The 134,041-nt window shown below is 42.1% G+C and overlaps 1 long non-coding RNA gene and 3 pseudogenes across 3 annotated transcripts; 2 read left to right on the top strand and 2 right to left on the bottom strand.

Moving 5' to 3' along the window:
- The first annotated feature begins 2,880 nt into the window (after positions 1-2,880).
- LOC136794082 (uncharacterized) lies at positions 2,881-23,222 on the top strand. Of its 3 annotated transcripts, none has more exons than XR_010840378.1 (2): positions 2,881-2,995; positions 22,698-23,222. It is a non-coding gene; the product is annotated as an uncharacterized lncRNA (long non-coding RNA). The 3 variants fall into 3 exon arrangements; XR_010840379.1 differs by having other exon boundaries at positions 2,881-2,999; XR_010840377.1 differs by lacking the exon at positions 2,881-2,995 and adding an exon at positions 20,830-21,009.
- Positions 23,223-38,302: 15,080 nt separating this feature from the next.
- Positions 38,303-130,228, bottom strand: LOC131755777 (RNA/RNP complex-1-interacting phosphatase-like; annotated as a pseudogene).
- Positions 104,980-121,836, top strand: LOC136794074 (RNA/RNP complex-1-interacting phosphatase-like; annotated as a pseudogene).
- On the bottom strand, positions 115,920-116,588 carry LOC131755503 (RING finger protein 11-like; annotated as a pseudogene).
- Positions 130,229-134,041: the final 3,813 nt, after the last annotated feature.

The raw sequence follows: 134,041 nt of genomic DNA, 5'->3' as shown, positions 1-134,041 counted from the left end.
CATCCATCGAATGGTGGTGGGTGGGAGCAGCTGTCTGTGAGCCATCCTGTGTAGAAATGCAGGGTGGAGGGGAGGACAGCTGGATCTGGATCAGGAGGGGAAGAGGTGGAGGAGGGAGAGAGGGAGGGCGGGTGAGAGACAGAGAGTTTCCAGAGACAGTAGCTCTGGCCATGTCCTAGGGCACGAACGCTGAAAATAGCTCCTAGTGCCGGGAGCCTTGGAGCGGGAGACTGGGAGCCAGGGTGACTGGCTCTCCTCCCTGGTGTGTGTGTCGGGGAGTGGCTCTGGGCTTCTCAGGCTGGGAATGGGGTGCACAGAGCAGGGACCCTTCTCTCTGGGACCTCGCGGGCCATCCTTAGCTCACAAAGCTGAGCCACTCCTGGCCCGACGAGTGGGGGGCTTATCCTCCCTGTCCCCTGGGTCATACCCCCTCACACACAGCTTCCCCTTGTGTGCTCCCAGGAACCAAGAGGATCTGTTTTTTAAAGATTTGGGGGAGGGGGTAAGCATACAAACAAGAGCAGAATGGATACTTTTTCAGAATGTGAATGGCTCTGTGTAACCCCACCTCCACCAGGGTAACCAGTCCTGACCTCTAGCACCCTTGACGAGTCAGCCTTGGTCTGGGCTTGCGGACCCACAGAAGCTTCCTCATCCCCTCTTTCAGACCCTGTCTCTCCTTCAGTGTTTTTGTGAGAAGCACCCGGGGAAGTGGGACTGCTAGGCTGTACCGTTGCTAGAACTCCACCTGGGCTCCACCAGGCTCCAGCCCCCTGCCCTGTGCACCTCTCTGACCCTGAGGCACCTCAACTGGTAGGAGCGGCATCACCTTCCCTCCCTGGACTTGTGACACTTAAGGGAGACACCGAAAGGACAAGCGTTTGGCTCCCTGACTGGCAAAGAGCAGGTGCTCAATTGTCATAAGTGTCCGTATCAGTGAGGGTTCTCCAGACAAACAGAATCCATAGGGGGTGTGTGTGTATACACACACACACACACACGTACATATGTACACGCATACAAAAATGTACAGCTGTGTATATATGCAGTATGCATACACACATACACATATAGTGTATACAATACACACATATATACACATGTATAATGCATAGTTTGTATATATACAGTATGTATACACACATATACAATACACACATACATATACACCATACGTACACACATATAAAATGCATAGTTTGTATATATACAGGATGCACACATACATATAACATGCAATATACACACCTAGGTACATATATATCATACACATATACACATACAAAGTTATTTAGGTGTGTATATACATACACTATACATATATACACATATAATATACACAATACATACATGTACATACATATAGACACATTCACATCTACATATAAAAGCATATAGCATAAAAATGTACATGTACTGTATATATAAATTCATCATATATATACATACATATATATAAGATATATACACATACATATATACAATATATACCCACACATACACACCTATATGGAAATATGCGCCTGTACATACACATATAAATACATACACAAGTGTGTATATATATAGTACATAATATATACATATAATACCTATACGACATATGCACATACAGGTATACAACATATAGACACACCTATATATAAATATACACTGTATACATACATATATACAGTGTACATATACTGTATATATTCACACACCCATATATCAATATATGGGTGTGTGTATATATACAGCATGTTCACATTTATAATATGTATACTATATATAGATACACATACATACATGTATACAATATATACACACAAATATATAGGCTTGTATGTATACTGTATATAGTACTTACACATATACTACAAACGGATGCACATATAAACATGTGTATACATATATATAACATGTATACACATATACAGATTAATAGGCTTGTATATATTCAGTATTTTTACATATATAATTTTGTTTTAAGGAGTTGACTCATGTGACCTTGAGGCAGGCAAGTCAGGGCAGGACTCTGGGCTGGAGACACAGGGAAGAGCTGATGTCCCAAGCCCACTGGAGGAACAGCACCCTCTTCCTATGGAACCTCATTTTTCTCTCCCGTCCTTCACCTGATGCACGAGGCCCACCCACGCCGAGACATTGACAATCTCCTTTTCGCAAAGAGGACCAATTTCAGTGTGAATCTCTTCTGAAAAATACCTTCCTGGCCACATCTGGAATAATGTTTGTGGTTGCCGGGGCCCCACGCAGTGTGCACACGAGATTAACCATCGCCGTGCTGATGATGACACTTTATTTTCTCCCTTGACCATTGTCACTACTATTCCAATTAAAATGGCAGTGCCATGAGGGCAGGGCATTTCCTTTTTTGCCAGTACTGAGCGTCCAGGGTCTGGTGCCTAGCACAGGCTAAATACACGGCATTTTTGTGAACAGACGCCGGGATTCCGGCTGTCATATTTAATGAGGAATTATAGTCTTATTTGGGGGCCGGGGGGGGGAGGTCACGGTACGTCAAGGGCGGGAGTCGAACCCGCCACTCCAGGCCCCGAGGGGTCTCGGGCCGGTGGGGGTGGCCTGGGGCAGCCGAAGACGTGCGTGCGTGCGTGAGAGCGGGCGAGTCCACGGGGCGGGGCGCGCGCGCCGCGAGTGGTTCATCCAGGCCCTCGGCTCATTGTGCTCGCCTCACGCCGGCCCGAGTTCGCGGCAGCGCTGGAGGCCCCGGGCCTGTGACCACAAAGAGGGAGCCGGGGGCCGGACGGGAGCGCGGCGGCGGCGGCGGCTAAGGCCCAGGCCAGGCCCCCTCCCCTCAGCCTCCCGCCCGCCCGCCCTTCTGTCCCGCCTCCGCCGGCGGCGCCGCGGCCCTCTTCCTACCGCCAGACTAGCACGGTGCGGGGGCCGCGCGCGAAGACATGGCAGAGAAGCTGGAGCTGAGGCTGTAGTCGCCCGTGGGGACCGAGCCCGCCGTCTGCCCGTGGCCACTGCCGGTGTACGTAAGTGCCGCCCGTCCCCTCCTCCGGGACCCCCGCCCCTCTTCCCCCAGGGCACGCGCTGAGCCCACCGAGAAACGGAGCGAGTCGAGTCGCCAGACCCTCTTTGGAGCCCCCCTTCCTGCCCCGCCGTGGTTCTCAGCGGCCGCTTGCAGCCCCCGCGTGCAGGGTGGGCAGAGGGGAGCCGGCGCCGGCCGGGGGCGCGGAGTCGGCCGCGGGGACCCCCCGCTTCCGAGGGCCGCCCGAGCCTGGCTCCGGTTGGCTCTGCAGGCCTGGGGACCCTGGTCCTGGACTGCAGGCGGGGTGACCCTTCTGTACTTTATGATCTGACATGTAGGCTTTGTTTTTCCTGGTAGTTTATTCTTGGCGCTGTCAACGTGCTTAGTTTTTTTTTTTTTTTTTTTTTTTTTTTAATTTTTGAGAACACGCTTTCCTCCCTCCTTCCAGTTTTTTGTGTTTTTGTTTTGTTTTAGTTAGGCATTTTGTCCCTGTGATCTTGAGTGGCCTTTGGAAAATGACATGCCAAACGGAAATTTACACGGGCGTCCGGTGATTCCAGAAATGCAGTGTGTCCGGCCAGGTGGGCACCGGCCTCTCGTCTCCGGTGGCGGCGTGGTGCGCGTGTTCTTGTCTCAGGGTTTACGCTTGGGCCCCGCAGCCCACCTTCGGGAGGGAAAGCGCAGCGGGCGCCTTGGGCCGGCGCCTTTGTGGCGCCCTTTGGTGCGCTTGGCCTGCAGGGGACCGGCCTCCAGGGGACCCGGCGGGGAAGCCCGCGCGACCCGCCCCTCGCGCGGGCTCCATGTGTGTTAGTTTGTGGAAACTGTGTCGCAGCCGTGGGCGGGGTCGGGACGCTGGGACCGCCTGGGAGCCGATGTTGACTCCGGGCCCGGGTTCTCCGCACTTATCTGAGGTCCGAGGGTTTCCAGCCCGCCACTGCGCACTGGCGCGTTCTATTTTGCTCTTCCTGTGCCCGGAGGCGCGGCTGAGCCTGGGCTCTGGCTGTTCCGGTTGGGTAACTCCGGGTGGCCCGGGTGGGCGGCCTGAGCAGTGGGCAGGGCGCGGAGACATCCCAGGGGAGGGAAACTGAAAGTGGGGAGAACCTTCAGAACTCCAGCTGATCCACTCGCCTCGCCTCCCCGCCCCTCTTACTGCACTTGTCATGTATGGGTTGGCTGGCCGGCGCATTTTTCAAAATGTAATCATTTGTTTATCCTTCGTAGCCGTGAAGCATAGTTCACTTGTTCACAGTTGTAGCACTTTTGACAGATGATCGTCGTCAGGTGGCAGAGCAATCCTGTCATCCCATTTGCTGCCCTTTGGCGCCAGCTTGCCTCTAGCCTCTTGGCTGCTAATCTCTCTGTCCCTAAGGTTTTGGCTTTTCCAGAAAGTCAGGTAAAGGGAACAACAGCACGTAGCTTTTTGATTCTGGCTGCTTTGGCTCAGCAAAACCTATGCGAGATTCATGCCTGGTTGGTTTGTTGTTGTTGTTGTTTTAAATATTTATTTATTTAGTTATTTACTTGGCTGTGCCGGGTCTTAGTTGCGGCACATGGGATCTTCATTGCCGTGTGCAGTATCTTTTAATTGCGGTGTGTGGGATCTAGTTCCCTGAGCAGGGATGGACCCAGGGCCCCCTGCATTGGGAGCGCAGAGTCTTAGCCACTGGACCACCAGGGAAGTCCATCATCCCTGTTGTTGCAGGTATGAGACGCCACTCACTTTTCTGGCTGTGTTGTATTCCATTTTCTGTTTGTCCATTTGCCTGCGGGTGGCAGGACTTGTGGGATGTTTCCAGTTTTGAGGGGATCAGGAATCAAGCTGCTGTAAACATCCCAGGGCAGGTTTCCATGTGAACTTGGGTTTTACCTCACTTGAGAAAATACTTAGGAGTGGGACTGGGGTCTGTGCTAAGTGTATGTTTAACAACCCTTGTGCATCTTAGAAATTGGTTATTTTTCAGTAGTGGAAGAGCTTAGAAATGGTGTGAAGTAGGGATCAAAGTTCATCCTTTTGCGTATGGCTATCTAGACACAATATCCATGTCCTACATGCTTCCAGCAGCATTTCTCAAGAAGACTATCCTTTCTCCTCAAAATTGGCTTTGCAGCTCTGTTGAAAAATCAATTGTCCTTATATGTTTGGATATGTTTCTGGGATCTACATTCTATTTGATTGACTTCTTATATCTGACTCTTGGTTATAATATATTCTTTCACTGATTTCTTTTCACTTGCTCATGTAAATAGTCTCCCAGTAATATAGCCTTACCATTTTACTGGACATACCTAGGTATACCTGAAATGCATTTGATAAATCGATGGAACTTGCACTCAAACTAGGGTTACTTTCCAAAAACACTGAAAATGTTGAGGTGTAAACACGATGTCTTCTATAGCCTGCCTGCCTCAACCAAGTGTATGTTAACACACCCCCACGAGGTATTTTGCATGTGTATGGCACTGTTGAGTCTGGGGAGTATGAGAGTGGTATGTCCTGTCTATCCCAAGAGATGATCATAGGACATAAAGGAAACATTAAGGAAATAGATAGGAAGAGTCAAATGCCAAATGTTCAAATATTTCTCATGTGTTTTTAATATTTACATTGAGATAAATAAGCAAATTATTGTAAAATAAAATACAAAAATTTAGAGAATATTTCAAAATGCTCTTTATGGCCAGATGAACAAGATACTAGGAATAAATAGTGGAATTTTCTGGAACCAGCTTGTCTTTCCATTTTTTTAATCACCATTGAGTGATGGGGTTGTGTTTTATTCAGTCTATTGTACATGTGGTTGTGAATAAGATGGAACTCCTCTCAAAAAGAGAAATGAGCACAGAATATATGTTGTCAGCTTTTCTAAAACATTTTTTCACGTTCTGACTCATTTTTCTTTGTATTGGCATTTCAAGGGATTTTGATTTTTAATTTGACTCTTAAGAAACCTTGATAACTTCAGTGAAATCCCATGAAGATAATATAAACAACTGTAATGGAAAATAAAAAGATGATAATAGCAACCAACACTGTGATATTTCTTGTCAGTGTTCTTTAGAATTTAGAATAGTAACAAATCCCATATTAATTTGACTTTTTGAACTTTGGCCTTTACTTTGGTGGAAGAAGTTCCTTTCAGTTTGCTTATTATCTGTTTGCAATTAAAAACAATTTATGGGCTTCCCTGGTGGCGCAGTGGTTGAGAATCTGCCTGCCGATGCAGGGGACACGGGGTCGTGCCCCAGTCTGGGAAGACCCCACATGCCGTGGAGCGGCTGGGCCCGTGAGCCATGGCCGCTGAGCCTGTGCATCCGGAGCCTGTACTCCGAGCAATGGGAGAGGCCACAACAGTGAGAGGCCCGTGTACCACAAAAAACAAACAAACAAAAAAACCCAATTTATGACCATACTTTGATATGATCATCTTAGAGTTGTATCGAGGGAGGATAGTTATGCAAATACCTATATATCTGTGGGTTCAAGGAAGTTTAAAGGCTTGATATTTGAATCCTGTGGAATGTGGCCTCCTTTCCCAGAGGGAAATGAACATATGTATGTACTTAATGTAGTTTAAAATAAAGCAACACCTGTTCGTAGAGGCATCTTCTATTCCAGGCATGTTTAGGTATAGGGAAGGGGAACAAGAGCTATAAAACATAATTCTTGTCTATAAGGAGTTTACAGTTTAGGGGGGCTGAGGGCACTCCATGACTCAACGAGGATCAGCCTGATGCAGGTGGCTACACGGTCACCTTTGGATAAACTTGGCTTTAGGAAAGACCAGCCTACTCTTACTCTGTTAAACTCTTTAATGCGGTGTCCAATAAACCTGAATAACAAGCACAAATGCCACTTTAGAAATGTTTCCAGGGGGGCTAACAGCCAACAAGTTAATATGATTCCTACACACTTGACACAACTCACCAGAGGTCTTGAATTCGGTGAGCATATGGACCTCCTTTAAGAAAGATCACCAGTTAAACTTGGAATGCTAAGTTCTAAGAGAATGAAGTAAGTAATAAGTGATATTCAGGTTCAGAGGTGGAAGAGAAAAGAGGTCTCACCTTGAGTAGAACATTTTGTTGGATTCTCCAAAGTGGCAAACAATAAGGAGAACACTAACTAACTAAGACTCTGAATAAGTTGAGAAATAAGATGAAAGCCTAAGATGAGGGTCAAAATGTCCCCTAGATTTAAGGATACACTTAGGTTGAAAGGGAAACTATTGAAAAAGATGTAGAAAATGCTAAATATTTCACAAAATATTTATTAGAACAAAAACCTATTAGAATAAACCAACTTAGCAAAGTTTGTTTGCAGAATATGAAAGCAACATACACGCATCACTTGCATTTCTGTACATTAACAATGAACAATCCAGAAAAGAAATTAGGAGAACAATTCCATTACAAAACCATCAAAAAGAATAAAATACTTAGGGATAAGCTTAACCAAACACATGAAAGACTTGTACACTGAAAACTACAGCATTATTGACAGAAATTAAGGAAGACATAAAGAAATGGAGAGACATCCATGTTCATGAACTATTGTTAAAATGTCCATTTTACACAAAGCTATCTACAGATTTAATGCAATGCCTATCAAAATCCCCTAGTTTTGCAGAAATAGAAGAAACTACTCCAAAATTGATATGTAACCACGAAGGACCCTCAATAACCAAAGCAAACTTGAAGACCTCACACTTCCTTTTGAAATGAAGTTTTCTTGTTATTGTGGGTTAAAAATCCAAAGTCCTAAGTGTCCATAGATTATCCTCCTAAATTTATATTTAAATTTAAATTTATATTTAAAGCTCTGTCATTCTCAATGACAGGGCTTGCAGGGCCTGAGTGGCATTGAGGGCTCCTTCAATATCTGTAGCATGGACTCCTGTCACTGACATGCTGTGGGTATCTCACAGCCTTGGCTGTTTTACCAGTTTACCAAGTCCAGGATGAACCATGCTCAGAAAGGGCCCCATGCTTGCTTGGTTTCATGCTCTGCTATTGCTGTCTTGACATTCTTAATGATTTTATCTTTGAACTTACGTTTTGTAAGTAAAGTTTACGGGACAATAAAATATACCCATGAGCAGAGGAGACATGTGCAATATGTGTGTGTCTACCACAATTCCTGCTGCCCTATTCACATCTAGTTTTCACCCTGCTTACGGTGTGCTTTCCATGACATGCTTATCTGATAGCCATTTGGAGTCTTACTGAGTTCCACCAGAATTCTGTGCTACTAGTCACATCCAAGACTAAGTCAAGGTGTTAACAGCTCTGGAGGCCATGCTTTCCATTTGAATCTGAACTTACTTCTAACAGAAAGAAAGTAGTTGTGTTTTAAGAAACAAGAATGTCCAAGGAATCTGATCATATCCTTGCTTACTCGTTTTACTTCCCAATATTAGCCAAACACTTCTGCTGAAAAAGATGACATATATGAAAAAGAGAAGACACAACAACCCACAGAACCCATTTAGGGCTCAACCTCATCTAGTATGATGTCATCTTATCTCGATTGTATCTGAAAAAAGAATTTACTTGGGCACATTCACAGGTTCCAGGTGAACATGAATTTGGGGAGGACACTATGTACCCCAGTGCAAATACTTTCAACAACACTTTTTCTTTGCAGTTTCAACAAGAGGCACTCTATTTTCATTTTGCACTGGAACCCACACATTATGTCACTTCTGACTGTTAGAGCCCGTGTTGGAAAATGGGGCTTCACGACATAGCCAAGTGAGTCCGTCAACTGAATGCTAGAATTATCCAGACTTACCCACTTTGTTGCAGCAAGGTGGTTCCAGGCAAACCCATGTGAGAGGGGCGTGTCCACAGTGGAGCAGAGAACTTTTGTCTCTCTACCACCAGACTCACTCCCAAGATGAAGGAAAGAAGAGCTTAGCAAAGCATGGCCAGTTATTCTTCCCAACTTTGCCCGTCAAGTCGGTCACCTCACCTAGCCAGTGTCAGTGACTATAAGAGCAGGGAGGTTAAAAGTTATACTAATCAAATTCCCTTCCCATGGTGGTACCATTAGGAACGAGAAGGGAAATTGTCACTAGTGGTCCCCTGTTTTTTTCAATCTCTTAACCCACTCAACGATGCCTTTAAGCCTGTAATTAACGGAATATGGCTCTCCCTTCAGGAAAAACAGACCTTTACCAGGACAGTCCTGCTCACACTTTTATGGGGCTACTCACTTGAGTGGCCTCCTGGAACTGCTGGTGGACGACTTCGAGCTTCATCCGAAAAGTCTCTGATATGGGTGAGAAATTGCTTTAATTTAAATTAACTCCAAGGCTACTCATATCCAATGACCAGAAACAACTTTTTGTTCTACCAGCCATCCACATCACAGCTAACCAGAGACATCTGATGAGGTTAAATGACAAACTAAGATTAAATACATAAAAGCATCCAGTAGTACAATTCAGAAATCATAGAAATGTTGCAAATTTAAAAGTACACCTTTGCCAGTATCAAATTCTTCACAGAGAAATTAAAAGGGCTCACATTAAACGCTCTTATGAATTAAGGTCCCGAAGTATTAAAGCCCAAGCTTGAAATCAAGTGTCCTTGTTACTGTGGGTTGAAAATCCAAAGTCCTAAATGTCCATAAACCATCCTCCCAAAGGTACATTTTGTTCATGCTCAGTGACAGGGCTTTCATTGCCTGAATGGGACTGAGGGCTCCTTCAGTATCTGTAGCTTGCACTTCCGTCACTGACACAGGTGTGGGTCTCGCAGGGCCTTGGCTGTTTTATCAGTTTATCAAGTCTCTCATGAACCGTGCTTTTAAAGAGTCTAAAGAGTTACTAAGATACAATCTGATTTTACAGCACTATCCCCAAAATTTAAAAACAATATCAAAAGAAAGCCGATCCCCCACTCCTAGAAGAGTGAAACTAGGCACATTTTTGTTCCCAGAATCCAGTACAGAATTTGACCAAAGAACATAGAAGAAACTCAATGGCATTTGGGACAAAGATAAAGTCTCTTTGGTTTTAGCCTCACTAGGATGTTCATTCGTTTATGCCATTTAACTGCAATTTCTGACCTGTGAACTTCGAACCAGGAGGAATCTTTTAGCCTGACGTTGGTTTGTCACTATGAATTTGCCACGTGCAGGCACAGCCCTGAGCATCTGTCACACATGGACTCTTGAGTTATCCTTCCTCTGTGATGACCCTGTGGTTCACACTGCAGTACTGAACTGATTATGGGTTCAGTCGAGTGACATTACACCTCCAGTTCTGATGCGTAGATTTGACAGCCGTATGCCGCCATGGCCATTTTCACTGCCTCCTGCTACGGACCTGCATAGACCAAAGGCGGCTGCCTTTAAGAGAACCTTGCTTTCTCCAACATAATTGGAGAAAATCCAGTGTCAGCTTGGGTCCACATGTAAAGGGAGTCACTTGAGCCTACGGTAGACCGTATGTGTCAATGCCGACAAGTTCTAGGAAACGTTTCCCTTACAATTGAGTCTTTGTCTCAGTCAAGCCTGCTTGGGAAAAACTGTACCTGAAGAGTAAGGCAAGGTGGACGGCTGCCTGAGACTTTCCTACCCTGTGAACTCCTGCACACTCTCAAGTCAAGTGCCAGGTAAAGGCTCTGTATACTAAAGACCCTCCAGGTGCCTTATTCATTCCGCTCCACGTATCGCTTGGTCACCTGCAACTCCCTAACGCCCTTTTCTGTCAGACCTTTACTTAAGTGGCTCGAAAGAAACAGCCACTCTCCCACGCCATAAGCTGCAGCCATCAGCCAAAATCAAAGTATCGTATGGCTGGTGTAGTGGGTTGGATGGTGGCCCCCCAAAGAATATATCCATGTCCTAATCCTTGACTGTTACCTCATTTGAAAATAAAGGTTTTGCAAATGTTATTAAGGACCTTGAGATGGGATTTCCATCCTATATTACCTGGATGGGTCCCAAACAGACTGACAATTGTCCTCATTATACAAGCAGGGCAGAGGGACACGTGAGACAGACAGAAGAGAACATACAGACACAGAACGGGGGATGTGAGGACAGAGACAAACACTGAGTGAGGTAGCCTCAAGCCGAGGAAGCTGGCAACCACCAGAAGCTGAGAGAGGCACGCGACACAATCTCCCCTAGAGCATCTGTAGGGAGAGCAGCCTTGCTGACACCTTGATATCACACATCTGGCCTCTACAACTGTGAGATAGCAAATTTCTATTGTGTTAAGCCTCCAAGTTTATTAGTCTCCCAGCAAGCACGGGACACTTATACAGCAGGCATTAAACCTTTTCTAGGCTTCAGCAGTTTACTGCACAAACCTAAATATTTTCAAACAGTCAGAGGTCTCAACATCCCACCATACATTAAAGACCAGGGCACTAGACTACCTTCCTTAGCAGTACCAAAATATTTTCCACATGGACACTTTCCTCTCCAAAATGTCTGCTCCTTTCTTTTTATTTCTCAGTGCTCCCAGGTAATGCACCAAATGTTAGGGTCTTCTAATGACCTTCCAGCAAGTACAATGCCTTAATTCCATTTGGTTTGGAATAAATTAGGAAATAAGAGAAAAGAGGGAGGGCTGGATATTCCTGTTACTGCTGATAACCCTGGCTTGAGAATCCAGTTTGAATGAAATGATCACATAACTGAACCCCAGAATTGGGCAGACTTACTAACTAGTAACACACAGAATGAGAGAAACAGAAGACACTCACTCACACTCTCAAGGGAGAGGACAGAATTAGTCAAGGCAAGCATGCTCACTGAATTCTTTTCAAGCTTTCTATATAAGTCACTTGATCATCCTGGGGCAGAGTCAGTAAAGAAGCAGGGCTGAGATGACCCTAGCAGCTCTCTTGACAGGACTGAAACATCAGGAGCAGGAAAGGAACATTCCCTCACTCCCCACCACCACCACCGCCAGCAGTAAAAAGTGATCATCCACATGGACAATGTAAAAGAAATCAGAAACTACGCTAACTCTGATTCACTCTTCGTATACCCACAGCTAATCAGGAGCCTTGTGCAAAAGCATCTTGAGTAGTTGCTAATAAAACTCTTTAGAAGCAGACCTCTCCGCATGCCTCAAAGGGAAGATGCAGACCTGTATGCTTCAGGATTTTCTCACCAAAACCCCACACAATTTCTGTACTACTCCAGCCACGTATGGCCTAGCCCTACCCTCATACCTGTTTTTCTTGGTTTATTAATAAAGAAACACAGGTGGAAATAAAGAAGAGATATCAGGTAGAAAGCTATAATAGTGGGGAAAATAATATAAGTGAAGTCAAGTACCACCACCATTTACTAGTAGTGAACTTTCATCACCAACATTAACATTTTTTCCTGTTTTATCTGTAAATAATAACTAATATGTATATAACAATTTTCAATTTAATCAAATCTCATTTTTATAACTACTTCACAACAAGTAACACGCTAAGGCAACATCAATAGATGAAAAAAGGTAGTCCCTGGCCCCAAGGAACGTTGCCCAGGGGAAAACAGAGTTATGTAAACATACAAATACAATACAGTGTAGCGAGTGCAACAATCAGGCATGCAGGAGTGCAAGGGTAGCAAAAAGGAGCGTGCGGTCACAACACTAAAAAGAAGACTGCACAGAAGACATAACACGTACATTGAGTTTTGAAAAATGAAGTGCGTTTCCCAGGTGCCCCATAGGGAGAAAGGAATTCTTGGAGGAGGGAAAAGGATAAAGGAAGGCAGTGAATTGTTCATAGAATCCAGAAGTGAAGTAGGCAATGGCAGGAGAAATGATTGGACACAGGCATCATGAATACTTGTGTGTCTGCATTTTAGCAAGTCCATTCTAAAGGAAACTTTGAGGATCAACTCGCGGGGTGGGGGGCCATGGGGGGACAGAACTAGTCACTCCTGCCAGAAACACCGGAACCACTTTCTACCAAGCCACCAAATAAAACGACTTCAAAGGCAACATGGTATCACAGGAAGGGCTTGATTTTTTGTTTGTTTGTTTTTAGTTCATTAGGCCTCACTTAAAATTCTGATTCCACAATGCACTTGCTTTGGGATCTTGAACAACACTCATAACCTCTGCAAGTTTCAGTACCGTAAGTTTATGTGATTACCTTCATCTGTAATATCCCTGTGCTGCAATCTTAATGGAAATTCAAGTTCAGGTCAAAGACAAGTTTCTCTGTGACTTCTCCTCTGAATTGATTCAAAAGCTGTTCTCTCCTGTCCTCATTTGGCTTCTCTAATGGAATCTCATAAGAACTTCTATGACCTCTTTGTTTTTTTGTTGTTGTGGTTGTCTGTTGGTTGTTTTTTAATTGAAGTATGGTTGATTTACAATGTTGGGTTACTTTCAGGTGTACAGCACAGTGATTCCCTTTACACATTCTTTTCCCTTCTAAGTTATTACCAAATATTGAGTAGAGTTCGCTGTGCCATAGAGGAGATCCTTGCTGTATCTATTCTATGCCTTCTTTGAATGACATAGCACTTGTTGTCTGTATCATTTGTATGTCTGTGGTTGCTTTGTGACTGAAAATGAAATGTTTCTATTTGTTCATGTCCTGGCCCTTCCTTAAAAATATGTTCATTTATCTATTTCATATTCATTGACTACATCTTAGACACGGTGTTAACTTCTGCTTCTAGATGTTAGTAAAATATAGACCTTCCTGCTCAAAAGGTCACAGTATTTGTGGGAAAACAAAAAAAATGCACAACCTATGTCTCAAAGAGCTTTGTACTTCCCAAAGACAACACACCTAGTAGGTACAATAAATACACGTATCATACGTAAATGTATAAATAGTTAATGGGATTAAAAACTAGAGATAACTGCTTTTTGATTCTGAGGAAATGATGATTATATTTCACCAGGAGCTCAATACCACTCTGAGAATGAGGGCTTAACCCCCGTCCTGACTCAATGCATCGCTTTCCTATATAAAAATACACAAGTCTGTACATACGCTCTAGCAAAAGGCTTATCTGGCATGAATTTCAGATAGCAAGAAGAAAAATTCAAGAGGTTCAGAAAAGCATCCAGAAGCTCACATGATTACCTGGCACTAATGCAACTTGCTTGACAGGAAAATAGAGCTGGAAATCTCACAAAATTAGATGATCTTTGAAGAATTTCAAAACCGCTTGCTATTCACTGGAAATCCTAGAAGAACAGCTTCTTTTAAATGTACTGATAATATGCTTTACAGCTTAATATTCAGCAGCCTATGTTTTGGCTAAGTCAGCTTCAGGAAAGAAGGAAACTTGTCGTTTCGCTCCATTTACTTTGGAACCTCTGGTTCCAAACATCTACTTCTGTGCTCAGTCATCATCTGTAAAATGGAAGCAACTCTAAAAAAACATAGTTACAGGGGGCTTCCCTGGTGGCGCAGTGGTTGAGAATCCGCCTGCCGATGCAGGAGACACGGGTTCGTGCCCTGGTCCGGGAAGATCCCACGTGCCGCGGAGCAGCTAAGCCCGTGAGCCATGGCCGCTGGGCCTGCGTGTCCGGAGCCTGTGCTCCGCAACGGGAGAGGCCACAACAGTGAGAGGCCCGCATACCGAAAAAAAAAAAAAAAAAAAAAAAAAAAAAAAAAAAAAAAAAAAAAAAACATAGTTACAGAGATGTTGCACAGTTTCATGTGTCATTGTCTTCATTTGTTTCACAATACCAATAACATCTAAGCTACTACTGAAAGAGTGCTATGTTATTTGGGGTCATCTAGTGCAGCTCTGTCAAAGTAAAGAAAAGGAAAGGGGTCTAGAATAACTATAATTTTCCCAAGGGGACACAATTATTTTACGGTAAATCTGGGACAAGAACCCTGATCTCTTTGATCCCATTCCATTGTTCTTTCATTGGGTTCTGAACAAGCCAGAGAAATCAAGAGAAATAAAACTCCTATGGGCTATGTCCCTGGTACAGGACTTGGCAAGATTGGAATTGGAGCACTACATATTAAGAGGCATCTGGGAAATTCTTCCAACTAATTGAGATATACAGACCAGGTACATAGAAAACAGTACATTTTCTGAAGATGATTCTGTGGCATGAACAGAACTGGTAACCGAAGGGGTGTGTGTGCTGGAGTTCCAAACAGGATGGGTGAATTCTTGTTTTCTGGCACCTTGAAGACTCCACCCCAATATGCACATTAAAATAAAAATTAACATTTGAACTGTGTCATATTTAATCCTGCATGCTCGTGTAAGTCAACAAAATATTCTATATATCACTTAAGTTGTCACTTACTTTTAAACTAGATTTTTAATTTCTAAAAGTCTTTTCAAACACAAAACAGAGGTTGCAAAATGGTATATGGGAAGCTGCAGAGATGAAATAAACGTATTTCATTCAGCATAAAGATGAATATCCAAACAACTTCTTCAGAGCCTAAAGTGTCCAAATCCACTGTCTTCAGTTTGTAGTCAAGGCTTCCGAAAAAATATGCTAATGGTTTCCTAATTACCCAAATGCCCCGTATCTGTTTCACTAAGTATCATTATATATCATGGAAAGTTTTCTCAGTGACAGAGAAAGACATCCTGGCTGAACATCCCCCTGCCCGTGACTCAAAGATGATGGTCTTCAAGCTACCTTGAAGGCTTTGGAGCCCACTTTATCCATTACTAATAGTAATGGAGGAAAACACTTAATATTCTGTTTGCTCTGTAGTTGTTAAATCACTTCTTCCCTTCATTAAAATGGATGGCCCATGGGCTTCCCTGGTGGCGCAGTGGTTGCGAGTCCGCCTGCCGATGCAGGGGACGCGGGTTCGTGCCCCGGTCCCGGAGGATCCCACATGCCGCGGAGCGGCTGGGCCCGTGGGCTGTGGCCGCTGAGGCTGCGCATCCGGAGCCTGTGCTCCGCAGTGGGAGAGGCCACAACAGTGAGAGGCCCGCGTACCGCAAAAAAAAAAAAAAAAAAAAAAAAAAGGATGGCCCATAATTGAGTCAGTTTCCATAATTGGAAACTGAACAAATTTTGTTGGTTTTATTAATGTCATAGGTTTCTAGGGAGGGTCTACTCAATAACTAAGTCTAGTTTCAGTTACAAATAAATTATAATGTAACTTTGAATAAATTAAGCTCATCATAAAGGAAGGATACTGATAGTTGCTACTACCCCTTCACTGAGGGGCTCTTGTAAAACACTAAATAAAGTAACAGAGGTGTATATGCGTGCATATATTTTCAATGATATTTGTACACATTTAAAAAGACCTCTACAGAATGCATTCTAAAACTCTTGAAGCTGTGTGTCCCTAGTTCCCAGGTCTCTCATTAAAACTACTTACATGAACAAAATCGTATCTATTAGGAGAGCTATCAGAGTGCTCCAAATACTACTTCTTGCACTACCTGTCCCAACCCGTTGCCTTCCTCTTCCCATTAGTCCTCAATTTAGAAACCCCGGAAATGTGTTCATTAATTTATGAACATATTTCTTCATTCAGCCAAGAAAACTGATTGATCCCTTCCCAAATTGCAGGCACCATTCTTCACTATGTTTCATAGGCATGTTCAGGAAACACAGCAGTGATGAACACAGATGAATAAACCCTCTCGAGCTGAGGGGGGAGACAAAAGTCAAGAAGCCAATATAAAAATCATAAGTATACATATATAAATAGAAATTAAATAAATGGATAGAATAACTAGTATATCAGGGAAGTGCTGGAGAAAAACAGCAAGCAGGGAAGGGAGATGGAGATTGTTAGCTGGTAGGAGGAGGCTGCGATCTGAAATGAAGTGATCCATGAGGGCTTTCTGGGGAAGATAAAATGTAAGCGGGAACTTCAGGTTGTGAGAGGGGGCAAGGAGCGCATGCACCTGGGAAGTGAAGGGTCCAAGCAGAGGGAACACGCAGATGGAAAGGCAATGAGGAAAGGGTGGGCTTGGAGGATCCAAGCAGCAGAAAGGATGTCAGAGTGTGGAAAACACAGCGAGCAAAGTGGGAGAAGGAAATAGTCAGAGAGGAAACAGAGGTCCAGATTTCTAGGGCTGTGGAGGCACCTTGAGGACTTTGCTTTTTCTGTGAAGAAGCCATTGAAGAGATGTGAGTGACATGAACTGACTTATGTTTTAACAGGATCTCTCTGGATGCCATGTTGATTAGAGACTGTAGGAGAATAAGGACCAGCCCCAGAAGACCAATAGTTGAATCAAAGAAGTGATTACTCAAAAATGCGCTTCCTCCTCAGTGAGGACGCAGAGCAGGGATCCGCACATAATGGCCACAAATCACATCAGGCGCTCAGCCTGGATCTGTGGGACTGTGAGCTAATAATGGTTCTCACGCTTAGAAAGCTTGTTGAAGAAGAAAGAGGACGAGAAGTTACAGAAACTGTATATGGCTCACAAAGCCTAAGATATTTAAAATCCAGAAAATGCTTTCCAACACCTGATGTAAAGCATGTGGCTGGTAGGAGGCGCTCAACAAAATTCGGAAGAGGAATACATGAGTCAATTAGTGCCTGAAAACATTGTAAAGTGATAGGTGTCAAGAAACATTTATGCCTTCAACATTAACCTTCACAAATGATGCCATTTCCATTGAGCTTTTGAAAAATATATTCTGGCTTTCAAAACAATAAACCAGAAGGCATTTCCTCACATAAGCAAGGTCATAAACAACTGTCACGTAAAGTTGAAATAGCAACAAATCAAATAATAACAAAAACACTTTTATACATTTTTAAACCTTACAAAGGTTTATTTCATGTTCATTATCTAATTTAGTCCTCAAATCAATGCCATGAGATAGTTATTACTTTCCCATTAGAAACAACCACATAGTAAATCCTTAGTGATTGCTCAAGAAACGCTGAAATCTGGAGTGTTACATCTATTAATGCCCAGGTTGGGTTTTTCCCATGGGAACATTGGATTCTAAAATCAACAGGGATTTTCAGATCCAGATGGCAGGCTAGGAAACATCTTTACTTTCTGTTCCTCCTGAAACCATATTGAAATAAAACTGTAGAAATACCAAAATTAATCAACCAATAAAAGCCAAGACACTTTGGAAGTCATCAACCACAGAAAGATGTCAACACACTTCGACAAGGCAAACAGTGAAATGGAGGAGCCATGAATAAAATAATGAAGAAAAGACTACCCTAAGTAAGGTCTGCACAAAGCCAGTCAGCTTTTGCTGAGCTCTGGTTATAGTAAAGGGCAGAGGAAAGAAGAGGGGCTGAAAACAAGGAGAAAAAAGTCATTTTAGGAAAAAAAGTTCATTTAATGAGCTCCAGGCAACACTCAGCCTGCTGCCATACTAACTCGTGAATTACAATGCATTGTTGGTAAGCAAGACAAGAAAACAGGGAACAAACAAAACAAACAAAAATCAAGACACTGTTTCTTACTGAACTCTTCCCAAATGAGATCAAGGAATGATGGTTCAATGCCACAGCTGTAAATCATTTCTGCTCTTGGGGAGCTTAGAAAGGGCTTAGAATATTTACCCTTTCTTTTCAGACAGAATTTAGGTCTGAGCAAAAGCTTTTGTGGCCTCCAACCCTACAGTTTATTGGGGATGGAAGTCCAAATTTGCTGTGACATACCATAAAAAGAATCTCATCAACAGAGGGTCACACTAATTTTGGAATATATGAATTATGCCCAGTGTTACTTTAAATAGATTTTAAACAAAAATATATAAATACATTTTTGCTCATCTATATGATTCTGGGTTCTGAAACTTCTACATGTCACATGTGTGATATATAACACACAATGTCAGCCCCAGGAGGCAGAAAACACTCCAGTGAAGCAAGGCAAAGAAATGAGTTTTAAACAAGGTAAAGTGCTGTGTAGACCAGGATTGTTCAATTCTTTCCTGTCATGCTGAAGCTTCCAGCTCCTGAATAACAACACGTTTCCCTTGTCCTAGACACCCAAGAGCACGTCTCCTCTCTTGGGCATAAGAATTTCTAGAGTTACATATGTGTAGTCAAGGGTGGACCCAGCTGGCAGACTCACAATGACCAAATTGTGTTGATCGTACTTTAAACTTTCATAGCTCGACGCTCAAGTTGCAATAAATGATATATTTGCTTGCTAGACATGAATGAGATGCCTTACTGGATATACTCCAGGAAGGCCAGAGAAACTGGTTTCTAATCCAAACGGAAAAATTCACTGGTGAATTTCTTTCAGGATAGCCCATGATTTATCTAGAATATAATCTTTACATATCTGGATCCTTCAAACTAGACAAAGGGAAAATCCTAGCTTCAATCCTCACTTAGAAATGTGGAATGGTGCTATGCTCACAACTGGTGGTCCCTGACCTGTATCTTCTGAGATTAGAACCCACTGTGATGGATAACCAAGTCATGCATTGAACAAAAGAAGACCTCCTACAGGGCAGTGTAGCTGTTCCTTACAGGTATGGCACTTAGGGCTAAGTACCATAAGGACTACAAGAAAAAAAGGAAAACAAGTAACACATGAAGCATATATGATAAGGAGGCACCACAGTCCAGAGCACGAGCTCTGGAATCACACAGGCCTGGTTCGAATCCCGGCTAAGCCACTACCATCTGTATACCCTGAAGAACAGTCGAAGGTTTAAATGTTGTTTTACCAAATTTCAAAAAAGAAGTGAAGAAAGAACCTATCTGCCAGGAAGGGACATCGTGGGGTGCAGCATGCAGTCAGGTCAGGCTCTGCATCCCCTGCTCAGAAACCTTCACCGCCTGGCTCATGGTGATGCTGGCAGCTGAGCAGCCCTGGAAGAGGTGCTCCAGTCTCCAGGCCTCGCAGAGAAGCTGGGGAGGTCCCCGGAGGAGGCTGGCCACACCCTGGCAACTCTGGGTGCCTCCTGCCCTCAGCTCTGAGCAGGCTCTAGTCTCTGGCCCCGTGGTGGGGAACGGCTGGCCGATACATACGCAGGGCTGAGGGGCCTGCAGATCTGGTGCCCAGGCAGGGTGAGCTCTGGACGAGAAGGCTTCCACAGTCCCCAACAGTCTCTGCACGGTGGCCCGTCCGGTGCTAAACACCTGCCACCCACAGCGAGAAGTCCCAGCCGCTAGAAAGTCCAGAAGGGGCCCCGCCCTTTGCCCTTGGGCCTGGGTTTCTCCAGGGGCTGGGTTTGCATGTGCTCCCCCACCCCCGCCTCACCCCCTGCCCCGCCCACCCTTTCTCTGTGATGCGTACAATGGACATGTCACAGAGCCAGGCTGAGCCTTCCAGTGTCCAGTGCGTACTGGATCTTGAGAAGAGTTAGAAGCTAGGGAGAAGCTCTTCCACTTTTACTCTCTGCTCTCAGATCAGGCAGGCAGCAGCTCTGATATGGAAGCGATGGACACCACACCTCCTTCCCAGGCTATTATTTTCCATTCCGCTCCTGTTTTCCCCAGCACCCCATTTACGGCTTTGGCGGGCACCGATGCCTCAGCAGGCAGCACCTCTGACCCCGAACCTATGGACACCACACCTCCTTCCCAGGCTTTTATTTTCCATTCCACTCCTGTTTTCCCCAGCACCCCATTTACGGCTTTGGCGGGCACCGATGCCTCAGCAGGCAGCACCTCTGACCCCGAACCTATGGACACCACACCTCCTTCCCAGGCTTTTATTTTCCATTCCGCTCCTGTTTTCCCCAGCACCCCATTTACGGCTTCGGCGGGCACCGATGCCTCAGCAGGCAGCACCTCTGACCCCGAACCTATGGACACCACACCTCCTTCCCAGGCTTTTATTTTCCATTCCACTCCTGTTTTCCCCAGCATCCCATTTATGGCTTAGGCCGGCACCGGTGCCTCAGCAGGCAGCACCTCTGACAGCAAAGATATGGGCACCACACCTCCTTCCCAGGCTGTCATCTGCCAGTCTGCCCCGTCTCCAAGGAGAACCACTACCCATTTCACACCGCTGTTCCAAGATATGAGAACACACCACCCAGTGGTAGCAATGCCTCAGCCCATGCCTCGACTCATTTACCTGCAACACCGGACAACAGATAGACCAACACTTCAAAGTTATGACAGAAAGTTGAGTAAGTTATACACTTGCAACTTCATTGATTATTATTAACGAGCACAACTGTAGTGCTTAGACTGTAACAAGTACTATTCTAAGTGCTTAGCAAATATTAACTCACTTGCCTCATAACGGCAACCTTATAGCTAGGTACTATTCATAATATTCACCTTTTTGGGGGGAAACTGAGGCCCAGAGAGGCTGAATAGCTTGCTTAATGCCACACAGTAAGTTGGTGGCAAAAACCCAGGATTAAAACCAGACCGTCTAGACTTTCATCACTTTGCGGTGTCCCCTTCTTATAAGTTGTGGTTAGGGAAGGGACTAAATTGAAAAGACTCTGAACTAAAAGGAGAAGGGAGAAATGAGAAAGTGAGTGATCCTAGAAACTAGAGAAGATTTAGCCTCAACGGTATTTAGTTCAATGGTATTATTCAGTCTACTACAAGGGAGATACTATTATCTTTCTCAGATGCAGGAAATGAAGTTTAAGGAAGAATTTGTCTTAGGTCTACAACTGCCAGAGTAGAGATTTAAATTCTGCCAGTGAGACTTTAGGACACACTCTAAACAACTTTAATCTGTGTCCTTAACTACTGCATAATCCTTGGTTAAGAGTCACACTTAGGTATCAAGACCCAATTGAATACAACACTATGTACTGTCTCCTCTTTCACTTTATTTGCCTGGTGTGTTCATGAATCTTGCCAGGAGCAGAAGAGTTCAGAAAATGGTTATGCACGTTTGCTAACAGAAAGCATTTACTGTTTGATGTGCACGGAATAACGGAAGGCTTTTTAAAATAAAATATGCCACCAAGTAGTCAAGTGTCATGACAGAGCTAGCCCCGTGGGAGTCATGAGGAGACTAAAATTATCTCCAGTTGTGCAGGTAAGAAAAGTTTAACTAAAGGCAGGTGTAGTTGAGCCAAGCCCTACAGCACAGAAGTAGGAATTTGGATATGCACGAATGGGACAAAAGACATTTGAGGCATGGGAAACAGTTTAATGCAGAATGGATGAGAAATATGCATTAGACCTATTCTACATCAACTGGCTTATTAACTCAGTAAATCAGATTTAGTCAGTCAAAGTAGCTTGAGCTGATTACTTATCCAGGGGATAGCTGTTCAGAGTAATTTTTGTCATAGAACAGGAAATAAAATTGTTGAACTACAGCTTTAGGCTTGCTAAGTGAAATAGATTGCTCTAGATGATTTTCAAGTGACTTACTTGGTACTATTCACAAAATTGGGGGTTAACAATTGCTTAAGAAAACAAAGAGAATTGATTTGAAATAGTACTTGAAGGAGTTACTGTGTAAAGTATCTGTTCAGTAGCTCATGGTAAATGGATGTTTATAATCTCCATTGGACAACCAACTACCTTTTTGCAAGTGGTAATGTGAATTGCTGTTGCATACACTATAGTAATGACCACCTATCTAATTTGCTGTCCAAACCAGAAATCTTCTAACAATACTGGTCTCCTAATAAAAATAAGCACGGAGGTAACACACACTGGGTGTCTCCCATGTGCCTGTGCATGCATCTATACCTCACTGAACAGCCCCCAAGAGAGGGACTCCGAGTGTCCCCATGCTGCTGGTGGAGAAACAGGCACAGGAAGGTTCAATAGTCTATCTAGCTGAGATCACACAGAGGGCGGGAGAGCCCGTTTTTAAACCATCTGCCTCCAATTCCAGGTGCCAGGAGCCAGACTCAGCCTACAGCTCTCTTCTGCTCGTCTGGAGGTGAAACCATGTGTCATGATTAGTCAAATCCTGTCTTCACTCATCAAAGGAGCTTGAACACTTGCACGTCCTCCAAGTAGCATGTAGCATAAGCAATAAGATGTTTGCCCCAGTATTGTCCAGGAACTTGGAATCAGCTCTGCCTAGTTAGGCTGAGCCTGTTAAGACTGGAGAGGACCACCGATCTTCCCCCTGGGCAAGTGCCTTTTGACCTCCTGCCATCAGAGGGCCGAAAACTCCAGCCAGAGAATGTGCTGAGCCCTGTTGCCTAGTTACGCCAGCTCAGAACGATGATGAGCACACCTTTTTCCAACCACCTTTCCTCATGCTCCCCATGCCTCATGCTGCCCTGCCTCTTTATTCTTTGTCCCATAGATACCCCAAGCCCCTTGCCTTTGGGGAGGCGGATTTGAGACCTATTCTCACGTCACTTCCTCACTTGGCTGCCTCGTGAATAAAGCTCCTCTTTGCTGCAAACCTCAGCATCTCAGTATTTTGGCTTGCTGTGCCTCAGACAAAATGGTTGGGAGCAGTGGTAAAGGTCCCTTGCCTGCGAAGGAAACTGGTTACTAGTGGTCATGCTGCCGATGTTTTCTCCTCCCGGGGGGGCAGACGTCCTGCTATTCCGGAAGGGGAGGAAGGCAGGAGCTGGACCCTTGCTCTCAGTGTCACCGTCACGTAGGAGCTCGTTAGAAGCACAGAATCCAGGCCCCACCCAGAACTACTGAATAACAGCCTGCATTTAACAAAATCCACGAGAGGCATACCCATATTCAAGTTGGAGAGGCTCCAAAGCTGGAGTCCAAGGAGCTCGCCCCTAGGGTCATCCCCTCCTCTGCAGCCAATGAAAACCAAGCAGAGATTCATCCCGAGTGTACTCTGCCTCAGTCACTTGGATATCACGTGAGCTCATTTAATCCTCCCCAGAACCTGCAAATGAGACTGAGGGTCAGAGTGGTCAAGCACCCAAGGTTCCATAAAAGAACATGACCAAGGCTCACTGGAGCCCAGACCTCCAAAGAAGAAGGCCCTTGGGCACAGCATGGCACCACAGCAGCCCAAACCGTGGGCCTGGAGGGTAGGCCATGGTCCCCATGCACAGTTCACACCATTCGACAGATGCCCACAGCAGACCACAAGGCAATATGAGAAGTAAGTTCTGATTGTGGAATGTCTGAATTTTGAGATTTAAAGAAAATCTCTGTTTTGGGGGGCTGGTTAAAACAGTTCTACAAAGGAGTAAAGAGAAGGAATCTCAAGGCCCCTTCTGGACTTAGAATTTAATGCCTATTTATTGAGAACCTCTCCGTGCATTTGCTCAGTCCTACGTCAAGACGAACGTCTCTGAGCCCTAGAAGCTTAGGTTCTAAAAAGGCCACAGAAATGGGTGAGACCTAAAAAAATGCGAGAACAATGCAACGGCCTTAATCAGACTGGCTTTGCTTTGCTTTGCTTATAAGTCACTGACTTTAAACTGAATATGGTGTCATGTCTTTATTTTTCTTGAAGTTTTTTTTTAAAGATTTTCTTCCATGGTAAAACTTTTATATTGTATTTTTCTTAAAGTGGAGTGTGGTACATTTACCCTCCAACAGATGATTGCTTATAACTCACCTCGCTTTATTAAGTATACCGCTAGAGGCTTCTATGCCCCTACTAAGAAAAATGCATTTTCAGGCCCATTCAAACCAATGAAAATCCAAGTTTTCAGAGCACAAGGTAATGAAAATTCTCTCCATCGGCATCTTTTACTACTTTTAATCTGTTGACAGACCCTAAGTGTCTCAGAGGAAAGGTACTGTAGCGGGAATTGTCATCGTTAACAGCATTCCGTACAGGTAACTCTTGATTGTTCCAATTTCCCCCAAATTTGGAGACATTTACTCCCTCTATAACATCTCTAGGGTGTGCAAAAGAAAAAAAAGAGGCCTGTACAATTTATGTCTCAAAATATACACATAAATATTTTGCACATACAAACAGGGAAACCTTATAAATAATGGATGGGGAGCAATGTAATGTCGATAACGGAACTACTCATTTCGAAAGAGAACACTGTCACCAAGTGTCCCCTCACCAAAACTGACTGGGAATTTTTAGGGGCCGCCAAAGCAGAGGTGGAGATTTATAGGAACCTGGGATGTTTGAAAAATGGTTTTGTACGACCTCCTTGAGGAAGGCACCAAGCACCATCCAAATTGCAAAAATGGCTCCAGGTTGACTCCTTGTGTCCTCACTCTTTGCAATGTGACATTCCAACTTCTCCCATCAAGAGGCAGAGTTGATTTCCCCACCCTTGAAGTTAGGTGATGTGCCATGGCCGATAGAAAGCAGCAGAAACAATGGTGGACCAGTTCAGAGCCAGGTCCCTCTGGGCTTCTACTCTCCCTCTCGGAGCCCTGCTGCCCCCGTGAGTACAAGCCCCAGTTACTAGCTGGGGCCTAAGAGGCATGTGGCCCAGTCAGGCCCCAGCTGCCCCCACAGGTGTAGCAGCAATTCCAGCCATGATAAGCAGGGTTGTGAGGAAGAATTAAGAGCATAAGCCTATGCTATCATCTATAAACCACTCTGTCAACCTACGAGATTATTTTTCAAAAGCATTTTCGTTATTTTGAATCCCTGCCTGGACATTTTGAAAACAGCACTTCAATGACTGTTGGAGAGCAAAGGATGCAACCTGAAATTGAGAGTCAAAGATATTAGTTTATCCAGATTCACAAATTTGTATAAATTACTAGAAAATCATCTGAAGAAAAATAGACACGAATGAAAAAAACAGTCCAAAGAACACGGGTGAAGAAACATGTGCATTTAACACCAACGAGTACATCAAAGATGTAATGGAAAGTATATGTTTGGTTCTCTGTATAATGCTGTATAATTTTCATCACAAAAGCATTACTTGATTTGTACATACTTGGAAGCAAACAAAGCATTAAGATTATCTGCTGGGGTGCAACCTGGCCCCTATACACAGAGGACAACGAGAGACTGAAGAAAGAGGCAGCCCACGCCAGACAAGTCAGTGGCAGTTTCAACAAGCAAGGGAACCTGCTTACAAAGCTTGCCTTGGTCAGCTGAAAGACAAACAGCTCTCAGCACCCACGCGCCAGAATCTTGAGTTTACACAGAGACCTTAACAGGGTTCAGTCACATATACTGTCCACATGGTCTCAAGAACACGTTCCTCTCTCAAGGCTGAGTTTTTGAAAAGGGTTCCCACTGTGGGAACGGTGGGCAGAATGTATATTCCAAGGTCGGGGGAGGGGGTGAGGAGTCTCTGATTGCCCGGGTCCAGCTCTCGGGTCAGCCGGCGGTTATGCCCTCTCAGTGGCATCCTCTGACATTTCAGCAAGGAAGGACGCCAGAAAAAGAGAGCCTAGGGCAGAAACCACTCAACTTCTTGTCACGAATGCCAGGGCAACCCAAGCAAGTGGATATACAAGCCTACGTAGGGCCTGGAAGTAGGAAGCATTGGGGGACTACACCTGGGCCGGTACTGACCTCCCTCCCCAAAGGGACAAGGAGAGCAGAAACCTGGATGGAGTCAAGAGAGAGAACCAAGAAAGGCAAGGCTGGATATGGAGCAACATGTGGATTCAGGAGCATGTGTCTCACAACTGCCGGGGCTCTGCACACCAGCTGCATCCCCGTTCTCCTTGACCCTCATTGGCATAATTAACTCAGGGTGGGCTCATTCCGGCTGCCAAGTCACTTCCACCTGTCCATGGAGTTGACAGTTACTTGCTCACAGTGAACCAACCTCCCTGGACCTAACAGCTACCGCAGGACGCGGTAGTGGAGAGCAAGGTGACGACAACGACCAGATGCGAAGGAGGAAGAGACGCTCAGTGGACCGACTGGGGGGGTTGATGGTGTGGGGTTACGTCTGCAGAGCTAAAGGGGCCAGATGTAGAAAAGGGAAGGGGAATTGTGAGGATATAGTCAAGCCCCATCGTATGGATATTTCATCCATATGTTGTATACAAATTCCATTAAATTTGCTCTGAATGAAAAAGAGAGAAGAAAGTTATCCTTTCAACCGTGTCAGTGACTTCATTTACCATCTCATTGGATGAGCTCAGAGCCCAGGGTCAGAGGGAAATGGGAGCTGTGAGTCTGCCATCTCTCAGGAAGTCTCAGGCCTCAGAGCCAAACTACCTCACCTTTCGCACTTTGCAAGCAACGTTACTCCTAAGTGCGAGTCACCCTCTTCATCGGGTTCTCCAAGAAACAGCAATCTCTCCCAATGAGAGAGGAAAAATGGGCTACTTTGGCTTTTTGAGGCACAATATGTAGTTCTCCAAAATGGTACCTGCCTGGGGGGGTGGTTTCAAGAAAATTAACCGTCAGTAGTGATTTGTTTGTCTTCACATAACGTACCCAGATGTGCTGAGAAAGAAGAAAGGACAAACGAATCAAGGGCAGCTGATCCAAGGAGGCAAGGGGCAACTTCCACAGCCTACGTGGAAAGCTAGAGAAAGGGAACGTCCAGCTGGTGGGAGCTGAAGACAGAGGCCAGTCCTCCTTGGGCTCGGGATGCCACCCTCTCTTCCTACATCTTCACGCTCTCCTTCTCTGTTGGCCCCTCCCAGCCAGAGTTAAAGAGCCACAAGGAAATGCCCTCCTCCACTCTATTCTCCTGTCCTTCTATCCACCCCTCCCTTCTTTCCCTTTGCCATCAATTTCTTGACTTGCCCCCCATTGCTCCCCTCCCATCTACACTGCGATCTGGTTTCTGCCCCACTACTCTCATGAAACGGATCTCCTTGAAGCCCCCAATGATTTCTCCGTTGCCAAGTCCAGGGGACTACTTCTCAATCCTTATCTATGTGACCGCCAAGCCGAGTTATATCTTTAGTTTATTCTATTCTATTTTATTTTATTTTTTTGCGGTACGCGGGCCCCTCACTGCTGCGCCCTCTCCCGTTGCGGAGCACAGGCTCCGGACGTGCAGGCTCAGCAGCCATGGCTCCCAGGCCCAGTCCCTCCGCGGCATGTGGGATCTTCCCGGACCGGGGCACGAACCCGTGTCCCCTGCATCAGCAGGCGGACTCTCAACCACTGCGCTGCCAGGGAAGCCCCCGACTTATATCTTAAACAACGTCTCTGTCTTGAAAATCTCTTCCCTTGGCTTCTGCGCCATCCAATCCTCCTGACCGTTTTCTGTCTCTTGGCACCCTCCCAGTCTCTTGTTGAGCTGATCTTCCTTGGGGTATTTCTCAGGGCTCTGTATTAGGCTCTCTGCTCTTCATCCTCTATGCCATCTCCCTCAAGGACCTTATCCTCTCCCCTAGTTTCCATCACCAGCTAAGTCTGTCTCCATCCAAGACCACTCTCTGCACCTTTCAATCTATATATGACTTCCTGTTAAACGTCTCCATTTAAATGTCTCATAAGGCACCTCAAATCCAACACGTCCATATTACTGAATGTCCACTCAGAAAAACAGCCCGTGACAGGTAGTTCAATACGACAAATTTCACATGGTGATGAAAAAGCTAAAAGGCCAAATGGGGGCTTCCCTGGTGGTGCAGTGGTTGAGAGTCCGCCTGCCAATGCAGGGCACACGGGTTCGTGCCCCGGTTCGGGAGGATCCCACATGCCGCGGATCGGCTGGGCCCGTGAGCCATGGCAGCTGAGCCTGCATGTCCGGAGCCTGTGCTCCGTCCGCAACGGGAGAAGCCACGACAGTGAGGCCCGCCTACCAAAAGAAAAATTAAAAAAATAAATAAATAAAAGGCCAAATGGGATGGTGAGACATCCCAGAGTCACAGCAGAGGAAACCACGCCCACCCCACTGCTGGGCTGGGGGGCAAAGAAGGAAGTGGTGTTGCCACAGCTGCCAGGCAGGAGCTGGCAGCCCAGAGGGAGGGGCTGCCTGGTGGGGCAGCCACTCAGAGCACAGCGGCCACCAGCCCTGCTGCGGCTGCCGGAACAGAGAGCGGAGGGCAGAGGGCGAGGGAAAATACGTTGGCTTCTCCCATCGCCCTGCCCTCCAACCTCCGGCCAATGCTCTCCATTGGCTGAACCTACTTGGAAAAGAGCTGGTGAGGAAATCTGGGCGATGGGGTTTGCAGGATCAGCCCTGTGACACGGAGCAGAGCAGTGGACAGGCAGGGAGCCGGCCTGAGGCAAACAGGTAAAGGGCAGCGCAGTGCCCACTTCTCCTACCTCTCCTGTCCCACTGAGGGGAACCACCTTCATACGCGACCTTTCTCTTCCCTCATCTCCCGCATCTACCCATCCCTCCTCTAAGTAGCGCATCCATTCCTCTCTCTCCCTCACAGCCACGGCCATCACTCACTCTCGTTACTGCAGCAGGGCACCGCTCTGCCTTCTCCTGTCTCCAGCCCCCCTCTTCGAATCAGTCACTACACTCCAGCCACAAGGAGTTTTCTCCAATGCGTATCTGACGTCACTCTGCCGCTTCAAGTCCTACAATGGCTGGCCCCTTGTGCTTAGGATCCAGTCCACATTCCATGGCAGGACTTCATCGCGTCTCCAGTCTCCCCCCCCCGACATACTCCTCCACCCTCCATATTCCCACATCCTGAACCTCAGGCCCCTGAATTTCCTGGGGCACCTATCAAGTCAGGGCCTTCACACGTGCTATTCTGTCTTCACAGAGCCCTCCCCTATCCTCCACCTCTTCTGGCTTAACCCCTCTCGTGTTGGCCTCAATGGCAGTGCTTCTACGAAGACTTCCCTGGTCCTCCTCACCTGTGTTCCCTTGCACCCAACACTTTCCCCGGTGCTAGGGTTATCAGATTTAACAAATACACCGTGCAAGTTTAACCGGGTGTCCTGTATTTTATCTGCAACCCTACCTGATAGGCACTTGTCCCAGAGTAGGACAACTGCATGTTGGCATTTGAATTTCCCTACTAGGCTCCAAATCGCTTAAGGACAATGATCTTGCCAATACGATTCCCCATTTCGCTAACTAACTAGGTAAGGTTGGATGAATGGATCAGTGACTTGCAGATGGGAGTTTTTACTTGAAATCTTATACAACTAGACTTCAGCCCTAAACAGGAGAGATGCTTAAGAGACTAAAAGGAGGCTAATGACAATGACTCACCCAAGTGGCGGCTCCTCGGTTAGTTCTGGGCCAGCCTCTCAGGGTGTAAGAGAAGAACCTGGAGGTGGAAACGGTACACTAAAGGGAAATGACCAGAAGGTATGACTGGAAATGCTTACTTAAAGCTTTCAGCCTGCACAAAGCTAACAGACTAACTTCAGCTGGTTTGGGGATGGCTCTAGCTCAGTTCTGAGTCCTTCACACAGCTGGAAAGTTTATGCTCCTGCTGCTGGGGTTAAAACAGTGGAGAAGGCCAGGAGCGTGGTGCCCAGGACCATCGTCCTCGTTTTACCTTGCAATGGTTTTCCAATAGAAAGCTCAAATCTCGCTATTTTCAGACCCGGGACCCCAGGGCAAGTAAGGAACAAATATGAAAACGGTGAGAAAGGTGGAAGAAAAGCAAATTAGAGAACACCATCTAAAGAGGCAGCCTCTACTGGCTGCAGACAAACCTCCATGCTGAAATGCAGGCCCACATTTTCTCCCCCTTCAAGAAAAGACAGGAATCGAGATGTTAACGCTTCACCTCATGAGTTTTGTTTTAACGTGCCCATTAAGTCAATAAGTATTACATGGTTCAAAAAGAGCACAACTATACGTTTATTACTCCGTGTGGGCTTCCAACACTGTACCGTGGAATCAACATGTGTCTCCAGGCTGAGATTCCCCTCAACCTGCAAACCTCAGGCAGATGCTGATTCAAATCCCAGAAGCCTCGAGTTGAAAATCACCATCTGAGATGCTCTGCGGAATCTAGGGAAGCATTTGCTCGTTTGCTCTGGGGCGAAATCTTCTATCAATATCAATCAGGCATGAATACAGATAATTTTCCCATGCTATCAATATAGCCATCTATATGTTTAGTCAACATTTATTGAATATCGCATAGGGACGGTTTGGTGGTCAGTAAGTAGTGGAAAGAGGCCCGGAAAAAAAGGGGGTACACTCAGGCTTGAAATCCAGCAGGTACATGCCTCTGCTGCCATACCAGTTATTGATATACTTATCTACGACTTCCATCCTAGTTGGTTAACAGTCTCCGCCCCAGCCCTAACCCTGTGGGCCTCAGACCCCAGCAGTGGGCCACTCATCTGTGGCCACCTACAGCGAGCTGCTGCTTTCCTGCAGTCATCCTCTTTTGGCCACTTGTAATTTTGCCCTCTTTAGGGGACCATACTAGTTGTTCAATATTTTGAGCATCACACACCAACTCTCCTAAGAGAGAGTAAAGTGATAAATGTTCCCCCAAGTGCTCACGTGGCCTTTGTCTCTCCCTAACCTCTTTTCTTGATTAACTCCTGCCCAACCATTCAGATCTCAACTCAAATGTCACTTCCCATTCCGCTGTCTGGACTGTGTCTCCCTGACATTTACTCTCACAGCTCTGTTCTTTCACTTCGTATCTTGTATCCATTTGCTTATTTGTTTGTCTGCCTCCCTGATGAAGCTGTAAGCTCCATAAAGGCCACAAAAAGCAGAACTTATTTGGCAAGCTGCACAGGCTCCTATATGGTTTAGGTGGGACTGGCCAGCTACCCAGCTCCAAGGATGGGTCCTGTTGTATTCCAGCCAGTTAGCATGTCCCTTCCTCCGGGTCCTACTCATGGGCACAGGGACGAGCACCTGACCTAAGGCAGCCCAAGCAGACTGAGGCTGGACACTCTGGCGAGGAAAGCAGAGCTACAGACCTGTTCTGAAGAGGCAATGTCACCAATGTGCTTATCCTGAAGCATGACACGAAGGAGGACAAAGACGCCGAGTCCTAGAAAGGAGGCTCCAAAGAATACACACCATGGGCCTCTGGAGTAAACCAGATCTGGGCTGGCCCTTGTCTTTGGACTGTTCAGTTACATCAACCAATAATTTTTGGTTGTTTGTTTGTTCACTTTAGCCAGTTGGGACCAAGGTTTCTATCTATTGTGACCAACAAAATCCTAACTGATACGTCTTGCCCCTGTATGCACAAGAACCTTGCTCATGGAAGACACCATATCTTGAACAATATGACATTGGGAGAACTGGAGATGGCTTAATGGGGGAGGCGACTGGGTAACATCAGCTGGAGCCTTAATTTGAACATAGTTCTTTAGAAAATATGTTAGACTGCCTAGATTTAAATTCATTAGAAATTCAGAAGTATTTTCCCCAGTGTGTTTTACAGCAGAATTGCTCCTACCCGAGGTTATTAACCTGCTCACCTGTCATTTCCTAAGAACTCCTAAAGATTTCTGCTTCAACCCCTGGACTTTCAACCTAAAGAACCTATGGTTTTAAACTGGAGGAAGGGAACAGGAAAGAATGATTCAGCCTCTAGCCGCTTTTTATTCTGCTGGATAAGATCATTATTTTTTTTTCCCCCAGAATGACTTGTAACTTCCTACATTTCTTACGTCTCAACTTCAAGTTTCATTTCTTGGCATGCCTACAGCTTTTCACCTGGCTAGATGGAAGCCAAGATTTTACTTTTCTCTTGGGGCCTATTCTGCTGGGCTAGAGTCATTAGAAGCAACTTTCACTTTAGATTGTTATAGATATATATCACATCTTTTAAAGCATCATCAGGCTATGTGGTTCACGATCTGGTTATTAGATTAAAGGTCTGTGTGGCCAAAGGGCTGTACTTCTACAACTCTTGAGAAATCAACAACCTTGACTAGACAGGGAAGGAAAAGTCTGCAAGTTGGTCCCTATATCCCGATCAGGGGATTCTTTTCCTCCTTCCCTGATTCACCAAAAAGCACACGTGCCCCTACTGTTCACATTCTCAAAATATGTTTGTTACTCTCAGAGCTCCTGGAATATATGTCCTCCAACAGTTGCCTTTTGTCAATGAACTGTGCTGCACACCTCTGCTGCTTATATTTTAGGATTTTTTTTTCCTTCGGGAGAAAGAAGAGTGGCTTGTTAAAACTACTAGTGGGAAGTAAGCATTAAGAATCACTTCACCTTCTTCATCAAATAAATCCACCTGAATTACTGGTTCTATGAACCAGATATGTAAGTCAAAAGTTTGATGAAGAACAGAATACTTTGAGTCTCAAACTATCTCTCCATAAATTACTTATTAACTACAAAAGGACAAATAATAACTTGACAGTGGAGAAAGTTCGTGGGCACCACCTTAACCAAGATGCTAATGAGACAGAGGGCCATCAGGTGGCTCCTGTAAGGATGCACAGAGAGACACACTGTCACCTCTGTGGACCCCCATCCAAAGCACATCACATGAAACATCCATGAGGAAACAGTGGACAAACCCAGACCAAGGATCATTCTACACAACAACCAGCCTATACTCGTCACAAACTCTCAATAATAGGAAGAACAAAGAGGCTGAAGAATTACTTCATACTTAGACCAAAGTGACATGAGAACTAAGTGCAACGCATGATTGTAGACTGGTTCCTGGCCTGAAAAAATTAGCCATTAGGGGTGTTACTGGAATAAGTGGCAAAATTTGAATATGGACGGTACATCAGTCAACAGTATCAATGTTAAATTTCTGACTTAGACCACTGTGCTGTGGTTTGGTAAGAAAATTTTGTTTCATTTAGGAGGTAATCACTATTTCCAGGGAAAAGGGCACAATGTCTCCTTACCCTTAAGGGGTTCAGGAGAAAAAAAAAAAACATGTATATATGGAGAGACAGTGAATGCCAAAGCAAATAAAGCTAAATAGTAATAATTGGTGAATCTAGGTAAAGCACATACAACAGTTCTTTGTACTAATCTTGCAACTTTTCTTTAAGTTTGAAAATATATCTATAAGTATATATCTACATCTATATAGATACATAAAATCAACACACACCATTCAAAATAAAATGCGTCAACCTAAAATCCAGCCTATTCTTCAGGGATTGTTGGCAATCGGAAGAGAAACAAAGGCTAGGATACCAAAAGGGATTGGGTCAGTAGATTCATTCATTAGGAGGACCCTGAGTACATTTCTACTAACTTAAATTATGCTTTCATTTGAATAAAACATTTTGGACTGCCTTCAACTTAGTGCCAATTACTTACACATTTAAACACTCAAAGTGTGAACTCCATACTTTTCCCCAGTGAGGCGCAAGGCTGTCAGTATTCTCGTGTGCTAACAATTAAGCAAGGCCAATTTCTATAACCTAACTATAGGACTTCTGGGTACGTAAACTTTTCTCAGATGCCCAGTTCCCTATTTTCTTAGAAAATCCAATTTGCTCTGGGATTTCAAACACCACAGGCTCTTGTTTTTGTCAAAACCAATGAACTATTTTATTCTTTAGATTCTTAAAAAGAAATGCAATGAATCTTTGCTCACTGCTAGTTTTTCTAGCTCTCTCCCAATATCTCTTTGATCAAGCTTTTCCACCCACTCTGGAATAATCCAGGGGTAATTAGAACTTCTTACCTCCTTTAGCCCAAAAGGAGCCAATTCATCACAAACTGTCATGGATTCTGATTCTAAGTTACCAAGAGCACAATTTCTAACAGAGGCAGGGAATCTTCTTTGCAATTAAAGTGATTGATTTCTTTGCAGACACAGTAGCATTTCACTTTTTAGTTCTGTTCATTCGGATCAAATGTGAGAAAATTCTTCCTCATTTTATTTTCCTTCCAAACAACACGATACAACAAACATTAATCCCAGAGTGATACAAGGCCAGACCTGCAAGGGACTTAGGCAGAGCTGGACAACTATCAATGGGTCTTGTCCATTTTATGGGGTCTCAGTGGCTCCTTAAGCTCTAAAGGGGAAAAAAGGGACTAATTATTTGTTACATCACATAGTTCACCTAAGGGCTTGCCAAACCTTCCAGCATCTGCTAAGTTGTGACGAGACAGCATTAGATGTTTAGGTAAACATAGACTAGCACGGAACAGAACAATTTTGTTTCTTGTGCAGGCAAAGAACAGAGCAACAGTGCTGGGGATGAAGCGGTGTGTGGAGGTAAACATAAGCAACGTGGGAGCAAATCTGTTCTTTCTCACTTAGGTGGTAGGATCATGATTATGTGCTGTCACATTGTGAAAGACAAAAATAGTCAAAAGCAGTTTGGGAGAAGGAGGAGGACACTGCGGAGGCTCTAAAGGAACGTGAGGCCACCAAGGCTTACACAGATCTCCCAAGGCCGGAAAGACCCCTGTCTGTCCACTTTGCTTTTACTCTTAAAGACTGGCCAGGGCTTCCCTAGTGGCACAGTGGTTGAGAATCCGCCTGCCGATGCAGGGGACACGGGTTCGTGCCCCGGTCCTGGAAGATCCCACATGCCGCGGAGTGGCTGGGCCCGTGAGCCATGGCCGCTGAGCCTGCGCGTCCGGAGCCTCTGCTCCGCAATGGGAGAAGCCACAACAGTGAGAGGCCCGCGTACCACAAAAAAAAAAAAAAAGACTGGCCAGTTGTGGCTCCCGCAGCCTGTTGACCTGGGGCCTGCATCCTTATCTCCCCTTCCCCTCTCTCCACGTGGTCAGCAGACTGGCGTCCATTCACTCACTTGAGACATACAAAGGTCAAGGTTTTCGCTCCATGAGTACCTCCCAGCGATCCGTGCTCCAGACAACAGTGACTATCCTTTGTCCTGGTGTGAATGCAGTGGCTCACCGTTTTCCAAACACTTTCGCACATATGTAAAGAAGAGTATGGGAGCCCTCCATGATTTTAAATTTTAGTAAAAAATGAAATTACATAGTAAGCTTTTGAAAAATTAAAACATCCACGTATGTGAGATTGTACCTCTGCCTTTACTGCAGGCTGTTTGTGAAATTCAGGAAGCCCTGCCTTTCCATTCATTAAACAAACAGTAGTTGAGCAGTTTCGGGCAAGGCAGGGTGCCAGGTGATGGAGGTGGAGAAACAGGGCTTAGTCCTTGCTCTGATGGGGAAGGCACGTAAGCAGACACCCTCGGTACAGGAAAACACAGAATGAAGGTGCTGTGATGAGATAAACGGGTCACGCTTATAAGAACAAAGGAAAAGAGCATCCTTCCAATGCAGGAGACACAAACAAAGGCAGGAGGTTGGCAGGTGTCTTGAAGGAACGTCAGTCTTGCTGAGCCGGGACAGGAACTCCAGGCTTACCCGACGTAGCATGGGCATATATGCACGCCACATTCCAAGAACCAGAAACACAAGAAAGAAGAAGCCAGACCAGACACCACAAAGCTGTGACTGTTAGGCTCAGAAGTCTGGGCTTTTTTACGCACCAAGGAGGAGCACGAAGGGGAAGTGACCGTCCAACGGGCTGTGCTGGTCGGGGCAGGGAGGGGCAGAGGAGGCTGCTGACATGATCCGCGGAGCGCTGACAGAGCTGGCTGTGGCAACGGGAATGGAAATAAGCGGAGATTCAAGAGACTTGGGGCCGGTACAAACCACAGGGACTTGTGACCATCAGATGAATGGATGAGGAAGGAGGCAAAATAGACTCTGAGCACTATTATATGTGAACACTTGGATGGCGTCCATGGACTGTCCGGCTTTTGCTGTTGAAACATTTACTGTGTTTAAACAGTCACATCCTGCACTGAGCCCTTGTTTTCAGCTTTCAAACATCCCCGAGATAAGTCAGGGAGTTATTTCAATCCTCCTTTTTAGAGATGAGAGAACCAAGACTGGCAAGGTTGAGCCCTAAGCAAGAAACGCAACTAACCCAACCAATTGGTGCAGAACTCCGACGAAAGATCAGTATAGTCCTCATTACACAATACAACGAAACACGAAGATAGCTCAAAACTGTCCTAGCGGCATGTTTCCAGCCTAAGTGGGACAAAGTTCATACAACTTTATACCGTGAGCTGTGTTGTAAGGTGGTTTGTGGACAATGTCCATTCCAAAAGCCAACGGAAAGCTACCAGTATGCTGAATCATTAAAACCATGGATGTACAGGATTCAAGTCTTACACCTTTCTGAACAAACTACCCTTCAGAGACGCTATATTTAGACTCACATTTTCCCAACATAAAGTTCATAAAAGAACAATCTGTCTAAAAAGCATGTAAAGAAATTCACTGACTAAGGTTTAGATGTTTTAGGACTTTAATGTCCTTCACAGGGTCAACATAAAACACTGACAATGGATGAACAATAGGGGAAAAGACTCTTCAGCAAACATCTTCCCGAACTCAGGGCATCACTGGTCAAACACAAGAAAGAGAACAGTCACATGAACAAACAGTAAGGGAATTTAACAGAGATTTTTAGTTTAACAGCATAGCTGAAAAACGAAGAACCAACCAACCAACCAACCAACCAACCGTTCTTCTACCCACTGAAAGGAAAGTAAAGGCGAATCAGGGAGCTTCCAAATCTGGTGAAGCAGCTTAAAAAGCGAGACGGGAGGGGGAAGGGGAGGCACACAACTGTTGAGAACGTAACACTTTAATGCACAAGGTCAAGGATCCTAACAAATTCTCAAAGTCTCAACATATACCAACAAGAACCGTATTATTAGAAATATAAAGGCACAGAGATATAAATGCATAGAGATATAAACTACATGGTATTAAAAACAGACCTTGCTATATAAACATATAGTAAGTCACTTTTATCGCTTTATGAGAATAACCATATAAAGAAAGAAACCAGAAGACCCCACTGCTGTCATCTTGCAAAGGATCAGAATTCAGCACCTAGAGGGCCCCACCCACCCTCCATGCTGTGTGTCTGTGTGTCTCTATAAACAATAACCTGCAATTTGCATATAATTAAACCCACAGGCGGCTCTGAATATGAGACCTAGGCAGAAAAAGTAGAAGCAAAGACAACTGCAGCTAGAATTTAGTAGAAAAGCAAGAAAAGTTTTTTTTTTTTTTTTTTTTTTTTTTTTTTTTTTTTGCGATACGTGGCCCTCTCACTGTTGTGGCCTCTCCCACTGGGGAGCACAGGCCCCGATGTGCAGGCTCAGCGGCCATGGCCCACAGGCCTAGCCGCTCCGTGGCATATGGGATCCCTGGAACGGGGCACGAACCCGTGTCCCCTGCATCGGCAGGCAGACTCCCAACCGCTGCGCCACCAGGGAAGCCCCAAGAGAAGTTTTTTGAAAAGCTTCCAGTTCAAGTCAGAATTAAGGTTAAGTTTCAACAGCTTGGCATAGCTGTGGATGTTTTGCTCTTCTCTGAAAAACGAAGAAAATCTATCATAAGCATGTTCAGGGGCTTCCCTGGTGGCGCAGTGGTTGAGAATCCGCCTGCCGATGCAGGGGTCACGGGTTCGTGCCCTGGTCCGGGAAGATCCCACATGCCGCGGAGCAACTAAGCCCGTGAGCCATGGCTGCTGAGCCTGCGCGTCCGGAGCCTGTGCTCCGCAACGGGAGAGGCCACAGCAGTGAGAGGCCTGCATACCACAAAAAAAAAAAAAAAAAAAAAAAAAAAAAAAAAAAAAATAAGCATGTTCATTCGAGAAAAATACTGTGTGTGTTTAGGTTTTAGCCATGCCCAAATGACTTTCAATTTTGTACACTGTTCAAGGGCAGAGTGTATATTGGTTAGCATGTGCTCATAGCTGGTGCATCTCCAAAAACTGCTTCACAAAGGCTGCCAGCTTCTGGACATCTTCGATGGTGACAGCGTTATGCAGAGAGGCCCGAATGCCTCCCACGGACCCAGAAGAACCATCGATGCAGCCGTTAAGAGCAGGAGCACCGGGTTGAGCATCACGACGACCCTCCTTCCCGTCAACAGCTCCTGCGAGGGTCGCAGCACCTGACACCACCGTGTCCAACCTCCCACCTGAAAGCCAACGCAGGTGGCCAGGAGCATCACACATCTCAGTCATTAGAAAATTCCTTCCTAACGCTCACAGGTAACCTAGGTTAGCTCAAGCCTTCGATGAGCCTGCCGTGCAGGGGGCAGGGAGTGGGCAGCTATTCTCATGCGTGAGAACATACATCTTCCATGGGGCTTACAGAATTAACTACTCTCTCTGATGTTCAGGGGAGCAACAGTGTCTGTTCTTACACTGAACCGGCTTCTGCCAGCTGCACCAGAGATGGGATAGCACCCTTTGTGCTGTCAGAGCAGAGATTTTCAAAGGTAATTCTGACCAAAGCTCCTAGAAAGTGTGGCCACGCCATGCTCTCGGCCATGGAACCGTATTAAGGGGTCTGTAAGCAGAAGCAGGAGAACCCCCGTAACAAATGATCTTTCCCAACGAGTTACAGTACCTGCTACTCCAGGATGGGCAGCCTCCTACATGTGTTTCCTTCAGCGTCTGGAAACTAAACCAGTTCTCTGACAAGCTTCTGGATGGGACGTGTACTCACCACCCATGCCCTTTCAGGGAGATCATATTGAGTTCAAGAGCTTTGTCGAGAAATCTTTTTTCTAAAGGATCATCTCCTTTGGTGTTGCCAATGCGAAATGGAATATTCATCTTGCTTCTATTCTGGGGCACCACTGGACATCTGAAAAACATGTTTTTTGTTCCAGCTTTTTTTCTGTAATGTGCAACTGCCATTAATAAAGCAACAGAAAAGTTTTAAAAACCATTTTAAGATGCAAACAAGAGATTAAAAAAAAGATCTGTGCCAAGACATTTATAATTTACATAGGGAGACCACTCTTGCATATGGAACAGTGAGCTAATTCTCGTATTCGAATCATACTTAATTTCCAAGAGCCTCAGTTTCCTCATCTGAATATTGGGAATAATAATAATATCTCCATTTCATACTAGTTATGACAATTCAGTGCTACAACATAAATGAAGCTACCAACCCATGGCACTCACACAGCAATGTGAATGACCCTTTCTCTACAAGGATGCAGAGAAAAACAATAAGTTGGTCCAAATAGTGGCTGTAAAATATAAAAATAACGAGCAGGGTCTTTCAAAGCACTTAAAACATGGTATTGTCCCAAGCTGTGTGACCTTGAACAGGTGACTCAATCTCTCTGTTGTGCCTCTCTGATGTGAGGACTAAATGGCCACAAATTCTCTGCAGCCCTCCCAGCAAGAGGTGGGGCCTAGTGCTCCACACCTTTTGAATCTGGGCTGGCCTTGCGGACTCGCCTTGACCAAGAGACTGCAACAGGAGTGATGCTGTGCAACTTCCAAGCTGAGGCCTCAAGGGGCATGCAGCTCCTCTACCTGCCCTCTGAAAATATCACTGCCATGTAAGCAAGCCCGAGCTAGCCTGCTGGAAATAACAGGCCCAGCCCACAGCCAGCACCAGCTGCCAGACAGATGAGGGGGGCCATTTAGACTCTAGGTGGATCACCAGATGACTTTGGTTGAATAAGTGATCTCAGATGAGACCAGCAGCAGAAACCACCCCACTAAGCCCAGCCCCACCTGCTGACTGAAAACAATCCTGAGCACAAGAAATGGCTGTGGTTTTCAGTCACTGTCTTGAAGTGTTCTGTGATGCAAAAGTAGATAACTGATAGAATTTAGAACAGTGTCTGGAACACATTCAATGCTAGGTACATATCTATTGAAGTCCATAAATCTGTCTCTTTATTCTCCGCACCTTGCACAGGGCTCATACAGACTCTCAAAAATGAATGGGTCACGTTTCTCCTTGGATACGTTTGTATTGGACTTCAGATTCTCATTTGGAAAGTAAGCAAGCCAAAATTATCTTCCACTGACAACCAAAGAAGACAAACAGAAGAAGAGCTGGCATGCTATTCTGGATTACAGGGAAAATATGTAATAACTCTGTCCATTTTCTCAAACACATCCTGTCATTCTTCCACTTCTACAGGGTGGGATTCATTAAAAATAAACAAGACAGAAAAGCAGTGTGAGGAAGCCCCCATTCAAAGCTATGCTCGCCCCTCAGGGCACACACATAATTCCTGTTAAAGTTAATAGGAGTCAAGTGCACGTCGACAGACAGAAGAGACACAAGCAGGGAAACCAACTATCTGCTAATAGGCTTTGAGCCTGAATTCTGGGCCCCCCTTGGCACAGCTAGTAGGTATCCTGGTTGACATTTACATTAAAAATTTAGTGTCTACCCTCTTTGATATTCTGCTGCCTCAGGCACCCCAGGTGACAGTCCAATGATAGAGCTGGAGCAGCTAAAAGGACACGTGATTTAAGGGGAAAACATATTACAAGGGGGAAGAATTAGGAACCTGCATTTACAAAGAATCTGTATTTACAGTCGTCCCCCCCACATTTACCCATCCTACTGTGAACGTAGGTGGTACCATGACAGCAACAACGTCGTAACAACTAGAAATTGAAGATTAACTTTGCACGGTGCCCGAGAGCGTCCCTGGTGTGGGGCTGAGGGAAGAAAACGATGAAGGGGAATCAGCTGCTCACAACCTGGCAAAACGGCTGTGGAGGGAATTCAAATGCCACACGACAAGCGCTGTGGAAGCACAGAGCTGAGCAAGTAACTCTGCCAGACAGAAGGCTGAAGGTTTCAGAGGAAGGGAGGTGGGAGGGGCAGGACAGGGGGAGACGAAGGAAGGGCATCTGGCACAGAGCTGTCTCTGCCAAGGCACAGGGGACCCCAGGAAGTTCTCTGCAGCACCTGGGGTGCTGGGTGCCTGGCTGGGGGCAGGACTGCAGACCGCAGAGGGCCCTGCAGACACGCTCTCCTGGGAACTGGATCGATCGGATCAACGAGGAGCATGCAGGTCTGCACAACAAGGAGCTCTGTGTTTTCGAAAAACCACTACGACCGCCATAGGGGCTGGAGGTGGGGACACTGGGGGAGAGGCCTGCTAGAAAGCTCCCACAAAGAACTTCTAGGTCCACAGAATCAGGGCTCGTGACCAAGACAGGGACGCTGGGGAGTTTCAAGCATGGGCAGTAAATGCAAATGTCAATAGGGACCCAAGGGTCATAGAAATGAGTATAACAGGCCCAACACGACAGACTCAGCACAAACTCCCTATGTTACCTGGTAACTGTGAGGGACTGTTCTTTACTCCCACAGAGAAACAGAGTCTCCCTTTTACTTAAAACATATGGCCCTCCCAGTGTGTTTCTCCCACTTTCAGAGACACGGGGATTATGAAATAAGACACCTGCAGTTAAGTCATCTTCCCATGTTCCACTAAGGGCTCCAATTGTGTGTATTAAACCCTGTGAGCCACACGGAGCACTGCCGTGGGCTGTGCTGGGCCACCGCTCCCAGGCGTTATCACCAAATCCCAGAGCGGGGGCAGGGCCTGTGGCCTGAACGAGTTGGGGGCAGGGAGAAGGTGCCAGGCTGACAGAGCGCCAGCACCGGGCCGGGTGGGCATGGAAGCAGCGGGTAATCCTGGGACTATAAAGCTTCCAGGACAGAGTCTGAGCAGCGCTGCCCAGGGAGTCTATGATGGAAGCTGATGAGGATGGTTGTGACCGAAAAAGCAGTACCACAGTCAGTCACAGAAATTTAGGAAATCCTGAATTAACAGGGCTACAAGGGTTTCTTGACTCAACTTCCTAGAGCGTCTCAAGAGCTCTGGTGAATCGTGAACTCCCAAGAGGATAATTCATACAGGAACACAGTTTTCCCCAAATGCATGTGGCTGAAAAACCCACTGCATCTCTGGGATGAGTATTCTAGAATGCCCACTGAGAAACCCCGGGACTTCCCAAGGTATCAGAGGGGTGTGTGTGAGGGGAAAGGCTCCACCTCAGCAGGAAACAGCAGCTCACAAAGGTGGTGAGGGTTTAGAGGGCGCAAGAAAACCGCAGGCAGTTGGCAGCGGATGACAAGATGCTACTTTCAGTGGTGTCTGCTGCAAAAGACAAACCAGAAACAAGAAAGGGCACGGAGAGTGCATCCTGAGGTGAGAGAAGCCCACAAAAGAATCACTAGGCCTCTCCTGACTGCCTAATTTTTTACATAAAAATTTAACTCTAAATTTGCACACGATTAGGAAAACTAGACTAAAAATACAAAGATCTATTCCCTTCCATAGAGGTGGTTGCCATTAACAGTCTTTTGTGCACTTTCAAGATCAGATACACAAATGTGTACACATGTATATATGTGTGTTTCAATATGTACATATATACATATATAGTATTTACAAATACAAACACTGTGGGTTTCTAAGTGGAATAAGAGACATGTCCTTTTCTACACCTGCTCTTTTCCCTTTGGACCTGATGACGTATCAGGCCATCTTCCCAGTCTGCTCACAGGCCTTCCCCGAGCTCCACACACACGTTCCTCCCTACCACGGATGGATCCTCATTTCCTTCATCAGACCCCTCCCGAAGGACATCCAGGTTGTCGCTAGAGTTTCCCCATTACGTAAGTCTCCCTCATCGGACTTGCGGGTGCCTGTTTGATGCACGCTCTGTGCAAGGCAGAGTACTGGCAGAGGGCAGGTGCCTAGAAGTAAAAGTCTTTGGTCAAAGAGCAAGAGAGTTTTGAACTTTGATGGATGCTGCAAGCCTCGCTCCAAATTTGAACACATTTGTTATACTTAACATACGCAAAGTGTGTTTGGTCCCTCGTCTACACCAGATGTTATCAGTCTTTAGAATTTCTGCCCATCAGAGGGAAGAAAATCCCATGGTTTTAACCTGCATTTCCTAAAGAAGTTGGCCCCTCTTCATTTGTGTAGTAGCCAGCTGTGTTTCTTCTGAGTTGTTTGCTCATACAGATAGAAACCAGCCCCTGCCTTTATAAAATTTGGTTATCCTTTTTCATTTATTGGTGGGTTCTTCTCTGTATCAACAGTCACCATTATATGTTAATACACTACCAAACTTTTGTGTCTGTCATTTTGTTTCGTTTATGTCTCGAACTAACTGTAGAAAACTTTTAAATTTTCATGTAATTAAATATCGTTCAGTTTATGGCCTCCGAGTATTATGGCTTACTTAGGAAGGCTTCTGTACTCCCTACACTTACACAGAAATTCTCTCCTGTATTTTGTATTTGCTTCTTGCATTTAGCTGCATTTGCATCTTTTCGACTGACTAGAATTTGTGCATGCTGTGATGACAATATCTAATTTCTGTTTAAATGAATTAGCAATGCTTCAATCAGTCAATTAGACAAAAAGTCAAGTTAGACTTTAAAATTGTCTAAGTTAAAATACAATTCTCAACTAAACAGGGACCAGTTTCTGGAGTTTTCCACCGATCTGTCTTTCCCTCTGCCAGTGGCTTTATATGTTGATGGGTAATAGGATAATATTATATTTTATTAATGTTAACATGTATGTTTAAAATATTTCATCTATCCTTTTGCACTGACTTTTTCAGGTGAACACTGAACTGACTTCTAGATATTTACTAATTTTTGTGACTATTACAAATGGGATCTTTCCTTGTTTTTTATTTTTATTTCTGGCTTACGGGAAAGTAACTGACTTTTACATATTTAGACACAACTGATCCCAATTCTGAACATGATCATTTCTAGTTTTTCCACTGATACGTATATTTCTGAAAAAAAAAACATCATTATCATCTGTGATTTTTGTTGTTTCTTTAGTAAATAAAGCCTCTGGAACCAGCCCCCGCCAACTCTCCGCATGTTCTTATCCTGCCTGATCCACTTCCCCACTGTACCTGACCCTAATCTGTCTGCGCTGCTGTACAACAGTGTCTGTTCACAGGGCTCTGATGACAAGAAAAGCTATTCATATCTGTAAAGCGCCAAGGGCTCTGCCTGCTTTATTTTATTTTGGGGTTGTCACTAGACACATCACATGCTTCCCTCTCTTTCACAAGGCCTGCACCCCATGTGAAAGGGAGAAAAGGTTACCTAATATCTTGATATGGATTTCGTCACTTCAAGAGCTTTATCATATTAAAATTAATATCTAATACATATTAAACACTATGTGTCAGGAACCTCCTAGGTGCGTTCCATAAGAACCACAAATAATACTGATAGCTAACCATTCAGGAAATAATTAAACGTTGAGGCATAACAATTAAGGCTGTTTTAATTTTAGCCCACTGGACATATAAGGGGTATAAGTTCTAGTAGCATTAAAAAAAAAGAAAGAGTTGCCAATTCTAAGAGTAGCTTTTCCTTTTCGACCACTTCCCAAAATTATAGTTCTCTTTTCCTGTCTAGCAGCTTTGGATGGTTCCTTCACCGATGGAGAACTTATCCACTGGTACTGAGAGAGAAATAATAAATATGCCATTTAAGTTACAGGTAATTGAGGAGGGTTTGATCTTCACTGCAAATTAAGACATTTTAAGTTAATAAAAGGTCTTCAATCTGCATTTCTGGGAAGCTAAATTAAGGCATCACACACCATTTTCAAAAACAGAAAAGCCATTTCATTTGAATAAAAACTTAGTTTTAAGATGGCAGGAAGTACGTTGATAATTTTCATTTAAGAAGGAAAGAAAAACAAGCCATTAAAGAGAAATTCTTCCGAGAGAATTAAAACATGTTATATAGCTCTGAATTGGCACTCCTTCCATTCTGCAGACCTTTTTACATAACTGCTTTCATCACAGAATGATTTAAAGTCAAATAAATTGAAATTAGAGTAATTATTTCCCAATGAGTGGCTATTTCCATTTAAAACAAAAAGCCAACTATTATTGCTTTTCTCATAAAATTAAATATGGAATCTACATTATGCAATTGTACACTTATTTCCTCCTTTGTGTATTCTAGTTTCTTCCTCAGAAACCTAAGATGACATACTGCAGACTGCCCACAGTGGGTAAGATTTTGGCAGGAGCAAAGGTCAACTTTAAACATTTTGCATCTAAAGTGGCTTTGGATACCTTTGGATAGAAAGTACAGCCTGAGCACTGTCCAGACACTTAGATACCTAAAGGGCATCTAAGAGAGCAAACCAAAGTCCTGATATTCCCGCAAAAGCTGCTCCTCCCATCGGCCCCCTTCTTCTAAGTGATACCACCCAGTTGCACACATAATCATCAATGACTTGTCTCCGTGTTACTATTTCCTTCATACCCCACATCCAATCTATCGGCAAGCCTTGTTAGCTACACCCTCAAAACACAACCTGAATTCAAGCGCTTTTCACTTGCTCCAAACTTCCAACCGAAGCTAAGCCAGAAACATCTCTTATTTGGACCACTGTGATAGTCTCCCAACTGGTCTCCCTGTTTCTCTTCTTTATCCCCCCAAGTCCATTCTCTCTACCAGCTCACCTTATTCAGATACTATTTGGATCATGCCTCTTTCCAGTTCAATACCCACTACTCATTTAGAATAATCCAAATCTGTACTCTGGCCTTCGAGACGTTATAAGATCAGACCCCTGGCTAGCACCCTGACCTCATGTCATACCACACTCTTCTTCACTCAGTCCTCTGGCCATGTCGGCCTCCTTGCTTCTCCTGAAATAATCCACCCACCCACATGCCTGCACACTCACGGCCTCCTTGTCCTGGAATGTGCTTACCCCGGATCTTCCGTGGCTTGCTCCTCTCTTCATTCAGGTCTCCGTGCAAGTGCCACTTCTCCAGTGACGCTGTCACCTAACAGACCTATCCAATGGAGTCCTACCCGCCCCTCCTCACTCTCCTTACATTAAGATATTTCTGCACTTCCTACTATCTCAAATTATGTTACTTATCTGTTTATTCATTGCCATCTGAACTCCTTCACTAGGATGTAAGCTCCATGAGGGCAAGACTTTTGTCTGTCTGGTTCACTGCTTTAGCCCTAGTGCCTAAACCTGTATCTGGCACACAGAAGATATTAAAAAAAATTACCTGTGAATCTGACAAATGAACAAAGTACTCCTTGCAAGAATTCAGAGGTTGCAGAGGAAACAAATAATGCTCTCGGTGGAAGCAGGCTTAGTATCTAGGGTCACCTCTATTCAGAGTAGAGATAAGAAGAATTTACAAGTATAATTCACTTTAATCAGTACATCATCTGCTAAAAACATAAGGGAAGTGCAAAATTAGAAAAGTACAGTTGAAGCTTCAACAACATGGGTTTGTACCTCGCGGGTCCATTGACACCCGGATGTTTTTTCAATAAATATGTACTATCGTCCTACACGATCCAAGGTTGGTTGAATCCACAGATGTGGAACCACTGACTATAAACTTCTACCCAGATTTTCAACTGCGTAGGGGTCGGCACCCCTAACCCCATGTTGTTCAAGGGCCAACTGTATATGATGAGGAAAGCTGAACACAGTAAGTTTTAAAAACTGTCAATATGTGAACAAATCTTTTTGTTTTGCTATATGTTAATCAATTTAAAAACAGTGACCACATACCAACAGGTGGATTTTTTCTTATTACCAGAACAAGCAGAGTTCTGTTGGTTTCAAGGGCCTTTAGTAAAGCCTTTGCTCCTTCACTGGTGAGGCCACAGTGTTACAGGTCAAGTGCTTTTGATGAAAGACAAAAGGTCACTGGCTAACTCTACAGATTTAACATATAGACAACTCTCAGTTTCTCACGTGTGGAAGAGTCCTGCACAACACAAGTCATGGCAGGCTTGTAATTTGGGGTATGGAAAAACAACAGAAACCTATACGCACACACATAATGCATAATCCAATTTAAAAACCTCTTCTTGGATGTGCAATGATAACCCTGGCTTTAGTACCAATAAATCACCCAACATAGTTTACAATTACAGAACTGTATAACTGTATACAGAAGAACTGTATATAACCTATGAGCAAAACGCATCACAAAATGAATCTCAGTTCATAATTAGCAAGGGCGGCAGTGGCATGTAAACCTCACGAGTAAAAACTGGTGGAGGTCAGAGATGCACGGCATTCTGTGGATCATGATCTTCAGCTCTAAATCACACTTGAAACTACTTAAAAGGGGAAAACAAAATAGAAGAAATGTAATAAGTGTTAGTTTCAGAGCAAAAAAGACAAGTCTAAGAGGATACAAATAATAACAAATTCAAACAATGTGTGAACAGACAATACATACTAAAAACCTATCATGAAAGCATGATGGTCAAGAACTCTCTCCATAAAAAGTCAGACAAAAACCAGAAAAACTGATCATGAGTTCTAGTCGTTCTGGGGCTGAACAAACTACTCATTTAAACCAAAGGGATCATCACCAAAGCACAGGTATTTAAAACTATTCCATGAAAGGAAACTATGGTGAGTCTTTTTTTTAAGTGTTGTGTGGACCATCACATTAAAGTAACTGGAGTCTTTCAACACCCCCATGACACACAGAAATAGCAAGTCAGACATACGGATCTGACAGGATATGATACAAGCCTTACAAGCTCTCACTACAGAAGAATGGACACACGCTCTAATTAACCAAATAGCCAGATTAATACAAACAGCCAGTAAACCTCACCAGTAAATCAAATGAATACAAAATAAAACAAAATGTGGTTATTCTCCTATCAGATTAAGCCAAGATTCTGTACGAAGAGCCTTGAAATAATGTCTATACCCTTTTGATCCAACAGCTCTCTTTCTAAGAATTTAACCAAAAGAAATAGTCAGAGATATAGGTAAGGATATATATCAGAGTACTATTTGTAAGTGAAAAACTCGACAAAGCTTATATACAAGAATGGATAAGCTATGTGCACTGTGGCATACTCACATAATGGAATACTGAACAATCGCAAAAAACGATGCAGGAGATGCAAATTTACTGACTTGCCAAAATGCTCATACTAAATTAACTGAAAAAAGTTACAAAATTGGGAGTAATCCTACTGGCACAGAAAATGGAGAGGTACTCACTTCTGTAGTTTTACATTTTTTTACAAGTGCTACAAGCCAGTGTTTGTGAGAGGCAGGCTTCACATCCACTGTTGGGGTGGACTACAAACTGGCATAGCATTTCTGGATGGTAACTCGGCGATGTGTATCAAAAGTCTTACAAGTACGTCACACTCAGGTCATTCCACTTCTAGTTCCTTACTCTACAGAAGTAATCCCGATGGACACAGACACGTATATACAACGTATTCACAATGTTTCTGACAGGGAAAAGCAAACTGTCTAAATCGAATGGCAAAGAACTGATTAAACTCTGGGACATCAATATGATGGAATACTACGATACATCATTAAATGAAAAAAGCAGGAATATGAAATAGCAAGTATACTACAATTTTATTTTTGTTATCCCCAAGTGGACAAAATATATTCATAGAAAAAAAAACACTGAAAGTATACCCACCAAAATGAACAGTGATTATGTCTGGGTATTAAGATTATAGGTAATTGTTCTCTTGTAACTCTGCATTTTCTATAAAGAATATATGCAACTCATAAACAAAGTTTACGAGCAAAATAAAACCTAACGGAAAAATGAGGCTTTAAAAAAATCCTATGACAACAGTATCATGCCAAAAGCTAAGCATATATCATATTAAAAATTCAATAGTTTCAATTTTAGAATTGACCTCCAAGCCACAAATCCTCACTAAGAGATTCCGCAAAAGCACTTGCACCCAGGTCACCAATGAGGTGTTGTAGTTCAGAGTGACCTGCCTCAAACTAGCCATACAGTCAAGATCAGATCTCCTGGAAGGAAAACTCTCAGCCCAGGTGTCTGCATGCCTTCTGGTGGTCTGATACTTCACAGATTTCACGGGATGAAATTAAGATGCTTGAATAAGGAAACAGAGTGTGCCTACTGAGTATGGCTTATTACATCAGAGAATCACACACACACACATATCAAGCATATATGGCAGGGGAATCAAGCTGAGAAATTAAACAGTCATTCTGGTTTACGAGTCCAGTGACCCAGATTCTAGTCCGTCAGTGATTAGATTCCAGCCACTGGATGACCTGTTTCTGAACAGTTATGTAAAGCTGGACAACTCAATGACAGTCTAGGAATTATTTTCCTTAGCTTCTAAGTCAGGGAATGGGTCCTAAATTCTATGATTACTGAGGCTCTAAATGTCATCATTCTGTCCTCCAATGGTCTCCAAACACCTGACTGGGTACGGTAACCCATAAGAAAACTTTTTAATATGCATCTTATTTATTAACAAATTATATACACAAAGTTCTATACATATAATGTATGTATATTATAAACCACACAGATATTTTTTTAAATGATACAAAGGCAAATAAGTTCTAATATTTTCTTTTCCTAAATCTAAGACATTTTATTATTATTATTATTATTATTATTAAATATTTATTTATTTATTTATTTGGCTGTGTCGGATCTTTAGTTGCAGCATGCCAGATCTTTTATTTGTGGCATGCGGGCTCTTAGTTATGGCATGCATGTAGGATCCAGTTCCTTGAGCAGGGATCAAACATGGGCCCCCTGCACTGGGAGCGCAGAGTCTTAACTGTTGGACCACCAGGGAAGTCCAAGGCATTATTTTAAAAACTGTATTACCAAACGGATCTCACATGCTACCTAGGGTATGCACACAGACTTTAGAGGCCTGGACTATGCACAGCCAGTTTGATGTGCCTTGGGAAAATAATCGTTTCACATTTCACCACAAGTCTTGTCTTAAAGACATTCAATTCTTTATATTCATAAAATAAATTTTGGTATTAGGGAACACTGAGTTTAAATGAAAAAAGTCTTATCACATTCTTGAGAAAATAAAGGACTCAAAGTGCCTTTGACACTCTAAAACGAAAATTATGAGTGTCATTTTTCTATTAACAGTAACTTCTAAAAGCTCCAAGCAAAAATAACAGCAATCACTTACAAATTAGTGATTGCTAATAACAGCAATCAATGACTGTAATTAATTACTGTAATAAATCAAAAACTATTTATACAAATTAGTTCATTTAAACCTCATAATGAGGCACAGAGGTTAAGTGATTGGTTCATGGTCACTAGCTATGAAATGGGAGAAAGGGAACTGGAACCTAGGCCATTTGGCTTCGGCACCCGTGCTCTTGACTGTTTTCAATCCCAGGGGTCAACGGACTTGCCCTCTATAGGATCAAAGAATTTTTCAATTTTTAAAATCTAAATTTAAACATTTCCAGCTTTGTGGGCTACACAGTTTCTGTTGCAACTACGCAACCCCACTGGCGTAGGGTGAAGGTAGCCATAGCTACCATGTAAACAACGGGTGCCACTATGTTCCAAAAACACTTTCTTTACCAGGTGACAGGCTGGATCTGGCCCACCAGCCATAGTTCGCCCATCCCTGATCTGCACCATCAAACTATTAAAAAGGCTTCGTGTCAAATTATTAAATAACTTTAGGCCTAAATACAGTCATTATAACCACTGTAAAGTTGTTAAGGCATTATTTTTAAAACTATATTTACAAATTGCTGATGTAGTGATTTGTATTAGCTTATAAACTACAGCAGCTGGTAAACACTTGATTGATTTAAGTCTTGAAGACTAGAATGGCATAATTTTTCACAGTATCACAATCAACATTTTCAGTAAATAAAAATACATAAAAATATTATGAGGTATTATATATTAAATCTCTTATTTCTAAAGTTAAGTGGATTATCTTTACTAAATGGTAGAATCCCAAACTGAAAACTGGTCATATTCTTTCAACACAACGAAAGCTGCACTCACATGTGTCAAAAGACAAAAATTAACTTCCATCTGTATCAATATATTAATGTGCTTCATTCACATATGTTTTCATGAAAGTTCAAACATAAAAAAATCACCTTTAAGTTCTTGGCCATGTGATCTGCTCCCTGCCATGTCATATTACACCCCATGAAGTTTACTGTCTTCAGAGAGATAGAGTTCTTTACATCTTTGCAAATAACTAAAAGGGAAAAACACACACACACACACAATAAGATGAAGAGCCTATACATTTGTCAATCTTGACTTATTTGCTTTTCTTGAGTCTATTGGAGGTTTATAGCCACATTCGTAAAATCATTAACTACAGTCTTCCCAAATAGGTAACTGATGAACAGATGCATTCTAAAATTGTCAGTAACAAAGTGTTATTCCAGTTAACAGCAGCAGTTTAATTGTATTTAGATATTAAACCTGAATACACTGAATACTGCAAACTTTATTCCCAACCACTCAGTAAAACACTACATACCTTTTGAGACATAGGAAAAAAAGGAAAAACCTAAAAATCTGAAGACTCTTCCTATTTTCATTTCCAATGACACTTCCCAATCTTGATGATCAATCAGTGATTTAAATGTCAACTATAAACCCAGTATTTTATCAGCTGCTATGCAGTATACTAGAGCCACAGAAGAGAGAGGACCTCAAACCCTCTGCTCCCTCAAATTGAAAGGCAGGCTTCCTGACCCCTCCAGACCACTACTGGACACAGGGAACACACACTAATGTTTCAGGACTCCAACTAACAGTCACCTGCTTTGTGATTACTTCCATGACACACCCCCACTAACACCACTAAGTTTGCTGCTCTTACGGGACATGACATATATTTCCTATTTTAACACATACCACAGTGTGTTATAATTATGATTGCAGATACATGTTCTAACAATTTAAAGATCACGATGACATTTTTGCTCTTTACATCTTCCTATTTCCCTTCCCATAACATTTCTTGAAGAGAAACATTAAAATACACACAAACAGGGCTTCCCTGGTGGCGCAGTGGTTGAGAGTCCGCCTGCCGATGCAGGGGACACAGGTTTGTGTCCCGGTCTGGGAAGATCCCGCATGCCGTGGAGCGGCTGGGCCTGTGAGCCATGGCCACTGAGCCTGCGCGTCCGGAGCCTGTGCTCCGCAGTGGGAGAGGCCACAACAGTGAGAGGCCCGCGTACCGAAAAACAAAACAAAACAAACAAACAAAAATACAGACAAACAAAATACAGAAAATATACAAAATGTGTGGTTTGTGGCTTAACAGAAACTTAAGTAAATTAGTTCTGACAGTATCCGGCATGACAAACTTCCACGGTACAAAGGAGAATGGACCAAGATTTGAGCAGGCACAGGAGACACTCCAGGCATGAACAACACCAAGAAAAGGTACACAGGAAGTAACGTGGTGTGTAGGAAATCATGAGGCCAGTCTAATGAGAAGGGACTTAAACAAGACTGAAACTCACTTTCTAAACCTCTATCTCCAAGTGGACAATTCGCAAGACACAGGTCCACCAAAGTGGCTGATTTATTCAATCCCTTTAATGGAGAGAACAAGTTTGAAATTTTATTGCTATAGTTTGCCCCAAAAGCAACTATCAAATGTTGGCAGGACACAATGAAGGCTTACCTTTGTTAACATAGATAAGTCTCTCTCTCACAACTAGCCATGTAGTTCCATGTTCCTTAGCGCAGCGACGCACTTACTCAGAATTTAAGAGCTTTACACAACTAGAAGGTCACATCTTTACTTCTTATCGCAGGAACATGACTTCTGTAAACTTTATTTCTGTCACAACCTAAACCAAAATTATTGTAAAATGAGTGATTTAAACCATATATTTTATCACCATTAAAAAGCATCTAAATAAAAAAAAAAGCATCTGCTCTGTGCTAAGGATTGGAAACGACTCCTGCCCTTAAACCTTCATTAAGGAGATGTATAAACTCAAAATTTCAATCACATGAGATAAAGTACCATAACCTTTATGCACAGAGGTTCCTATGGAGGCAAAAAGTTATATCTAAGTGACGGCTTCATGATAACCCTGAAGTACAATGTAGAAAGATGAGACCATGCAGAGTTGGAGTACAAGGTACATTAACTGCACAGGGAGCATCTGTGCAAAGACACTCAAGGCTGACACCTGCTGGGCACAGTAAATACTGCAGGTGGCGATGACTTAAAGGCCAGGGGTCCAACTGTGAGAACAGACAGAAAGGAAAATAGAGATGCCGGCCTAAGCAAGCCTGGGAGACAGCATGGACTGTATCCCACAGGTGATGAGGCCTGGGGCTACCACTGGCTGAGTAAGGGTGCCTCCGCTGATTAGAAAAAGGCACCCCGCTGCTGAAGGACTGATTAGATAAAGGGAGTGATCACAAAAAGCTCCCCTTCCTCAGGGTCAAAGAGCCCCAGGAGGCTTTTATGTCACTTTTATGGTATAATAGATTCCTACACCTATTTATATTACTCTTTTCAGAGCTGTCCTATTTTTGCCTGTTTTATGTTTGCCATTTCTATAAAATTCTTTTTATCTTCTTTTTGATTAAAATCTTTTTTCCTTTTCTTGTTTGTTTCTCTTAAGGCATTATCCATTATGTTCATTCACTCGTATTATTTTATTTAATTTATTTAATTAATTTATTTGTTTAGTTTTTGTGGTGTCAGGTATTAGGTGCAGCACGCAGGCTCTTCGTTGCAGTGCATGTGGTCTTCCCTGTGCCTCGTGGGCTCTCTAGTTGTGGCGCATGGGCTCCAGAGCACGTGGGCTCTGTAGTTACGGCGTGCGGGCTTACTTGCCCTCCAGCATGTGGGATGTCAGTTCCCTAACCAGGGATCGAACGTGTATTCCCTTCACTGGAAGACAGATTTTTAACCACTGCACAACCCGGGAAGTACCCACTCTTGTATTATTTTAAATGTAGTCTTCATTTCTGAATTATTTTTCTTTTATTTTGAATTCTGTCCTGAGTTCTATCATCTTACCTAATTCTGGTTTATGCTGTTCTTTCATCTTTTTTATTATGGTAAAATACACATAAAACAAAATGTAGTATTTCAACCATTTTCAAGTATACAATTCAGTGACATTAAATACATTCACAGTGCTGTGCAAACATCACCACTCTCCAAATTCAAAATAATTATGTCAGAAAAGATTGAGCAGGACCTCAGAAAGATGGAGGCAGCCGCACAGTCTCTGAATCTCTCCAAACCCTTACATGGAAGAAGATCAACTAAAACCAAACACCCATAGGTGGCATTTATCAGCATTTACCATTTCCAGAACTTTTTCACCATCCCCAACAGAGACTCTATAGCCATTAAACAATAACTTCCCATTCCCTCCTCAATCCATGTTCTTTCAACTTTTGCATTCTTTTTCCTAACATCTTTTAAAAGCCCACTGTGAAATAACAGGTTACAGTTTTGATCTGGTTTGTGGACCTGTCTTTTCCAACTTGATTTTATTGTCTGAAGAGATGCTATTCTGCTCCTTATTCTCTTTTTTCTTTCACTACGTCTGTACGGGATTTGATCCCAATCCTTTTCTGTGATTGATTTTTCGATGAAAAGAAGTTTTAAAGCACTTTGAAATGGAGGTGCGAGGCCATGAGGAAACATGTTCTTCATGGCTGTTTCATCAGTGGGCTTTTTCATTGGACAGAGTGCAGAGAAAGGACCCCATGAAAGCTGATCACCTTAGCAGAAATGATTTAGTTATGATTTCACCCTAGATTGGTCACAAATCAGCCTGGGAAACTCAATGAACCAGAGACAAGGTATAATGCCGTCTCTCCTTCTCTCTGCCTCAGCTCTCAAGGATTGGTCACCTACATGTTATTAGGAATTATTATTTGGTTTCTGTTCATAATTACCATCAGAAGACACAGCACTTATGGGCCCAATTACACAGCCCAGCTACACACCATTCTTCTTCACTGTGGCTTCCTGTCCACCAGCAGGAACTTGATTTATATTTGTTCTCCCTTCACCACAGCCCAGGAATTTTTGTGACTGACTCTCAGTCTCACCAGAATCTGTAGCTCTCACTCTGTCCCAACATCCCACCCCATCATTTGCTCCCCGAAGTGGACTCAAGAAATTTAGGTAAACTGGATATTTTACCATTGTTCACCATCTCTTATGAAACCAGAAGAAGAGCAGCTTTCTTATGGAACGACGCAGAACTTGTAAAGATAAAACACCAGTCTGCACGAGAAAGGGAAGAAGACAATGATGGAAATACTTTCTGGAAAACTATTTTTACATGATGTTTTGTTTGTTCCTGGTAAATAAATTGAAATCTTCTAAATATTCAAACAAAACCTAAACCACTAAATTCAATAATACAGGAATATAACTTTTTAAAAAAATTTCTTTGTCTGCACAGCATGTGGGACCTTAGCTCCCCAACTAGGGATTGAACCCACGCCTGCTGCACTGGAAGTGCAGAGTCTGAACCACTGGACCACCAGGGAAGTCCCAGGAATAAATCTTTTAAAGGAGAAGTTATAAATCCCTTGGTTATATGAACTGGAGACTTTTAGTAAGAAGTCATGTATTTAAAATGACTTGCAGCTTGAAAGAAAGGAAGGAAGGAAGGAAGAAAGAAAAAGGGACTTCCTTGGTGGTGCAGTGGATAAATATCAAAACTCAGTAAATTAATTTTAAAAATTTAAGAAAGAAAAACAAGCTGAAATCCACTGACTAATTATTCAGGCGGTTATATCTCGCTATTTCCAGATACATTCCTTTATCAACTTTTGGTAAAAGGTTATGCTATGTCAGGACAAATGAATTACAAACTTTTCTCTTTTTCCAAAATTTGAGAAATTCTCCTACACTTCTACCTTCATATTTTATAAAAAGGGAAAAGTAGTGACAACCCTGATACTTACATTCAATTGTATCATCTGGCCACATGCCCTCTACATCAATCAAATATCTACAAAACAACAAAATTCAAGTCACTTGTAAATAAAAAGAAAAGAAAATCAAGTTTTTGCAAAAATGGTCCAATTTCGCTTTACAAATATAGATATAAAAATCCTAAGAAAATATCAGCACATCTAATCAATAATTATTAAAGAATGATATATACCATGACTACAAAAAGGCTTTATTCCAAGGATGCAAGGATAATGCAACTTTAGAAAATCTATTAATATAATTATTTACATTAATACAACAATTTAATTAATAAATGAAAGAGAATAAAATACAGGACCAAACTGGCAGATGTTAAAAATTTATCTGATAACATACAACAGTCAGTTTCAGTCAAAATGCTTTGTACACTCAAAACAAGAGACTTAATATGACAGAGTATTCATCACGAACCGACAAATAACAAAAGACAAATTAGGATCAATATTAACATCATATCTAAAAAACCCTATCTAACCAACCACAGGAGCCAGAAGCTTAGGAATCACCATCACTGACAGCTATTTCTCCCTCACCCTCACCGTCACCCACCACCAGTGCTAACAATGATACTGCCTACATACCTCTAGCATCTGTCCACATCTTTCCACCAAAATGACCACCACACCCTGGTCCAAGCCACCATTATGCCCAATTTCTACAAAAGTCTCCTAACTTGTTTCCTCGCTTCCACTCTTTCTCCCCGCAGTGTATTCTCCACTCGGTAGCAAAACGATAGGTTGAAAGTGCAATTGGGTATGTTCCACACACTCACCTTCCACAAGAAAGTTCAATGGTTTTCTATTCCTCTTAAAGTCTGAAACCTTAAACATAAGCCTGCACGATCGAGCATCTACCCACACTTGCAGCTCCATCATCATGACATGCTCCCCCAACAGCCCGACCATCCCGGCCAGTTCCTCCCACATAGCATATGCTTTCCTCTTATAGGGTCTTGTGCTATTCCTTATGCTCAGAAATCTCTCCCCAACGTCCCTATCTGGTTAATACCGACTCATCCTTCAGATATCAGCTGAAACATCCCTGAATAAACCTTCTCTAAACTCCATGATGAGATCAAAAGCTCCCTAAAATATGCTCTCATGGTACCATGTCCCTCTCCTTGGCACTTGTCAGAGTTGTAATTCGACATGCAGAGTATGATTCTTGACTATCTATTCCCTCTCTGCACTGTTAGAATTCACAAAGGGCAGGTCAAGTCTCTTCACTCACAAAATTTCACAAGTCGTTTTGCTAGCACCCAGAAGAGTGCTTAACATAACAGATGCTCCATAAGTATTTCCTGCAGGAACAACCATAAATTGGTACAGTGTATCAACATCCACAAAAAGCATAAGGGCATAAACTCTTTGATGCAGAAGTCCAATTCTGAGTGAAGTTAACTGAGACAAAGCATATATATTCAAAGATGTTCACACAGGAATGTTCACTACTTGGACGTTTTATAATATCAAAAACTTCTGACTTTTATATGCTCATCAATAACCAAAGGAACAATGCAGCCTTAAAAAATAAACAAATGAGACCTAATGAAACTTAAAAGCTTTTGCACAGCAGAGGAAACTATGAACAAGACCACAAGACAACCCTCAGAATGGGAGAAAATATTTGCAAATGAATCAACAAAGGATTAATCTCCCAAATATATAAATAGGTCATGCAGCTCACTATGAAAAAAACAAACAACCCAATCAAAAAATGGGCAGAAGACCTAACTAGACATTTCTCCAAAGAAGACATACAGATGGCCAAGAGGCACATGGAAAGCTGCTCAACAATCACTCATTACTAAAGGAATGCAAATCAAAACTACAATGAGGTATCACCTCACACCGGTTAGAATGGGCATCGTCAGAAAATCTACAAACAACAAATGCTGGAGAGGGTGTGAGGAAAGGGAACCCTCTTGCACTGCTGGTGGGAATGCTAAAAATAGAATTAACATATGATCCAGCAATCCCACTACTGGGCATATACCCAGAGAAAACCATAATTCAAAAAGACATATGCACCCCAATGTTCACTGCAGCACTATTCACAATAGCTAGGTCATGGAAGCAACCTAAATGCCCATCGACAGATGAAAGGACAAAGAAGATGTGGTACATATACACAATGGAATATTACTCAGCGATAAAAAAGAACTAAATTGGGGCTTCCCTGGTGGCACAGTGGTTGAGAATCCGCCTGCCGATGCAGGGGACATGGGTTCGTGCCCCAGTCTGGGAGGATCCCTGATGCACAGAGCGGCTGGGCCTGTGAGCCATGGCCGCTGAGTCTGTGCGTGCGGAGCCTGTGCTCCGGAACGGGACAGGCCACAACAGTACGAGGCCCGCATACCACAAAAAAAAGAGAATGAAATTGGGTCATTTGTAGAGATGTGGATGGACCTAGAGACTGTCATACAGAGTGAAGTAAGTCAGAAAGAGAAAAAAATATTGTATATTAATGCATATATGTGGAATCTAGAAAAATGGTACAGGTGAACCGGTTTGCAAGGCAGAAAAGAGACTCAGATGTAGAGAACAAACGTATGGCCACCAAGGGGGGAAAGTGGGGCAGGACGGGGGTCGGTGGTGGTGAGATGAAATGGGAGATTGGGAGTGACATATATACACCGATATGTATAAAATAGATAACTAATAAGAACCTGCTGTATAAAAAATAAATGTTTTAAAAATTCAAAAATAAATAAATAAAATTAATTAACTAATTATTTATTTTTTAAAAAAGAATGAGCTTGGAAGACTGTCAAAACAGCACACAACAGATCACACACTCAAGCCCTGGAAGATGGGGAACTGCCTTAATTCCCCCACTTCGGATCACATCTCCATGCCTCACAAGTCTCAGTCTGACTGGGCTAGCTTTGGCAAGGGGACGGAGCTGGATCAGGAGTCGCTGCTGCCATATCTGGATCAAGTTCCAGTTTTGGTCTATCATCCAACACCTAGCCAGACATGCCCAGCCACTCAGATGAGAGGAACAAATTAGGATAGCTCAAAGAATAGGCTTCGTACAGCATCAGCCTGAAGGAGTTTGTGACCCTGGAAGAAATGGATCAGAAGAAAGGATCCGGGGGACTTCCCTGGTGGTGCAGTGGGTAAAGACTCCACACTCCCAAGCAGGGGGCCCGGGTTCATTCCCTGGTCAGGGAACTAGATCCCACAGGCATGCCCCAACTAAGAGTTTGCATGCCACAACTAAGGAGCCCACCGGCTGCAAGTAAGACACGGTGCAAACCAATAAATTAATGAATTAAATAAAACAAATATTTTTTTAAAAGATCTGGGAGTGTGGGATCTGTATGATGGACTTTGTTTATGCAAACCCAATTGGATTACTGCTGTGTATGCAGATCACCTGGGCTGTACAGGTGACTGGCTGATGAGACCCTTCACGTGCCCCTCCTGCATGGAGACAGTTGATGCAGCACTGCTTCTGTCCTACGAGACTAACTGAGCCAGTGTCTCTCACCTGACTTCAAGTGAACCATCATTTGTGGTGGTTTTGATCTTTTGTCGTTGAGCCCAAGGAGCCACGGATTGGGAATTAAGATCATGCATGAAACTGTCCTAAAAATTCCTGAACAGCTGCCGATGTTGGGGATAAGTACATGATCTTTTATAAATTTAGGGGGAAAAGTAGGATGCTATTTCTATGTAAAGCCATCACCCAGTGTTTAAAAATATAACTGTATTTAGATATTGTAATTTCTCCAGTACATAGGAATTGTGTAAATTGTTACAGGAGCTACATATATTTCACTTGTGTGTCGAAGATTAGGATAAAGATAGTGGTTGTTTTTCCTAAGTGAGATAACTTTCTTCTTCCCCCTACCCAAATTCTTTTCTGAAGTTACTGGCATTTGGGTCAAGGTTTTATTTAAAGCTACATTTTACAACACTGGCACAAAAAAACTAGTTTTAAGCTTGTTTGCATAGTTCTTTTTTTTTAGAATAAACATAGAGCATTTATTTTTTACTTTATAGGAACTCCACAAGTTAAGGTCCCATTGTTCTTTGGCTGTGATTGTTGTTACTATTGATGTTGCTGTTTTCTGTGTTTGCTGGTTCTTTCTAATCTACCATTTGCCATTATTGGCATATGATCATCTCAGGGTTACAAGATGGCTGCTGTAAAACCAAGAATCATATTCTTGGTTTTAAACAAGGAAACAAGGAGTGAGCAGAAAAAGAGCCCAAATGCTCATTTACCTAATGCATATTATTTATCTTTTTTCAGAGAAAAATATCATTCTCATAAGCACAATAACAGCCTTCCCCTAATTACTCATTTGCCAAAACAGATTGATATGACCATTCATAAGACAATTCATGGCAAAGAGGGATAGGATAATGATTGTCTCAGCCTAACAAGGATTTATCCACTAAAGCTGAATGCTTCACTCCTCAAAAAATCATAAAGTTCTATGAGCAAGGAAGAACTACTAAGGAACTGTTAAGTAAACCATTCAGAATTGTTTGTCCAAGACCATATGGTTCTTTTTTTCCATTGGAAATGGAATTCATTGCCTTAGGTCTTCTTAAATAGTGTTCTCTTACTGTTGGAGCTGGCTCTGTGCTTGATAACCAGTTCATTTATAACCTGTTACAAGTGCGATATCCACTGGCAGTTAAGAAAGGCAGAATTCAAAGTGATCTCCTACCTTGTAAGCAAACTGAGATTCATGGTTCCTCTTCTCATTAAAAAATGAGTTAATGTGTCCAGAAACTAACTCTAGTAAATGGGGATTTAACATTACCCATTCTTATGTGTTTCATCTAATCATTTTGGTTGTTAATATGGTGATAATTAAAAGTCAAGGTAAATTTTCAACATTAAGAATTCTGATTTATTGAGCTTGAATTATGCCACCATGCTTATGTAAAAATGAAAGAGGCACCATGGTTAAACTGAGAAAAGTTTCTCAGTTGTAACAATTTTGACTTATTCTTTCCTGTGACCTCCTTCCCTGTTGTCTTGAACCACAGCAAAAGGATACTGCATGTCTTCTTATTGTAGTGCTGAGGTTACGGAAGTCCTATAAAACACATCTCAGTCTCTGTTTCCTGGAAGGAAAGTCCTGCTAGTTGACTGACAATTCTAAGCAGGGAGAATTAAGATAAATGTGTTTCATGTTTTGCACACAAATGCAGAATTTGTATAATCACGACTTCACAGTTGTGATCTCAAAAAAGAAGGAATTTCTCCTTTATATTTTTCTTGCAATTAAGGTAAGAACACTCTGAATCTCTAAGCTTCTGAAGTGTTAGAAGTAGAGATGGTCTAGGAAAGATGGAGTTGTAATGTTTTACCCATTTAGCATGTGTTTATTTTTTCTTATGTACTGGAAGGTGACATATTTGTTCAGCCCAGTGATACTACAGCTAAAAAATCTTTCATTACTACAAGGAGAAGCAATCTCAACCTAACAAATCAGAAGTGTTTCTTATTATTTTATATTGAGTTGAATATTTAACTCAACACTTTTCTACATACAAAACACAAGTCTCTTGAAGGGTTCTTCATAAGTTCATTATACAAGAATTTAGTATGTCATAAGCACTTAAACATTTGACATTTAATTGTAGTAGTATGCATGTTGGTTAATTTTCTTATGACCCCATGATGAGTTTGAGAAAAACTCAAAGAATTAGAATATCTGGTTCTATTAAATTCTTACATATATCTTGCTGAAATTTTTGTTCATTAATTTATATCCAACTACATAAAGCAAATTTGCAGGGAAAAATAATAATAAATAAATAATGACATCTCCAAATATTTTCCTAGGAAGCTGTCCACCATATATTAAATTATAAACCAATATGTCTGAATACTATACCATTGAATCACATGTACAGTCAGTTCTGTATATCCAACGGTTTCATATCCTGCAGATTTGGAAGGCCAATTATACTATACCATTTTACATATGGTAAAATGAGCATCTGAGGATTTTGGCATCCATGGGGAGTCCTAAAACCAATCCCGCTGCAGATAACAAGGGACCATCATATATGCTTACATCTGCATTTTTACATCTGAAAACATATGTGCTAAATTATTACTGGTGGCAACCTCTGAGTAGGGGGCAAAATTGCCTTCCACTTCATACATTTCTCTGACTGCAGTTTTTGCATTCAGCTTACATTAGCTTGCATTACTATTGTAAACAGAACAATTTAAACATGGTCTGCCGCTTGGGGTTGGCAACTCACCTGCAGATGAGGTAGCCAGTCCTGTTTAAACCATGGGTACAGTGGACACCCATAAGTCTGTCTATAAAACAGGTGTCCCTGATCACCTACCACATGCCCTCACCTCTTCATCATGTTGTGTTATTTTCCAATGAATTTAGCACCACTTGACACTCCATATATTTACTTATTTATTTATCTCTCTCCCCCACTAGAACGTAAAGTATGTAAGGGCAAGAACTTTGTTCTTTTCCTACTTCCTAGAACAGTGCCTTCAACTTAGAAGGTGTTATACAAATATTTGCTGAAAATGAATGTATGAATTCTTTGCCCTTTCACACTACACTCTAGTCACACCAGAGGCTGCCCCTCCAGAGCACACGTTCAAGCCCTGTGCCTTTAGTACCTTTTCCCAATACCTGGGCTGTCCTTTCCTCATTCAGGCAAAATCCTCTTCCCCCAAGCCCAGTTCAAATGATGTCTCCTCGGTCAGGCCTTCTTCGATTTTTCCTCTATTTTCCTGCTGCACTTGATTCTTTTATTATAATTAACCCACTTTATAGTCACTACATGTTTACCTTTGTAGATAACTGCAAGTTGCTACTGAACAAAGACTTCTAGTCACCTCTGTATCCACGTGCCCTAACAACAAACCTATAAGCCTCTCGGTGTTTTCTAAAACAATTTATTTTCTGAGTCTCTACCAATTCTAGGGAGTGGATAGTAGAGTCTCCTCCTCTTTATCAGTGAGCCTGGCATCTGTGGGAGGGGCTTAGAGCAGAGGAAACCACCAACGGATCATAACTAAGGTCCTGAGACTGCAATGGCAGAGAGCATGGTGAAGTTAGCCCACTGCATGCAGAACACCCACACATGAGTCAGCATATGCAATGGACTACATTTGGTATACATGTGCACAATCAAGATTTACAAATGTGTTCTCATGCACTCGTAAGGATCTTCTAGCCCACGCGGAACAGACAGAACACACACAAACGAGCCTGGAGGAAGTGAGAGGGCCAGCAGCTGCACCCTAACATCTTAAGGGGTAACATTTCTGTGACTACAGTTTACACAAATCACATAATTTGCCTCCTTTCTTGACACCCTGGTTATCACGGGCAAGGACAAGCCTCTCAAGTTTTAAAGCTAAAGTACAGGGAAGATCTGTGTATAGGTCTTAAGATGTTTAAGAGCTAGTACCTGCATTAAGCATCCAGGTTATAGAATGAAAATTTATCTTGAAATTCCAGTCTCTCCTTCTCTCTCTCACCTCCTATCCCCTATCTTCCCACCTCCATCTCTATTCCTTCTCCCCTACTCCCTGTTTTATGTATATATGTGCATCATTTTATATATACATGGAATATTTACTGTCTGTCAGGTTTATTTAATAAAGTGCACACTCCTCAGCCTAAATTTAGAAAGAGGACAAGATGAACACCTTCTCCTGTGGGTCACTGGTGTTCCAAAGACGAAAGATTCCTCAGTCTTAAAACACAGCAAATACCATGTTCCTTCTGACAGTTAGATGCTAGAAAAAGGCAGGAGGAGCCTTACAATTCAGACAGTATTAAGACCCACTATCAACAGAGTAGATCTTAAAGCAGAAACAAGAAAACACCAGCCTTCTAAGCTCTTCCTGTCTGAAGATACGGACAAGAGGTGGTAGTGTTCTCCCTCACTTGCACCCAAAGGGTAAAAGCAGCAAAAATATCTTAAACACATGATAAGGAAGCCACTCTTCTGGTCCACTCTCTTTTGTTTTGCTTCTACGGATCTGTCCCACTCTGAACCTTTGCTTTTTCTTTTCTCTTTTATATACGCTAAGAACCTGAGAGGCTTAACCTTTTCTTCCACATCTCAACCAATAAATAGGACAAAAAACATTTTTATCTTTTTATGTATTTTCCATTCAAATTTTTAAAAAAGAGGTAAGTAAGCTACTTCAGTTCATATTTCCACAAAAATCACTTTCCAAACTAAACTAAATTATTTGTGACCATAAACAGGAAAAACACCATACCCTATCAGCACCATCAGACATTTCCACCTTAATGTTACGAAACACAACAGGCCTAATGTCAGAACTATTAAAAATGTTAAAAATCCCCAACCCCACTCAAAATGCATATCAAAGTTCAGGTAAAGAAAAAAAAAACAGAAACAACTCACCATTATCTTTATTTTCTTTCAAAAACCCATTAATAGCACATGGGAATTTAAAAATTGTGTCATCATCTGGCACCTGATGCCCAATTGTACAAATTCTTAAATAACGAATAGTTTCTGGTAAGTCCTATAAGGCAAAACCATGAAAATATGTATTACTTCATTTGTCAGGAAAGAATAAAAATTTAATTAGAGAAGGCAGAATATAAACCAAGAGAGTACATTAAACTTAGTATGTCAGTCATTCTGATGAGAGCCATTTTTTCCAAAGCTGCTTTAACCAGTAAGTATCACTTGATTTTCATTGAAACTGCAGAAAAATCACAGTTACTAGGCATGCAAAAGGAAAAGCAAATCTATGTGAATGAACGCACATGTAACTCAAAAGGATATAAACAGTTCTACCTACATTTATGTTCTATCTTATATTTCAAGGGCCACAAAGCGGCTGTGATTTAAGTAGAATAGTAGAATAGAGTCAAAAGAACTTGGATTCAAATTACGAAATAGAGCAAATTTCAGGCATTGTTGAGAACTGGTATTCTCGGGGTGGGAGAAAGTAGACTATCAATAGAAGACAGAAAAGGATAAGTGAGAATTCTGTAGTTCTGAATTTAAATGGGAAGTAGCAGTATGTACCTATGACATATTTTATATTGAAAACAAACATACATATCTCCCAGCTCTGACCACTGAAAAAGTCTAAAAACAACTGATGTCATATCAAAAGGACTCAGGAGTCACTGAGAAGCTCCAACTAGCCAAAAACAGGGCCTCATTTAGAATAATAACTGTAACGGAGTCCACGGTGATATGAATAAATAAATTTTTAAAAATTGGTCATCACTGGAGGATATTTGTGAATCAACTCATTATTTTGAAAACTGTTAAATAAAAGAAGAGAGCTTCCCTGGTGGTGCAGTGGTTGAGAGTCCGCCTGCCGATGCAGGGGACACGAGTTCGTGCCCCGGTCCGGGAAGATCCCACGTGCCATGGAGCGGCTAGGCTCGGGAGCCATCGCCGCTGAGCCTGCGCGTCTGGAGCCTGTGCTCCGCAACGGGAGAGGCCACAGCAGTGAGAGGCCAACGTACCGAAAAAAAAAAAAAAAGAGTCATGTACCAAAATGTTCATTGCAGCTCTATTTACGATAGCCAGGACATGGAAGCAACCTAAGTGTCCATCAAGAGATGAATGGATAAAGATGTGGCACATATATACAATGGAATATTACTCAGCCATAAAAAGAAATGAAACTGAGTTATTTGTAATGAGGTGGATGGACCTGGAGTCTGTCATACAAAGTGAAGTAAGCCAGAAGGAGAAAAACAAATACCGTATGCTAACACATATATGGAATCTAAGAAAAAAAATGTCATGAAGAGACTAGTGGTAGAACGAGAATAAAACACAGACCCAATAGAGCATGGACTTGAGGATATGGGGAGGTGGAAGGGTAAGCTGTGACAAAGTGAGAGAGTGGCATGGACATACATACACTACCAAATGTAAATTAGGTCGCTAGTGGGAAGCTGCCGCATAGCACAGGGAGATCACCTCTGTGCTTTGTGACCACCTAGAGGGCTGGGATAGGGAGGGTGGGAGAGAGGGTGATGCAAGATGGAAGAGATACGGGATCATATGTATATGTATAACTGATTCACTTTATTATAAAGCAGAAACTAACACACCATTGTAAAGCAATTAGAGTCCAATAAAGATGTTAAAAAAAGAATATATGCAACTTGTAGAGACAGTTTACAAGCAAAATAAAACCTATCAGAAAAATGAGGCTTTACAAAAAAAAATCCTATCACAACAGTATCATGCCAAAAGCTAAGCATATATCATATTAAAAGTTCAATAGTTTCAATTTTAGAATTGACCTCCAAGCCACAAAACCTCACTAAGAGATTCCGCAAAAGCACTTGCACCCAGGTCACCCATGAGCGTGTCTTAGCTCAGAGTGATGCACCTCAAACCAGCCATACAGTCAAGATCAGATCTCCTGGAAGGAAAACTCTCAGCCCAGGTGTCAGATGCCTTCTGGTGGTCTGATACTTCACAGATTTCACGGGATGAAATTAAGATGCTTGAATAAAGAAACAGGGTGTGCCTACTGAGTATGGCTTATTACGTCAGAGATTCACACACACACACATATCAAGCATATATGGCAGGGGAATCAAGCTGAGAAATTAAAAAGCCATTCTGGTTTACGAGTCCAGTGACCCAGATTCTAGTCTGTCAGTGATTAGATTCTAGCCACTGGATGACCTGTTTCTGAACAGTTATGTAAAGCTGGATAACTCAATGACAGTCTAGGAATTATTTTCCTTAGCTTCTAAGTCAGGGAATGGGTCCTAAATTCTATGATTGCTGAGGCTCTAAATGTCATCATTCTGTCCTCCAATGGTCTCCAAACACCTGACTGGGTAGGGTAACCCATAAGAAAACTTTTTAATATGCATCTTATTTATTAACAAATTATATACACAAAGTTCTATACATATAATGTATGTATATTATAAACCACACAGATATTTTTAAAATGATACAAAGGAAAATAAGTTCTAATATTTTCTTTTCCTAAATCTAAGACATTTTATTATTATTATTATTATTATTAAATATTTATTTATTTATTTATTTGGCTGTGTCGGATCTTTAGTTGCGGCATGCCAGATCTTTTATTTGTGGCATGCGGGCTCTTAGTTATGGCATGCATGTAGGATCCAGTTCCTTGAGCAGGGATCAAACACGGGCCCCCTGCACTGGGAGCGCAGAGCCTTAACTGTTGGACCACCAGGGAAGTCCAAGGCATTATTTTTAAAACTGTATTACCAAACGGATCTCACATGCTACCTAGGGTATGCACACAGACTTTAGAGGCCTGGACTATGCACAGCCAGTTTGATGTGCCTTGGGAAAATAATCGTTTCACATTTCACCACAAGTCTTGTCTTAAAGACATTCAATTCTTTATATTCATAAAATAAATTTTGGTATTAGGGAACACTGAGTTTAAATGAAAAAAGTCTTATCACATTCTTGAGAAAATAAAGGACTCAAAGTGCCTTTGACACTCTAAAACGAAAATTATGAGTGTCATTTTTCTATTAACAGTAACTTCTAAAAGCTCCAAGCAAAAATAACAGCAATCACTTACAAATTAGTGATTGCTAATAACAGCAATCAATGACTGTAATTAATTACTGTAATAAATCAAAAACTATTTATACAAATTAGTTCATTTAAACCTCATAATGAGGCACAGAGGTTAAGTGATTGGTTCATGGTCACTAGCTATGAAATGGGAGAAAGGGAACTGGAACCTAGGCCATTTGGCTTCGGCACCCGTGCTCTTGACTGTTTTCAATCCCAGGGGTCAACGGACTTGCCCTCTATAGGATCAAAGAATTTTTCAATTTTTAAAATCTAAATTTAAACATTTCCAGCTTTGTGGGCTACACAGTTTCTGTTGCAACTACGCAACCCCACTGGCGTAGGGTGAAGGTAGCCATAGCTACCATGTAAACAACGGGTGCCACTATGTTCCAAAAACACTTTCTTTACCAGGTGACAGGCTGGATCTGGCCCACCAGCCATAGTTCGCCCATCCCTGATCTGCACCATCAAACTATTAAAAAGGCTTCGTGTCAAATTATTAAATAACTTTAGGCCTAAATACAGTCATTATAACCACTGTAAAGTTGTTAAGGCATTATTTTTAAAACTATATTTACAAATTGCTGATGTAGTGATTTGTATTAGCTTATAAACTACAGCAGCTGGTAAACACTTGATTGATTTAAGTCTTGAAGACTAGAATGGCATAATTTTTCACAGTATCACAATCAACATTTTCAGTAAATAAAAATACATAAAAATATTATGAGGTATTATATATTAAATCTCTTATTTCTAAAGTTAAGTGGACTATCTTTACTAAATGGTAGAATCCCAAACTGAAAACTGGTCATATTCTTTCAACACAACGAAAGCTGCACTCACATGTGTCAAAAGACAAAAATTAACTTCCATCTGTATCAATATATTAATGTGCTTCATTCACATATGTTTTCATGAAAGTTCAAACATAAAAAAATCACCTTTAAGTTCTTGGCCATGTGATCTGCTCCCTGCCATGTCACATTACACCCCATGAAGTTTACTGTCTTCAGAGAGATAGAGTTCTTTACATCTTTGCAAATAACTAAAAGGGAAAATCACACACACACACAATAAGATGAAGAGCCTATACATTTGTCAATCTTGACTTATTTGCTTTTCTTGAGTCTATTGGAGGTTTATAGCCACATTCGTAAAATCATTAACTACAGTCTTCCCAAATAGGTAACTGATGAACAGATGCATTCTAAAATTGTCAGTAACAAAGTGTTATTCCAGTTAACAGCAGCAGTTTAATTGTATTTAGATATTAAACCTGAATACACTGAATACTGCAGACTTTATTCCCAACCACTCAGTAAAACACTACATACCTTTTGAGACATAGGAAAAAAAGGAAAACCCTAAAAATCTGAAGACTCTTCCTATTTTCATTTCCAATGACACTTCCCAATCTTGATGATCAATCAGTGATTTAAATGTCAACTATAAACCCAGTATTTTATCAGCTGCTATGCAGTATACTAGAGCCATAGAAGAGAGAGGACCTCAAACCCTCTGCTCCCTCAAACTGAAAGGCAGGCTTCCTGACCCCTCCAGACCACTACACGACACAGGGAACACACACTAATGTTTCAGGACTCCAACTAACAGTCACCTGCTTTGTGATTACTTCCATGACACACCCCCACTAACACCACTGAGTTTGCTGCTCTTACGGGACATGACATATATTTCCTATTTTAACACATACCACAGTGTGTTATAATTATGATTGCAGATACATGTTCTAACAATTTAAAGATCACGATGACATTTTTGCTCTTTACATCTTGCTATTTCCCTTCCCATAACATTTCTTGAAGAGAAACATTAAAATACACACAAACAGGGCTTCCCTGGTGGCACAGTGGTTGAGAATCCGCCTGCCGATGCAGGGGACACAGGTTTGTGTCCCGGTCTGGGAAGATCCCACATGCCACGGGGCGGCTGGGCCTGTGAGCCATGGCCACTGAGCCTGCGCGTCCGGAGCCTGTGCTCCGCAGTGGGAGAGGCCACAACAGTGAGAGGCCCGCGTACCGAAAAACAAAACAAAACAAACAAACAAACAAAAATACAGACAAACACAAAATACAGAAAATATACAAAATGTGTGGTTTGTGGCTTAACAGAAACTTAAGTAAATCAGTTGTGACAGTAGCCAGCATGACAAACTTCCACGGTACAAAGGAGAATGGACCAAGTTTTGAGCAGACACAGGAGACACTCCAGGCATGAACAACACCAAGAAAAGGTACACAGGAAGTAACGTGGTGTGTAGGAAATCATGAGGCCAGTCTAATGAGAAGGGACTTAAACAAGACTGAAACTCACTTTCTAAACCTCTATCTCCAAGTGGACAATTCGCAAGACACAGGTCCACCAAAGTGGCTGATTTATTCAATCCCTTTAATGGGGAGAACAAGTTTAAAATTTTATTGCTATAGTTTGCCCCAAAAGCAACTATCAAATGTTGGCAGGACACAATGAAGGCTTACCTTTGTTAACATAGATAAGTCTCTCTCTCACAACTAGCCATGTAGTTCCACGTTCCTTAGCGCACCGACGCACTTACTCAGAATTTAAGAGCTTTACACAACTAGAAGGACACATCTTTACTTCTTATCGCAGGAACATGACTTCTGTAAACTTTATTTCTGTCACAACCTAAACCAAAATTATTGTAAAATGAGTGATTTAAACCATATATTTTATCACCATTAAAAAGCATCTAGGGGGAGCGAGAAGATGGCGAAAGAGTAAGACGCGGGGATCACTCTTCCTCCTCACAGATACATCAGAAATACATCTACACGTGGAACTTCTCCTATAGAACACCCACCGAACGCTGACAGAAGACCTCAGACCTCAGACCTCAGGCAAGAAACCCCCCTCGTACCTTGTTAGGGCAAAAGAAAAAAAGAATAAACAGAGACAAAAGAATAGGGACGGGACCTGCACCAGTGGGAGGGAGCCGAGAGGGAGGAAAGGTTCCCGCACACTAGAAGCCCCTTCGCGGGCGGAGACTGCGGGTGGCGGAGGGGGAAGCTTCAGAGCCGCGGAGGAGACCACAGCCAACAGGGTGCAGAGGGCAAAGCGGAGAGATTCCCGCACGGAGGATCGGTGCCGATCAGCACTCACCAGCGAGAGGCTTGTCTGCTCATCCGCCGCGGCGGGCGGGGCTGGGAACTGAGCCTCGGGCGGATCCCAGGGAAAGATCTGGAGTTGGCAGAGCGAAAACAGCCTGAAGGGGTTAGCGCACCACGGCGGGCCGGGAGGGAGTTCGTGAGAAGTCTGGAGCTGCCGAAGAGGCAAGAGACCTTTTCTTCCCTCTTTACCTCCTGCTGCGCGAGGAGAGGGGTTTAAGCGCGCCGCTTAAAGGAGCTCCAGAAACGGGCGCGGAGCTGCTGAAGAGACAAGAGACTTTTTCTTGCCTCTTCGCTTCCTGGGGCGCGAGGAAAGGGAATTAAGGGCACCACATAAAGGAGCCCCAGAAACGGGCGCGAGCTGCGGCTGTCGGCGCGGACAACAGAGACGGGTGTGGGGCGCTACGGTTGCTGCTGCCGCCACCAAGAGGCCTGTGTGCGAGCGCAGGTCACTCTCCACACCGCCCCTCCCGGGAGCCTGTGCAGCCCGCCAGCGCCGGGGTCCCGGGATCCTGGGACAGCTTCCCCGGGAAAACGCGCGGCGTGCCTCGGGCCGGTGCAGCGTCACGCCGGCCTCTGCCGCCGCGGACTCGCCCCACATCCGTGCCCCCCCACCCACTGCCTGAGTGAGCCAGAGCCCCCGAATCAACTGCTCCGTTAACGCTGCTCCTTTGACCCCGCCCTCTCTGAGCGAAGGGCAGACGCCCTCGGACGACCTGCGCACAAAGGCGGGGCCAGGTCCAGGGCTGAGCCCCAGGAGCTGTGCGAACAAAGAGAGGGGGTGGTCCCTCCCAGCAGCTCAGAAACAGCAGGTTAAAGCTCCACAGTCAGCTTGAAGTGCCCTGCATCTGTGGAAAACCTGAATAGACAGCGAAATATCCCAGGTTGAGGAAGTGGACTTTGGGAGCAAGATATACTATTATTTTCCCCTTTTTTCTTTTTGTGAGTGTGTATGTGGGTGCTGCTGTGTGAGATTTTGTCTGTATAGCTTTGTTTTCACCATTTGTCCTGGGGTTAGACCGACCATTTTTTTTTTCTTTAATAGAAATTTTTCTTCTTAATAATTATTTTGTTATTTTAATAACTGTACTTTACCCTACTTTATTTTGTCTTCTCGCCTTTCTTTCTTCCTTTCTTCCCTCCTTTTCCTATTTCCCTCCTTCCTTCCTTCCTCCCTTCCTTCCTTCCTCCCTTCCTTCCTTTATTCCCTCCTTCCTTCCTCCCTTCCTTTCTTCCTCCCTCCCTTCCTTCCTTTATTCCCTCCTTCTTTCCTCCCTTCCTTTCTTCCTCCCTCCCTTCCTTCCTTTATTCCCTCCTTCCTTCCTCCCTTCCTTTCTTCCTCCCTCCCTTCCTTTCTTCCTCCCTCTCTTCCTTTATTCTTCCCTCCCTTCTTTATTCCCTCCTTCCTTCTTCCCTTCCTTTCTTCCTCCCTCCCTTCCTTTCTTTATTCCCTCCTTCCTTCCTCCCTTCCTTTCTTCCTCCCTCCCTTCCTTTCTTTATTCCCTCCTTCCTTCCTCCCTTCCTTTCTTCCTCCCTCCCTTCCTTCCTTTATTCCCTCCTTCCTTCCTCCCTCCCTTCCTTTCTTCCTCCCTCCCTTCCTTTCTTTATTCCCTCCTTCCTTCCTCCCTCCCTTCCTTTCTTTATTCCCTCCTTCCTTCCTCCCTTCCTTTCTTCCTCCCTCCCTTCCTTTCTTCCTCCCTCTCTTCCTTTCTTCCTCCCTCCCTTCCTTTCTTTATTCCCTCCTTCCTTCCTCCCTTCCTTTCTTCCTCCCTCCCTTCCTTTCTTTATTCCCTCCTTCCTCCCTTCCTTTCTTCCTCCCTCCCTTCCTTTTATTCCCTCCTTCCTTCCTCCCTTCCTTTCTTCCTCCCTCCCTTCCTTTCTTTATTCCCTCCTTCCTTCCTCCCTTCCTTTCCTCCTCCCTCCCTTCCTTTCTTCCTTCCTTCCCTCCCTTTCTTCCTTCCTTCCCTCCCTTCCTCCTTTCTTCCTTCCTTTCTTGACTTTCTACTTTTTTCTCCCTTTTGTTTTGAGCCGTGTGGATTAAAGGCTCTTGGCACTCCAGCCAGGTGTCAAGGCTGTGTCTCTGAGGTGGGAGAACTAACCTCAGGACACTGGTCCACAAGAGACCTCTCAGCTCCACGTAATATCAAACGGCGAAAATCTCCCAGAGATCTCCATCTCAACACCAAGACCCAGATTCACTCAAGGACCAGCAACGAACAGTGCTGGACACCCTATCCCCAACAAAGAGCGAGACAGGTCTACAGCCTCATCCATTAGCAGAGAGGCGGCCTAGAATCACAGTAAGGCTACCGACATCCCCATACACGCCCCCAGACGTGGACCTACCCACCAGGGAGACGGGATCCAGCCTCATCCACCAGAACAGGGGAACTGGTCCCCCCAACCAGGAAACCTACTCAACCCACTGAACCAACCTCAGCCACTGGGGACAGCCACCAAAAATAGATAGAAATTCGAACCTGCAGCCTGCAAAAGGGAGACCCCAAACACAGTAAGATAAGCAAAATGAGAAGACAGAAAAACACACAGCTGATGAAGGAACAAGATAAAAACACACCAGACCTAACAGACGAAGAGGTAATAGCCAATCTACCTGAAAGAGAATTTAGAATAATGATGGTGAAGATGATGCAAAATCTTGGAAATAGAATAGACAAATTGCAAGAATCAGTTAACAAGGACCTAGAAGAAATAAAGAGGAAGCAAGTAACGATGAGCAACACAATAAATGAAATGAAAAATACTCTAGACGGGATCAGTAGCAGAATAACGGAGGCAGAAGGACGGATAAGTGACCTGGAAGATAAAATAGTGGAAATAACTACTGCAGAGCAGAAGAAAGAAAAAAGAATGAAAAGAACTGAGGACAGTCTCAGAGATCTCTGGGACAACATTAAACGCACCAACATTCGAATCATAGGGGTCCCAGAAGAAGAAGAGAAAAAGAAAGGGACTGAGAAAATATTTGAAGAGATTATAGTTGAAAACTTCTCTAATATAGGAAAGGAAATAGTCAACCAAGTCCAGGAAGCACAGAGAGTCCCATACAGGATAAACCCAAGGATAAACACGCCGAGACACATAATAATTAAACTGTCAAAAATTAAATACAAAGAAAACATATTAAAAGCAGCAAGGGAAAAACAACAAATAACACACAAGGGAAGCCCCATAAGGCTAACATCTGATCTTTCAGCAGAAACTCTACAAGCCAGAAGGGAGTGGCAGGACATATTTAAAGTGATGGAAGGAAAAAAACCTACAACCAAGACTACTCTACCCAGCAAGGATCTCATTCAGATTTGATGGAGAAATTAAAACCTTTACAGACAAGCAAAAGCTGAGAGAGTACAGCACCACCAAACCAGCTTTACAACAAATGCTAAAGGAACTTCTCTAAGCAAGAAACATAAGAGAAGGAAAAGACCTACAAGAACAACCTGAAACAATTAAGTAAATGGTAATAGGAACGCACATATCAATAATTACCTTAAATGTAAATGGATTAAATGCTCCCACCAAAAGACACAGACTGGCTGAATGGATACAAAAACAGGACCCATATATATGCTGTCTACAAGAGACCCACTTCAGACCTAGGGACACTTACAGGCTGAAAGTGAGGGGATGGAAAAAGATATTCCATGCAAATGGAAATCAGAAGAAAGCTGGAGTAGCAATTCTCATATCAGACAAAATAGACTTTAAAACAAAAACTATTACAAGAGACAAAGAAGGACACTATATAATGATCAAGGGATCGATCCATGAAGAAGATATAACAATTGTAAATATTTATGCACCCAACATAGGCGCACCTCAATACATAAGGCAAATACTAACAGCCATAAAAGGGGAAATCGACAGTAACACAATCATAGTAGGGGACTTTAACACCCCACTTTCACCAATGGACAGATCATCCAAAATGAAAATAAATAAAGAAACACAAGCTTTAAATGATACATTATACAAGATGGATTTACTTGATATTTATAGGACATTCCATCCAAAAACAACAGAATACACATTTTTCTCAAGTGCCCATGGAACATTCTCCAGGATAGATCATATCTTGGGTCACAAATCTAGCCTTGGCAAATTTAAGAAAATTGAAATCGTATCAAGTATCTTTTCTGACCACAACGCTATGAGACTAGATATCAATTACAGGAAAAGATCTATAAAAAATACAAGCACATGGAGGCTAAACAATACACTACTTAATAACGAAGTGATCACTGAAGAAATCAAAGAGGAAATCAAAAAGTACTTAGAAACAAATGACAATGGAGACACGACGACCCAAAACCTATGGGATACAGCAAAAGCAGTTCTAAGAGGGAAGTTTATAGCAATACAATCATACCTTAATAAACAGGAAGCAACTCGAATAAACAACTTAACTTTGCACCTAAAGCAATTAGAGAAGGAAGAACAAAAAAACCCCAAATTTAGCAGAAGGAAAGAAATCATAAAGATCAGATCAGAAATAAATGAAAAAGAAATGAAGGAAACAATAGCAAAGATCAATAAAACTAAAAGCTGGTTCTTTGAGAAGATAAATAAAATTGATAAACCATTAGCCAGACTCATCAAGAAAAAAAGGGAGAAGACTCAAATCAATAGAATTAGAAATGAAAAAGGAGATGTAACAACTGACTCTGCAGAAATACAAAAGATTATTAGAGATTACTACAAGCAACTCTATGGCAATAAAATGGACAACCTGGAAGAAATGGACAAATTCTTAGAAATGCACAACCTGCCAAGACTGAACCAGGAAGAAATAGAAAACATGAACAGACCAATCACAAGCACTGAAATTGAAACTGTGATTAAAAATCTTCCAACAAACAAAAGCCCAGGACCAGATGGCTTCACAGGCGAATTCTATCAAACATTTAGAGAAGAGCTAACACCTATCCTTCTGAAACTCTTCCAAAAGATAGCAGAGGGAGGAACACTCCCAAACTCATTCTACGAGGCCACCATCACCCTGATACCAAAACCAGACAAAGACGTCACAAAGAAAGAAAACTATAGGCCAATATCACTGATGAACATAGATGCAAAAATCCTCAACAAAATACTAGCAAACAGAATCCAACAGCACATTAAAAGGATCATACACATGATCAAGTGGGGTTTATTCCAGGAATGCAAGGATTCTTCAATATACGCAAATCAATCAACGTGATACACCATATCAACAAACTGAAGGAGAAAAACCATATGATCATCTCAATAGATGCAGAGAAAGCTTTTGACAAAATTCAACACCCATTTATGATAAAAACCCTGCAGAAAGTAGGCATAGAGGGAACTTTCCTCAATATAATAAAGGCAATATATGACAAACCCACAGCCAGCATTGTTCTCAATGGTGAAAAACTGAAACCATTTCCACTAAGATCAGGAACAAGACAAGGTTGCCCACTCTCACCACTCTTATTCAACATAGTTTTGGAAGTTCTAGCCACAGCAATTAGAGAAAATAAAGAAATAAAAGGAATCCAAATAGGAAAAGAAGAAGTAAAGCTGTCACTGTTTGCAGATGACATGATACTATATATAGAGAATACTAGGGATGCTACCAGAAAACTACTAGAACTAATCAATGAATTTGGTAAAGTAGCAGGATACAAAGTTAATGCACAGAAATCTCTGGCATTCTTATACACTAATGATGAAAAATCCGAGAATGAAATTAAGAAAACACTCCCATTTACCATTGCAACAAAAAGAATAAAATATCTAGGAATAAACCTACCTAAGGAGACAAAAGACTTGTATGCAGAAAACTATAAGACACTGATGAAAGAAATTAAAGATGATACAAATAGGTGGAGAAATATACCATGTTCTTGGATTGGAAGAATCAACATAGTGAAAATGACTGTATTACCCAAAGCAATCTACAGATTCAATGCAATCCCTATCAAATTGCCACTGGCATTTTTTACAGAACTAGAAAAAAGAATTTCACAATTTGTATGGAAACACAAAAGACCCCGAATAGCCAAAGCAATCTTGAGAACGAAAAATGGAGCTGGAGGAATCAGGCTCCCTGACTTCAGACTATACTACAAGGCCACAGTAATCAAGACAGTATGGTACTGGCACAAAAACAGAAATATAGATCAATGGAACAGGATAGAAAGCCCAGAGATAAACCCACACACATATGGTCACCTTATCTTTGATAAAGGAGGCAAGAATATACATTGGAGAAAAGACAGCCTCTTCAATAAGTGGTGTTGGGAAAACTGGACAGCTACCTGTAGAAGTATGAAATTAGAACACTCCCTAACACCATACACAAAAATAAACTCAAAATGGGTTAAAGACCTAAATGTAAGGCCAGACACTATCAAACTCTTAGAGGAAAACATAGGCAGAACACTCTATGACATCAATCACAGCAAGATCCTTTTTGACCCATCTCCTAGAGAAATGGAAATAAAAACAAAAATAAACAAATGGGATCTAATGAAACTTAAAAGCTTTTGCACAGCAAAGGATACCATAAACAAGACCAAAAGACAACCCTCAGAATGGGAGAAAATATTTGCAAATGAAGCAACTGACAAAGGATTAATATCCAAAATTTATAAGCAACTCATGCAGCTCAATAACAAAAAAACAAACAGCCCAATCCAAAAATGGGCAGAAGAACTAAATAGACATTTCTCCAAAGAAGATATACAGATAGCCAACAAACACATGAAAGAATGCTCAACATCATTAATCATTAGAGAAATGCAAATCAAAACTACAATGAGATACCATCTCACACCGGCCAGATTGGCCATCATCAAAAACTCTAGAAACAATAAATGCTGGAGAGGGTGTGGAGAAAAGGGAACACTCTTGCACTGCTGGTGGGAATGTAAAATGATACAGCCACTATGGAGAACAGTATGGAGGTTCCTTAAAAAACTACAAATAGAACTACCATATGACCCAGCAATCCCACTACTGGGCATATACCCTGAGAAAACCATAATTCAAAAAGAGTCATGTACCAAAATGTTTATTGCAGCTCTATTTACGATAGCCAGGACATGGAAGCAACCTAAGTGTCCATCAACAGATGAATGGATAAGGAAGATGTGGCACATATATACAATGGAATATTACTCAGCCATAAAAAGAAATGAAACTGAGTTATTTGTAATGAGGTGGATAGACCTGGAATCTGTCATACAGAGTGAAGTAAGTCAGAAGGACAAAAACAAATACCGTATGCTAACACATATATATGGAATCTAAAAAAAAAAAATGTCATGAAGAGATTAGTGGTAGGAGGGAATAAAACACAGACCTACTAGAGCATGGACTTGAGGATATGGGGAGGGGGAAGGGTAAGCTGTGACGATGTGAGAGAGTGGCAGGGACATATACACACTACCAAATGTAAATTAGATAGCTAGTGGGAAGCTACAGCATAGCACAGGGAGTTCACCTCTGTACTTAGTGACCACCTAGAGGGGTGGGATAGGGAGGGTGGGAGGGAGGGTGACAAAAGAGGGAAGAGTTATGGGAACATATGTATATGTATAACTGATTCACATTGTTGTAAAGGAGAAACTAACCCACTATTGTAAAACAGTTATACTCAAATAAAGATGTTAAAAAAAAAAAAAGCATCTAAATTAAAAAAAAGCATCTGCTCTGTGCTAAGGATTGGAAACGACTCCTGCCCTTAAACCTTCATTAAGGAGATGTATAAACTCAAAATTTCAATCACATGAGATAAAGTACCATAACCTTTATGCACAGAGGTTCCTATGGAGGCAAAAAGTTATATCTAAGTGACGGCTTCAAGATAACCCTGAAGTACAATGTAGAAAGATGAGACCATGCAGAGTTGGAGTACAAGGTACATTAACTGCACAGGGAGCATCTGTGCAAAGACACTCAAGGCTGACACCTGCTGGGCACAGTAAATACTGCAGGTGGCGATGACTTAAAGGCCAGGGGTCCAACTGTGAGAACAGACAGAAAGGAAAATAGAGATGCTGGCCTAAGCAAGCCTGGGAGACAGCATGGACTGTATCCCACAGGTGATGAGGCCTGGGGCTACCAATGGCTGAGTAAGGGTGCCTCCGCTGATTAGAAAAAGGCACCCCGCTGCTGAAGGACTGATTAGATAAAGGGAGTGATCACAAAAAGCTCCCCTTCCTCAGGGTCAAAGAGCCCCAGGAGGCTCAGCAGAGCACAGTTCAGACTACAGGCCTCTGTGCAGAGCACACGCTGGGCGGCTAGTATGCACTAACTCTGTGTGGGCAAGCCATTAGCAGCATTATTTTAAGCGTATCTTCTTACGTTAGAAGATCACTCAACCTGAGTAGGCAGATGAACTCAGAGGAACTGAGCCCAGGGGCCGTGAAACCACCCAGGAGCTTCTGCCATAGTCCAGGCAAAATGTAATATGGATGAAGAAGCAAATTTAGGAGGAGGCCATAATCCACAAGCTAGACTCACTGGATGAAAAACATAAAGTTCAGTGAAGGACCTCTGAAGAGAATGGGCTCTGCAATCAACTTTTCTTACATTCAATATAAAATATTAGGCAAAATTAAGTACCGTGGCCTTTCAGGTCCCTTCCAGCTCTAATTTCTTTTAATTTCTAACTTATTTCTCTGGTTAAGTAAAGTCCCTTCAGAGGTACAGAACAGTTCCTACACCTGAATGGGATGCAAAGAATAATCTGACTTCTCTTCACCAGGGGATGAGTTGAACTGTCCTTGCAGAAGAGATAACAGATGGTATCTGTTATCTGGGTGTGAACAGATGTTACGTATGATCTGGGTGTGAACCCCAGATCCTAGAAAAGGGCCAGGCACACGACAAGTATTCAGCTTTCTGAAAACAAATGAACCATCATTTTCTCTCCTCAATCTTCACACCCTTCCTCTGCTGGCTACTTTCTCTCAACTTATAAACATCCTCAAATATACTCACTTAAAAAACTCTCAGACCTATGATTCTTTGTATCATCTTGTGGGTAACCTAAGAATCTCGCATGCCTTCAAACACCTGTCCTCGCAAAAAGCCCAGATCTGAACCTTGGGCCCAGACCCATCTATGAGGGCCCTCTAAAGCACGGAAGATGGAGTAAGATCCTCTCCCCACCCCCAATCCCTTCCTACTGAGCTCTGTATCGCACAAAAAGTTGCAGCTGTAAACTGTCACCCATGTTTGCTGCCCTTCCTTTTCCAGCTGGTCACCAGGCCCCACCCATTCTCTCTCGGATCTCCAAAATCCAGTCCATCCTTTTATAACTTAAGGGGACCCTTAGATTACAATTCACCCTGCACCCAATCAACTGCCTTCCACATGGAGGTCCGAGTGTGTTCTAAACCAGAAGTCCATCTCATTGTTCTTTAGGGTTTCCCACAGCCTTCAGGATAAACATCCAAACTTCCGACAGGACAGCCAAGGCCCCTTTCTGTTGGGCCCCACTAGGTTTCCAGTATCAACTCTCATTTCTTTCCCAAGCCCTGAGTTCCAGTCCAGTACATTAGTTTTGCCATATTTTCTTATATTTCTCAACCTTTGACACACTGCTCCCTCCTGCCACCCCAGGAGGTTCTACTCTCCTTAGAAAGGATGCCACCTCCTCCAAGAAGCCTAACCTGAACTTTCCCTTTTAGGATTCTGTGCTCTGCAAAGGGGAAAGGTGGGGTGGAGGGATAAATTAGGAGTTTGGGATTAACATATACACACGGCTATATATAAAATAGGTAATCAGCAAGGGCTAACTGCATAGCACTGGGAACTCTACTCCATATCCTGTAATAACCTGCACGGGAAAAGAATCTGAAAAAGAATGGATATATGTATAACTGAATAACTTTGCTGTACACCTAAAACTAACACAATATTGTAAATCAACTACACCCCAATGTAAAATAAAAATTAAATTAAAAAACAAAATGATTCTGGCCTCTGCAACACCAGAACTCACTTCTTCCAGGGCACTGACTACTATGCTTGTGTCTACCTGCTGCCCAGTAGAAGGGGAGATTACCTAGGGCAGAAGCATCGTCTCCAGCAGCCCTTGGTTCTGACAACTCAGTCAAGTGCCAGGATACTTTACACACAGAAAGAGTGGCTTAATTAATTCTAAGAACACACAGAAAGAGTGGCTTTTAATGTCACTTTACAAGTGTGGGGATTGCAGTTCAAAAGTAACCTGCCCAGTCCACAGAGAGCATAAGCCCTGGAATTCAAACACTAAGCTGCCTTCACACTGGTGCTCTTTCTACTATATGATACGACTATTGAAAAAAAGATTTTTTTTCCCCTGAGCCCTGTTTTAATGGAAAAGGAATGAAGCTGGGATATATCCATTTCCTAATCGCTTTGGTCTGTACCAGACAAAGTCATTCAACGGACCAGGTAACATCTGTGCAACAATTAATGATGCTCCAAACTGTGCGAAGTGTTCTACATTGTAGAGCCTACAAGCATGAACACAGTGCATCCCTGTAACCGCCACAGAGACTGGGTCCTGTTCAGCCCATGCTACAGATGAGAACACTGAGACCTAGAAGCCTTAAGGCACTCGGCCGACCGGGGTCACCGAGCTGGCAGGAGTCCTAGGCCGCACGGCCCGTCTAGTGCACGCACACCCGGGCACTGGGCACCGGTTCGAGTGCCCACCCTTCACCTTGCACCATCTAAAACCCCGCTCCGCAGCGCCCACACGAGAGCCCCTGGAAGCGGGAACTACAAACCTGTCTCGCCAAGCCGTGGCTGGAAGAAGCTCTGGATACAGATCAAGGGCAGACGGTGCCCAGGAGCGACGCCCAGTCCACCCCGCGGAGGCGGTCGGCTTTAAGTCCAGCAGGCCCTCCCGCAGGGAAGTGCACAGGGCGAGCAGAGACAGCGAGTCCTGCAGCTCGCACAGGTCCTCACAGCGCGAGAAGAGGTCGGCCGCGCACTTCCGGCGCACCTTCACCGAGTGGTCATGGCCCGAGCGCGGCCTCGGGGACGCTGGCTGCGGACACGATGCCCACACCCGCCTGGGGGCCCCGGCTCGCCTCCCGGCCCCTCGGGTGCCCACTGCCCGGCGGCTGCGGCCCCGCAGCGTACGCAGGACCCGCGTCGCAGCCAGACGACATAGGGCCACGGGCCGCAGCTATGCCAGCCCCTCTATGCCACGGCGCAGCGCAGGCCCATGGCGCCAGCCTCATCGACCGACGTGCGCGCGCGGGGCTGCGTTCAAACCGGCCGGCGGCCCCGTGGGGGCGGGGCTCGTGGACGTCTGCGCGCTCGCCCTGCGTCTGCACGCATCCCCGCCTCCCATGGGGACCAGGCCTGAGGAGCAGGGGCGTGAGCTTTGAGACTAGGGCGGCCCGAAAGGTAGGCGATGTGGAGAATTTGGGGTTTCCAAAAAGCGTTTGCTGACTGATCCAAAGAAAAGTGAGACATGGTTGTATCAATGCATTTTAAAAGTAGTAAAACTCCCCATAAGTGTCTGTGCTCTCCCCGCCCAGGAGAGAGCGTGCACTCCGTAGGGACACATGAAAGGCTGAATGAACGTGTGCCTGTGGTCCCTTACCTGGTGCACGAGTGTGTGAATTTCTGCGGAGAGCTCTTAATTTCTGTAGTTTCTGCTGACTTGACACGGTGGTTGGCAAGTGGTGACTTACTCCATGCATTCAGGACATGATCGTGGTTACTAATAATCACTTTGTTCTCTCTGCGCATGTCTGTGACTTAATATTTTCTTTTTGTAAAGACACCAGTCATATTGGACTAGAGCCCACACGTTTGACCTCATTTTACCTCAATTACCTATTTAAGGGCCTTATCTCCAAATACAGTCATATTAGGAGGTATTGGGGGTTAAGACTTCCACATATGAACTTGAGCAGGACACAATTCAGCTGACACTAGAAGGTGAGAGTACTTTAGCAAGTAAGTAACTATTTTTTAAAGTGAGTTGCTTAAAGATATGAATTTACTCAAGAAGAACAAGAAGAAATTACATAACACTGTACGTTATACAAAGATATTAAATTAATTATAATGACATCCCGTGAGATCCGCATTAAGTTAGACTAAGCAAGATGAAGCAACTTATCCAGAATTGTATAGTTAGTACTTTCCAGAATTTAAACCAGGTATTTTCCCAGTTCCATCCTCACATTATATTTTCATTTCATTATTTGAAATGAATCTTGAGTCTTCATTTTGCTTAGTTTCTGAAGTAATATGGGGACAGAATGGAGTTGGATATTTTCAGTGACATTCACACATGGGGAAGGAAATTGAGTCCAGAAGCTTCCGCGATGTTTCCATGGAGAATGCTAACAACAGAACCAGAAACGCCGTTATCCTTTTGGTTCAGTCATGTTTCGTAACACACTCCAAGAATTAATTTTAAGAGGCCGAATGTTTTCCAAACTTTCACCAAAGGGCTTTTGTGGGGTCCTCGAGTAATATCTAAGAGACTTCTTACTTTCACATTCCAAGCTACTTAAGACCACGAGTTCTGATTGTTCTTTGTGAGAAAATCAAGTGACAATCATAGCTCGTAATTTAGGATGGTTTCTTCAGGGCCCAGGCAAAACCTAATACACAGTAATAATCATTGTTAATTGTATCTTTGACAATGATCAGTCGGGTATCAAAGAGGTGTATAAATTGGGAGAAATTATGAATCAAAGAGAAATATAGGCCACAGATATTTAATTAATGCTCAATTATTTATGAGTTTAACTTTGGTTAAGCTAATTTTCCTTCCTCTAGACAATTTCCAATTCATCTCCACAAAGAGACCAGAATAATCACCTTCCAATACAAGATTTATTCTGTTCCTTTAATTAAGAGCCTACAGTGACTTCTACATTCACTCCACGAAGTTTTGCTAGGAGAGAAAAGGAGCCATTATATTTTGTCTTGAATTAGATATGCCACCATACTTGACTTAGCTCATCTTACCGGAAGCACTTTGAGGGCAGATCCTACAGTCCTGTCTTACATCCTCTACAGAATCAAGCCAAGGGAATCACACATAGTTACAGCTGGAAAAACACTTGTTCTGGGTTGATATTTTTAGCCTTTACCACCAAGACTTTATCACCAAGACCTATCTTTACAGTCTCTAAACAGAAGACCTTCTTGCCTTCCGTTTTCATATTGACTAGGAATGTAAAGGGAAGAACTGAGAAGTAGCCTCAGTCTGCTAGCAGCCAGCCCAGATAAGTCATCTGTGGATATACTGTTTCTTTCAAAAGATATAAACATAAGAGGAAGTCCTAGAGTTTGTAACAACTGTGCAAAATACAATTCCATGAAAACCTAGAAATCCAGATGCAGATCAGTAATATATTGGTTAAATAAGCTGTTATGTTCATGCAGTGGACAAGTGTACAGACATTAAGAAGAACGAAATACTTTTCTATGACATTCTCTTTTCACTGAACTCATCAGTGCCGCAAAAACGATGTTACATCATAGTTTTTCTTTAACATTATATCAGGCATCTTCATCTTGTCCTGCATTTATTGCCAGTGTTACTAAAGTTTATCATTTACCTCTTTCTCTTTTAGATATATAATTTCTTCTTACTGTGGAAGCATTCGTCAATCCCTATTTTACTATTTCTTTTAAATTAGAAATGAATATTGAATTTTATAAAATATCTTTGGGGGATGGATATTTCAAGTGATTGTACAGTTTTGTTCTCTTTTGACCTTGTTATATGGTAAATTATAATTTGTTATTTTATATTATGCTATTTATTATATATGGTATTATGTTTACTAATTACATTTATTATATTATAATTCCATTATAATTAAGGTAGCATTTTCCCTCAGATAGACAAAACAACCAGTGGAATAGGAAGCATCTTAAAATTAGATGCAAGAGCATAAGGGATTTGAGATGAAAGTAAAATTGACATTTTGGATCAGTAGCAAAACTTATTCAACAAAAGTGGGAAAATATGGCTATCATTAACAAATTCTGGATATAGCAACTAGTTGAAAGTAAAAAACATAATGGAACTAAAAGTATCAGAAACCTGGGAGACTTGACATGAATTATTCATGACGAACACCTTTCTAAGATACCAAGAGAAAAGGACACATTTAATTATATAAGAATTAAAATTTTCCTCATGGCACAATGCACTACAAAGGTCAGAAAACAAGCAACAGAAATTGGGAAATATATTTAGAAATGGATATGCTTTCTTGACAACTTTTGGGAGAAGCACATGTTTCTTTGTCCTTTAACCTGTTATGTGGGTATTAATCTATAACGTAAGTGCATGGTTCCTTTCCTTTAACCTGTCATGTGAGATTTAATCTGTATGGTAAGCTCATGGTTCCTTTCCTTTCATCTGTAATGTGAGTGTCAACGTGAGGCACTGTTTCCAAGCACAGACTTTGGATGTTCCTGTACTGGTCCCATCACTGACCATCCACAAAAACTTACAAATGTTGCTTTACTTTCCTGGGGGTTAGAGTCTTAGCTAGGAAATGGAAGCAAAATAGAACTTTCCCCCAGGGATGATAGAAGGTTTAAAGGAGTAAATATGTAAGAGACTTAGCACAGTGCCTAGTACAAGAGAGATCAATGTAAGTACTTATCAATTTTTTAAAGAGACAGATGAAAGAAATAAAATGTGGTGATTTCAATCTATTGATATATATTCTTGACATTAAATTGCGTTTTCATTCTTTGGATGACCTAACTTGCTCATGCTTTTTCTTACTCTAGTGAACTTGGGTAGCTAAAATCATAGTTTAAAATTTTTGCTTTTATATTTACAAGTAACTTTGACCTGAAAATTTCTTTTTCCTTACAGTCCTAATGTATTTTCAGTATTAGGATTATATAGACTTCATAAGATGAATAAAGGAGCATTCTTCCTTTGCTACTCTCTAGAAGTTTTTCTTTTTTAATACTGATGTTATCTGTTTAATAGTAGTTTGATAGAACTCCCCACCCAAACGATCTGGGTGGGTCTGGTATTTTCTTGGTGAAAAATTGTCAACTACTGACTTTATTTCTTTACTGGTGAAAGAACTCCAGCTATGTATTTCCTCTTGTGGCAGTTTTGGTAAACTTTAGGAGCTAGGAAATTGTCCACTTTACAGAAATGTTCAAATTTACTGGCATTTCATATCTTCTCTGTTTTTACTCTCTGCTAGAACTTCGTCCTGATTCTTTCTGTGTATTATTTACTTTTGTTTTTGTTTTGCTTAATCAAAGTGTGTTTTGAAAATCTTTTCAAAGAATATTCTTTTGACTTACTAAATCACCTCAATTTTATACTTTTTTCTGTTTTATTAAGTTCTGCTCATATCTTTATTATCTAGTTTATCTATGTTCTCAGGGTTTATTGTTTGGCTCTTCTGATGTCAATTAAAACACTTGGTTATTAATTTTAAGAAATCGTTTTAGTTATAAATAGTTGAACTTTTTGAAGACTCCAGCTTAGTTGTAAGTATCTATGGGTCGGCACCTCCACATTGTTGCTGGCCTAAGCCTTAGTGCACCCTATAGCAATGTATATATTGACATTTTTCCCCCTGGACTTTCTGTGTTTTGCTACTTGTCACTTTTCTTTGGAGAGAAGCCCTGTGAAATAGCCTTTAGTTATTTTACAGCCAATAAGTGTTTAAAATATGTGTATTTTTTAAAGATAAATCGACTTATATAATTAGGCAGAAAATCTGATTTGCCATATTTTTAAAAACAGCATAATTTCACTCTTCTCCATGATTAATCTGCTGTTTTACACAACCTTTGAGTTTTTAGCTTTATCAATGACATGTACTTTACAAATGTTTTAAAGAGCCTACCCACTCTTTTAAAACATCCTGTTCATTGTTTCAGTTCTATTATTGTGTCTATTTTCTGCCTTGCAACTGATAATTCCAACATTGAATGGATGGCCTTGGGAATCTAATTCTGGTATTGATTGTTTTTGCTGAATCTCTCCCATTGTAGCTGATTTCTTCATTATTGTGTAAATTTAGATCATAAGCTCAGCTTGAGCTAAACTTTATCTGTGGGAAGCTATAGGCCCGGGTTGAAGGTCTCCCTCTGCAGAGAGTGTTTAGTTCTGTGTTTGGGATACCACCGATCTGGGAGCATTTTACGGTAATTTCTTACCTTCTGTTCGCAAGACCACAGATAACTTTGCATCCCAAACACTGTGAACACAGATCTGGGGTTCAGAATTCTCAAGATTTCCTACCTGTTTCCTACCCAGAGCGGAGGCCAAGAGAATTTGGTCTTAGTCTCCCTTTGCAAGCAGATATATATATATTTTTTTACTGGCACACCCTTTCATTAAAGGTGAAGCTGGGGATAGATAGGCTTAGTTCTAACTTCCCATCTAGTAGGGATGGAGACTTACCTCCTGCTTCCCATGTGGTCATGGACACTTTAACAAGAAGTCTCTATGTCAGGGCAGGTGTGTCATTAAACTATGGCCTGTATTCCAAATCCAGACAGCTGCCTATTTTTAATGGCCTATGAGCTATGAATAATGTTCACATTTTAACTGGTAACTTAAGTACCTAAATAATTTCCTCAATTTTGACTCTTTGGTCCACAAAGCCTAAAATATTTGCTATTTCGCTCCATAAAAACAGGATTTCCAGCTTCTGTTGTAAGCTATCAAGATCTACAATCCACTCCTAATATAGCTAGAACTCTGACACATGTACTCCCCTTCTTCCAGCGGTCCTGGAAATTTCTGCTGCACACTTCAAAAATCACACATGCACTTAAAAATAAGTTGTGTACATTTAACCTAGCATACCTAACTAACCCTTTTCTTTTAGGAGAGTTTTTCAAGTAATCTTGCCCACCATATTCTTCAGAGCTTCATTAATAATGGCAAAAAATGGAAACAACTAAACATTCAACAAATGGGAATTGTTCATAACAATTATAGAAGCACATACAGTAGAAAACTATAAACTGTTATTGAAACAGTGAGACATAACTAGTTTTATTCCTCGAGAATTATGTTTATTTAGGTCTCTTTTCTTTAAATAAGAATATTTCTGTGTATGTATGTGTGTAATCATGTATTTATATACACATACATTATTTACATGATATATTTATATTAATATGTGAAATACATACCTATACACATACCTTTTATTTATATTTGTATACATACACAGGAATATAATTATCTATATCATATATTTATATACATTGAACTGAAAACTGGTAGTATACATATATATTGTGTATAAATGTGTGTATATGTGCATGTGTAGAAAAACAGGTTGAGAGATATGTAAGCATGATTTAGACAGGTTCAAGATTTTAAAAGTCGTTATGTGTAGGTAGTGAGATTATGGCCCATTTGATTTAAAACATTGCATATTTTTACATCAACTGTTAGGAACAGATTCCTACGTAAATAAAATTATAAATAGTTATACATACTTGTATGTGTAATGTATAATTAAAATATATATACTTTTATGTAAGTATTATATTTATATTATTAATATACTTGTCTTATAATAATACATTATATATTGTGTTATATAGAATACATTAAATATAACACATTATATCAGATAATTATATATTTCTATGTTATGATAGAATTGTTTTATCATCTATTACATGATATATCATATTAATATTGTGAACACATTAAATACATTGCATTAGTCATATATTTTGTGTACAATATATGCTATGGAAAATACATGTTAATATAATACATAATGGTTATACATTAATTTAAACAGTAATATATTACATGTATACAGCAACATAATATTTAATATTGGTATATATATTATAGTTAATATATACATAGCTAATGCTCTTTAAAGCCATATGCAACAAAAAGTAGAATGGGACCAGGAGTATGGCCAAAGCAAATTCTAAAAATATTAGATTATTTATATTCATTTATATGTCATTTTCCTGGAACTTGCATCTGGCTATTAGAGAGCACACACAGCAAAATCACGATAAAGTGCCCAGGAGGACACGGGATCCTTTATTTACTGGGACCTTAAAGGAAACACAGTGCTATTCAGTCCCCCATCAAAGAGCTAAGAGCAAATCTTGAAGCACCCAGTAAAAGCCAATTCAAACACAAAGGCTTTTCCACTTAAACTTGAAAAAGTTAAGTTCCCAAGAGACCCCCTACATCAAGCACCGAAGCTCATTTGGCAGTAAAAACAATAACATTCAGCGAACAACAAGAAATCTAAAACAATAGTTGTTTTAACAACAACAACAAAAAATCCAGCAGCTAATTAGTGTCTTTCCTGTTTGAAAGAAGGGGGTGGGAAGTGGACAGAAGACCTGATAGGAAAGATAAAAAGAAGAGGAAAAGGAAAGTAAAAGTTTCCAGTTTGACAATCAAGGTGTCTTCTGCATCCGTTTCATCCCAAGACCACCAAGTCAACGTGGAGGCTTTTTCCTCCTTCCCTTTTCATGAGACTGATCATAACCAGCACAGCAGATTCCATCGAATTAAGGGATGCTGTTGCCTACATGTGTGAATGTGCTGTGAGTAAAGTACTGGAGTAGAGGACACCTAAATGGAAACGGCCTCATGAATGTCCATGTGGCTGAGCAGGAAGGTAACCTGTCATAGATGTGCTAAAGAAGAAGAGCTGGGTTTTAGTTTATTTACTTTCCCCTGGACTCTGTTGAATGACTGTCATCTACAAGTTCAGGCTACTTTTTGCTGAGGATTGATGCACTGGGAGAGCTGAGAGAAAACTGAATAGTAGAGCTGTCTTTTTCTGGGCCAGTTCACCTTACTTTCCCAAACTCGAAGTCTTTCCCTATTTCTTTCTCCTTTTTATTGTAGTAAAATGAACATAACATAAAATTTACCATTTTGATCATTTTACAATTCACTGGACAATTCAGTGGAATTTAGTACTGTCACAATGCTGTGAAACTGTCACCACTGCCTAGTTGCAACACATTTTCATCACCCCAAAAGGAAACCTAAACCCATTTTAAGCAGTCATTCCCTATTTCCCTCTCTTCCAAACCCCTGGCAAACACTCATGTATAATATTTTTCGTTGTGTATGGATTTGCCACTGCTGGACATTTCGTATAAATGGAACCATACAATATGTGGCCTTTCATGTCTGATTTCTTTCACTTGCATCCACGATGTAACATGTATCAGTAATCCATTCACTTTTATGGCTGAATTCCCTGATCCCGTTTTCTTCATACTGTTTGAATACAAACTTGAAAATATGTTGAGGCTGAATCTCTGTTTTAATGGCTCATCTATGAGGCCAATTCATTTAAAGAAGGTGAAAATGGAGATATTGTTGTGAAATGATAATTGTTGAGAAGCCTCAGCTAATTTGATAATGAAAATTTGGGAAATGTTGCAAAAATTATTTGCTTTATATTAAAAACCTTTTAAACAAGGATTCAGGAGATTGTCTTTTTCTTGCAGGTAACTTAAATGAGGCAGAAGAAAATAACTGCCCTTTAAAACAGATTTTGAAAGGATTCTATTTATTCTTAATAGACGAATGAGAGTACAGGTGGTTCATATCCAATATGGACTCCCTGTCCAAACACTGTTTATCGTTCTAGCCACCACTATCGAATTATATTTCTTGAGAGTAAGGCAGCTGAATTCCTGCATACTACTTTTAAAAATTCATCTATGAAATCCATTAATACAGTATCAACAAGAGATGTTCATGTTTTCAGTGCAGTTCAAATATCAGGTATAAAGAACCCCCCAGTAAGGAAAAGAATCCTATATCTCTTGCCAGAATGTGGTCAGCTCTGTGGTGCTTTGCTAGCTGAAAGACACTTTTATTGTGAACAGAATAGAGGTTGTTTAAGAGGGATGAGTGGCAAAATCTTTTAAGTACTTGTTTGTGTTAAAAACAGTGCTAGGCTATCTCATACTCTATAAAAGTGAAGGCTCACCATTTTACGTATGTGAAAAGTGAAGTTGAAAGCGTTTTAGTAACTTACTAAAAGGCACACAACCACTAAATTCAAGCAAGAATTCAATCCCAAATCTGTCACACTGAAGGTTGAACTAATATTGACATTAATAAAAATAGCTCTAAATTAAAAGTTCAGAGGTATTTTTAAATTTCGCACTCTTTCACTAACCCTCTTTGGAGATAAATCATTTCATTTATATGGGCCTTAGTTTTCACAACTATAATAGTTGGAAGCTTGACTAGATGATCTGTATGTAGTCTTCCAATTCTAAAATCTTCCACTAATTTGGATTCCTACAATAATTGCCCTTGCAATACATGCATGCTGCCACCAAGTAGCAGTAGAGAGTACTAGTTCCTTTTTTAACCCTAGTGGGGAGTGCATTTTGACCTCAGACTTATCTGTGAATAGTACAACCTGTTAATAGAACTATAAAATAACAAAATAATATGGTAGTATTCCCTGTAAAGCAGAAGCTTTACACTGTGTCTATGAATCGTATCAGAATCACCTGTAGGTTTTTAAACATAGAGGAAATCCAGATCCCACTGAATGAGGATTTTCAGAGATGGGACTTGGGTTTCTGGAATTTGGGGCTCCCATCATTTGTATATTTTATTTTATTTTATTTTTTCCTATGTACAACATTTGTCACATCCTCTTTTTTTAAATTGATTTGTGTGTGTGTCACATCCTGTTGAATCTTTAGCTATTTCTGTTTGTTTTTAAAGTTTCAAATATTCCATAATCTTCACCTACTTTTCATAAGGCGTTATCTGTTATGTTTATTCACTCTTGTGCTTCTCCTAGTTAAAACTTCTTTTTTTCTGGGGGCCCTGCCTCATGGCTTGCAGGGTCTTAGTTCCCTGACCGGGGATTGAACCCCAGGCCCCCAGCAGTGAAAGCGCCAAGTCCTAAACACTGGACCACCATGGAATTCCCAAGATTTCTTTTTTAAATGACTTTTTTCCCCACTCTAATTCATTCCTGGGATCAGTTTCATGTGGGAAAATTAAACCAACCTTGCATTACTAGAAGAAAGCCACTTTGATTGTGATATATTACTGTTTTACATACATACATGGATACTGTTTGTGCTTTTGTTTACAAATTTTGCATGCATGTTCAAAGGAGAAACTGGCCTATGATTCTCTTCTTGTAATATTTTTACTTTTGATCTGAAGCTTATGTTGGCCTTATAAAAATTTTGAGCAATATATTATTTTCTGTTTCCTGGAAGGGTTTTACCTAAGATTACTAATATTTCTTCCCTAAATATTTGGAAGAATTTACTTGGAAAGCCATTTATCCCTGGAAATCATTTTCTGAAAAGGTACTTAATTATACAAACAACTTTTGGAGTAGATATAGAAGTTTTTAGATATTTCTTTTCTTGGTTTAGTCTTGTTAGGTTGCCCGTTTTAAGAATTTGTAATTTTGGATGAATTTTCAAATTTATAAATATAAAAGTATAATTTTAACAACTTTATTGGGATGTAATTTACATACCATAATTTAACCCTTTAATGTATACAATTCAGTGGTTCTTAGTGTAAGCACTAAAAGACGTGTGTAACCATCACAACAATCCAACTTTAGATTTCTGTCCCCCCACAAAGAAACCCATTACACATTAACAATGTGTTTTCATTCTCTCAACCCTCTCAGCTCTAGGCAACCACTAATCTCCTTTCTGTCTCTACAGATTTGCTCGTATGGGCATTTCATATAAATGGGACCATACAATATGTGATCTTTTGAGAATGGCTGCTTTTCTTTACATAATGCTTTCATGGTTCATCCATGTTGTAACATGGATCAATATTTCATTCCTTTTATAGCTGAATGCTATTCTATTGTACGGATATTCCACATTTTGTTTATTCATTTTTCAGATTGACATTTGAATTTTTTCCACCTTTTTTTTAGAAATATGCTTCTACGAACATTCACGTACAAGCTTTTGTGCAGACATAAGTTTTTATTTCTCTTAGGTATATATTTAGTAGTGGAACTGCTGGGTCATAGGGTAACTCTATGTTTAACACCGGTAGGAACTGTCGAGCTGTTTTGTAAAATGGCCGCACATTAGGTCAAATGGCTCAGACTGTATTTTCTATCCAAAGGTATCCAAAGCTACTTTAGATGCAAAATGTTTCAAGTTGACCTTTGCTGCTGCCCAAATCGTAGCCACTGTGGGCAGTCTGCAAGATGGCATCTTAGGTTTCTGAGGAAGAAATTTGAATACACAAAGGGGGAAATAAGTGTACAATTGCATAATGTAGATTTCATATTTAATTTTAAGGGAAAAGCAATAATTACTTGGCTTTGGGTTTTAAATGGAAATAGCCACTCATTGGGAAATAATTACTCTAATTTCAATTTATTTTACTTGAAATCATTCTGTGATGAAAGCAGTTATGAAAAAAGGTCTCCAAAATGGAAGGAGTGCCAAGTCAGAGGTATATAACATGTTTTAATTCTCTCAGAAGAATTTCTCTTTAATGACTTGATTTTCTTTCTTCTTAAAAGAAAATTATTAAGGTACTTTCTGCCATCTTAAAACTAAGTTTTTATCCAAATGAAATGGCTTTTCTGTTTCTGAAAATGGTGTGTGATGCTTTAATGTAGGCTTCCCAGAAATGCAGATTGAAGACCTTTTATTAACTTAAAATATCTTTATTTTGAATGAAGATCAAACCCTCCTCAGTTACCTGTGACTAAAATGGGATATTTATCATTTCTCTCTCAGAAGCAGTGGATAACTTCTCCATCGGTGAAGGAACCATCCAAAGCTGCTAGACACAAAAAGAACCATAATTTTGGAAAGTGGTCGCAAAGGAAAAACTACTATTAGAATTGGTAACTCTTTCTTTTCCTTAATGCTACTAGAACTTATACCCCTTATATTTTCCATTGTGCTCAAATTAAAACAGCCTTAATGGTTATTCCTTAACGGTTAGCTGTCAATATTGTTTGTGGTTCTTATGGAACGCACCTAGGAGGTTCCTGACACATAGTGTTTAATATGTATTAGATATTAATTTTACTGTGATAAAGTTCTTGAAGTGACAAAATCCATATCCAGATATGAGGTCACCTTTTCTCCCTTTCACGTGGGGTGCAGGCCTTGGGAAAGAGAGGGAAGCATGTGATGTGTCTAGTGACAACCCCAAAATAAAATAAAGCAGGCAGAGCCCTTGGCGCTTTACAGATATGAATAGCTTTTCTTGTCATCAGAGCCCTGTGAACAGACAGTGTTATACAGCAGCGCACACAGGTTAGGGTCAGGTACAGCGGGGAAGTGGATCAGGCAGGATAAGAACATGCGGAGAGTCAGCGGGGGCTGGTTCCAGAGGCTTTATTTACTAAAGAAACAACAAAAATCACAGATGATAATGATGGGTTTTTTTCAGAAATATACGTATCAGTGGAAAAACTAGAAATGATCATGTTCAGAATTGTGATCAGTTGTGTCTAAATATGTAAAAGTCAGTTACTTTCCCGTAAGCCAGAAATAAAAATAAAAAACAAGGAAAGATCCCATTTGTAATAGTCACAAAAATTAGTAAATATCTAGAAGTCAGTTCAGTGTTCACCTGAAAAAGTCAGTGCAAAAGGATAGATGAAATATTTTAAACATACATGTTAACATTAATAAAATATAATGTTAACATATGATCCATCAACATATAAAGCCACTGGCACTGGCAGAGGGAAAGACAGATCGGTGGAAAAGTCCAGAAACTGGTCCCTGTTTCCTTGAGAATTGTATTTTAACTTAGACAATTTTAAAGTCTAACTTGACTTTTTGTCTAATTGACTGATTGAAGCATTGCTAATTCATTTAAACAGAAATTAGATATTGGCATCACAGCATACACAAATTCTAGTCAGTCGAAAAGATGCCAATGCAGCTAAATGCAAGAAGCAAATACACAATACAGGAGACAATTTCTGTGTAAGTGTAGGGAGTACAGAAGGCTTCCTAAGTAAGCCATAAAACTCGGAAGCCATAAACTAAAAGGTATTTAATTACATGAAAATGTAAAACTTTTGTACAGTTCAAGACATAAACAAAACAAAATGACAGACACAAAAGTTTGGTAGTGTATTAACATATAATGGTGACTGTTGATACAGAGAAGAACCCACCAATAAATGAAAAAGGATAACCAAATTTTATAAAGGCAGGGGGTGGTTTCTAACTGTATGAGCAAACCACTCAGAAGAAACACAGCTGGCTACTACACAGATGAAGAGGGGCCAACTTCTTTAGGAAATGCAGGTTAAAACCATGGGATTTTCTTCCCCTCTGATGGGCAGAAATTCTAAAGACTGATAACATCTGGTGTAGACGAGGGACCAAACACACTTTGCGTATGTTAAGTATAACAAATGTGTTCAAATTTGGAGCGAGGCTTACAGCATCCATCAAAGTTCAAAACTCTCTTGCTCTTTGACCAAAGACTTTTACTTCTAGGCACCTGCCCTCTGCCAGTACTCTGCCTTGCACAGAAGCGTGCATCAAACAGGCACCCGCAAGTCCGATGAGGGAGACTTACGTAATGGGGAAACTCTAGCGACAACCTGGATGTCCTTCGGGGGGGTCTGATGAAGGAAATGAGGATCCATCCGTGGTAGGGAGGAACGTGTGTGTGGAGCTCGGGGAAGGCCTGTGAGCAGACTGGGAAGATGGCCTGATACGTCATCAGGTCCAAAGGGAAAAGAGCAGGTGTAGAAAAGGACATGTCTCTTATTCCACTTAGAAACCCACAGTGTTTGTATTTGTAAATACTATATATGTATATATGTACATATTGAAACACGCATATATACATGTGTACACATTTGTGTATCTGATCCTGAAAGTGCACAAAAGACTGTTAATGGCAACCACCTCTATGGAAGGGAATAGATCTTTGTATTTTTAGTCTAGTTTTCCTAATCGTGTGCAAATTTAGAGTTAAATTTTTATGTAAAAAATTAGGCAGTCAGGAGAGGCCTCGTGACTCTTTTGTGGGCTTCTCTCACCTCAGGATGCACTCTTCACGCCCTTTCTTGTTTCTGGTTTGTCTTTTGCAGCAGACACCACTGAAAGTAGCATCTTGTCATCCCTTGCCAACCGCCTGCGTTTTTCTTGCGCCCTCTAAACCCTCACCACCTTTGTGAGCTGCTGTTTCCTGCTGAGGTGGTGCCTTTCCCCTCACACACACCCCTCTGGTACCTTGGGAAGTCCCGGGGTTTCTCAGTGGGCATTCTAGAATACTCATCCCAGAGATGCAGTGGGTTTTTCAGCCACATGCATTTGGGGAAAACTGTGTTCCTATATGAATTATCCTCTTGGGAGTTCACGATTCACCAGAGCACTTGAGATGCTCTAGGAAGTTGAGTCAAGAAATCCTTGTAGGCCTGTTAATTCAGGATTTCCTAAATTTCTATGACTGACTGTGGTACTGCTTTTTCGGTCACAACCATCCTCATCAGCTTCCATCATAGACTCCCTGGGCAGCGCTGCTCAGACTGTCCTGGAAGCTTTATAGTCCCAGGATTACCCGCTGCTTCCACGCCCACCCGGCCCCGTGCTGGCGCTCTGTCAGCCTGGCACCTTCTCCCTGCCCCCAACTCGTTCAGGCCACAGGCCCTGCCCCCGCTCTGGGATTTGGTGATAACGCCTGGGAGCGGTGGCCCAGCACAGCCCACGGCAGTGCTCCGTGTGGCTCACAGGGTTCAATACACACAATTGGACCCCTTAGTGGAACATGGGAAGATGACTTAACTGCAGGTGTCTTATTTCATAATCCCCGTGTCTCTGAAACTGGGAAAAACACACTGGGAGGGCCATATGTTTTAAGTAAAAGGGAGACTCTGTTTCTCTGTGGGAGTAAAGAACGGGCCCTCACAGTTAACAGGTAACATAGGGAGTTTGTGCTGAGTCTGTCGTGTTGGGCCTGTTATACTCATTTCTATGACCCTTGGGTCCCTGTTGACATTTGCATTTACTGCCCATGCTTGAAACTCCCCACCGTCCCTGTCTTGGTCATGAGCCCTGATTCTGTGGACCTAGAAGTTCTTTGTGGGAGCTTTCTAGCAGCCCTCTCCCCCAGGGTCCCCACCTCCAGCCCCTATGGCAGTCGTAGTGCTTTTTCAAAAACACAGAGCTCCTTGTTGTGCAGACCTGCATGCTCCTCGTTGATCCGATCGATCCAGTTCCCAGGAGAGCGTGTCTGCAGGGCCCTCTGCGGTCTGCAGTCCTGCCCCCAGCCAGGCACCCAGCACCCCAGGTGCTGCAGAGAACTTGCTGGGGTGCCCCGTGCCTTGGCAGAGACAGCTCTCTGCCAGATGCCCTTCCTTCGTCTCCCCCTGTCCTGCCCCTCCCACCTCCCTTCCTCTGAAACCTTCAGCCTTCTGTCTGGCAGAGTTACTTGCTCAGCTCTGTGCTTCCACAGCGCTGGTCCTGTGGCTTTTGAATTCCCTCCACAGCCGTTTTGCCAGGTTGTGAGCAGCTGATTCCCCTTCATCGTTTTCTTCCTTCACTCAGACCCACACCAGGGACGCTCTCGGGCACCGTGCAAATTTAATCTTCAATTTCTAGTTGTTATGACATTGTTGCTGTCATGGTACCACCTACGTTCACAGTAGGATGGGTAAATGTGTGGGGGACGACTGTAAATACAGATTCTTTGTAAATGCAGGTTCCTAATTCTTCCCCCTTGTAATATGTTTTCCCCTTAAATCACGTGTCCTTTTAGCTGCTCCAGCTCTATCATTGGACGGTCACCTGGGGTGCCTGAGGCAGCAGAATATCAAAGAGGGTAGACACTACATTTTTAATGTAAATGTCAACCAGGATACCTACTAGCTGTGCAATAGGTACTAGCTGGGCCCAGAATTCAGACTCAAAGCCTATTACCAGATAGTTGGTTTCCCTGCTTGTGTCTCTTCTGTCTGTCGACGTGCACTTGACTCCTATTAACTTTAACAGGAATTATATGTGTGCCCTGAGGGGCGAGCATAGCTTTGAATGGGGGCTTCCACACACTGATTTTCTGTCTTGTTTACTTTTAATGAATCCCACCCTGTAGAAGTGGAAGAATGACAGGATGTGTTTGAGAAAATGGAGAGAGTTATTACATGTTTTCCCTATAATCCAGAATAGCATGCCAGCTCTTCTTTTGTTTGTCTCCTTTGGTTGTCAGTGGAAGATAATTTTGGCTTGCTTACTTTCCAAATGAGAATCTGAAGTCCAATACAAACGTATCTGAGGAGAAACGTGACCCATTCATTTTTGAGCGTCTGTATGAGCCCTGTGCAAGGTGCGGAGAATAAAGAGACAGATTTATTGACTTCAATAGATATGTACATAGCACTGAATGTGTTCCAGACACTGTTCTAAATTCTATCAGTTATCTACTTTTGCATCACAGAACACTTCAAGACAGTGACTGAAAACCACAGCCATTTCTTGTGCTCAGGATTGTTTTCAGTCAGCAGGTGGGGCTGAGCTTAGTGGGGTGGTTTCTGCTGCTGGTCTCATCTGAGATCACTTATTCAACCAAAGTCATCTGGTGATCCACCTAGAGTCTAAATGCCCCCCACCCCCCGTCATCTGTCTGGCAGCTGGTGCTGGCTGTGGGTTGGGCCTGTTATTTCCAGCAGGCTAGCTCGGGCTTGCTTACATGGCAGTGATATTTTCAGAGGGCAGGTAGAGGAGCTGCATGCCCCTTGAGGCCTCAGCTTGGAAGTTGCACAGCATCACTCCTGTTGCAGTCTCTTGGTCAAGGCGAGTCCGCAAGGCCAGCCCAGATTCAAAAGGTGTGGAGCACTAGGCCCCACCTCTTGCTGGGAGGGCTGCAGAGAATTTGTGGCCATTTAGTCCTCACATCGGAGAGGCACAACAGAGAGATGAGTAACCTGTTCAAGGTCACACAGCTCGGGACAATACAGTGTTTTAAGTGCTTTGACAGTTGCTGCTCATTATTTTTAAATCTTACAGCCACTATTCGGACCAACTTATTGTTTTTCTCTGCATCCTTGTAGAGAAAGGGTCATTCACATTGCTGTGTGACTGCCATGGGTTGGAAGCTTCATATATGTTGTAGCACCGAATTGTCATAACTAGTATGAAATGGAGATATTATTATGATTCCCAATATTCAGATGAGGAAACTGAGGCTCTTGGAAATTAAGTATGATTCGAATAAGAGAATGTTAGCTCACTGTTCCATATGCAAGAGTGGTCTCCCTATGTAAATTATAAATGTCCTGGCACAGACCTTTTTTTTAATCTCTTGTTTGCATCTGGAAAATGGTTTTTAAAACTTTTCTGTTGCTTTGTTAATGGCAGTTGCACATTACAGAAAAAAAGCTGGAACAAGAAACATGTTTTTCAGATGTCCAGTGGCGCCCCAGAATAGAAGCAAGATGAATATTCCATTCCACATTGGCAACACCTAAGGAGATGATTCCTTAGAAAAAAGATTTCTCGACAAAGCTCTTGAACTCAGTATGATCTCCCTGAAAGGGCATAGTTGGTGAGTACACGTCCCATCCAGAAGCTTGTCAGAGAACTGGTTTAGTTTTCAGACGCTGAAGGAAACACATGTAGGAGGCTGCCCATCCTGGAGTAGCAGGTACTGTAACTTGTTGGGAAAGACCATTTGTTACGGGGGTTCTCCTGCTGCTGCTTACAGACCCCTTAGCACGGTTCCACGGCCGAGAGCATGGGGGGGGCACACCTTCTAGGAGCTTTGGTCAGAATTACCTTTGAAAATCTCTGCTCTGACAGCACAAAGGGTGCCATCCCATGTCTGGTGCAGCTGGCAGAAGCCCGTTCAGTGTAAGAACAGACACTGTTGCTCCCCTGAACATCAGAGAGAGCAGTTAATTCTGTAAGCCCCATGGAAGATGTATGTTCTCACGCATGAGAATAGCTGCCCGCTCCCTGCCCCCTGCACGGCTGGCTCATCAAAGGCTTGAGCTAACCTAGGTTACCTGTGAGCGTTAGGAAGGAATTTTCTAATGACTGAGATGTGTGATGCTCCTGGCCACCTGCGTTGGCTTTCAGGTGGGAGGTTGGACACGGTGGTGTCAGGTGCTGCGACCCTCGCAGGAGCTGTTGAGGGGAAGGAGGGTCGTCGTGATGCTCAACCCGGTGCTCCTGCTCTTAGCGGCTGCATCGGTCGTTCTTCTGGGTCCGTGGGAGGCATTCGGGCCTCTCTGCATAACGCTGTCACCATCGAAGATGTCCAGAAGCTGGCAGCCTTTGTGAAGCATTTTTTGGAGATGCACCAGCTATGAGCACATGCTAACCAATATACACTCTGCCCTTGAACAGTGTACAAAATTGAAAGTCACTTGGGCATGGCTAAAAAACCTAAACACACACAGTATTTTTCTCGAATGAACATGCTTATGATAGATTTTCTTCGTTTTTCAGAGAACAGCAAAACATCCACAGCTATGCCAAGCTGTTGAAACTTAACCTTAATTATGACTTGAACTGGAAGCTTTTAAAAAAACTTCTCTTGGGGCTTCCCTGGTGGCGCAGTGGTTGGGAGTCTGCCTGCCGATTCAGGGGACAGGGGTTCGTGCCCCGGTCCGGGGATCCCATATGTCGCGGAGCGGCTAGGCCTGTGGGCCACGGCCGCTGAGCCTGCACGTCGGGGCCTGTGCTCCGCAGTGGGAGAGGCCACAACAGTGAGAGGGCCACGTATCGCAAAAAAAAAAAAAGAAATCTTTTCTTGCTTTTCTACCAAATTCTAGCTGCTGTTGTCTTTGCTTCTACTTTATCTGCCTAGATCTCATATTCAGAGCCACCTGTGGGTTTAATTATATGCCCATTGCAGGTTATTGTGGGGCCCTCTAGATGCTGAATTCTGATCCTTTGCAAGATGACAGCAGTGGGGTCTTCTGGTTTCTTTCCTTATATGGTTATTCTCATAAAGCGATAAAAGTGACTTACTATATGTTTATGTAGCAAGGTCTGTTTTTAATAGCATGTAGTTTATATCTCTATGCATTTATATCTCTGTGCCTTTATATTTCTAATAATACGGTTCTTGTTGGTATATGTTGAGACTTTGAGAATTTGTCAGGATCCTTGACCTTGTGCATTAGAGTGTTCCGTTCTCAACAGCTGTGTGCCTCCCCTTCCCCCTCCCCTCTCGCGTTTTAAGCTGCTTCACCAGATTTGGAAGCTCCCTGATTCGCCTTTACTTTCCTTTCAGTGGGTAGAAGAACGGTTGGTTGGTTGGTTGGTTGGTTGGTTCTTCATTTTTCAGCTATGCTGTTAAACTAAAAATCTCTGTTTAACTCCCTTACTGTTCGTTCACGTGACTGTTCTCTTTCTGGTGTTTGACCAGTGATGCTGTGAGTTCGGGAAGATCTCTGCTGAAGAGTCTTTTCCCCTATTGTTCATTTATTGTCAGTGTTTTATGTTGACCGTGTGAAGGACATTAAAGTCCTAAAACATCTAAACCTTTGTCAATGAATTTCTTTACATGCTTTTTAGACAAATTGTTCTCTTATGAACTTTAGGTTGGGAAAACTTCAGTCTAAAAATAGCATCTGTGAAGGGTATTTTGTTCAGAAAGGTGTAAGACTTGAATCCTGTATATCCATGTTTTTAAAGATTCAGCATACTGGTTGGTAGCTTTCCGTTGGCTTTTGGAATGGACATTGTCTACCAACCACCTTACAACACAGCTCACGGTATAAAGTTGTATGAACTTTGTCCCACTTAGGCTGGAAACATGCCGCTAGGACAGTTTTGAGCTGTCTTCGTGTTTCGTTGTATTGTGTAATGAGGACTATACTGATCTTTCGTCCCAGCTCTGCACCAATTGGTTGGGTTAGTTGGGTTTCCTGCTTAGGGCTCAACCTTGCCAGTCTTGGTTCTCTCATCTCTAAAAAGGAGGATTGAAATAACTCCCTGACTTATCTCGGGGATGTTTGAAAGCTGAAAACAAGGGCTCAGTGCAGGATGTGACTGTTTAAACACAGTAAATGTTTCAACAGCAAAAGCCGGACAGTCCATGGACGCCATCCAAGTGTTCACATATAACAGTGCTCAGAGTCTATTTTGCCTCCTTCCTCATCCATTCATCTGATGGTCACAAGTCCCTGTGGTTTGTACCGGCCCCAAGTCTCTTGAATCTCCGCTTATTTCCATTCCCGTTGCCACAGCCAGCTCTGTCAGCGCTCCGCGGATCATGTCAGCAGCCTCCTCTGCCCCTCCCTGCCCCGACCAGCACAGCCCGTTGGACGGTCACTTCCCCTTCGTGCTCCTCCTTGGTGCGTAAAAAAGCCCAGACTTCTGAGCCTAACAGTCACAGCTTTGTGGTGTCTGGTCTGGCTTCTTCTTTCTTGTGTTTCTGGTTCTTGGAATGTGGCGTGCATATATGCCCATGCTACGTCGGGTAAGCCTGGAGTTCCTGTCCCGGCTCAGCAAGACTGACGTTCCTTCAAGACACCTGCCAACCTCCTGCCTTTGTTTGTGTCTCCTGCATTGGAAGGATGCTCTTTTCCTTTGTTCTTATAAGCGTGACCCGTTTATCTCATCACAGCACCTTCATTCTGTGTTTTCCTGTGCCGAGGGTGTCTGCTTACGTGCCTTCCCCATCAGAGCAAGGACTAAGCCCTGTTTCTCCACCTCCAGCACCTGGCACCCTGCCTTGCCCTTAGAAGGTGCTCAACTACTGTTTGTTTAATGAATGGAAAGGCAGGGCTTCCTGAATTTCACAAACAGCCTGCAGTAAAGGCAGAGGTACAATCTCACATACGTGGATGTTTTAATTTTTCAAAAGCTTACTATGTAATTTCATTTTTTACTAAAATTTAAAATCTTGGAGGGCTCCCAGACTCTTCTTTACATATGTGCGAAAGTGTTTGGAAAACGGTGAGCCACTGCATTCACACCAGGACAAAGGAGAGTCACTGTTGTCTGGAGCACGGCTCGCTGGGAGGTACTCATGGAGCGAAAACCTTGACCTTTGTATGTCTCAAGTGAGTGAACGGACGCCAGTCTGCTGACCACGTGGAGAGAGGGGATGGGGAGATAAGGATGCAGGCCCCAGGTCAACGGGCTGTGGGAGCCACAACTGGCCAGTCTTTAAGATGAAAAGCAAAGTGGACAGACAGGTGGTTTTCTGGCCTTGGGAGATCTGTGTCAGCCTTGGTGGCCTCACATTCCTTTAGAGCCTCCAGAGTGTCCTCCGCCTTCTCCCAAACTGCTTTTGACTATTTTTGTCTTTCACAATGTGTCAGCACATAATCATGTTCCTACCACCTAAGTGAGAAAGAACAGATTTGCTCCCACGTTGCTTATGTTTACCTCCACACACTGCTTCATCCCCAGCACTGTGGCTCTGTTCTTTGCCTGCACAAGAAACAAAATTGTTCTGTTCCGCGCTAGTCTATGTTTATCTAAACATCTAATGCTGTCTCGTCACAACTTAGCAGATGCTGGAAGGTTTGGCAAGCCCTTAGGTGAACTATGTGATGTGACAAATAATTAGTCCCTTTTTTCCCCTTTAGAGCTTAAGGAGCCGCTGAGACCCCGTAAAATGGACAAGACCCATTGATAGATGTCTAGCTCTGCCTAAGGCCCTTGCAGGTCTGGTCTTGTATCACTCTGGGATTAATGTTTGTTGTATCGTGTTCTTTGGAAGGAAAATAAAATGAGGAAGAATTTTCTCACATTTGATCCGAATGAACAGAACTAAAAAGTGAAATGCTACTGCATCTGAGAAGAAGTCAATCACTTTAATTGCAAAGAAGATTCCCTGCCTCTGTTAGAAATTGTGCTCTTGGTAATTTAGAATCAGAATCCATGACAGTTTGTGATGAATTGGCTCCTTTTGGGCTAAAGAAGGTAAGAAGTTCTGATTACCCCTGGATTATTCCAGAGTGGGTAAAAAAAAGTTAAAAGTAAAACTAACAAAAAGCATTTCCTATTATAAATAACAATGGAATTTAGTATGCTATTATACCTTCAGACCTACTGTAGGACATGCTGTTCTTTGCTGTTCCACTTGAGGCAGGATTCACAGTTTTTCTAAAGGGTACAGATCACTATGCCTGATATTGTGAGCAAATGCTATACTTGAGCTCCACTCTTGTCTCTCTCAGGCTTTTTTGGGTATTGTGTAACATGTAAATACATACTGTCAACCTCCAGCATGATACCAGGCACATAATAGAAACCCAATAAATGTTTCACTGTGAGTGGAATATAAGTTGATAGAATATTTTCGAAGGTTGATTAGGCAGATTAGATTGATTGAAAATCTTTCAATATATATATATTTTTTGGTGGTACGCGGGCGTCTCATTGTTGTGGCCTCTCCCGTCGCGGAGCACAGGCTCTGGACGCGCAGGCTCAGAGGCCATGGCTCACGGGTCTAGCTGCTCCGCGGTATGTGGGATCTTCCCAGACAGGGGCACGAACCCATGTCCCCTGCCTCGGCAGGCGGACTCTCAACCACTGTGCCAGGGAAGTCCCTGAAAACAGGGAAGTCCCTGAAATATTTCAATATTTTAAGTTTTCATCTCTTTCATTCCAGAAATTCTATGTCTAGAAATTTATATATAGCTATATACATTTATAAAGAGGTTCACATTGCAGCCTATCTGTAACAGAGGAAAAAACGAAAAAAACCCCGAACTGAAAACAACTAAAAGTCCATCAGTATTGCACTGGCCATGTAAATTATGTAATGTGACACAGCTATTAAACAGAAAAGAATGGATGTACGCACAAATTGGGAAAATCACTATCCAAGAGAGATTGTAGACTATGTATAGTATGCTGCTCTTCTATAAAATACAGGCTATCCATTACGTAGAAATACTTACATACAAGATGCAACAAGTGTGAACGTAAGCACCTGGGAAATATCTGAAAGAACCACACAAGAAACTGGGAGAGTGGAACAACTTTCCATGTCCTTTATCATGGGAATTCGGAAGGGTACACACACGAACTAATGGGCCTCTGCTGCCATCGTCCGCTTAAGGGGGGAATTCCAGGCGTCCGAGTCCTCTTTACTAATCAAGCGTCTGAGTCGGCCGGCGTGATGACGTCATCCCGAGGGGCGGTGGCGCATGCGCAGTAGAAGGAGGTCCGCGAGGTACGCGGGCTTCAACCTAGGCGCCTGTGGTTCGGTTCCTTGTGCTGACACTGGGGGCGCCGGCTTGACGACTTAGGCACTCTTGGTGTTGGGTGGGCGGCATGTTGAGGGTCACATGAGCCAGTGGCATCATGCCCGAGGGCGGTGGGGTCAGGTTCGCGGCTTTTCCGGACGTTCGTCGGCCAAGAGGAAAGAACGCACATCCCGGAAAGGTAATACACTTGGCCCCTGGGCGTTGCGGGTGGAGCTCAGAGGCCCTGGGCCTGGGCTTTGTCTTTTCTCTCTCCTGTCACTGTTGCCCCGCGCGCTGACCCGTCCGCGCTCTGCTAGAGGGTATTGGTCGTCTCCCGGCTCAGTTCACAGTAGCTGAAAGCGACGGTGTGTGATGTTCTGATTTCCCCCCATCGTTTTAAAAGGGAGGCTCTGGCCATTGCTCCTCGGGTAACATGCAGAGGGACTGCTTTTGAAGATGGGACTGTCAGTGTTGCGGACACTCCTTAATTACCAAAATAGAATTCCCTCAATTCCTCAAGCTGTGTTGTTTTGGCACAGAAAATGTGAGTAAGAGGAACTGGAAGTAAGTTTGAGTGAAAAAACGCGCCGGTACCGCCGAATTTTCCATCGAAACAGTTGATCTGTGTTGTCTCTAGGAATTATAAAGGGCGTACTGTTGCTTCCTAACCGGTGTCATTTGAGAGATCTACCTCTGTACGTTCAAATGATTAATTTTGAGATTTTGCTCGTGTGTGCAGTAAACCCTTTAATTCCCTAAGACCTTCCTTTCCTCCATGTCATACCCCATAAAGCCCGCTTCAGTTTATCTCCTGAATTTCTTTTGAATCTGTCAACTCTTCCTCAACATCTAATACTGAACTTGCCTGTCGGTTGCAATTAGGTCTTAACTAGCGTCCATATTTCTTGTTTCCTTCCAGTCCATTCTTCACACAAGAAACCTTAACAGCAAGTTGGAGCATTGCTCATAACCATCGCTCCAAAACATTGTTTTGAGAATAGAAAACCAACTGTTGGCCTTCAAGTCTCTGCGTGGTCTAGAATCCTCTCTGCTTCTGTAGCCGCATCTTGTGCCACTTTTGCCCTCACTTTCTATGCTTCAGACACACTGAATTAACCTTAGTTCTAACTCATCTTACAGAACTCAGTTCAGATACTAGTTTTCACTGTGAATCCTAGCATTAAGGAATTTTGTTATCAGGTTTTGTATGAGGACTAAAAATAAACTGGGAAGTGGAAGAATTGAGTTTAAACTATTTCAGTCAACACGCGTGTATTCATGATACCTTAGTAGTCAACACCGGGCTAGGTTTTATCAGGGATACAGAAGTTGTGGGCGTCTCTGGTTTTAGATATCCCTTATTTGTTGAGACCTTTGCATTGTTCAGTTGCCTTTTATCTGTTGTCAAGACGGGAAAACAGGAACAAGGGAAGTATAGGTTATTACTGGGGGGGGGGGTTGAATAAGTGGAGCAGCACAATGCAAAGCAGAAAGAGGAGAGAGACCTAGTATAGAGGGATATGATTTCCATTTTCAAGGCGCGTTCATCCTATGCAGGGAGACAGCCTAAGATAAAATTTGCCTAACAAACAATATATTATTAGGTGGAAAAAGTATCTCCCAGTGGGACAGCGGATGCCTGGGACTCGTTGCATTGCTTTCAAAGTTCCTTTAAAAAAGGTAAGTGAAAGTTAATACCGTATGCTTCCAGAAATCTGAATTCACCATATAGAGCCCTGGCTCTCAACCCTGTCGTAGTCCATTTTCCCTTTTTATAGCAAATACTTTTTAATACCTCCTTTAGTATCCAGAAATGGAATTCATAGATAAATACAGCCTACTTTTGTATTTAGTGTAAAAAAAAAACCCAATGGAATGCCCTAACTATAAATAAAGAAGAAAATACTTTATAAGAAAGTAATATGTATCTCAGTATGTAAATGTTTGGGGATGAATATACTAGAAATAAAGAAATAGTCAGGTACTTGTACCATGAATGCAATAAACTATGGACTTTGATTGATAATGACGTGTCAGTGTTGGTTCACGAATTCTAAGAAATGAAGCACACTGGTATGGCATGTCGATAATGGGGAAGGCTGTGTGGGGTGAAAGAGAGAGGGTATAAGTGTGAACTGTGTGCTTTTTACTCAGTTTTGCTGTGAATCTCAAAGTGCTCTAAAAGTAGTCTACTAATTTAAAAAGAAAAGTGTGTTGCTGGCACTTGAATAACCAAACAGATCAATGGAACAGAGTACATATATAAGGCAAATACATAAAAGAATATTTAGCAGTGAAAGCCATCCTTCATATAGGTAGATATTCAAGAAGTGTTTATGTGTCTATTTACAGGCACTCTGCTTGGAGCTGGCGATACAGTGGTAGGCAAAATTGATGTGGTCCCTGACTTCTGGGAGTTTACAGTCTGGTTAGGAGACCAACATGAAATAAACAAACGTAGAAGTAAATGTCTAGAAGTGAGCTTATTTTCTTGTGTCTAATCTCTCTGGAAGAAAGGATTGTAATATCGCTTGTAAATTCCAGAGGAGGAAACTTTACTTTGAATCTCATATGTTAGCATCACAGGTTTTGAATAAATGGATAATATAATAAAGGATTTTAAACACATGTTCTTTCTTATTTTATTCTTTCTGACAGAGTTTTGAAATGAATCTTGCTCCAGAATGCTTTTCCTGCTTGGATCTTTTTTAACAAACACCAAGAACAGAATGAAGAACTTGGGCTGATTATTGACTTAACATATACTCGCCGCTATTATAAGCCAGAGGTAAATGGAACCCGTAATTGAAAATGACCTTCTTTCTGATACTGTAATAATTCATAGTAATTCAGTACTTATCATCTTATGCTAAGGTGAATCCTGTTCTTCTTTCATGGGTTCAAAACAGGAAGCTAGTGGTTTCCTTAAATACACATTTCTAATTCCTGTTTCAAAATGAGATGAAAGATATGAATTGAACTATCGTATTTGGCAGTAGACTCTAGATGTGCTTAAGAAATTCTATAAGCTTCCATGTTCTATATTTTGAAAATGAAGTAAATTTTAGTAAGAATAGTAGTAGCCTGAAAGGAAAGAAAGGTATGTCCATTATGTCTTTAGCACTTATTTTCAGCAGTAGCCTGAGCATGTTTAAGCATCACAGTAAAAGACAATTGTTCTCTAAGTTTTATGCTTTCTTTTCCTAATACCTTCTGATACAGTACAGAAACCCATATATTCTCTTGGCCCATGTAGGACATACCAGTGCCAAAGAATTATCCTTCTTCTGACGTGTTCCATGGCCTTGGGAGACAGTAACACCTAATGTTTGTTAATATTTGTATAGCAGTTTGCCATTTAGAAAGTTGTTTCATATCCACTGACTTCGCTAATCTTCACAAGAATCCTTTGCTGTTGAAGTGGAAGTAGTACTGATATCTCCTACTGAGTGCTTACTCTGCACTAAGCTCAGAGGATAGACAACTACAGTTACTAATTTTACAGACGACGAAACTGACTCTCAGAAAAGGAAGAATTGAAATTTCAACTCAGTTATTCCTCTATTTTTATTGTGGTAAAATATACGTAAATCCTATTTATTTTAACCATTTATAAATATGCAGTTCAGTGGCATTAACTACAGTCACAGTGTTGTGTAACCATCACCACCGTGTATAACCAAAACTTTTACATCATCCTCAACAAAAACTCTGTAACCATCAAACAGTAAGCACCCCGTTTTTCCTCCCACCAGCCCTTGGTAACCTCTATTCCATTTTCTGTCTCTATGAATTTGCCTGTTCTAGGTACCTCGTGTAAGTGGAATCTACAATATTTGTCCTTCTATGTCTGGCTTATTTCACTAAACCTAGTGTCTTCAAGGTTCATCCATCTTATAGCATGGAACAAAACGCCATTCCTTTTTTGGCGTAATAAATCCCACTGTGTGTATAATGTAGTTTGTTATTCATTGGTTGATTGACACTTGGGTTGTTGCCACCGTGTAATTATTGTGAATCAGCCTGCTATGATCATTGGTGTACAGATATTTGTTCAAATCCCTGCTTTCAGTTCTCTTAGATATGCAGTGTAGGTAGTAGCAGAGTTGTTGTATCATATGGTAGCTCTACGTTCAACCTTTGAGCCACTTCCAAACTGTTTTCTACAGGGTCATCTTGTTTTTAAACAATGATCACAAATTTTAAACATCTACAAAAGTATACAAAATACTGTGAATGTTCCTTGTATACCCATGAACTCATCCAGCTTTAATATTTACCAACTGATGGCTGTCACATTTTATCTATACCCCCACCTGTTTCACCCTATTCCATAGTATCTTGAAGCAGCTCCAAGACAACATGTAATTACACCTATACATTTTTGGTATGTATATTTAAAATATAGGACTTGTATTCCTTAATATCATTTTTAATATTACATACCCAGTGAGTGCTCAAATTTGCAGTTGTCTCCTAAATGTCATAAAATGTTGTTTTTAAGAATTTTGAATTAGATCCAAATAAGGTCCTCACTTTGCCGTTGATTGTTAGGTCTCTGAGGTCTTAGTTAATCTATAGGTTCTCCCTCCATGTCTCTCTCACTTTTTTTTTTCCTCCTTGAATTTTATCTTTAAAGAAACCAGGTAATTTGTCCCATCTAGATTTGTTGATTACATTCCATGTGTTGTTAACATAACCTTCCATCCTTTTATTTCCTGTAAATTGGTCGTTGATCAGAATGAAGCTTGCATGTTTCGTTCTGGCAAGACGTTTCATAGGTGGTGATGTGTTCTTCCATGGAGACATATAATTGTCTCTTTCTGTGATATTAGCAGTCACAGATGATTCATACCTCCATCCATTCATTCAGTTGAGGCTTCAAAAACTGGTGAGTTCTGTTGTTCTTTTTTCACTTATCAGCTGGGTATATTTCTATCAGGAGAAGATTCCGTTCATCAACTACTTGGTTGCCCAGTTGTAGAGGCATAATTCCCTTTTTTTTTTTCCAGTACGCAGGCCTCTCACCGTGGTGGCCCCTCCCGTTGCGGAGCACAGGCTCCCGACGCACAGGCTCAGAGGCCATGGCTCACGGGGTCTAGTCGTTCCGCGGCATGTGGGATCTTCCCGGACCGGGGCACGAACCCGTGTCCCCTGCATCAGCAGGTGGACTCTCAACCACTGCACCACCAGGGAAGCCCTCTTCTTTTATTTAGCAGTTTTCAAAATAATGAGTTGATTGACAAATATCCTCCAGTGGTGACCAATCTTTTTAAATGTATTTATTCATATCACCGTGGACTCCATTACAGTTATTATTCCGAATGAGGCCCTGTTTTTGGCTAGTTGGAGCTTCTCAGTGACTGCTGAGTCCTTTTGATATGACATCAGTTGTTTCTAGACTTTTTCAGTGGTCAGAGCTGGGAGATATGTATGTTTGTTTTTAATATAAAATATGTCATAGGTACATACTGCTATTTTCCATTTAAGTTCAGAACTACAGAATTTTCACTTATCCTTTTGTGTCTTCTATTGATAGTCTACTTTCTCCCACCCCGAGAATACCAGTTCTCAACAATGCCTGAAATTTGCTCTATTTCCTATTTCGAATCCAAGTTCTTCTGACTCTATTCTACTGTTCTACTTAAATCACAGCCGCTTTGTGGCCCTTGAAATATAAGATAGAACATAAATGTAGGTGGAACTGTTTATATCCTTTTGAGTTACATGTGCATTCATTCACATAGATTTGCTTTTCCTTTTGCATGCCTAGTAACTGTCCATTCTGCAGTTTTAATGAAAATCAGGTTATATTTACTGGTTAAAGCAGCTTTGGAAAAAATGGCTCTCATCAGAATGACTGACATATTAAGTTTAATGTACTCTCTTGGTTTATATTCTGCCTTCTCTAATTGAATTTTTATTCTTTCCTGACAAATGAAGTAATACATATTTTCATGGTTTTGCTTTATAGGAGTTACCAGAAACTATGCGTTATTTAAGAATTTGTACAATTGGGCTTCAGGTGCCAGATGATGACGCCATTTTTAAATTCCCATGTGCTGTTAATGGGTTTTTGAAAGAAAATAAAGATAATGGTGAGTTGTTTCTGTTTTTTTTTTTCCTTTACCTGAACTTTGGTATGCATTTTGAGTGGGGTTGGGGATTTTTAACATTTTTAATAGTTCTGACATTAGGCCTGTTGTGTTTGGTAACATTAAGGTGGAAATGTCTGATGGTGCTGATAGGGTATGGTGTTTTTCCTGTTTATGGTCACAAACAACTTAGTTTAGTTTGGAAGGTGATTTGTGTGAGAAGTATGAACTGAAGTAGCTTACTTACTCTTTTTAAAAAATTTGAATGGAAAATACATAAAAAGATAAAAATGTTCTTTTGTCCTATTTATTGGTTGAGATGTGGAAGAAAAGGTTAAGCCTCTCAGGTTCTTAGCGTATATAAAAGAGAAAAGAAAAAGCAAAGGTTCGGCGTGGGACTCATCCCTAGAAGCAAAAAAAAAGAGAGTGGACCAGAAGAGTGGCTTCGTTATCATATGTGTTTAAGATATTTTTGCTGCTTTTACCCTTTGGGTGCAAGTGAGGGAGAACACTGCCACCTCTTGTACGTATCTTCAGACAGGAAGAGCTGCAAAGGCTGGTGTTTTCTTGTTTCTGCTTTAAGATCTACTCTGTTGTTAGTAGGTCTTAATAGCGTCTGAATTGTAAGGATCCGCCTGCCTTTTTCTAGCATCTAACTGTCAGAAGGAACATGGTATTTGCCGTGTTTTCAGACTGAGGAACCTTTCGTCTGTGGAACACCAGTGACCCACAGGAGAAGGTGTTCATCTTGTCCTCTTTCTAAATTTAGGCTGAGGAGTGTGCACTTTATTAAATAAACCTGACAGACAGTACATATTCCGTGTATTTATAAAATGATGCACATATATACATAAAACAGGGAGTAGGGGAGAAGGAATAGAGATGGAGGTGGGAAGATAGGGGATAGGAGTTGAGAGAGAGAAGGAGACACTGGAATTTCAAAATAAATTTTCATTCTGTAACCTGGTTGCTTAATGCAGGTACTAGCTCTTAAACATCTTAAGACCTATACACAGATCTTCCCTGTACTTTAGCTTTAAAACTTGAGAGGCTTGTCCTTGCCTGTGATAACCAGGGTGTCAAGAAAGGAGGCAAATTATCTGATTTGTGTAAACTGTAGTCACAGAAATGTTACCCCTTAAGATGTTAGGGTGCAGCTGCTGGCCCTCTCACTTCCTCCAGGCTTGTTTGTGTGTGTTCTGTCTGTTCCACGTGGGCTAGAAGATCCTTACGAGTGCATGAGAACACATTTGTAAACCTTGATTGTGCACATGTATACCAAATGTAGTCCATTGTATATGCTGACTCATGTGTGGGTGTTCTGCATGCAGTGGGCTAACTTCACCATGCTCTCTGCCACTGCAGTCTCAGGACCTTAGTTATGATCCGTTGGTGATTTCCTCTGCTCTAAGCCCCTCCCACAGATGCCAGCCTCACTGATAATGAGGAGGAGACTCTACTATCCACTCCCTAGAATTGGTAGAGACTCAGAAAATAAATTGTTTTAGTAAACACCGAGAGCCTTATAGGTTTGTTGTTAGGGCACGTGGATACAGAGGTGACTAGAAGTCTTTGTTCAGTAGCAACTTGCAGTTATCTACAAAGGTAAACATGTAGTGACTATAAATGGGTTACTTATCATAAAAGAATCCAGTACAGCAGGAAAATAGAGGAAAAATCAAGGAAGGCCTTACCGAGGAGACATCATTTGAGCTGGGTTTGGGGGAAGAGGATTTTGCCGGAATGAGGAAAGGACAACCCAGGTATTGGGAACAGGTACAGAAGGCACAGGGCTTGAACGTGTGCTCTGGAGGGGCAGCCTCTGGTGTGACTAGAGTGTAGTGTGAAAGGGCAAAGAATTCATACATTCATTTTCATCAAATATTTGTATAACACCTTCTAAGTTGAAGGCACTGTTCTAGGAAGTAGGAAAGTAGGAAAAGAACAAAGTTCTTTCCCTTACGTACTTTATGTTCTAGTGGGGGAGAGAGATAAATAAATAAGTAAATATATGGAGTGTCAAGTGGTGCTAAATTCATTGGAAAATAACAAAACGAGAGGAAGAGGTGAGGGCATGTGGTAGGTGATCAGGGACACCTGTTTTATAGACAGACTTATGGGTGTCCACTGTACCCATGGTTTAAACAGGACTGGCTACCTCATCTGCAGGTGAGTTGCCAACCCCAAGAGGCAGACCATGTTTAAATTGTTCTGTTTCCAATAGAAATGTAAGCTAATGTAAGCGGAATGCAAAAACTGCAGTCAGAGAAATGTATGAAGTGGAAGGCAATTTTGCCTCCTACTCAGAGGTGACCACCAGTAATAATTTAGCACATATTTTTTCAGATGTAAAAATGCAGATGGAAGCATATACGATATTCCCTTGGTATCTGCAGGAGGATTGGTTTTAGGACTCCCCATGGATACCAAAATCCTCGGATGCTCACCTCCCGTATGTAAAATGGTGTAGTATAATTGGCCTTCCATATCTGCAGGATATGGAACCATTGGATATACAGAACTGACTGTACATGTGATTGAATGGTATAGTATTCAGACATTTTGGTTTATAATTTAATATATGGTGGACATCTTCCTAGGAAAATATTTGGAGACATCATTCTTATTTATTTATTATTATTTTTCCCTCCAAATTTGCTTTATGTAGTTGGATATAAATTAATGAACAGTTAAATGTCAAATGTTTAACTGCTTATGACATACTAAATTCTTGTATAATGAACTTATGAAGAACCCTTCAAGAGACTTGTGTTTTGTATGTAGAAGTGTGTTAAGAGTCAAATATTCAACTCAATATAAAATAATAAGAAACACTTCTGATTTGTTAGGTTGAGATTGCTTCTCCTTGTAGTAATGAATGATTTTTTTAGCTGTAGTATCACTGAGCTGAACAAATATGTCACCTTCGAGTACATAAGGAAAAATAAACACATGCTAAATGGGTAAAACATTACAACTCCATCTTTCCTAGACCATCTCTACTTCTAACACTTCAGAAGCTTAGAGATTCAGAGTGTTCTTACCTTAATTGCAAGAAAAATATAAAGGAGAAATTCCTTCTTTTTTGAGATCACAACTGTGAAGTCGTGATTATACAAATTCTGCATTTGTGTGCAAAACATGAAACACATTTATCTTAATTCTCCCTGCTTAGAATTGTCAGTCAACTAGCAGGACTTTCCTTCCAAGAAACAGAGACTGAGATGTGTTGTATATGACTTCAGTAAGCTCAGCACTACAATAAGAAGACATGCAGTATCCTTTTGCTGTGGTTCAAGACAACAGGGAAGGAGGTCACAGGAAAGAATAAGTCAAAATTGTTACAACTGAGAAACTTTTCTCAGTTTAACCATGGTGCCTCTTTCATTTTTACATAAGCATGGTGGCATAATTCAAGCTCAATAAATCAGAATTCTTAATGTGGAAAATTCACCTTGACTTTTAATTATCACCATATTAACAACCAAAATGATTAGATGAAACACATAAGAAAGGGTAATGTTAAACCCGTTTACTAGAGTTAGTTTCTGGACACAGTAACTCATTTTTTTCATGAGAAGAGGGACAATGAATCTCGGTTTGCTTACAAGCTAGGAGATCACTTTGAATTCTGCCTTTCTTAACTGCCAGTAGATATCGCACTTGTAACAGGTTATAAATAAACTGGTTTTCAAGCACAGAGCCAGCCCCAACACTAAGAGTACACTATTTAGGAAGACCTAAGGCAATGAATTCCATTTCCAATGGAAAAAAAGAATCATATGGTCTTAGACAAACAGTTCTGAATGGTTTACTTAACAGTCCCTTAGTAGTTCTTCCCTGCTCATAGAACTTTATGATTTGTTGAGGAGTGAAGCATTCAGCTTCAGTGGATAAATCCTTGTTAGGCTGAGACAATCATTATCCTATCCCTCTTTGCCATGAATTGTCTTATGAATGGTCATATCAATCTGTTTTGGCAAATGAGTAATTAGGGGAAGGCTGTTATTGTGCTTATGAGAATGATATTTTTCTCTGAAAAAAGATAAATAATATGCATTAGGTAAATGAGCATTTGGGCTCTTTTTCTGCTCACTCCTTGTTTTGTGAGAATATGATTCTTGGTTTTACAGCAGCCATCTTGTGACCCTGAGATGATCATGTGCCAATAATGGCAAATGGTAGATTAGAAAGAACCAGCAAAGACAGAAAACAGCAACCTCAATAGTAACAACAATCACAGCCAAAGAACAATGGGACCTTAACTTGTGGAGTTCCTATAAAGTAAAAAATAAATGCTCTATATTTATTCTAAAAAAAAAGAACTATGCAAACAAGCTTAAAACTAGTTTTTTTGTGCCAGTGTTGTAAAATGTAGCTTTAAATAAAACCTTGACCCAAATGCCAGTAACTTCAGAAAAGAATTTGGGTAGGGGGAAGAAGAAAGTTATCTCACTTAGGAAAAACAACCACTATCTTTATCCTAATCTTCGACACAGAAGTGAAACATATGTAGCTGCTGTAACACTTTACACAATTCCAATGTACTGGAGCAATAACAAGATCTAAATACAATTATATTTTTAAACACTGGGTGAAGGCTTTACATAGAAATAGCATCCTACTTTCCCCCATAAATTTCTAAAAGATGACGTACTTTTCCCCAACATCTGCAGCCGTTCACGAATTTTTAGGAAACTTTCATGCATGATCTTAATTCCCAATCCGTGGCTCCTTGGGCTCAACGACAAAAGACCAAAACCACCAAAAATGATGGTTCACTTGAAGTCAGGTGAGAGACACTGGCTCAGTTAGTCTCGTAGGACAGAAGCAGTGCTGCATCAACTGTCTCCATGCAGGAGGGGCACGTGAAGGGTCTCATCAGCCAGTCACCTGTACAGCCCAGGTGATCTGCATACACAGCAGTAATCAAATTGGGTTTGCATAAACAAAGTCCATCATACAGATCCCACACTCCCAGATCTTTTTAAAAAATATTTGTTTTATTTAATTCATTAATTTATTGGTTTGCACCGTGTCTTACTTGCAGCCAGTGGGCTCCTTAGTTGTGGCATGCAAACTCTTAGTTGCGGCATGCCTGTGGGATCTAGTTCCCTGACCAGGGAATGAACCCGGGCCCCCTGCTTGGGAGTGTGGAGTCTTTACCCACTGCACCACCAGGGAAGTCCCCCGGATCCTTTCTTCTGATCCATTTCTTCCAGGGTCATAAACTCCTTTAGGCTGATGCTGTATGAGGCCTATTCTTTGAGCTATCCTAATTTGTTCCTCTCAGCTGAGTGGCTAGGCATGTCTGGCTAGGTGTTGGATGATAGACCAAAACTGGAACTTGATCCAGATATGGCAGTAGCGGCTCCTGATCCAGCTCCATCCCCTTGCCAAAGCTAGCCCAGTCAGACTGAGATTTGTGAGGCATGGAGATGTGATCTGAAGTGGCGGAATTAAGGCAGTTCCCCATCTTCCGGGGCTTGAGTGTGTGATCTGTTGTGTGCTGTTTTGACAGTCTTCCAACCTCATTCCTTTTTTAAAATAATTAATGAATTAATTTTATTTATTTATTTTTGAATTTTTAAAACTTATTTATTTTTATACAGCAGGTTCTTATTAGTTATCTATTTTATACATATTAGTGTATATATGTCAATCCCAATCTCCCATTTCGTCTCACCACCACCGACCCCCTCCTGCCCCACTTTCCCCCTTGGTGTCCATACGTTTGTTCTCTACATCTGAGTCTCTTTTCTGCCTTGCAAACCGGTTCATCAGTACCATTTTTCTAGATTCCACATATATGCATTAATATACAATATTTGTTTTTCTCTTTCTGACTTACTTCACTCTGTATGACAATCTCTAGGTCCATCCACGTCTCTACAAATGACCCAATTTCATTCCTTTTTTTTGTGGTACGCGGGCCTCTCACTGTTGTGGCCTGTCCCGTTGCGGAGCACAGGCTCCAGACGCACAGACTCAGCGGCCATGGCTCACAGGCCCAGCCGCTCTGTGCATCAGGGATCCTCCCAGACTGGGGCACGAACCCGTGTCCCCTGCATCGGCAGGCGGATTCTCAGCCACTGCGCCACCAGGGAAGCCCCAATTTCATTCTTTTTTACCACTGAGTAATATTCCATTGTGTATATGTACTACATCTTCTTTGTCCTTACATCTGTCGATGGGCATTTAGGTTGCTTCCATGACCTAGCTATTGTGAATAGTGCTGCAATGAACATTGGGGTGCATATGTCTTTTTGAATTATGGTTTTCTCTGGGTATATGCCCAGTAGTGGGATTGCTGGATCATATGGTAATTCTATTTTTAGTTTTTAAGTAACCTCCATACTGTTCTCCATAGTGGCTGTATCAGATTACATTCCCACCAGCAGTGCAAGAGGGTTCCCTTTCCTCACACCCTCTCCAGCATTTGTTGTTTGTAGATTTTCTGATGATGCCCATTCTAACCGGTGTGAGGTGATACCTCATTGTAGTTTTGATTTGCATTACTTTAGTAATGAGTGATGTTGAGCAGCTTTCCATGTGCCTCTTGGCCATCTGTATGTCTTCTTTGGAGAAATGTCTAGTTAGGTCTTCTGCCCATTTTTTGATTGGGTTGTTTGTTTTTTTAATAGTGAGCTGCATGACCTATTTATATATTTGGGAGATTAATCCTTTGTTGATTCATTTGCAAATATTTTCTCCCATTCTGAGGGTTGTCTTGTGGTCTTGTTCATAGTTTCCTCTGCTGTGCAAAAGCTTTTAAGTTTCATTAGGTCTCATTTGTTTATTTTTTTAAGGCTGCATTGTTCCTTTGCTTATTGATGAACATATAAAAGTCAGAAGTTTTTGATGTTATAAAACATCCAAGTAATGAACATTCCTGTGTGAACATCTTTGAATATATATGCTTTGTCTCAGTTAACTTCACTCAGAATTGGACTTCTGCATCAAAGAGTTTATGCCTTTATGCTTTTTGTGGATGTTGCTACACTGTACCAGTTTATGGTTGTTCATGCAGGAAATACTTATTGAGCATCTGTTATGTTAAGCACTGTGCTGGGTGCTAGCAAAACGACTTGTGAAATTCTGTGAGTGAAGAGACTTGACCTGCCCTTTGTGAATTCTAACAGTGCAGAGAGGGAATAGATAGTAAAGAATCATACTCTGCGTGTCGAATTACAACTCTGACAAGTGCCAAGGAGAGGGACATGGTACCATGAGAGCATATTTTAGGGAGCATTTGATCTCATCATGGAGTTTAGAGAAGGTTTATTCAGGGATGTTTCAGCTGATATCTGAAGGATGAGTCGGTATTAACCAGATAGGGACGTTGGGGAGAGATTTCTGAGCATAAGGAATAGCACAAGACCCTATAAGAGGAAAGCATATGCTGTGTGGGAGGAACTGGCCAGGGAGGTGGGGCTGTTGGGGGAGCATGTCATGATGATGGAGCTGCAAGTGTGGGTAGGAGCTCGATCGTGCAGGCTTATGTTTAAGATTTCAGACTTTAAGAGGAATAGAAAACCATTGAACTTTCTTGTGGAAGGTGAGTGTGTGGAACATACCCAGTTGCACTTTCAACCTATCGTTTTGCTACCGAGTGGAGAATACACTGCGGGGAGAAAGAGTGGAAGCGAGGAAACAAGTTAGGAGACTTTTGTAGAAATTGGGCATAATGGTGGCTTGGACCAGGGTATGGTGGTGATTTTGGTGGAAAGATGTGGACAGTTGCTAGAGGTATGTAGGCAGTATCATTGTTAGCACTGGTTGTGGGTTGAGGATGAGGATGAGGGAGAAATAGCTGTCAGTGACGGTGATTCCTAAGCTTCTGGCTCCTATGGTTGGTTAGATAGGGTTTTTTAGATATGATGCTAATATTGATCCTAAGTGTTTTTTTGTTATTTGTTGCTTCTTGATGAATACTCTGTCATATTAAGTCTCCTGTTTTGAGTGTACAAAGCATTTTGACGAAAACTGAGTGTTGTATGTTATCAGATAACTTTTTAACATCTGCCAGTTTGGTCCTGTATTTTATTCTCTTTCATTTATTAATTAAATTATATTAATGTAAATAATTATATTAATAGATTGTCTAAAGTTGCATTATCCTTGCATCCTTGGAATAAAGCCTTTTTGTAGTCATGGTATATATCATTCTTTAATAATTATTGATTAGATGTGCTGATATTTTCTTAGGATTTTTATATCTATATTTGTAAAGCGAAATTGGACCTTTTTTGCAAAAACTTGAGTTTCTTTTCTTTTTATTTACAAATGACTCAAATTTTGTTGTTTCATAGATATTTGATTGATACAGAAGGCATGTGACCAGATGATGTAATTGAATGTAAGTATCAGGGTTGTCACTACATTTCCCTGTTTATAAAATTTGAAGGTAGAAGTGTAGGGGAATTTCTCAAATTTTGGAAAAAGAGAAAAGTTTATTTGTCCTGACATAGCATAAACTTTTACCGAAAGTTTATAAAGGGATGTATCTGGAAATAGCGAGATATAACAGCCTGAATAATTGGTCAGTGGATTTCAGCATTTTTTTTCTTTTTTAAAATTTTTAAAATTAATTTACTGATTTTTGATATTATATCCACTTCACCAAGGAATCCCCTTTTTCTTTATTCCTTCCTTCTTTCTTTCCTTCCTTCCTTCCTTCCTTCTTCCTTCCTTTCTTTAAAGCTCCAAGTCATTTAAAATACATGACTTCTTACTAAAAATCTCCAGTTCGTATAACCAAGGCATTTGTAACTTTTCCTTTTATTCCTGGGACTTCCCTGGTGGTCCAGTGGTTCAGACTCTGCACTTCCCGTGCAGCAGGCGTGGGTTCAATCCCTAGTTGGGGAGCTAAGGTCCCACATGCTGTGCAGACAAAGAAATTTTTTTTTAAAGTTATATTCCTGTATTATTGAATTTAGTGGTTTAGGTTTTGTTTGAATATTTAGAAGATTTCAATTTATTTACCAGGAACAAACAAAACATCATGTAAAAATAGTTTTCCAGAAAGTATTTCCATCATTCTCTTCTTCCCTTTCTCGTGCAGACTGGTGTTTTATCCTGACAAGCTCTGCGTCATTCCATAAGAAAGCTGCTCTTCTTTTGGTTTCACAAGAGATGGTGAATAATGGTAAAATATCCAGTTTACCTAAGTTTCTAGAGTACACTTCAGGGAGCAAATGATGGGGTGGGATGTTGGGGCAGAGTGAGAGCTACAGATTCTGGTGAGACTGAGAGTCAGTCACAAAGATTACTGGGCTGTGGTGAAAGGAGAACAAAAATAAATCAGGTTCCTGCTGGTGGACAGGAAGCCAAAGTGAAGAAGAATGGTGTGTAGCTGGGCTGTGTAATTGGGCCCATAAGTGCTGTGTCTTCTGATGGTAATTATGAACAGAAACCAAATAATAATTCCTAATAACATGTAGGTGACCAATCCTTGAGAGCTGTGGCAGAGAGAAGGAGAGACGGCATTATACCTTGTCTCTGGTTCATTGAGTTTCCCAGGCTGATTTGTGACCAATCTTGGGTGAAATCATAACTAAATCATTTTTGCTAAGGTGATCAGCTTTCGTGGGGTCGTTTCTCTGCACTCTGTCCAATGATAAAGCCCACTGGTTTGTGCCTCCTGGAAAACAGTTATTCCAAAACAGTATAAGTGAAGCATTGATGGAACAGCCATGAAGAACATGTTTCCACATGGCCTCACACCTGCATTTCAAAGTGCTTTAAAACTTTTTTCATCCAAACATCAATAACAGAAAAGGATTGGGATCAAATCCCGTACAGACGTAGCAAAAGAGAAAAGAGAATAAGGAGCAGAGTAGCATCTCTTCAGACAATAAAATCAAGTTGGAAAAGACAGGTCCACAAACCAGATCAAAACTGTAACCTGGTATTTCACAGTGGGCTTTGAAAAGACGTGAGGAAAAAGAATGCAAAAGTTGAAAGAATATGGATAGAGGAGGGAATGGGAAGTTATTGTTTAATGGCTATAGAGTCGCTGTTTGGGTTGGCGAAAAAGTTCTGGAAATGGTAAATGCTGATAAATGCCACCTATGGGTGTTTGGTTTTAGTTGATCTTCTTCCATGTAAGGGTTTGGAGAGATTCAGAGACTGCGGCTGCCTCCATCTTTCTGAGGTCCTGCTCAATCTTTTTTGACATAATTATTTTGAATTTGGAGAGTGGTGATGTTTGCACAGCACTGTGAATGTATTTAATGTCACTGAATTGTATACTTGAAAATGGTTGAAATACTACATTTTGTTTTATGTGTATTTTACCATAATAAAAAAAAAGATGAAAGAACAGCATAAACCAGAATTAGGTAAGATGATAGAACTCAGGACAGAATTCAAAATAAAAGAAAAAAATTCAGAAATGAAGACTAAATTTAAAATAATATAAGAGTGGGTACTTCCCTGGTTGTCCAGTGGTTAAAAATCTGCCTTCCAGTGCAGGGAATGCACGTTGATCCCTGGTTGGGGAACTGAGATCCTACATGCTGCAGGGCAACTAAGCCCGCACGCCGCAACTACTGAGCCCATGTGCTCTGGAGCCCACGCGCCAAAACTAGAGAGCCCACGAGGCACAGGGAAGACCCCATGCACTGCAACGAACAGCCTGCGTGCTGCACCTAATACTCGACACTGCCAAAAATAAATAAATTAGTTAAATAAATTAAATAAAATAATACGATTGAATGAACTTAATGCATAATGCCTTAAGAGAAACAAAGAAGAAAAGGAATTTTTTTAATCAAAAAGAAGATAAAAAAATTTTTAGAGAAATGGCAAAGATAAAAGGCAAAAAAGAGTCAGGACAGCACTGAAAAGAGTAATATAAATTGGAATAAGAATCTATTATACCATAAAAGTGACATTTAAAATTAGTGGGACAGATTAGTCAATCAGTTGTGATTACATACATGCTGGGGTATAAATATTTCTCTGGAAAGATCCACAGCACGACAAAAGCAGATGTCTCTGAGGAGGGAAACGTGTGGCTGGGGAACGTGGGGAAAAGGGTGACTTTTCATTGAATTCCCGTGTACCTTTTCTAAAGTTCGGTCACGTGCATCTATTAACTCTGAAGTTTGCCTGAGTTCAAACCCCAGTTCCCCAGGTTGCCTCTTTTCATCTGTGAAATAAGGTCTTAGTAACTTAGCCTGGTGCTGCCTGGCACAGAGTAAACTCTCAATAAATGGAGATTATTAGTGAAAAAAACCCAAATGCCCATCAGTGGATGAATGAATGTTTTCAATGTGGTGTATATGTGAAATATTATACAGTCATAAAAAGGAATGAAGTAATGACATGCCAGGACATGGACGAACTTGAAAACATTATGCTAATTGAAAGAAGCCAAACACAGTGGTCACATGTGTATTATTTCATGAAATGTCCAGAAAAGGCAAAACCGTAGTGACAGAAAGCAAATGAATGGTTGCAGGGACTGAAGGAGGAGGGGATGAAGAGGGCCTGCTGATGGTTACGGGGGCTTCTTTTTCGGGTGATGAAAACATGATGGGTTCGATGACGGTGATGGTTGCATAGGCTTGTGAATGTACGAAATGACAATGAATTTGCATTTTCAGAAGGTAAATTTTATGGCATGTGAATGACATCTCAAAAAATAATTTTGAAAATGAAAATTGCCAGATTTCCCATAGTCACTATCCACTGTCTCCATCTCTCCCTTCTCCCCACTGCATTCCTTTTGACGCCCACCCCTGCCGCTCTCTCCCATCCTCACTCCCTCGAGCTGCCCCACGAGGCCTCCCAGGGAGCCCCTGAAGCGCTGGGCGCCTGCGTCCTGTGGCTGTTGGAGCGGCTGCCCAGTGTGAGTGCCCCCACCACTCTCACCCGTGAGAGTGGCCGCTTCCCTCGCATTGTTCTCGTGCGTTTCAGCTGCTGGTGATGTTTACAGAAGGCAGCACGTGCCCTGGTCCATGGAGGAAGCCCCTCAACTTAATATTTAGGCCCGTCCAGAAGTTTGATTTCATCCTCCAGTAACCTCAGGATGCTGTGCTCTGAAAGCCAGGTTGGCCACCTGCGGGCACTTGCAAATACTGAGGACTTCGGAGGCATTTGGGCCTCCAATTGAGGCCTTGTACCTCCACATGTGATGTGACCTCAGCCCTCTGCTGCACCTCTCTAAGTGAAGTGGCACAGGAATACTGACCTTGCCTGTTGTTGCCAGGATTAACTGAGTAGTGCATTGGCTGCCCTGGTGCTTAGGTGTTGAGTACATGGTGATGTACATACCAGGCCCTATTGGTGGGCTTCCTGATGCAGCAGTTCCCTTGGCTCTGCCCCTGTCGTCAGCTGCCCCTAGGATAACTCGGAGCCCGAGCCACTTCTCTGGTAGATTTCCCTCTTCCCCCACTATGGTCACACCTGCATAAGGCAACTCAAACCTTTCAGAGATGTGTCCTGAACCTCTTCTTTTCATAAATACCTTTCTGGTGATTGTGAGACTTAAGGCCAACCTCCCCAAGACACTTTTTCTGTTTCTCCTAGGAAACCTAGACTCATCTTCTGTCATCTTCAACTCTACTCAAATTTTGTTCTTTCAACCCTGACCTCTGACCCTGCTTTTTACTTCTGCCATTTCATCCTCACTCCTGCTTTCTTTCATAAATCCAAAAATCTCTTTTGGCCTTCCTAGCCCTGGGCCAAGTTCCTTCCTCTTTCCTCAGTTTTTACCCATTTCTTCCCCTTTCCTTGCTTCTCCCATCCAACTTTCAGTCCTTCCTCTCACATGCAGACTTTGATTGCAAACCCGTCCAAAAAAAAAAAAACACGCCACAGTTAGCAGCATCTCAAAATTCAAAAGATTTATTACTCATCTATTAATTCTATTATATTTATTCAGTTTTATTGTTTTTAAATATATCAAAATAAATAGAGAAATTTATACCTATCTTATCTATATATGGAAGAACAGCTGGTACCCAAGGTGGCACCAACAATCCTAGCAGCTCTTACTGTACGTATCCGTAGTAGTCAGCAATTTCCATTTCTTTTTCCCTCTCAGTGAAAAACGTCAGTTTCCCCAGAGAGGTGTATTTGGCAGCATTCTCACGTTCTTGTTGAGCCGCCTCTTCATGGCCACCCGCTATGGCCTCTGCTCTTGTTCGATGGGCTTTGACATTACTGGCTCAGGAACATTGGGTTGCCTCCATTGAATTTGGTGCTTGCTGAAGTCTTGGAATAGAAATGGGGTTTGGAGCTCCGGTGGGGACTGGCGCTTAGTCAGAGCAGGGGGAACAGGCTCCCGCTGGAGAGAAGTGCAAGGTGAAGTTTTGTACGGTGCAGGCCTCGGGGCAGCAGACGGACGGACACTAGGCTGGGTATGGTCGGTCCAACCCGGTTGGGTTGGGTTGGTCGCAGTTGGCTGAGCTGGTTTGGCGGGACCTGGCAAAGAGGCCGGAGGTGGCTGGGGTGAACTCACTGCAGCAGGTTGAGCTGGGTTAGTAGCAGCAGGCTGGGCACGGTCAGCCACAGCAGGCCGATGTGAGGCCAGAGACTGTGGCCTCCGAGGAGCAGGTCGAGCTTGAGGCTTGTCCCAGGCAGAAAAAGGCAGAGGCATCCAGTTGACCTTCCCAGGAGGAGGCAGCTCATACTGGGAAGGAGATGGACACTCTTTTTCAGCACTGCTGTCTGGTTTCTGGGCTTGGCCTTGAGTTTTCTCAGGACCCTGACCCTCACGTGGGGTATGCCGCCATGGCTGGATCGCTGGGGGTGGCTGGCGGTCTTTAGGGTTGATTGAATTTCCCAAGACCCGACAGGAAGAGAGCCCAGTTTTCTTATCATTCTTCTTCCCCAGTGCGTGAAAAACCATCACAGACTCCAGCATGCACGTGGCTAGGGAGGTTCGAGGCTTTTTAAAGCTCGCTTGGGTAAGCTCAGTTTGGTGTTTCTTTCGCTTCGTCTTGGGAATTGTTGGTTTCTCTTCTGCCTTGACTTTGTTCCCTGACTTTTTATTCTCTAATGTAACAGATAAGGAAAAAAAAACACGCTTTGTGAGACAGTGATTTGTCCAAAGTCACACAGATAGTAAATGTCAAAATCAAAACTGAACTTAGGTCTCCACACTTGTAGTTCAATACTTTCCCTCATTATTCCATGCTATTTTGAATCCACTACTAAATGTAGGGGCAAAATAAATGTAATGAAAAACTTTCAAAAGTTTCTTTTCTCACCTGACATGGTCAGAGAAGAAGAGGAAACATCAACTGCAGATACAAGGGATGAGGAGACAACACTAGAGGATGTCTGAGTGGCTGCAGCTGAACGGCGCATGTGTCCAGTACAAAGGTCACTGGTTACTGGTCACTGGTCACTTGTCATCTTTTCCTAGGATGGAAGGTTATGTTAACAACACATGGAATGTAATCAACAAATCTAGATGGGACAAATTACCTGGTTTCTTTAAAGATAAAATTCAAGGAGGAAAAAAAAAGTGAGAGAGACATGGAGGGAGAACCTATAGATTAACTAAGACCTCAGAGACCTAACAATCAACGGCAAAGTGAGGACCTTATTTGGATCTAATTCAAAATTCTTAAAAACAACTTTTTATGACATTTAGGAGACAACTGCAAATTTGAGCACTCACTGGGTATGTAATATTAAAAATGATATTAAGGAATACAAGTCCTATATTTTAAATATACATACCAAAAATGTATACGTGTAATTACATGTTGTCTTGGAGCTGCTTCAAGATACTATGGAATAGGGTGAAACAGGTGGGGGTATAGATAAAATGTGACAGCCATCAGTTGGTAAATATTAAAGCTGGATGAGTTCATGGGTATACAAGGAACATTCACAGTATTTTGTATACTTTTGTAGATGTTTAAAATTTGTGATCATTGTTTAAAAACAAGATGACCCTGTAGAAAACAGTTTGGAAGTGGCTCAAAGTGTTGAACGTAGAGCTACCATATGATAGATACAACAACTCTGCTACTACCTACACTGCATATCTAAGAGAACTGAAAGCAGGGATTTGAACAAATATCTGTACACCAATGATCATAGCAGGCTGATTCACAATAATTACACGGTGGCAACAACCCAAGTGTCAATCAACCAATGAATAACAAACTACATTATACACACAGTGGGATTTATTACGCCAAAAAAGGAATGGCGTTTTGTTCCATGCTATAAGATGGATGAACCTTGAAGACACTAGGTTTAGTGAAATAAGCCAGACATAGAAGGACAAATATTGTAGATTCCACTTACACGAGGTACCTAGAACAGGCAAATTCATAGAGACAGAAAATGGAATAGAGGTTACCAAGGGCTGGTGGGAGGAAAAACGGGGTGCTTACTGTTTGATGGTTACAGAGTTTTTGTTGAGGATGATGTAAAAGTTTTGGTTATACACGGTGGTGATGGTTACACAACACTGTGACTGTAGTTAATGCCACTGAACTGCATATTTATAAATGGTTAAAATAAATAGGATTTACGTATATTTTACCACAATAAAAATAGAGGAATAACTGAGTTGAAATTTCAATTCTTCCTTTTCTGAGAGTCAGTTTCGTCGTCTGTAAAATTAGTAACTGTAGTTGTCTATCCTCTGAGCTTAGTGCAGAGTAAGCACTCAGTAGGAGATATCAGTACTACTTCCACTTCAACAGCAAAGGATTCTTGTGAAGATTAGCGAAGTCAGTGGATATGAAACAACTTTCTAAATGGCAAACTGCTATACAAATATTAACAAACATTAGGTGTTACTGTCTCCCAAGGCCATGGAACACGTCAGAAGAAGGATAATTCTTTGGCACTGGTATGTCCTACATGGGCCAAGAGAATATATGGGTTTCTGTACTGTATCAGAAGGTATTAGGAAAAGAAAGCATAAAACTTAGAGAACAATTGTCTTTTACTGTGATGCTTAAACATGCTCAGGCTACTGCTGAAAATAAGTGCTAAAGACATAATGGACATACCTTTCTTTCCTTTCAGGCTACTACTATTCTTACTAAAATTTACTTCATTTTCAAAATATAGAACATGGAAGCTTATAGAATTTCTTAAGCACATCTAGAGTCTACTGCCAAATACGATAGTTCAATTCATATCTTTCATCTCATTTTGAAACAGGAATTAGAAATGTGTATTTAAGGAAACCACTAGCTTCCTGTTTTGAACCCATGAAAGAAGAACAGGATTCACCTTAGCATAAGATGATAAGTACTGAATTACTATGAATTATTACAGTATCAGAAAGAAGGTCATTTTCAATTACGGGTTCCATTTACCTCTGGCTTATAATAGCGGCGAGTATATGTTAAGTCAATAATCAGCCCAAGTTCTTCATTCTGTTCTTGGTGTTTGTTAAAAAAGATCCAAGCAGGAAAAGCATTCTGGAGCAAGATTCATTTCAAAACTCTGTCAGAAAGAATAAAATAAGAAAGAACATGTGTTTAAAATCCTTTATTATATTATCCATTTATTCAAAACCTGTGATGCTAACATATGAGATTCAAAGTAAAGTTTCCTCCTCTGGAATTTACAAGCGATATTACAATCCTTTCTTCCAGAGAGATTAGACACAAGAAAATAAGCTCACTTCTAGACATTTACTTCTATGTTTGTTTATTTCATGTTGGTCTCCTAACCAGACTGTAAACTCCCAGAAGGCAGGGACCCCATCAATTTTGCCTACCACTGTATCGCCAGCTCCAAGCAGAGTGCCTGTAAATAGACACATAAACACTTCTTGAATATCTACCTATATGAAGGATGGCTTTCACTGCTAAATATTCTTTTATGTATTTGCCTTATATATGTACTCTGTTCCATTGATCTGTTTGGTTATTCAAGTGCCAGCAACACACTTTTCTTTTTAAATTAGTAGACTACTTTTAGAGCACTTTGAGATTCACAGCAAAACTGAGTAAAAAGCACACAGTTCCCACTTATACCCTCTCTCCTTCACCCCACACAGCCTTCCCCATTATCGACGTGCCATACCAGTGTGCTTCATTTCTTAGAATTCGTGAACCAACACTGACACGTCATTATCAATCAAAGTCCATAGTTTATTGCATTCATGGTACAAGTACCTGACTATTTCTTTATTTCTAGTATATTCATCCCCAAACATTTACATACTGAGATACATATTACTTTCTTATAAAGTATTTTCTTCTTTATTTATAGTTAGGGCATTCCATTGGGTTTTTTTTTTACACTAAATACAAAAGTAGGCTGTATTTATCTATGAATTCCATTTCTGGATACTAAAGGAGGTATTAAAAAGTATTTGCTATAAAAAGGGAAAATGGACTACGACAGGGTTGAGAGCCAGGGCTCTATATGGTGAATTCAGATTTCTGGAAGCATACGGTATTAACTTTCACTTACCTTTTTTAAAGGAACTTTGAAAGCAATGCAACGAGTCCCAGGCATCCGCTGTCCCACTGGGAGATACTTTTTCCACCTAATAATATATTGTTTGTTAGGCAAATTTTATCTTAGGCTGTCTCCCTGCATAGGATGAACGCGCCTTGAAAATGGAAATCATATCCCTCTATACTAGGTCTCTCTCCTCTTTCTGCTTTGCATTGTGCTGCTCCACTTATTCAACCCCCCCCCCCAGTAATAACCTATACTTCCCTTGTTCCTGTTTTCCCGTCTTGACAACAGATAAAAGGCAACTGAACAATGCAAAGGTCTCAACAAATAAGGGATATCTAAAACCAGAGACGCCCACAACTTCTGTATCCCTGATAAAACCTAGCCCGGTGTTGACTACTAAGGTATCATGAATACACGCGTGTTGACTGAAATAGTTTAAACTCAATTCTTCCACTTCCCAGTTTATTTTTAGTCCTCATACAAAACCTGATAACAAAATTCCTTAATGCTAGGATTCACAGTGAAAACTAGTATCTGAACTGAGTTCTGTAAGATGAGTTAGAACTAAGGTTAATTCAGTGTGTCTGAAGCATAGAAAGTGAGGGCAAAAGTGGCACAAGATGCGGCTACAGAAGCAGAGAGGATTCTAGACCACGCAGAGACTTGAAGGCCAACAGTTGGTTTTCTATTCTCAAAACAATGTTTTGGAGCGATGGTTATGAGCAATGCTCCAACTTGCTGTTAAGGTTTCTTGTGTGAAGAATGGACTGGAAGGAAACAAGAAATATGGACGCTAGTTAAGACCTAATTGCAACCGACAGGCAAGTTCAGTATTAGATGTTGAGGAAGAGTTGACAGATTCAAAAGAAATTCAGGAGATAAACTGAAGCGGGCTTTATGGGGTATGACATGGAGGAAAGGAAGGTCTTAGGGAATTAAAGGGTTTACTGCACACACGAGCAAAATCTCAAAATTAATCATTTGAACGTACAGAGGTAGATCTCTCAAATGACACCGGTTAGGAAGCAACAGTACGCCCTTTATAATTCCTAGAGACAACACAGATCAACTGTTTCGATGGAAAATTCGGCGGTACCGGCGCGTTTTTTCACTCAAACTTACTTCCAGTTCCTCTTACTCACATTTTCTGTGCCAAAACAACACAGCTTGAGGAATTGAGGGAATTCTATTTTGGTAATTAAGGAGTGTCCGCAACACTGACAGTCCCATCTTCAAAAGCAGTCCCTCTGCATGTTACCCGAGGAGCAATGGCCAGAGCCTCCCTTTTAAAACGATGGGGGGAAATCAGAACATCACACACCGTCGCTTTCAGCTACTGTGAACTGAGCCGGGAGACGACCAATACCCTCTAGCAGAGCGCGGACGGGTCAGCGCGCGGGGCAACAGTGACAGGAGAGAGAAAAGACAAAGCCCAGGCCCAGGGCCTCTGAGCTCCACCCGCAACGCCCAGGGGCCAAGTGTATTACCTTTCCGGGATGTGCGTTCTTTCCTCTTGGCCGACGAACGTCCGGAAAAGCCGCGAACCTGACCCCACCGCCCTCGGGCATGATGCCACTGGCTCATGTGACCCTCAACATGCCGCCCACCCAACACCAAGAGTGCCTAAGTCGTCAAGCCGGCGCCCCCAGTGTCAGCACAAGGAACCGAACCACAGGCGCCTAGGTTGAAGCCCGCGTACCTCGCGGACCTCCTTCTACTGCGCATGCGCCACCGCCCCTCGGGATGACGTCATCACGCCGGCCGACTCAGACGCTTGATTAGTAAAGAGGACTCGGACGCCTGCAATTCCCCCCTTAAGCGGACGATGGCAGCAGAGGCCCATTAGTTCGTGTGTGTACCCTTCCGAATTCCCATGATAAAGGACATGGAAAGTTGTTCCACTCTCCCAGTTTCTTGTGTGGTTCTTTCAGATATTTCCCAGGTGCTTACGTTCACACTTGTTGCATCTTGTATGTAAGTATTTCTACGTAATGGATAGCCTGTATTTTATAGAAGAGCAGCATACTATACATAGTCTACAATCTCTCTTGGATAGTGATTTTCCCAATTTGTGCGTACATCCATTCTTTTCTGTTTAATAGCTGTGTCACATTACATAATTTACATGGCCAGTGCAATACTGATGGACTTTTAGTTGTTTTCAGTTCGGGGTTTTTTTCGTTTTTTCCTCTGTTACAGATAGGCTGCAATGTGAACCTCTTTATAAATGTATATAGCTATATATAAATTTCTAGACATAGAATTTCTGGAATGAAAGAGATGAAAACTTAAAATATTGAAATATTTCAGGGACTTCCCTGTTTTCAGGGACTTCCCTGGCACAGTGGTTGAGAGTCCGCCTGCCGATGCAGGGGACATGGGTTCGTGCCCCTGTCTGGGAAGATCCCACATACCGCGGAGCAGCTAGACCCGTGAGCCATGGCCTCTGAGCCTGCGCGTCCAGAGCCTGTGCTCCGCGACGGGAGAGGCCACAACAATGAGACGCCCGCGTACCACCAAAAAATATATATATATTGAAAGATTTTCAATCAATCTAATCTGCCTAATCAACCTTCGAAAATATTCTATCAACTTATACTCCACTCACAGTGAAACATTTATTGGGTTTCTATTATGTGCCTGGTATCATGCTGGAGGTTGACAGTATGTATTTACATGTTACACAATACCCAAAAAAGCCTGAGAGAGACAAGAGTGGAGCTCAAGTATAGCATTTGCTCACAGTATCAGGCATAGTGATCTGTACCCTTTAGAAAAACTGTGAATCCTGCCTCAAGTGGAACAGCAAAGAACAGCATGTCCTACAGTAGGTCTGAAGGTATAATAGCATACTAAATTCCATTGTTATTTATAATAGGAAATGCTTTTTGTTAGTTTTACTTTTAACTTTTTTTTACCCACTCTGGAATAATCCAGGGGTAATCAGAACTTCTTACCTTCTTTAGCCCAAAAGGAGCCAATTCATCACAAACTGTCATGGATTCTGATTCTAAATTACCAAGAGCACAATTTCTAACAGAGGCAGGGAATCTTCTTTGCAATTAAAGTGATTGACTTCTTCTCAGATGCAGTAGCATTTCACTTTTTAGTTCTGTTCATTCGGATCAAATGTGAGAAAATTCTTCCTCATTTTATTTTCCTTCCAAAGAACACGATACAACAAACATTAATCCCAGAGTGATACAAGACCAGACCTGCAAGGGCCTTAGGCAGAGCTAGACATCTATCAATGGGTCTTGTCCATTTTACGGGGTCTCAGCGGCTCCTTAAGCTCTAAAGGGGAAAAAAGGGACTAATTATTTGTCACATCACATAGTTCACCTAAGGGCTTGCCAAACCTTCCAGCATCTGCTAAGTTGTGACGAGACAGCATTAGATGTTTAGATAAACATAGACTAGCGCGGAACAGAACAATTTTGTTTCTTGTGCAGGCAAAGAACAGAGCCACAGTGCTGGGGATGAAGCGGTGTGTGGAGGTAAACATAAACAACGTGGGAGCAAATCTGTTCTTTCTCACTTAGGTGGTAGGAACATGATTATGTGCTGTCACATTGTGAAAGACAAAAATAGTCAAAAGCAGTTTGGGAGAAGGAGGAGGACACTGCGGAGGCTCTAAAGGAACGTGAGGCCACCAAGGCTGACACAGATCTCCCAAGGCCGGAAAGACACCTGTCTGTCCACTTTGCTTTTCCTCTTAAAGACTGGCCAGTTGTGGCTCCCGCAGCCTGTTGACCTGGGGCCTGCATCCTTATCTCCCCTTCCCCTCTCTCCACGTGGTCAGCAGACTGGCGTCCGTTCACTCACTTGAGACATACAAAGGTCAAGGTTTTCGCTCCATGAGTACCTCCCAGCGAGCCGTGCTCCAGACAACAGTGACTCTCCTTTGTCCTGGTGTGAATGCAGTGGCTCACCGTGTTCCAAACACTTTCGCACATATGTAAAGAAGAGTCTGGGAGCCCTCCAAGATTTTAAATTTTAGTAAACAATGAAATTACATAGTAAGCTTTTGAAAAATGAAAACATCCACGTATGTGAGATTGTACCTCTGCCTTTACTGCAGGCTGTTTGTGAAATTCAGGAAGCCCTACCTTTCCATTCATTAAACAGACAGTAGTTGAGCACCTTCTAAGGGCAAGGCAGGGTGCCAGGTGATGGAGGTGGAGAAACAGGGCTTAGTCCTTGCTCTGATGGGGAAGGCACGTAAGCAGACACCCTCAGCACAGGAAAACACAGAATGAAGGGACTGTGATGAGATAAACGGGTCACGCTTATAAGAACAAAGGAAAAGAGCATCCTTCCAATGCAGGAGACACAAACAAGGGCAGGAGGTTGGCAGGTGTCTTGAAAGAACGTCAGTCTTCCTGAGCCGGGACAGGATCTCCAGGCTTACCCGACGTAGCATGGGCATATATGCACGCCACATTCCAAGAACCAGAAACACAAGAAAGAAGAAGCCAGACCAGACACCACAAAGCTGTGACTGTTAGGCTCAGAAGTCTGGGCTTTTTTACACACCAAGGAGGAGCACGAAGGGGAAGTGACCGTCCAACGGGCTGTGCTGGTCGGGGCAGGGAGGGCCAGAGGAGGCTGCTGACATGATCCGCGGAGCGCTGACAGAGCTGGCTGTGGCAACGGGAATGGAAATAAGTGGAGATTCAAGAGACTTGGGGCCGGTACAAACCACAGGGACTTGTGACCATCAGATGAATGGATGAGGAAAGAGGCAAAATAGACTCTGAGCACTATTATATGTGAACACTTGGATGGCGTCCATGGACTGTCCGGCTTTTGCTGTTGAAACATTTACTGTGTTTAAACAGTCACATCCTGCACTGAGCCCTTGTTTTCAGCTTTCAAACATCCCCGAGATAAGTCAGGGAGTTATTTCAATCCTCCTTTTTAGAGATGAGAGAACCAAGACTGGCAAGGTTGAGCCCTAAGCAGGAAACCCAACTAACCCAACCAATTGGTGCAGAGCTCGGACGAAAGATTAGTATAGTCCTCATTACACAATACAACGAAACACGAAGATAGCTCAAAACTGTCCTAGCGGCATGTTTCCAGCCTAAGTGGGACAAAGTTCATACAACTTTATACCGTCAGCTATGTTGTAAGGTGGTTTGTGGACAATGTCCATTCCAAAAGCCAACGGAAAGCTACCAGTATGCTGAATCTTTAAAAACATGGATGGACAGGATTCAAGTCTTACACCTTTCTGAACAAAATACCCTTCACAGACGCTATTTTTAGACTCAAGTTTTCCCAACATGAAGTTCGTAAAAGAACAATCTGTCTAAAAAGCATGTAAAGAAATTCACTGACTAAGGTTTAGATGTTTTAGGACTTTAATGTCCTTCACACGGTCAACATAAAACACTGACAATGGATGAACAATAGGGGAAAAGACTCCTCAGCAAAGATCTTCCCGAACTCACAGCATCACTGGTCAAACACCAGAAAGAGAACAGTCACGTGAACAAACAGTAAGGGAATTTAACAGAG

The sequence above is a fragment of the Kogia breviceps genome, chromosome 4, assembly GCF_026419965.1.
Source record: "Kogia breviceps isolate mKogBre1 chromosome 4, mKogBre1 haplotype 1, whole genome shotgun sequence".
NCBI lineage: Eukaryota > Metazoa > Chordata > Mammalia > Artiodactyla > Physeteridae > Kogia > Kogia breviceps.
This window is presented reverse-complemented; position numbering and strand designations above follow the sequence as displayed.